Raw genomic sequence first — 144179 nt, forward strand, 5'->3', positions numbered from 1 at the left:
AGTAAACGTTTTTAAAAATTTTAAACTTTAATAAGTAAGCTTATATATATATATATATTTTAAATTGATTTAAAGAAATTACAGCCTACATTTATAAAATAGGCCTTTATTCATAAGACAAGGTTAATAAAGGCCATTCAACAGCGACATCCTTTGTCAGTAATGGATCACCGGAAGGAAATGCATGAATTTGTTATGAAATTCTGGAATTTCTGAAATAACTTTCCAGTTGTCTTGGAATTGGTGGCTTGATCATCACAAACTAGAAAGACGTTTGTGCATTACTTGGACGACTGTTTCCTACGGCAGCATGTTAGGAAGGCAACAAGAGGAAGCAATATTCTTCATCGGTTATCAGCAATGATTCATGCATTAAGAACCTGGAGATAAAAGATTCACTAGATGGCACCGAACACAGTGTACTAATGTGGAATTAATAAAAAAGGACTATTGTCAAGGAAAAACCTTTTTTATTTTCTCGTAAGGGTGACTGCAGGTCTCAGACAGTTTTTAAATTCTATGCTGTGAAATCAACTGACGATTTTACCAACAGCAAATTCTAAATGTGAAGCATTCAAGGAATTAATCGTAGAAGCTACATTACTTTTCATAACTAACAAAACGAAATAGCGCTCAAGGTTTACACCTAAATTGATGTCAGAAGAATAGTTAGAATAGTTGAGACAAGTGGCAGAGAAGAAAAGTGCATTGGATGCATATAAATCATCAGATGATACAAAAGTCGATGGTGTATATCAATTAGTTGGTCATCAAGTAACAAAGGAGACTAGGCAAGATAAAGCAAATTAAGAGAAATCGCTGAGAAAGAAGGCAAAGATCTCTTTCATTATATTAACAGTAGGATGAAAGGGTTGAATCACATTGGGCCACTTGATATTCATGGATTAACTCTTGATGACCCTGCTCAGGTTACTGACAACTCGAATAGCAATTTTACATCAACATTCACACATAAGGAATTCTTTAGGGGAGAGGATGCCAGAAGTTAATCAAACTATAAAGGGACGATAAATGACTTTGAAATATCTGAGAAGAAAGTGGAAGATAAATTGTTGAAGCTGAACACAAAAAAGACACTTTGTTGGATGAAATCTATCCAAATATATTAAGAGAGAGAGAAACGGCGATAAATAAGCCTTTATCCATAATTATGAGATCATATTTGGAATCAGGAGCGGGCGGTCCCTGTGTACTGGAGATGTCCGTACATATCCCTAATTCATAAAGGGGAATCAAAAGGTGACATAAGCAATTACAAACCAGTCAGCTTAACATCTGTTTCAGGATAAAATGCAGAACCATCTCTACAGGAATGCAATTATACTGCAGTAACAGCATGGATTTGTTAAGGTGCACTTTTGTCTAATCAATCTGATAAGTTACTATGATGAAGTGGCCATGGAACTCTATGCGAAAAAATTATTTTGATATCATATGCTTGGATTTCACGAAGGCTTTTGATACTGTTGTGGACTAATATTATTAGCGGATTCCCACAGTGTTCAGTGCTAGGCGCATTGTTGGTTTCAATATTTATTAATGATACTGATGAAGGTATATCAGACTTAATGTCTAAGTTTTCAGATGATACAAAGGCTGGCAGGGCCGTTAACGACAGTCATCATGGTGAACTACTGCAACAAGATCAGGAAAATTAATTAGGTCGATGGGCTGAGTAATGGCTGTTGAAGTTTAACACTGGCAAATGCAAGGTACTGCCTTAGATTTAATATCCTTCTTACCTAAGAGCATAACCCCTCCACCTCTCCTGTCCTGTCTGTCCTTCCAAAATATTTTGTACTCCTTATATTCAAATTCGGCATCACTTATGACCGAGTGACACCATGTGTCCGCTATTGCTACAATTACTGCATTTGATGATTTAATCATTACACTTAAAATCCAACAAAAAATTTATTTACAATGCTCCTAGTATTAGAGTACATGCAGGTATATATTCACATGTTCTTACTCTTAGTTAACATAACACTGCGTTGCATTTATTTGTTCCATGATGACCCACAGCAGGGCCTGAAAGCTTAGATTTCTTGCTCTCTAGGCTGCTGCATGTACCAATATTATCAGTGCAAGATTCACTTTCGCCTCTGCCTGCGGCTCTAGTTAAGCTATGTCTGTGTATCTCCCCAAGCTAGCAGTTTCCCCGCCCACCTATGACTGCCTCGATAGCATCAGCAAATATTCTTGCACCCCTTATATTCAAATGTATGTCATCCCTGTAAAAACAGTCTCTCCTGTTAAGAAGCACAGACGATGCTGAGAATATTCTACCACATGAGCCTCGCACAATCTCTTCAGGGCCGAATTCGTTGTCAAGGCTCTCAACATATACTCCTCCTATCGTGTCGGGGCAGAATTACAGACACTTTCAAATTCAGTCTTAACTCGCGACTTTTTCCCAGCATTGCCCTGTACTTGTTAAATAAGTCCTCATGTCTCCTACGCTTAATATCATTAGTGCCAACGTGAACAACATTATAACCTCTTGTGCACCTAAAATATGATATTTCCTCTAAACTCATCTACCCCTAGCAGACCTACCATGCACCAAACTGCAACTTGTATCCTTGTCACATATTCTACCATAATCTTTTATATCATCTCAATATACCGTCCTCCATCTGAAGACTTAAATAATTCGTTAAATTATCTAGAATCCATGTTGAATTTTCTGTGTCCTCATAATGTTCGTATTTCAGCGGATTTAAACGCCAAGTCTAAGTTTAACGTCTAAAACATATTCTGGATAACCTTTTTCTATAGGACAACGTGCGCCCTGATTCTGATTTTCACTATTATTCGTTCTGCCAATTCTCTATATGTTTCTTCAATTAAGACTGAGCCTTTTAGTGCCATCGAGTTGGACACAGCGGTCAAGCAAGTTAAAGTTAAGAAATTCCCCGGAATCGACATTCTCGAAAGTATCTTGATTGTGCGTCTCGCCAAGACGAAGCCTAGTATACTTTTACAATTTTTCAATAAATGTTTAGAGGCTGGAACTTTCCCGGATTTCTGGAAGACTGCCCTTATCAAGCTGATTAGGAAATCAGACAAGTCCCCTCAGGAACCAAGGTCTTATTGGCCTGTAGCCTTATTGGCTAACCTTGGTAAGTTATTAGAACGTTTAAACAACTTGTTATTGGAACGGGGACTAATTGCGCCTAATCAATACGGATTCACTTCTAGTAGGACCTGAGAGGACGCCCTTGTTGACTCCATTTCTTTAGTTGAACATTCCAGTTTCAAATATACTCTTGCTATCTTTATTGACTTCGAGGGTGCTTTTGATTCATTTGGCGGGAAAGTGCCTCGAATGTCTACATCATGCCGAATTTTCCCAGCAATTTTATCTTCTAATTAAGAGCTATTTTTCTAACATGTTTATCACCGTCAGATCTAAGTACAGACAAATTTTGGGTAAGGTCTTTCCAGCGTGTCCTTAAAGCTCCACTTTGGAACCACTTTTTTGGAACTTTGTTCTGCAAAGTTGAATTCCCCGAACTTTTTACAACGCGAAGATCATCGCATATGCGAATGATTTGACAGTCCTTGTTAGTGGCAATTCAAGATCTTCAAATGAAATATCTACTTAGAAAGTTTTATCTGATCTTCAACAAAGGACAGTTGAAAATAAGTTAAAAATTAGTCCTACCAAGATAAAACTTATGGTCCTTGGCTCTAAATTGGACGTTCGACGACTTCCGGGAATTAAAATAAACAATACATAAATACCTCTAGCAACGGAAATTAACCTCTGGGAATAAATATTCGCAGCAGGTTAAATTTTCTTCTTCATTTATCCGATCCACGAATTAAGATTAGAAATTTTACCAGCGTTCTTGTCAGAGTTTCCAGAACTGAGTGGAGTCTTCCTAGAAGATCTTTAAGAATTTACTACAACTCGTATGTTCCTCCCTATGGTTGCCTATGCTGCTGGCGCTTGGTTCCGTAGGGTGCGGACAGTAATATTTGAATCAAATTTATGTCAATCCAGCGTATAATGTTACTTTGAATTTTGAAGATCTGTTGAACGGTTTCAACACCTACTTTGCAGGTTTTAGCTGGGACGTAACCACTCGATCTCTATGTAATTTTTAGAGACTTATGTTTTCACCTGATACGTCAGTTACCCACTCAGATCCTTGGAATTTCTATTAATACTCAAGTCGATGTTAAAGCGAATGACAAAGAATTTGGCAAGAGTTGATCAATTTGTGGAAGAGTAGGTGGGATAGCACATCACTGGGTAGTGTAACACGTAATTTTTTCCTGAAGTTGACACTCTTATGGATAAAAAATCTACAGTCTGGTTTAACCTTGACTTGTTTACTTTTTATTTGTTATCAGGACATGGATCATTAAATCAGAAACTGTTTAAATTTCGCTTGTCTCCTAATACTAATCTCAGTGTTAAATTAGTTATACCCTTAAATTAGTAAATTAGTTATTCATAAGATTAACTCGAGTTTAACCCATAGCGTTGATGATATTTCTTGAGTTTTTGGTCACTTAAATTAAGCTTTAATATATTTTTAAATTCACATTTTAATTTCAAAATTTAACAACATTTAAATTTCAAAGTGAAATTGAAATCAAATTCAAATTTAAATTAAGCCGCTCTAAGAATGATAATAGTCCTTTGGTAAATCATATCCTTTAACTTGTACTTAGAGAAACGTTCCCTTTTTGAATCAGAAAGGATCCTTGCAATACACATTCGATCTGAAAGTATGACAGCTGTTCCTCCTAATCAATAGACACTTTTCCAGAAAACATCACGAAGCTCTTATCGATAGTTACATCTTTAGGCCATCGTGTGTCAAGAAATAAATCCTTTCCTCTATCACATCTCGGGACATCGTGAAGTTCTTACATTTAGAATCTCATCATAATCCATATAGTTGATGGAACATATTTTACGGTTGACATTCCTTTGCATCTTACTACAAGCGTGGGGGGGTTCCGCTCCAATCTTTCGCCGGGATATCTGAAAGTTACCATGACGATCTGCCTTCACTATTGCACTGGGTTATTACATGATCGATGGCTCAACTGAAGTAGAGAATTTGTCTTCTTAAAAGAAATAAGGGAAAGTGATGTGAGAAAAGAAATGTCTTTAAGAATGATAAGGAAAGTAATCTAGAATGCTGGTATTTGAAATATGTTTCTGATATCTTATTCTTACTTATATTTCACCCGTTTAGAGCAGTCACATATCGTCATATAGCGAGTGAACAAATTATTAAGAACATCACCTTAATATTGTACCAGGAAAATATTTCTAATTTGTCTTGGGTTAAATTCCTCTCTATGGAAATTGATCCACCATAAACTGCCCTACGATTAATATCCGGACACCTACCTTTAGACAAAAAAAGAGCTTTTATTGTGTCATTTAATATTTTGTGCTGAAACCTTTGGCTTTAATGACGGCCTTCAGTCTTCGCGGCATACTCTCAACCAGCTTTTTATAAATGTCACGTGATATGTTTCTCAACTCTGCCTTTAACGCAGCCACCAGTTCGGCTTTGTTCTTTGGGTGATCTCGACGTGCACGAATCCGACGATCCAATACACATCCCAAAGATGCCCAATAGGGTTCAGTCAGTAATCTGGGCTGTCCAATCCAACTTTTCCACACCCATCTCCTCAAACCACTCTGTTACGACCCGAGCAGTATGGCATGGCGCGTTGCCTTGCTGATACAGGTATGGACGTTCCCCGGAGTATTGCCATAATGTTGGAAGTGCATAATTGTCCAGGCTGTCCTGGTATTGCACAGCATTCATGGTTTTGTCGATAACGACTAATGGGCCCAAGTCAAACCATCAAAGGGGCCCCATGCAATGACACTGCCTCCACCAAACTTCATTGTTGGGAGGATACAATCAGGCAGGAACTGTTCCCATGGCATTCGCCACATCCAGGAATGGCCATCAGACTGGTAGAGTGCGAACCTCGACTCTTCTGTCCATAGGACTGTTTTCCATGACTCTACAGTCCAGGAATTGCGTTCTTCACATCATGTTAATCGGCGTCTAGCATTTGTTGAGGTGATCAATTCTGTTGAACTGTTGAGGTAATTCTGTTGATCGTGTCAATAGACGTGTTGCATCCATAGGACATGTTTCTCCATCCATGGAGGGGTGTCTGGATAATATATATTGATATATAATATATTAGTATATATTAGTTCATAATAAACTGTCTGCTGAATGTACATTCTCTCATTACTGTTTAGAGTTGGTTTTAACTTTTTACATTCTTCTTCCGACAGATGAACTTTATTAAATGTAACATGGATATGTATGAGAAAAATAATCTTCAAATTGAGAAGGTATAGTGTTTATTGTTTCTTTAATTATTTTGATATTTTCTCTCAGTTTATAGAACTCGACCATTTTCTTGTCTCTTCTTTTCTTAACCATCCGAACTCTACTCATAAGCATAGATCACAATTAGCTATATGTACATTTTATAATGAAGATGTGTCTAAATATATTTAAAGTAATAGTTAATCTTAAGAATATATTTTGGGTTTTATTATTAACAATTGTAAAGGATGCAGTATATTTTATATAAAATTATTATAAAGCAAAAAATTCGATATCTCTTTAATGAAAATGGTCTTTCAGATTATATTTACAACAATCCAGAGGACATAAAAATAGTGCCGATTTTTAAATCCAGAGATATATTTATAAATGTGTTAAATACATAAGACGTCTTCCTTTCTGTCTACAACAACTTCTCCATTGATACTTTTCATACATTAAATGGTTGTGCCAACTTGTTTACTATTTGGAAGAACTGGGGATAGCAACGAACGAACGAATTAACAGATAGGACAATGGTTTTCTACTTTGATAATTTCTGACGATGGCTTTGGGACCACCTCGTGACAAGAGACTTCCAAAATACTTCGTACTCAGATTGCCTAGATTAGCTTTTAGCTGACACAACTACGTAAGAAATTCAATTAAGCTGTCAAAAACTATTCTCCATATTTTTGGAGTGGAGAAGTTGACACGCTGGGGTTTAAAGGCAAATTGTCTGCTTAACAGAGATCCCTTTGCTTCCGGGGAGGGCACATGTGAATAAACAGCCGTATAGGTGAGATTAAGAAATTTACTGAATTTTCGATGCAGCTTCCTTTTTTTGAAGATGGAAATTTTGAGAGAGACAGAGACAAACAGACAGTGGAAGCTAAAAGAGAGAGACAGAGAAAGACAGGGAAGCTAAAAGAGAGACAAAGAAAGATAGGGAAGCTAAAAGTGGTGACAGAGAGAGAGAGAGAGAGAGAGAGAGAGAGAGAGAGAGAGAGAGAGAGAGAGAGAAAAAAATATATATAAGGATGGAAATAAAGACAAAGAGCAAAAGAGAAAAGACGGGAAGCAAGAGACAAAGTAAGAAAAAAAAGGGAGAGAATACATCGATATAGGGAGGAAGACATGCTTGGAGAAAGGGAGAAAAACAGATAATAGAAAATATTGAGAAAAATAGAAAAAGATGTTGCAAAAACCGATAAATAAAAGAGAAATGTGAAAATTGAAGGAATCACAAGTTGAGAAAAAGCGTGACAAATGAAGAAAGAGAAAGTGAGAGTGAGAATGAGAGTGAAAGACAGAGAGAGAGATGCCGAGTGTGCCTTAAGAAAGCGAAAAACTGAGAAAAAAAGAAAGAAATATTGAGCAAGTGTGAGAGATGAAGCTTAAGAAGTAATCGAGACTTAAAGAGAGAGTTAGTAAAAGACAAAACATGAGGAAGACAGACAGAGAGATGAGAGGAAGACATGTTTATGGAGAAATGGAGAGGAGGAGGAGAAGGAAATAATGTAAGAGAAAAACAAATGAGAAAAAAGAGAGAAACAAGCAGAGAAAAAGAAAGAGAGCGAGAGTTAGAGTATCAGAGAAGATACAGAGAGAGACGATAGACGAAGAGAGAGAGAGAGAGAGAGAGAGAGAGAGAGAGAGAGAGTGAGAGAGGTAGACAAAAATTAATAATGTAGTTATCGTTTTTCTTTCACAAGTTTTTTTTCACAAGAGCATTATGGGAGGATAATTCTGGATGTAAGAAAATTTCTTTCAGTAAAAAAATAATTTTGGATTAACTTCTTGAACAATTTTCTAGTAATTCTGTAGATTTAGAGTTGTATAAATGTAAGGAAGGGTTGTACAAATGCCAAGATGTAATTAAGACCTTAACCTTTTTAGTTTATTCTTTTTAAGGTAGATGCTAAAAAGCGCTGACTCCCTTGCATACATTTGACTTTATTCATACTAATACTGAGAACGGAGAAAAGGGGGTGGATAACAGAAGCTGAGAAAAAGAGAGACAGGAAAAAAGAAAATAAAAATGTAAGGTAGAGTGAGAGAGAGAGAGAGAGAGAGAGAGAGAGAGAGAGAGAGAGAGAGAGAGAGAGAGAGAGAGAGAGATGTATCTCATTTAGGGGAAAAAGCAGATTAAATCGATCACCGTTAGCTCCTTAGACACTCGTCACAGGTATCTAAGAAGTAAACAGCGAGCATCCATCCCCTGCGTATCTTTCGTGGGGGCGGAAATGATTGGTGGAAGGAGGTAAGCGGTTATTCTGGCAACACAGGAAACTGGGCATTGCTCTTGTGTGCTGTTTCCGATAACTCCGAGGCGGACGCCTTTATCCGTGAGAGACATTTGTCTGCACCTTTGTACCGCGCGCAGCTGTCCGGCAAATAGCGAAATATCTCGGTTGAAGTGGATAAGGTTCTGCCCTCCCCTCCTTATCTCTCGCCCACTACACTAAGACACACATAAAACCAATAAGAATGGTGGTTGCGTGTGGGTTATGTGCACAGCTTTCTGCTAAATGGAATACAGAAAGAGGATGGAATGGATTAACTGGGCCACGGTTTCGTACATCAGCCTCGGAGCGCCTTTACAATTCGCATTTTTATTGAGTAATCCAGAAAATGGACACTACAATGTGATATGTATCGTAGGAGAACTTTTCTTTGTAATTTGTATGAAAAATAACGTATTTATAACGTTTTATTTCAAAAATATTTAAAATTAAAAAGAAAACCACACAGCTTGCCAACCCTCCTATTCATGAAAGGTATCAGTGTGGATTGCTGTCGACGAATGTGGTTTTAGTGTCTCTGGAGAGAATATCAAGGCGAATGCACAATTTTCATATTGAGCTGGATGAAAAACTCGGAACAGATCAAGAGGAAACATCTATTCCCTCCACCTAAGTCCAGCAAACTACATCCCCGTTTGAAGAGGCCTTTAAGAATTCCACCAGTCTTAATACATTTGACTTGTATCTTAACTTATGGTCAGCAGTGTATAAATAAATGTGATCTAACGAAAAAGCCTCGTCAATCTGAGAATAACCGGGCTGTGTACGAACTTTTGATTAGCCACCAATTTTAGTTTTCAGAGTAATCCGTGATTTGATCAGGGAATATGCGCAGAAGACAGCAAAAGAAAGTGGAAGGGCCACAGACAGTGGTAGAACAGGTCGATAGACGCTCGCGAACTGCTCTGGAGGAGAATGATACAAATCGATTGGCGGTAAAAAGCGAAGTACGTAATACGATATTATAGTATTTGGAGAAAACTTGCTATTAGGGAAAAAACAACAAAAAGAATGCGGTATTCTATGGGCACAACCTCCAAAAAAAAACCCTTCCCATATCCAGCTGGTACCATTGGTAACTCTTTCTTGATGACGATTTAACAACTTTTAACAAATTCCAGATAAAAAAATGATAGTCAAGTTCCATTCCAAATGATAAGATCCCTAATTAGGACATTTATCTTAAATGTGTTGGGTTCGCTGGCCTACATATCAAAATCATTAGCTATGGCTTGCGGTTGGTGGAGCATCAAGCAGAATAAAACTTCAAAGTTGCATAATTTATTATTATTATTATTGTTAATATTTCAGTCTTTGTGGATATCGATTCTAATAATTTAAGAATTGGAAACCTTTCATTTTTCCATTATCATTTATGATTTGTAAATTTTAAAATTGTTAAGATTTTAAATAAATAACTAAATAAATTTTATTAATAAATAAATAAATACATTAATAAAATATTATTGTCATTTTAAACTAAATAATAAAAAAAAAACAAACCTGAAGTAATTGCTTAAAATAACACTGTGCTTTTTTTATTCCCTCAAACTGAATACTGTGTTCTCTCCAGTGACGGTGACAACGCTTGGGCTTGTACTTTTAAGAAACAACATCCATCCACCACAGCATAACACCTCCAACATTTGTTAACTTAATTAATTTTTAAAGCTTGAAGTTTAAACTCTGTATAAGAATATCTAGATTATAAAGAATTCTATTTTACTTTAAAAATGTATTTTATCTTAAGACTTTATAGCTTAAAATAAATTTTAAGTAAAAATTATCATAAAATGTTAAAAATAACACCATAATATGGCTTATATACAACTAAATAGCTAGTGATTCTTTTGAGTTCAACTTCACCGCTAGAGGGCGTTTTAAATGGTTTCAATTTCAGTACTTATTTGTGTAGTTAAGAATGTAATGGTGCAATACCGACCTTTATATTGCACACATTACTAGCGAGTGAGTAATTTTGAAGTGTAGCTTGGGATGTGAGACAAATGTTCCCATATTCGACATGGCGTTCATTAGAATTTATGTAATGTGCCTTGAAGAGCAGCGAGAGATCGCACAATAACTTCATTCCGATATCCTTTTGTGTGGCCGGACGTTGTTGGAAAACAATCTCTCCTCTGGTGCTTGCTCCCCATGATAAATTGAGCCCTTGTGTATTGTTCATAGATCGCTCGGCATTTCGAAATGATCATTTGTAAATAGAGATCGATATGAAAACACGCCAAAGTACGGGCGTGAATGAATGAATGAAGATAACTCGAATGTCTGGCAGCTGCTAGTGGCTGATAAGAAATAAATATCGAAAATTCATAAGAATATTAAAGGAAGAATATACTAAGGCGATATTATCGGTCTAATATGAATGAAGTACAATATAAACGAACAAACTGTCAAAACTTTGCAGAATGGTGTTAACTTCGGGAGAAATCGAATGTTAGAAGACTATAGAGTGTCTCAGAAGAAATTAGGATGAATAATGCTTGAAATTTAATTGAAAGGTGGCGATTGCTACCACGAGGTTGTATTTTACCGGACGTATCAGTGGGAAGATCTATAAACGCTGCACTGTTTTCTAAATTGCTTTTTGTTTGTTAAAAAAATATATTCAACTAATTCGCTTGATTTTTAAAATATGAAACTCGATATTTAAATAATCATCAGCCATTTCAATCCACTGCAGGATGAAGGCCTCTCCAGCAACTTTCCAGTTCCTTCTGTTTTGTTCAATGGCCATCCATTTACTGCCCAAACTCTTGAATTTCATCTGTCCATCTCCATCTCCGTTGTTGTCTTTCAGGTTTGGCTCCTCTTGGGTACCATTCTGTTATTTTCTTAGTCCATCTGTCATCATGTCTTCGAGCTATTGTCCTGCCCAAGTCCATTTCAGTTCTTTAGTTTTCATAAGAATGTCCTTCACTTCAGTTTGCCGCTTAATCCATGTGTTTATATTCTTATCCAAGAGTCTGATTCCTAATATACTTCGTTTCATTCTTCTTTGTGTAGTTTTAAGCTTCTCTTCTATTATTTTGGTGGGTGTCCAAGTATGATTTGTCAAAATAAGTATATGAATCCACATTTTCAATTTCTGCTCCTTCAACGATTATATTCCTTTCTGTGGCATACTTGTTCATCATTACTTTTGTTTTAGCCATATTCATCTTAATAACGCTGCATAACTTAAGATTTTCCTCTGATTCTTTGGAATCGTGGCTTATGATCACAATGCCATCTGCAAATCGTAAATGGTTTAGGTACTCTCCATTCACATTGACTCCTTTCTGTGACCAGTTCAATCTTCTGGTATTTAAATAATTACATTTATTATTTCAAACCAAATAAATAAATTTAATTATTTATATTACAGTTAAATAATCACTTAACTAATTAATCAACTCATTATTTAGAAATTCAAAAATAAGCAATTAAAAATATCCATAGTTAACTAAAACTGCGATGAAAAATATTTCTAATACACAACTAAAATGATTTCTTTTAGAGTAAAATCCGCTGTCTGAAGAAACAAACGCGCAGAAAAGCTTTCATTAGTTTTTCTCGGGGAAAAATCCATACGGGGACAACCAGTGTGCTTTGATAGCATTCTAAGTAGATTCTAAGATGGTGTTTCTTTCTCTCTACAGTATTGTTTCAGATGCCCCGCTAGTTCTACAAGTCCCCTCCTCATCTCCCCTACTCCTCCTCCTCCCTTTCGTATCAGCAGAATAATAAATCTTTGTTTGGAGGAAACATTTTCGCAAATCTCAAAGCTAAGAATGTTTCAGAAAGCTCTCTTACCAGAATATTTAATGAAACAAGGGGGCAGATGCGAATGTAGATTGGACTGTTTTTCCATCACATCGCGCACAAAACTTATGAATGTTGTTGAAAGTTGTACGGTTCTCCATTACTGGAATGCGTTTTGTTTTACGATGGCGGCTAGTAACCATGGAAGCGGTACAGGGTGAGGTCATTAGTTTACAGCCGGATCTCATCGAGTTGTCATTTGAATAGAAAACAGAATATTATTCATGTAGCTTTAATTTCGCGATGGCCAAGTGCACTAAAGAATTATAAAAATATTTATTTCTGCATCTCAAAAAGTGGCGAGTTTTGAAGGAATCCGAGAGGTTCAAAAAAGTTTCCAAGAATTGGTGAAATGGACTTTTAGTTCTTTTTAAATTAAAATTATTAGACGCTGCTTTACTTAAAATTAAATTTAAAATAGGAAAGCAATTTCCTTAAATATTTGTAAAATTTGATCTTTGAAAACGCAGAGCAGCTACTTGATGAACGACTTTTTCAGCCGATAGAACAAGGTGTATCAAGAGAGTTAAGTATTTCGTTACTGAATGCAGTGAGAAACTACACTCGCTGTCCAAAAAATTATACATCTTTATTCAATATCTAGCAGTGCCCTCTTTCGCACGAATTACAGCCCGTACATTTCGTGACAAAGATTCTACTAGGAATCTGAGGGTGTCTAGCCACAAATTTGATTATTCTTCCAATAGGATATTTCACAGTCGCTGTATTCTGGTTGGTAGACAACTGCGAAGCCGAACTACCCTTTACAACATACATCAGACATTCTCAGTTGGATTCAGATGTAGAGAATTAATCGGATAAGGTAGATGTTGGAAATGTTAGAAATGTTCCTCGAAACATGCAGTCAACTTTTTCACGGTGGACAGTTCCGTTGTTGTCTTGAAAGAATCCATTGCAATCCGAGCAGACAAGAAACACTGCAAGGTCTGACACGACAGAAGTATATTAATTGGAGGTAAGACGATCTTCTTACGGTATGAGCAGACTCAGTCCATACCAACAAAACATACCCCATACCATGATATCACATCCATCTGATTTATTGGTGGACCGTTGAGTCAGCCGTTGAATAAATTCATGAAGTTAATGTCACGTTTTACTCTACGATCCATGTACAAAAAAGGGTAAATCGAGACTCTTCAGACCATATGATCGTTTTTTCACTGTTCCAAAGTCCCATCTTGGCGTTGGCGGCATCACTCCAGTGATATCTATGATTTTTTAAAGAAAGAAGTGATTTTTGAAAAGGCACACGACTACCAAATCCCAGATTCTTCAACTTCCGCCCTGGACAGAACGAGATTGATTTAGACCTTGTCTTCACGTTTCTGCTTACAGTTCTTGACTCTTTAAATTTCAAGCTATTTCATTTTAAGTATCTGATGTAGTAATTTGTTTCTTTGGGGAACCAGAAGACTACACTTATTCAATTCAATTATCAATGTTATAGTGAACTCTGGCTACCTCTTGGTAATCTAATTGCAGACTTTAAACCTAGATGTGAAGAATAACTGCTTGCCAACTGTGAATAATTTCTGATTTTGAATCTTTTTTCCAACGAACCTTACTAAATCAGTCTGTTATGACAATTAGAACTGAAGAATATATAGCTTATAACTCAGAAGAAACCTTCCTTGTATATTCTTTTACTTCTACAAGGCTTCCATGACTACTCTTATGACTTCTGCTGACACAGGAATTCCTAATCTATGGGATTACTACATTTCATGCTTATGTTATCTATCCGTCCTTGTGCTATTTTTCTTCAGTTTTCATTTCTGAATTCTTTTATTTTATATTTACTTTTTTCTTTATTCTTTTATTTTATATTTATTCTTTTATTTTATATTTACTTTTTTTGCCATTAACGTTTGTTGATGTGTGGAATCTTTGCTGGAGTCTTCGGTTTTGGCCTCCAAGGAAACATTTTTCTGGCACACACTAGTTTCGCACTACATACAGTGAGTGCAGATTTTCGTCCTCAATGCAGAACAGAACTTGATAGTTGTGGCCAGCTTCCTAGTGGTGTAGATGGGTACTGGGCAGACTTTCCAGGCGATCGCTTTGCTGATTTTATTATCTGTTGATGCCAGGTCAAAATGTCTCTAATATTTTGTGAAGAGGATCCACACTCATCAGTGAGTGCAGATTCTGGTCGTCTGTGGCTTAGGATAACTGTTTATTTCGCCATTTGTAGTACAGAAACATTTGCTATTTGATTAAATAATCGATACTTGGAGATTTGGTCAATTTATTTTAAGATCTAGTTCTTTGATTGTTTGTTGGATTACAGTTCGCTTTTTCGAGATGTAAATAATTTTTCGTTAAATGACACTGCTTTTTTGCCTTATTTTGACCTATTGCTGCAAAAAGGTTTGTTCTCCGTTTTCCAAACAGGAAGAGTAATTTTCTTCCATAAAATTTCATTTAATTTCGCATGCTGAGTGGCGGATAACAGCATAGCTGAGTAGTAATGAGATTTTCTTTTTTGGGTCGAAGGGTCTCTTTTTGTAGGAGTAAGGGAGGAAAGCTGATATTCCCTCATTAGCAATAATTTTAGTCAGACAAAACGAATGATGCTCCAAGAATTCCGGTTATTAAATTCTCGTTTGAAGCTTTTTAACTGCAATCAGCCAAACGTCTTTAGCAAAGATATAAAAGAAGGACGCACACAACAGACAAATGACGTTTCAAAAAGGATTAGCCTACTGCCACTGGCTCAAAAAACATTGTTTATTCACCCCATCCCTTAGGGTATAAAATAAGAGCCACTGAAAGAAAGTAAATCACATTACCGGAAAGCGGGTGGGATCTCAGCGACTCGGTTGTCTACAAAAACTGAATCATCTTATGGAATCTATAAATTATGGATAAACATTCTTATTAGGATATTTCTGGCGTTTTCTGATAAATAAAGATGCCATGAATGGCTAAGATTAGGAAAACAGTATCGGAATTATCGCAAAGTATCAAACAGTTTTCTAAAATTAAAGATTTTATATATTGATTAAGATCAGTTGTAGTCTTTCTATCGGAAAGTAGTTCCAGGATATGAACTTAATTTTTATAGAGAGCAAAAAAATAACTGAAATGAAATTCAGACACACACACGCAGCAAGTATTTTAATTCTCTTGGCCCTCGTGGATGGCAGTGGATATAATCACCGTTCTTCCCCGCACCAGGTGGAAGAATGCACCGTTCGAATCCAGTCAATGGCGCGATGAATTTGTGTGCATTTCTCACAACTTGGCTGACTTGAACAGCTTGCTTATTTACCATCTATAGTTCTATCTCCAAATGTCCTCTGCAAACGATTCATTTGCATTCTATTTTCTCTGAGTTACATCCAGCCTTCTATTCGCATGCGCAACCTAACTGCAACAAAGCCAGCGAATGATCTCTGATTCAAAATCGAAACTCGTCCGCCATCTTAAGAGCCTTCTAAAGGTGTATTGCTTGGGATGGCTCATGAAGCAGAAATTGCTGGAGGAATAATAATAATAACACTTTATTATTATTTCAGTCAAAAACTTAACAAATGCAAAAAGAATGTTAAAACTTAGGCTGTCCCAAAATCAATCCCCAACATAAAACACGGCTGCTTTTCAAATTATTGAATGTAAACTCTGGATCTGAGCCAGAATTTTATGCGAACAAGAAATGTTTGCCTTTACAATTAAGAGTAAGTTTATTGAACTAAAACTGTAGAAATTTTCTTCCTTTTTTTTAAATTAAACTTTTATTCATACGATGGAATTAAATAGCGCATTTCTTTATTTTAATAAATGGTTCTACAATTGTCTGACGTTACCTTCTTAATTCTATAAAATTAAATAATGAGATTTATTATTTCTATCAGCATATATAGAATACTGTAAGACAATTTTTGAGATGACACGAAATGAATGTTTCAATTATTTTTCTCTCAAGATAATTCCCGCGTTGTATTCACCTCATTATCTTCTCCAACAGAAAAATCCATCCTGTTATATTTCTATTCTCAATACAGGTGTGTTTGGATGTCTGCCAAAAGGAGACCATGCAACCCCAGAAATATTCAGTCAATAATTCCAAACAAAGGAATGCACATCTGGATCGGTGCCAGACTGTTTTTGGTGCCAAGAACATTCTGATACAGTTAAGGGTGGTTTATTGAACTCCTCTTGTGACATTTTTATGCTATTTCGATATGTGCATTCATTTAATTCGCGAAAATAGAGTTTGCTCAACAGTTTACCGGCAGATTCGACTGTGGCTTAGTAATTTAACATTTAATTTTCTCTGATGAAGATAAAATGTGTGTTGTTATCGCTCCTTGTCGAGGTCAGCTGATTTTTTCTGAAACGTAACATTTCTTCGATATCAGCGAAATAGTATAAGCATGTTTTCATCTGATATAAAACAATAGAAATAACTTATGCTGAGCGCATTAGCCGAAGGAGGAAAGCCATTTCGTATCACCCCGCTAGCAGACTTCTACCCGCTATTCTATTGTCGAAATTCACCCATCCGTATCCTCCAAAAATTTGTCTAGTTTTCCCTAGAATTTATTCAACCCATTTACTTCCACAACAGTAGATGGAAGCATTTTCCAACAATCAATAACCACCCGCTGGCTGAAGGCAAACTTCCACATATCTATCCTACAGCCATCCTTCCTCAACTTGAATTTATGATCCCTCGTGTGTGTAGTGTCAGCAAGTGGAAGAATACCATTAACATTCAGCCTTACTCAGTCCATTCAAGACTTTAAACACCACAATAATATTTCCCCGTGGGTGCCTGGTCTCGAGACGCTCCAATTTGCAGAACTGAAGCCTTTCTAGGAAAGACCACGCTTTTGTTCCATTCACCCATCCGGTTGCCCTTCCCTGCAACCGTTTCAGCAGATCTACATCCTACCTAAAGTGAGGCCTACAGTACTCAACATGCGGCATAACCATGGCCTTATACAAAGGGATAATCACCTCCTTACTCCTGCTAGCAAAGGTTCTGTATATCATTGACAAGATACCATGAGCTACACTTGCAGCCTGTCTGCACTGCTCAGAGAAATTCATATATAACTGCACAATTACCCCCAGGTCTTTCTCATTCACAACTACTCTGAGTGTAGTACCACGTAGCAGATAAGTTACTCTGGGATTACTGCTATCTCTATGCAGTTCCTTGCAATGTTAAACTTCGACTGCCTTTTCTCAGCCCATTGACCCAATTTTCCTAATCTCGTTGCAGTAGATTACTCTGATTGCTGTGTGTACTCTGAAAATTAATAACCCAGAATAATAGACAGAGACAAAAAAACTCGCCGCCCGGTCTTGAACACACACACACTCTCCTGCCATCTACTGGCAGTTTGCCGAAACTTGAGTTGTGCGGTGGCGCTGCCATTCAAGGAATTTTTCAAAGTATATTCAACGCTGCCAGAAGGCTACAATAGAAGCACCCTTCACACACAGTATTACAACTACTCAGTGGCTTTAAAAGACTGCCGAATATCCTGCATTATATTACAGGGATGTCCATATTAAGCACATCGCAATATTTATATATCAGTCAATAGAATCCCGGATAAAGAGTTTTTAGTGGTTAATCATTGTAATCTATATATGCTTTGAAATATTCAATCTTGTGAATAATCCTCGTAGGAAAGAAAACTTTTTTCCGCGTATAAGGCTAACGTTAGTTTTGTAAAATTTTAAATTCATAACACAATGAACATAAATGCTTCTGATCACAAAAATAGAGTTTGCATTACAAGGAATGTAGGTTGAAAAAATTAAATTTATGTTTGCAACCTGATCTGGCTACTGTTGAACAGTTTCTGTTCTGTTCAGATGCTTCAAGAACCGCTTTGGTGGAAGTGATTTCAGTGGTAGAACAGAACTTTGACACACGGTACAGAGCCAATAAAGAGAAAAAAAAATCTGAGATTGAATTCCTTATAGGCTTTGGAAAACATACTTTGGGATTATGGCAATTGGAAAAATAGTTTGAGGCACGTATTTTATGGTTTTCAGGTTTTCAAGGATGGTACCTAATTAATGGATGTAGTTTCTGAAGTTATTTTATATGGGTTTTCTAGAGTCAGGGCGCCCAAGAACCTGTTTGGGGCAGCGCCGCTACCGTTCTATTATTTGAAAGTAGTGCAATACCAATGTAACTCGTTGTGATGACAAAGTTTGTTTTACAGTAAGCATAAAGTCTAATAGAGTACATTACCTGTAGTCATTTGCGCTAATTAAGCTCATTACTCAAGGGTCGATTACACCTTCTGTAAAAGCTATTTTTAACATTGCGTGTGTTTCGAGGGGCTGGAATCTTTCGCTGGGTGACTGTCCTTCTGAGTTGCGGTTTCTTCAATGCAGCTCGTCTTTATGGTTCTTTCCGGGTCTTATCATCGAATCTCCATCTTCCAGTGGATCCAGATCTTCCTGTTAAAGGTTGGGCAAATTTCAAGATATATCTTGTGATTATTGTTTATCTCCAAGGTGCAAAGTCTTCTACACTCCAAGGTTGGAGTGAAGAAGAGCTCTTGAAATGGTAAAAGGCTTAGCTGTAATTCTATTTAGCCAATATTTCACGTCCAAAACTTTAATACTGATGAATAAATTTGTGGTTCATATAAAATGATAGTATCTGTTAATATACTGCTTCATTAGACTAGGGTTTCTAATGACAGTGAGCTCCTGTCTAGTGGATCACACGCACCACACATGTTTTCCTCGTAAGGAAGGAAGTTCAGTCCCTCATCTCATTCGAGTCCCAGGTCAACTCTACTCTTTCTGTATTCTATTGAATATGTGTGTTACAGATATTAATCATACACAGTGGAAATTTATGTGGTCCACTTGTTGCTTTATTTGGAAGGCTACTAGTTGCTATCTCTGCAAAGATTGACTTCAATCAATTTTCGTTATAAGTTAGTCTGATTGGTCTTGACCGTCTTGACCATTTATTTAAATGTGGCTGCAGTCCATTCCTTAAAGGTTTTCTCAATAAGTTTCTGGGGAAGGATTACTGTGGCTATAGATCTCACAAAGGTATCCGATAATTTTGTTTCATCACAGGGTGTTTAGCAGATAATAGTATGGACTACCATCGTAGAGTGCATTACTGTGTTTTCATTCTTGACTAGTGAAGTAGGATATACTTTTCATATTGGTGAATTTTCACTTTTTGATTAATTAGCTAAATGGTAAGTCCTGCTTTCTGAAATTGTATAAGAAAATCCAGGTTAAAGATTTGGCCACCTAACCAATCGATATTGTAGGAGAAGCCATGTTTCGATATTAACTTATGGTACGGTACTACCGATATATTTCAAGCCCATCAAGGCTGGTCAGAAATTTCTTTTTTATGAAAACCCAAACAGGAAAAGTACTGGAACCTACAGTACCTAGCTGAATGCCTAGATTTGAAAGATGGAAATACAGATATTACTCGTTGACATTAGACTTCAATTTCGTACATTGTAATTTTTGGGATATACATGTGAAGGACGATTGTTCCAGAGAACAGAAGTAGAAGGGATAAATGAGGAAGAGGAACATTTGGTTCAGTGAGTTGGACAGTGAATAGACATTGCCTGGTTGAGACACGTATTCGTTCTAGTATGGAAGAAAGCGGTGGAATCACCGACTCCAATTGAGAAGCAGTACCCATCGAAGTAGCAATAGAAAATGCGTGCAGTAAAAACTTGAACGTCTATGATAGTGGGTGGAGATAATTTGTAAGGACGGGTAATTAATTAACTTGACTGCTATTTCCTTTGCACTGCTGAGGCTTGCTTTGTTTTATGATTTCATTTTTATTAAAGTACATTGGTAGCAAGAATCTCACTTTTTCCAGCTACAACCCAATTGGTAACGTTAACTTGTTGAGTTCTCAATTCCACAAATCATTCAATGAGGAAATAAATCTTCAACGAGAATACAAGTAATCAATTCTACAAATCACAAATCATTCAAATAATAAAATAAATTATGCAATTTTACATTTCCAAAGAAAAAATTGTAAAAGTAAATCGAAGGATATTGAATACGCTCCACACATAAAATTAAGTAACATTTACATTTTCGAATAGCTGGTGTATTGTTACATAGTAAACATTTCCTGAGTTTTTTTTTGAATAATAATATCCTGCTGGTATTTATAGAATAGGCAATATTAAGTGACTTTAATGTTATTTTAGCAACATGATGTCCATATGAATTAAAAGGAGAATTTTTGAGAAATCTTAGAGACTAGTGAGAAAATAAGTAGTTAAGCCCAGTGTGTAAATTTTGTTTATTTTTTTAAATGAGTTTGATTTTATATATATATATATATATATATTTTTTTTTTTTTAACGTCCGAGAATAATCTGAGGTCCTTTAAGAAATTAAAGACAGATTACATACCGTGTAGGTTGAAGTGCTAATATTTCTCAGAATTCTCCGTTAATTGGTTTAATGTTCTTAAACCGAATTAAATAGTTTTGAAATAATCAAAATCCCTTACGTATTATGTTATTTTAACTTGGTTTCCTGCTACTTAAATTTGGAATCTTTCTTCTGCAAAGATTACAAATTTAAAATTGTCTAAGGTAAAGAAGCACTCCTAGGTATTCTAGAGACAGCAATAGTCTTATACAATGTGTTTTTAAAAGATTAATTATTATTATTTATTTTTTTTTGTTATTAGTTTTCAATAATCAAAACACAGAAGCCGATACCACTCGGAATAGTTCACAAGATTCAAATTTCGCTCGAATCACGGTGTTCAAATTTGAAATAAGTTTTAAATATATAGGAAAATGAAAGTAAATAATTCTTTATAAAATGTTATAGAGCATTTGAGTGTTTTAAACTTTTTAAATGCTTTTAAAATTATGAAAACACATTTTACAAATCAAATAATAAACAGAAATAGAGGTACATGTCCACCGTTTAAAGTTTTTTGCGCAAGGAAGAATCTAACAGGTTTATCTTTATATTTTATATTTGTGATGTTTTTCTTTAATTTTCAGGATAATTATTATTATTTATTTATTTTATTTTAAATAAAAGGTGTAAAAAACCCTCCAAAAACATAATCTATCTTTTAGTGACTATTTTTTGTTCTGGAATCTCGAGACCCTGGAATATTTTATCAATAAAATAAGTATTTGCTCTCTCTGAGGGGAAGTATAAATTCCTGCTTATAGTTACTACGTTCGAGTTTACCAACCACCTTTGTCATCATACACGTCTTACTTTCTGCTGAATATGAATGTAGAGTGGGGTTTTCAGGGACTGGTAAGGATCATCACGGAATAAATAAACATATGAGCTGTGTTAGGGTAACTAAGATTAATATAGAGAAAAGGAGTTGATTATCTCTTTGTAAAGGTCAGCCCATGCCTTGAGTACTCCGCACAGGTCTGGAGGCCTCATTTTAGGAAGGAAGATAGCGTTGCTTGAGCGAGTACAGAGAAGGGCAACAAGATTGGTGAGGGGAACAAAGAGGTCACCTTACCAAGAAAGACTTCAGTTCTGCAAATTGCAGCGTCTGGAGACTAGGCACCTGCGAGGTGATCTGATTGAGGTGTATAAGGCCTTGAATGGGTTGAGCAGGCTCAGCTCTGATGGGATTCTTCCGCTTGCTCAGATTACGAACCTGAGGAGGCATAAATTCAAATTGAGGAAAGACAGTTGTTGATTGCTGGAACAAACTTCCATCTATTGTTATGGAAGTTGATAGCTTTAATAACTTCAAGGAGGAACTGGATAAACGTTTAGAGGGAATGGATGTCTGAAATATATATATATATATATATATTTATTTTATTTTATTATTTTTTTTTGGCTGATGATACATAAGCTTGCTTCCTTGCACCACATGCCTCTCCTATTACTATTTCTACTACTATTACTATATATCGACATTGACCTATTTTGTCAAAATCGGGAAATTTGGAAATTGTTTATTAAAAATTTTCCTCAACATACAAATATGAGTAATAATAAGTTTGTGTACCCAGTTTTATGGCTAGTTTGTGTTCAATTAAAAATAATCACTTTGAACTCATTTCCAAACAACAGGGAAAATGCCGTTACAATAAAACTAAATTTAAATATATCGAATTCCTAAAGGCCAAATACAAAGAGGTATTGAAATTACATTTCAAAACAAAGATTAAATGATTTTAGTACCTGTTTCCCTCGTATTAGTTTGACTGTTTTTTTTTAAACACAAGTCTCTTATTGCACGCCATGTATTTCTAAGTTTTTTTTACCAGACTTGGTATTATTTTTTTGATACCGGTGTTACATCTAATATTACTTACCATAATTGTGCTTATTTGGGTAAATTTTTATTATGAGTTTTAAAATATTGCCTGATGTTAATATTTCACTAGACTCTTTACCCATTTTCACGTGTATTTTATTAAATCTCAAGATTTATTTTATTAAAATAGTTTTATATGCTATTCAGCAAAACATATTCCGATAAATCAGAAAATGCTTTCATCTGTTAGCTGCTCCTAGCACCACTGTTGGCATATATAATCGGCAAGACGCCATAAAAACTGTCAAATTATCATCTTTTTCCTTTATTCGAAGTAGTGCAATATCGACGCAACTTGTGGTGTAGGTAGCGCGTGGTTCGTGTTTATAATAAATAATTTTACAATTAAAAAGTTCACTTTTTATCTTCGGTAATTAAACCGTTGGTTTCTGTTAGGATATCCAAACTAGAAAGAACACTTATGTGCTGCTATCATTCATCTGTTTTGTTTTACCAAATTCAAAAAGTGACCTCTTAAGCTCGTTTTTCTACTGATAACACTGGCTGCACTGGTATATATAATTTTCACCATTGTGTCTATAATTTTTTGCACATTTTACAATCACAGTTTGCCTGTCGACTACCTCATCAGTTTGTTGACATGACGATGAAACCAGTAAATAACAACGTCATTTTCTCTTAAATGCTATTGGTTAAACAACACGTCACTGACGTGTTGTTTAACCAATAGCATTAAACAACACGTCACTGACGTCATTTCAATAATTTTCTTATGATGCACAGAACACAGGTAAATAAAAAGCTGTCAAATGTGTTTTGTGAATAGGAGAGAAACGTATATTGATTCTACGCACTTCATCTTTCGCAGATACGAGCTCCAAATATGCAGAACGATTTTAAAATAACTTAGCTTTGAGGACATGTCTTTCAGATACTGTTCAATTAGCTTGATATTGTGGAAAATTCAAACATTATATTCTCATAATAGTTCGATTTTTTTGTTATAAAACTGGTGCAGAGGCAACTAAGGTTATATTGTAGCCATAAATTATATGTATTCCATGGTCATTTGCTGGATGAAAAACAAAACCATTTTTCTAATTTCGAAGGATTCTTCTAATCCTGTCCTAAACCCATTCCTATGCCTAAACCCAATACTGCATGTAAGTATAGTATTTCACAGCACGTGTAATTTATCTTGAACATCTACCTCTTTAAACTCCAACGTTGCCATCAGCCATCATTTGCCTCATTCCATCTACCAGACTTTTTACATGCCCTTGATGAAATAATGTATCCTTTCGCACACTAGAAAGGTTCTCAAGTAGGTGATCAAGGTGGCTAAATAGAAAATATAGCTTCAACCTTTCTCATACTGTAACCTAAATTTTCAGAACTGGTTAGAACGTTGTTGACAGTCTACTTATATTCCAATACCTTATAATTTTCAAAAATATCTTCCATAACATCCTTTAATGATGCCCAAGCTGCCTTTTCTTTTCAAAACTTTGACAGATCTTGTCATGATTCATAATTTTATATGAAAGAGTCGTAGGAGCACTTGTTGGTTTTGTTTTTGCAACGTCCATTTATTTTTAAGATTGATCACCTTTAGCTCTGCTGTCCCACTTAGAGAAAGCAAGGGAACTTTATTCAACCTGACTGTTGTTCAAGTAGATAGTGTATATTACAAAATCTTCTTAAGATGATTTTCGAGCTGCCAATAAAGAATCATTATGTTGATGAATCATATGTCGCATGTAGAGAATTAATATCGTAGTCAATATGACAGTGATTATGAACATTGTCCTCCCAAGTCGGATGGAAGAGGCCTGAGTTCGATCCCGTCAATGACACGGAATTTTTATGGACTTTTTTTTACAACGTGGCTAAGTTGATCGGTCTCAGGCGAAGGTCGCATGGATTTCTCCCAGAAAACTGGGTTTTCATCCAGATCCAGTGAACTCCCAATTGACAAAAGAAATACACATAATTACAGGCTTTGTATACTGTTTACCTCACACCCTTAGTTGCTTTGGCACTTCACATACTCCTAAACTATGAACATCAATTAGGTTAAGTACGCCAGTACAGTAAACAAAACAATAAATAGTGGTCCATTTTAAGACGTTGTTCACAGAGTAGATTTTCATAGTAAATAAATAATAATTTCCTCATTGTATTCCGGTGAATATTCAGCAAGTTAATATCGGCTCCCAATAAAGTCGATATGTTTAAATACTCATGGTTGATAAATGAAAACGTCTGCATTAATAAAGGTAATTTATTGAGTCTCCTTGAGGCATTTCGAATGTTGTCATATTTGGGTAGTAAAACTTCACTCAGTTCTTTTTATGCGAAGTCAGAAGGTAGGATTATTACTGTAAACAGTCATACACATGCTAACACCTGGCTGCCTCGATCTGCACTCATGCTGGTCTCGACCCGTGAGAAATTGCAGTTAGAAAGTCTGAAATAAAAAAAAAGAAAACAGTATAACAAACATTCAAGAAAGTTATTTAATAGCGTTTGTTAAATATATACAAATATATAATTTCAATTGTCACAAGCAATGCTGTGATCTTTATCTAAAATCCTTTTAGATAACGATCGTATTCCTTTTATATACACTGACTACCAAAAAAAAAAAATAGACACCCTGTGCATTTGGCGTCAAAAGATAATTAAACGTATTATCTTCAAATGTAAGTTGTAACATGGTATGATACGAGTTCATTAGTATCAGATAAATATTGTACGGTTTCCTTGGATTAGTAGATCAGGTCATGGTGAAGACACGTGATCTTTCCGATTCTCGGAAAAGTGCACATTTTTGGAGCATTTATCAGGAATCACAATTGAGAAATAAAGGAAATTCCTGGTGTATCGAAAGCAATCATCTGAAAAGTGCACAATGAGCTGAAGAGAAGAGGAGAATACAGCTCAAAAAGGAAGAAATGCAGCAGAAAGTCAGTACTCCCAGAACGAGACCGCAGGAATGATTTTAAAGCGAATTGTGCATCGCATTAGAAGATCCAATCTGCAGCAAATGGCTGAAAAATTCAATTTAAGTAAAGAAAGACTCATTCTCAATAACATTATGCGGATGGAGTCGAAGAATCTGGGATTTAATAGTCGAGTGCCTATACGAATGTCACTTATTTCTATAAAAGTCTTAAGATTTTATTTGAGTGGTTCCGCCAATGCCAAGACTCTGGAACAGTGAAGAAGATCATGGAGTCTGATGAGTCTCTATTTGCACATTTTGCACCAACAACATGGTGAATGAATGGTATTAATCTCATGAAGCCATGCATCCAGACTGTCTCGTGGTCCCACCCAGTGGCTGGAGGTTGTACCATTGTATGTGGTTTTGTTGGTACGGAGTGGGTCTGCTTCTACGTTTAGAATATGGTTCTACCGCTACTGAATATTCATTCTGTCGTATCGGATCGATTTCACCCTGCAATGTTTCCTTTTCACCCGTGTTGCGATGAATTCTTTCAAGACGACAACGCAATTGTCCACCGTGCAAAAATTGTGTTCCAGAAACTGTATGGTTCTGAATGGTTCCAGAAGCTGTATGGTTCTGAATGGTTCTGAATGGTTCCAGAAACATTCCCAAGGTTTCCAATATTCACATTCCAGATTCTCCAGATCTTAATCCGTTTGACAATGTCTGGTTACTGTTGTTGTTGTTGTTACTGTTGTTTGGTTTTTAGGAGCATTAGCAACTAAGGCCATATTGCTCCAGGATATGCGGTGGTCATTCCCTGACCTTTCCGCATCGTCCGTATTTGGTGGTGACGGGCTCGAACCCCGGTCTAATCAAGAAGCGTGTGCTACGCACGACAATGTCTGGAATATGTTGGAAAGGACAGATTGGCTTCGCAGTTCTCTTCAGAGTACAGCAACTCACAAACACCTTGATGGAAGAATGGCCAAATCTGGAGTTAGCTTCCCTCAGTGACCTAGTGGAATCCATGCCACTACGCGCACGTCCTGTAATTCGGGCAAAAAGTTTTCTAATTATTATTTGGAAAAGTGAGTGATATTTTATATACTTATCCTTTTATATTTTTGTAATGAATTCATTTATTTTAATAAGATACTTTCTTAAATAATTATCCATTCAATGACTTTCCTATCGTTGAATTCCGATTAAAGAATAAGCGATTTAAATTTTGACTGTGGAGAATGAACAGGCTGATTTTTTGAAGGTACTTACATGAAAATCCTAAAATTCCCAATTGGTCTTATAGGCATGTCCTGACGGGTGTCAGCCAACTGACAGCGGTTGGTATATATTGTCACAACATATCTGAAAGCAAGAGTGAAATATCATAATTATGCTCAATGTCAAATCACTCGAGTTTTTAATGCTATTTAGCCAATATAAAATTAAGGTAAGGGTTAAGTAAGAGTAATTCAGACATTTGATCATTAACTCAGAGAAAATTACTATAATTATTGATAATTAATTATTAACTAAGAGCAATTGAGTTAGACGCAATCACATTTCTATTGACTGACGAATATTCATCACGAAGTTATATCGGGATCTAGCAGAGGTACTTTAAATTTTGCATCAGCGTGGTGATGGTAAAAGTGTTCGAAGGAAAATTCAAAAAACCTCAAGTTATTAAGTTTAAAGGGGAAATGGCAACCTGAGAGCTGATAAGTGGGTAAAATACACGTTCTCACATGCATGCCATACTGATGACTTTTATGTAATGAACTCTTTGAAGTAGTAATTAACCTTAGGTAAACACTAAGCAGGCATATCTTTAAAGGCCATTAAGAACATTTCTGAGTAGCAGATGTTCGAAAATTCCTGGAATGTTCCGAATTGCTTGAACCCATCTAACTTTCGTTGAAAGCTAGATGGGTTCAAGAACTTGCACATTGGGAACTGAGGTAGCGTCAATAAGAGCCTTGAGATATTCTTATAAAAATAAATGAAATGGATTTAAATCGCAGAGCATACAGGCCATGCAGTTGGTCCACTTCTACCAATGTTGCAGTCCCATCATTCATGCACCACATTTAATGATCTGTTTCCAATGGAACCTCTTCCAGCAATGCAGGTGTTTCTTCTTCCAAAATACTTGTAATGTTTGCTATTGAGAATAGATGACAAAAAAAACGGACCGATCACTTAGGTACCAATAATAGCCAAATATTTCAGTAAAACTGCTACTGATGACGAGATTGGATGATAATATTATGATTTTGCCGTGCACTGGGAACTGTTATGAAAATTCACTTATAAGTTTATAAAGTGAAAATCTGCTGTACACCAATGGAAACAGTGAAAGGAGCGAAGGTGGAGTTGGGTTTCTGGTCCATAAAGATATAAAAAAACAACATTTTGGAATTCAAAAGTACATCACCAAGGGTGTCAAGACTAATGTCAAGACTCAAGATTTCTAAGAGGTACAAGCTAAAGGTTATAATGATTTAAGCACCAACATCGAGCCATGATGATGAAGAAGATGAAGAAATGTACACCGAAATTAAATTGAGAATCTTCTAGATGAGCAGAAAACCCACTACACTATTATTATGGGCGATTTCAATGCTAAGGTTGGAAAAAGACAAAACATCGCAGAAAGGGGAACTATAGGAAATTTCGGAATTGGCGAAAGAAATGAAAGAGGTGAAAGACTTGTGGAATTGCAGAATCTCAAGGCTTGTCAGTAATGAATACTTTTTTCAAGAAAAAGGTGAACAGAAAATGAACATGGAAGAGTCCAAAAGGATTAACAACTAATGAAATCGACTTCATCCTCACTAACGGAAGATATATTGTGAATGATGTTGCCGTCCTGAATAAGGTAAATGTTGGAAGTGATCACAGAATGGTAAGATGCACACTTGATATAGATGTAGGAAAGGAAAGACGAAACCTGACGCGAGTAAATAATACAAAGGTCTTTGAGATAACAGAAGAGGAGAAACAGAGTATGTACTGGAACTAAAGAACAAGTTTGAGCTTCTGCAGACTGCTCAGGACCAAGATATCGAAGAGGAATATTACAGCTTTCTGAAAGTGATAAAGCCCAAGAAACCTATAGGGAAAAACAAATCCAAAGAAAAAAAAAATTAGTCAAGAAACACTTGTTATGATGAACCGAAGGCAACAAATGAAGAGCAAGATAAACACTGAGAAGTAGAAAATTTAGTATACTGAGTTATGCAAAGCCATTAGAAAGTGGCTCAGAGAGGACATAAGAAGATTTAACACAAGAAAAGTAGAACAAGGGAAAACAAAGGACTTAAATCAGCAAACATGAGCAGTATATATAGAAAGACAAATGATAGTGAAACTGAAGAATAGCAATGGTGTACTTATAAACAGCAGAGAAGGCATAATTCAAATAGCAGAAGACTACTATAGAGAATTATACAAGGAGCAGGAGAATGATGCCAGCAGTGATGAAGATGGATTTCAAAGTAGCAACACATACGACATACCCGATATTCTTCCTGATGAGGTAGAACATGCATTGAAGAAAATGAAGAATCGGAAAGCCCCGGGGGAAGATGAAGTTACTGTAGAGTTATTAAAATTGGGAGGAAGAGACATAACACAAAAACTGGCAAGGCTCTTCACAAAGTGCATTAGAAAAGGTGTGACGCCTAAGCAGTGGGATAATGCACTCATAGTTTTGCTGCATGTGAACGGAGATAAATCAGAAATTGGAAATTATAGACCAATTAGCTTGTTATCCCACATCTATAAGTTGTTTACCAGGGTCATTACTAACAGATTAGAAAGAATAGTCGATGAGAATCAACCGAAAGAGCAAGCTGGCGTTAGGACAGGATTCTCAACTATGGATCACCTTCACGTAATATGACAGCTAATGGAGAAAGCAAATGAAAAAAAACACCATTATGCCTGGCATTTGTGGATTATGAAAAGGCATTTGACTCCATACAGCATAAGGCAATGTTTCGGGCACTGGAAAGACAAGGCATAGATACCCCATATATTATAATTTTGAAGAAAATATATGAGAGTGCTACCTCCTTTATTAGACTAGACAAAGACAGTAGCAAATTTAAAATCGAGAAAGGAGTTCGACAAGGAGACACAATACCTCCGAAGCTGTTTACTGCTGCCCTTGAGGAAGCTTTCAGAAGATTAGACTGGTCGCAGAAAGGAGTCAAGGTGAACGGAGAGTACCTAAACCATTTACGATTTGCAGTTGACATTGTGGTCATAAGCCACGATCCCAAAGAAGTAGAGGAAAATCTTAATCAGTTATGCACAGTTAGTAGGGATTTTGGACTAAAGATGAATGTGGCTAAAATAAAAGTAATGATGAACAGGTATGCCACAAGAAGGAATATAATCACTTAAGGAGCAGTAATTGAAAAGGCGGATTCATATTCTTATCTGGGACAAGTTATTAGCTGTAATAATGACAAATGGCTGGAAGTCAAGAGAAGGATAAATTTTGGATGGATAGCATTCAGGAAATATAGTCACATACTGAAGAGCAATATCCCAGTTTGTCTGAAACGTAAAATAATGAACCAATGTATACTCCCCACCATGACTTATGGAAGTGAAACTTCTTTTCCAAAAGAATGGAAAAGAAGCTGAGAACTACACAGCGAAAAATGGAACGAATTATATTGGGAATCAGACTGTTAGATAAGAAGAGAAACACATGGATTAGGCAGCAAACTCAAGTAAAGGATATTCTTATAAAAACTAAAGAACTAAAACGGTCTTGGGCAGGACACTTAGCTCGAAGACATGATGACAAATGGACTAATAAAATAACAGAATGGTACCCAAGAGGAGCTAGAAGAAAACCTGGAAGACAACGGCGGAGATGGATAGATGAAATTCATGAGTTTGTGGGTAGTAAATGGATGGCCATTGCACAAAACAGAAGGAACTGGAAAGTTGCTGGAGAGGACTTCATTCTTCAGTGGATTGAAAATGGTTGATGATGATGAAAATTCACAATGGTATCCTTTTGGGACTTATGATTTATCCGTGTAGAGTAAACTATGGAGAAACGAAGGCTCGGTACATTGCTGCAGAATCGATTGACGACTCTTGGATGGCAGTTATCTCGTGAGAAGACCGGCATTTGCTGCACGTGATACTAGTTCCTGTTCACGAAGAATTTTCCTCCCGGATGGACAACACCTAATTTTTCTGCTGTGTTTCTTGTGCTAGCTCCAGGTTCTTCTTAGATCATGTCCTCCACCTATTTCTCCAAAGCATGTATTCTAGTTCTTTGCCAACAATTCTGGTTCTATGCAAATGAGAGGATGGCTAATGGCTGACTGTAAACCTATTCTTGGCTGGATATCCTCGTTGTGGGACAATTCCCAGTAGAGGTGCTCGGTTCACTGTTCTTCCTGTCCTATGACATGAATGTCTGTCATTTCAGCATGCAAATACCAATTTTTTCTGGTAAAAAGCTAAACATTTGCTTTATTTATCAGGCCAACTGATTCCTTTCAAAACTTGAATGTATGGTACATATGTAAATTGTTTAAATTTACCTCCATATTCATATTTGTATCCACATGAACATTTTCCTTCTCGATACTCAGTAGAACACGCTCCATAAGTTTGACAAGGCCTTTCAAAGACACCCTATATATATCTTCGTGAGGAATTGGTGACTTTTTATTTCTGTAGGATATTGGTAAAATGTTAGTGGTAAGTAAAAATGTAGAAAGAATATTTAATATATATAAAGACATAACACTACTCATTTCTCTATTTCTCAAAGATTCATTTCTATTATTAATTAGCGTTTCCAATAGTCTGAATGTTTGTTTTTTTCGGATATAATGTATTTATGAGCATCTTAGTACGCACCTTGGTAAGAAAAATGGTACACATGGGCATTTTGGCCATGAGTACTTTGTTTCTTTAGAGATCAAACTTTAGTGGCATAAAGACCCACTTTTAGTTTTAAAATTTTTAACTCGAATACCCAAATGGAACAAAATTATTTCAGTTTGTAAAGATTTATAAGAAATTTCGAACATTATTCGCAAGAAATAAATTGCAGCGAAGAGGTCTACATTATCCGTGAATTTGGGCAGATCGGTAACAGATGGGGATTGGAAAAACTTTGGTCTGACGAATCCCTGTTCTTACTGTTGGAACCTTATGGGAGGAGTAGAATTTCTCACGGCAGGGAACCCCTTCGTGTTACTATTCCTTGCATTTTTGTTTGGTGCCTGGGCCTAATGATTCCTAGTTTCATCAATGGCCATGATTTAGGTAAGAACTTGAAGAAATCCTTAGAAATTTTTGCAGGAATTGTTTTTGAATTCCTCTCGTGATCTGCATTAAAATTTTTTGTTACCCATTTTGCTGATTTTGTTTTCACACGCAGGTCTTTGTGGAAAATGGATGGACATCAAAAACAAAGAATAACATTAAAAAAAAAAAAGTAAAATGAAAACTTCAAAGGACACGATAAACAACGTAGTAAACATTTATAAGATCCACTTTAATGCCAATAACAAGCAATTTACAATTAATAAATTGATTTTAATATCAGTTAAAAAATAATAATAAAATATTACTATTTAATTATGGTGTATTATCGTTTTCTAAAAATACGATAAGAAACTTAAAATAAACTATTACGACAACTTTAAATGTTAGTATTTTTATGTTGCAGTTTAATTTATAGTTTCTAATGCGATTGATTTTCATTATTAGCTGAAAGCAACCCTTTGGTGTAGGTAAATTTGATTAAATTCACTTGGCAGCTAAACTAATTGGATCATTCCTCAGATATTTGCATTTAAAGCAACATACTGTAATCTCCTGGAGCTATTCAATTAGAAGATCTAAATGAGGGATAATTATTATTAAGGCTCATTTCGTGGAATGCTCTCTAACAAAATCCAATATCTCAACAGGAGAGAAGGAAAAGTTGAAATTGAGGGAGGAATGGAATTTCGAATTATTAATGTATTCCTGCAAATATCGAGTTGCTCAGTTCGCATATATCTTATGCTTTTGACTCTACCTTTCTGGTTTCGTTACTTACCAAATCATGGTCGACAAAGGACGGAGTGGAACCTTCTACAGCCTGATGGGTTGTCCGATTACTGTCAGGAACGCAAAAACATTACGGTTGGAAAAGCTGCGACTAGAAAACTGGATGATGCAACACTGGAAGCAACAGAACTTGATGCTGGGGAGCTGTTAAGGTCGTGCTGCATGGCCGCTCGCTTCTCACCTGTTTAATGAGACAAGACGTTAGGCGCTTAAGCAAGAATAAAGAATGAACTCCTTCAACGTGCTTTACCACTAAAAACGTATGCTTTTAATCACGTGTGTATGGACAATGTTGGTCAAAACGAAATGACTCTTTCAAAATTGAAAGAGGAGAAAGAGAGAGAGAGGGACTTTAAGAGAACCTTAGAACCAGAGAGAGAGAGAGAGAGAGAGAGAGAGAGAGAGAGAGAGAGAGAGAGAGAGAGAGAGAGAGAGAGATGATAGACGTGTGTGTGTGTGCGAATATTTCTGTTCCTTCGAAATGTAGCAGAGGAATTCGTAAAATATTCATTTTATGAATTCGGTGATGTCCCATTTGAAACACTCATCTTCCGTTGCTCAGCCTTCTTTTACATACTTAAGACACTTGAAAGCAGCAGCCACAATTAAGATTAAATTATTATCCTGTATAGGAGCAAGAGGTCTTCAACAAAGATAGACAGAATGATATTTAATCTTTCTCACTTTCGAAGCAACGCACAGTTTCTCTCTTGTACTCTTCTAAAGTTGGATTAGCTGCCTTTCTTAACAGCATAGAAAAAAAAATTCTCTTAAGCGTAGGAAAATAAAACTTTAAGAGAGAAAGATCATCTGTAATGTCGAATTACAAAAGGACAGCTGAACTCAATTATGAATTTCATTTTTTTTTTTATTCCACCACTCAGTGAAATAAAAAAAATAAAAATATCTACACAAGATGTACCAGTACACATGAACATCACCAAAGTTGAAAAATAGCCTAAAACATCCTTTGATTCCAATTGCAGTCCTTCCGAGGCACGCATTTCGTTTCTAAATCAGTGCACGCCCATTTCGTGTTAATCTGAAGTGGAAATGAGCCAAATTCGCATCTCGTTCAGATGTTGAGCTGCTACAGATGACAGCTCCCAAAGAACTCTCAAGCTTCACTCCAACTTCAAACTGCAAGGAAGTACGCCTACCAGAAATATTAGTACTATTAGAAATATTAGCAGCCCCGATAATCTGAATCCCGTTAAACCGAATGTAAAAGTTAGGAGATTATATTTCGAAATTATAAAAAAAATGCAAGGAGCTTATCAAAAGTTTTCTGTGATAGCAACGTACTATTTTAAGTGGACAAACGTACAACACAATTGCCACTGGTAGCGCTGAGAGTATACACCATGCCGCAACTAAGTGAAGTAAAAATAAATTAAAGATTCAATTTATTTAAGGGTGTATTTAAATTCAACTTTTAAATGCAACAATGCATTTAAAAAATTTAAAATTTCTCTTTACTCTTCAGAAATATTCAATGCTATTGCGGTTACTTTTTATCATAATATTCTAAAATGACTATATAAAAACTAAAGAAAATACAATTTTTTTCTCAGTATATTTAGTATTTAATATATTATAAAGTAGCCTTGAAATACTATTACTTTTCAAATAAGGAACATGTACTTTATCGCTTTTAGCCAATTATGTCAGTTTTAACTGGTCTTACCATCCTTTGTTTTTAATAATTTATTAAATATTTATTGTCTTGTATTTTCTCTTTGCGTTAAACAGTGTATTCCAGAACATTTTACTTGAGGGACCATACTTAAGTAGGTATCTTGTATACACCAGTGATCATTGAATTATGGCGACCTCAACCGCAATGGACTATGCAGCATAGTTGGCAGTCTAAAATTCCGAACAGCTTCGTACTGTATGATGATTGGACACTAGACGACTGGAAAGGAGTGTGCTGGTCGTAAATACCTGGTGCAACACGCCAACGGAAGCGTTTCTGTATGGTACAAGCAACACGAGTCCGTGGACCCATCATACACGTGCCCACTATCCAGGCAGGAGGCAATGGTTGCTTAATATGGGGCATATTTGTTTGGGAAGAACAAGGGACTCTGCTGTATATGGACCAACATTTCACGTTGGTCCATATACAGCAGCTATTGATGAGATCTACCAACAGCTCTTAGCAGACCAAGCGCTCTCTTCCATGCTGAATGTTTTTCTGGGCAGAAACGGGAACGTCTAAGATGATAATGCGCTGTGTCATCAGGCCTGAATTGTGCACGAGTGGGTCAAAGAACACAACGAAGACATCACCCATCTTGGTTGGCCTCCAAATTCGCCTGACCTCAATCCAATTGAACACCTGTGAGATGTTTTGGAACGGGAGGTAACGTTTATGGGCAGGTAGCTGCCATCTATTCTGACACTGTGGAAAGTCCAGGCATCATGGATACATATCCCTACAGACCTTTTCGGACACCTAGTTGAGTCAATGACTAGACGAATAGCGGCATGATCATCTGAATTATGACCGCTTGCTATTTGGTAGGTGGTCATAATTCGGTGATCATTCAGTGTAGTGCAAACACGTTCAGGCATCAGAAACTGTACTGGGATTATGGAAGGCTATGTTATGGAGTGACGAATTAATTCAAACAGTTTTTCCGCTCTGATAAGGTTAGTAACCAGAGTATTTTGTCCTAAGTGTGAAGTTTGGTTAAAGTAGTTCACTGGTTGGAGTTGTTGCCTGTGGTCTGGACTTGGACCATTGCTGTAAGATAACTTCGTACTTCTCTCATTATATCAGCAGTACGGAGTGGGCTGCTTTCTGTTTCAGCACGGCAATGCACCATGTCGTACTGTATATGCTATCATGGCTCAATCTTAAGACATATCAGAGCAAAAACTTCATTTGCCTATACGAAACTCGGGCATTAACTGCGTTAAACAACTTTGGAATGAACTGAAATGCCATCGGCAGACTAGGCCAACTTGTTCACAGTTGGTAGTTCTATCGATCGCTCTGTTGCAAGAGGAACGGACAAATGTGGGCCTTCCTGTTATCGCGTTCAGAGTGCATAGACTCTGAACCAATTCTTGATGGAATTGATTCAGAGTCCACGGACGAGGATGCAGTGTATAATTAAGTCCAACGTGGGCCGACCTTATAAAATATCGTATGAATGAAAGGTTCTTTGAAACAAGATTGTGTTCCATTACTTTTAGCAACGACCAATGTGAGGGACTACCCACATACAAAGTGGGTAGTCCCTCATATTAGTCGTTGCGTTTCACGCCTTCTTGGTTCATAAACACATTCAGAGCTAGGTCCCCGTGGGTGTGTGAGTGGGAGTTAGATCTCCCCAAAAATGTTTGGCTTTACATTCTATAATGGCACTCTCAAGTGATGATGCTCGCCAATTTTATCTACATGGAAACTAAACGCCTCTACTTCCTGAAGAAAATTTTCAACTGATGTACATGTTATGATGGACTTTATAAGCATTCTAAAAATTACTAAAATTAAAATTGTATAATTTGAATATTATTTCCATTCAGTGAAACAACTAGCCTTAGTTATCTTATATTAAAGCGATAGGAATTCGAAATCAATTATTTTTTTAAAGAGATTTAGCAGCGACCCTTACCATTTAAAACGTGCACATTTATACTGGTAGCATCTGCGTTTGATGGGCAGCACGTGTAGTTCCCCGAGTCGCCTATCTGAGCGTTGGTGATAAAAAGCCTGCTAATGGCTGTGTCTTGAGTGGCCTTTTGGACGGCAATCTCTCCTCTGGAAGAGTCGTAGTTGATCATTCTATCATTGTGGTACCAGAAGACGAAGGCTGGAGGTTCTGAGCTCTCACTGATCACGCATGTCAGGTTGATGGAACTCCCTGTCTTCACATACAAGTCTGGAGCTTCTTTGATGTACGCTTTAGGAACTACACGAGTTGAAGAAAAAAGCAGACACGGTAATGACATTACTCTGTTAGTGTATAAAAAATTATTTTGATCACTCTTTATTCTTTTAACACAATCTGTTCAACATTAATAAATTCAACTATTTTATTTCTTATATAACTTAAAAAAAAAACAAATTACACCATTTATTAACACTTGAACCGTCATTTTTATACAGCTGTAGAATAAAATAACTTTTATGTGTGGTTTTGAGATTCGAATACATTTATAAATAAAAATTATGAAATTATGTTTGATGCTGAAGCGCTGGCGGTTCAAAGTTTCAACTGTTGTTCATGTTGTAGGGTTTTACGTGCATCACCCTACAACATAATATTATAATAACTGTTCAAATGAGAAAGTTAATCATTGCAGGCTAATTTATTAAAAGAGTAATAAAGAGCAAACCAAACAGAGGTCATGTTATGAAATTAAGATATGGATGTGTCGGTTTTGTTTTCAGTGTATCCGTGAAGGTGTTTCCAGTAAACAAGTAGTTACGTCGTTTTTTATTGATGATTTAATGCTTAATTTTATAAAAAAAATTATAAAGAATGAAAATTGCAGACAATGAATATGATAAACAAGTCAGCTAGAATTTTCGTTTACTATCAATGAAGGGGGAAATAAATAACGAAAGCAGGTCATATTTTAAAAAAAGAATGTTACTCGTAGCTGTCAAAAGTCGGGAAAATTGATGAATGAGTCTAACTCATGCATGTAAATTGGATTTACAGAGAGTGTGTTCAATGTATGGTTCGTAATTCGTGCGATACGTGAAGTAAAATACAATTGTGAAGCCTTCAAATTTTTCTGGTGTATTAAGCTTCATTGAAGTCATTATATAGTACTTAGGTTTGTAAAGGACATCTATGGAAAGTTGTAAAAGGAAATCGACAGTTACGAAGGGTGATCATTTAATCTGCAGACTGGTGCAAGATCTTATCTTAATTGTCATCATTTGAATCTTCTGTGGATTTCTCCTTTTTGAAATACTCTCCCTTGAACTTTACACACTTTCGCCATCGTCGTACCCGCGCATTAATTGCTTCTTGCAAGCCATTTCTCGAAAGACTGTGAAGTACTTCGGTTGTGGCTCTGGAAGCATCGCTGTGTCAGACTCGAAACGCTTGCCTTTCAGTCGTGGAAACAGGAAGAAATCATACGGGGCTACGTCTGATGAATAAGGGGTATGTGGCAGAACCTCGGCACATATGACACCGATCACTGCCTGTACAATATTATCTGTAAGAGGTCTGGTATTGTCGTGATGGAGAAACCAATTCACACCGGAATATGGCCGTCCTACCAAGACACTTATTACATACGCTTCATTCATCTCTTTAGCTGTTTCCGATGCAGTTAAGCCCCGTCTGACGCAATAACGAATCACATATCGCTGTTCAATCTGTAGGTCAGAAATAATATTTACTTCAAAACGATCTTCAGTTGCATGTGGCTAAAAAACTCTTCACGCAACACTAACTCGACAAGTATTGGCGTGCGCACACAGAGTCTGCTCAGTAGCGATCAGGGAGAGCGCCTCTAGCGGTAGTTATGGAAAGTTCCGCGGTAAACATAACGTCTTGACCAATCCGCGAATTAAATAATTACTCCTCGTACATGATATTTGTTACTAACCTTTTAGTTAAACCCTGATGGATATCCAGTTAATGAATGATAAAATTCATTTATTTAAACTCATTTCTTCCGTTTCAATTTATTATTTCTTTTTTGATATATTTTTAGCTTTACTGTATATGACTTTGGTAACGAATATTATTCTCTTTTCTGTTTTTGCTCTTCATGTTACACATTTTCTCCTTTTAGTACTTTTATCCAATCATGTTTTATTAACTACTTTCATTTTTATCTCCCAGAAATGTAAAATTAATATTAAAATATGAAATAAATTATCTGTTAAACAGCTTATTTCCTTGACCTTCTATGGCAGGTAGGTCTCTTTAAGTATCTTAAACAAGGCAACATCCTTCTTTCATCCTACCCATATCTAAGTTCAAAATCAGCACTTCGTCAGAAGATACCCACTCGAGCAACATCCTCATCAGTTGATCAATCTGGAGAAAACGTCATCTACACATGCGCATTACGAAACTCGCTTTGACCAGGTTGTATTTGCCTTCATAATATGTGGAATTGCTGATGCAATTCCCTGCGTTAGAATTCAAGATATTTATGATTTTTAAAAGGATATGGAAATAAATGGGACTAATGCAAACAAACAAAGTTAATTTCTGAAAGGATGTACATATTAATAAGTTTATAGTCAGTTGAATTAGCCTTTGAACGACATAAATTAGAGTGGCTATTTTCTTTAAGCGCCACAAAATAATTGTCTCTAAATGTCAGTCTTGACGTCAAGTTATAATTATCTTTATTAGGAAATGTGCAGTCATTTTGACGTGGTTGTAGGCAGGAGATTTTCTATTGTCTAACTGTCGTGACAGCTACCATAAATCACTGAGACTGTCACCAGCTTTGTTGGGATGAGAGAAAAGCTTTGTGAATTTTTCACTTTGGAGCTATGGCAACAAAAGCGTGGAAACATAAAGCTTTCAAAACCCGGAAGTTTCATATCGCCTTCGTAGGAAATTTAGTGCTTATAATACAAAAGAATCGTAAACAATGAAGTACAATTGCTACTAAACTTCTACTTAATATCCATTCAAAATGTGTTTGAAAACGAACATAATAACCGAAGTGTTCCAACGCACAAAGGAAAGCAATAAGTGAACCTTAAAAAAGAAGAAAAAATAATAAAAATAGAACCTCCAACCTGATATTAAAGTTTAAAAATATCTCGGGAATGAAACGACTCGTATTTTATTCATGTCAAACACGGGTGCAGCTACTACAGTTGAGATGATACACTCTAGCTTCTTGGTGGGTGTAAATGATCCAGCGTGCATACGAGGTGTGATCATAAAGTCCTGGGACTGATCTAATATCGGGAAATCATTAAGCTTACCGTCGCTTTGGATGGATTTTCTTCGAAGTGCTCTCCCTGACACATGAAGTATTCCTGAGAGATTCCTATCAGAAATGTTCCATAATGATGAGTATGGCGGATGGTGGTCAGAGTCATAGAGTGTTTTGTAATAAGATATATTTGAATGGAAAGTGGCAAGTGTGCAGTGGTGTTGTCATGATGAAGTACACCAATTCCCTGAAGCCCACAAGGAAACATACTTGATAGATTTCTAACAGGAATGGATTTCTGATAGGAATATATCAGGACTGATTCCAGTATTACTAATTCTTAATTCGTTTTGAATTACTAATACTTTCTGTATCGCGTACTGAATACAGTAATTTCCTCGATTATTTAAAATCTGTGAACTTTTAAACACCCTTTTCAAGGGCAATTTAAGCTTGGAAAACAAAATAAAAATCACGGGAAGCTAATAATGAGTAGGCGGATGGTGACCAGAGTCATGCAGCGTTTTGTAAGAAATTTTGGAACGAAAAGTGCTGAGTGTGCAGTAGCGTTCTCATGACGCAGCATTAATTCCCTGAAGCACACATTTTCTGCTGTTTTCTCACTGCAGCACATCTGTCCTGATTGACTTTTTGACCATGAAGGAGAAATCATAATGAATAAAGCCTTGATGGAAATTGCCTTGTTTCGAGGCCTTGGAGAAGATGTGGTCTTCCGTTGAGAAGACTGGACCTTTATTTCCGGGTCATAGCCGTGCACTCCCTACTCGTCACTGGTAATAATGGAAGAAACAGTCGGCAGTCGAAGAACTTTACAAACGCGAACTCACTGCACTCTGTGACTATCAGTGAGGATGAAAAGCACAAACTTAGCTGTAAACTGTCTCATTCTTCGATCCTGTGTTACAACTGATGATATATCCTGTAAAAAATAGCAATTTCATTAGAAACTATAGTCAAACATTGGTTTCATTAAAATCGCTCATTTTACAATGCAACCGCACGAATTGACTGACTGCAGATAAACGGGTGATTAATGTGTTATTGTCTAGAATTTAGACTCTAGACGAGTAACCGAACATGTTGCAACAAGTCAAAACTCCTTACCTCTCGTCAATTTCACCATGTAAAGTCAGTTTCCGGAATTCTTTGTTCACATCTTATAAAAACAGTTGAACGGAAGGGGATTAGGTTCCCTTCACTGGCTCCATTCACCCAAATCATAATGAAAGATCATACTCGAATAATTACAACCGTTAAATAGGAGATCTATACCTACCTACAACAGTCAACATCACGAACAGGCTAATGAGGGGATGTGTGTTCACTTGGCACTCATAGAGACCGGCATCTGACAACTGAGCCAGTTTGATCTGAAGCATCCAATCGTCTGTCCTTTCCATGTGCGAGGCTTGGAACCTGTCGTCTGCTGTATAAGTTGTGAGTCCTACTGTTAAAACATGGAAGTCCCTCCTCCTTATCCACGATACCTGAAGGTATCACAGTAAAACATCAAAAATAAACAGATTAATGGAAAAACTAAATAATTTTTCTTTTAATTTCAATCAGACTTAAATAAAACTCTCATAAATGTATATAATATATAGTTAAATAATACTGATTATTCTAAGACAAGTAATCAAAATACCAGACTATGATTTTGGGGAACAAAAAAAATATCTAAGTTCTATCTAATACGATTATATGCCGTTAGATGGCGCATTTTATATTTATAACACGAGTATATGCCGTTAGATGGCGCATTTTTATTTCTAATACGAGTAGATGCCGTTAGATGGCACATTTTTATTTCTAATACGAGTAGATGCCGTTAGATGGCACATTTTATATTTCGCTAGGTTATCATTAAAGTACTTTAAAACACGTGCGGAAAGTTTCAATGGGATATCCTGTAATGTATATTTATAAAAATAATAAATAATGCATTCACAGTGTTGAAAACAACGAAGGAAGCTAAAAATGAGAACTAAACTTCCCATGTTTTTTGCAAAAAGAAGAACTCTTTTTTTTTTTAAAAAAAGTAAAGTGATCAAAATTGTTATCCTGTTTTCTTATTTTAGGTGACAGACAAAGCTGACCTAGATCGATTTTTGATACTGAAATGGAAGCGAAGTCGATTAGGAGAACAAAAAATATATGAAAGGGAAAAAAAAGTGTTTGTTCCAACATCGGGCAAAGCAAATACCTGAAAGAAAATAAACCATCAGCTGGAAATTATTGATTGCTTTCGAGCTTTGTATTTGCAACGTTATTGGTCGATGGTGTTGAAATGGCGCAAAAGAGTTCTCGTCTTGTTTCTGCTGTCAGAATCCTATTCATCCCTCCTAAGCCATACAGATAAACAAACTTCCATTATTCCCACCGAGCCAGTCCATTATAAGTCACTGAGGTCTAACATTGCTGTTTCTCTTGAAGCCCTGCAGCTCGCAGTGAACACTGCAGGTCACATATACGAGTTTACAATACTAATGGAGAACCAGTGTTTCTAATTTTACCATTCTCCTGCTGTGCTCAGGAGTAAAGAGGATTTTTTGAGTTGTAAATGCCAGTGTGTATTGGCTTTTATTTAGTAGTGAATGTTCTCATGTTTCGCGATTTTCTTAATTTGCAATGGAAAACGTTTACGGAAAAGTTCAATGCAAATGAGGAAAGACACTGTGGAGACCTGAGTCAGCTGTAATACTTAAAATTTCTCACCTGCCATAATTCATACAGCGACCGAGGGATGTGATGGCACAGAAGGATTGTCTTTTCAGTTGAAAGTTGTGTTGGCTATAATGCGTTTTATAAAAAAAACATTCGCTTGTTTCCAACTTTGATTGCTGTATTACAAACAAAGATCTATTATGTTACAATTGCATTAAAACTTATAAATTGTATTCCACTTTTTTTTACTTGCAATTTAAATAGCATTTCTTCTGTAGTTTTAATGTGGTGAATTTTTTTTTTTTTTATTATTTATTATTATTTTTTGAGTAATGGCATTGTAGGAACAGTTTTAACCATTCTGTAATATTTTAGAACCTTCAAACTGTATTAACAGATAGTTTCATACTGTAGATCATTATCTTAATTAGAGATTTTAATTTAATCTTAATTTAGTCTTATTAGAGGTCTCAGGTTACTTAATTCTCTCTTAATTAATTATCTTAATTAATAATTATCATCAGATGGCTTTAGAAGCATTTCATCCTTCTTCAAGAAAAAATAGAGAAAGAGAGCAGCAATCCAAGACCAATCCAAGAACAACTTTGAAAATTTTCTAACAATCCGTGAACAGTTGCTACTTGATTTTCGCAAACTGGAATGCAGATCACAAATGGTTCAGATGTAGTAAAAACAGATACGGGCCTAAAGAAGAACCCTGTGGGACACTGAGTGGTAAAGCAAAACGAATCGAAGCCTCAGCAGTAATGACAACAGAAAAACTACGAATATTAAAACAGTGTTAAAGAAAACCATATTCACAACTGCCTTTAGGATTATAAAAGTGGATTTTTATTTGTTAAGTGTCTCAATTGACAAATAAAATCCACCTGATTTAGTTGGTTGAGATAGTGGACAAATCAACATTTCAAAGATGTTGGCAAAAGCTATAAATAAAGTGATAGAATTCAAGTAATTTGAAAAATAAAAAAAAGTTGCGCTAGAAAAATCTCTATGTTATATTAATTTTTTTTTACTATTATTTTATACGAGTAGCCACTTTATTAGGTACGTCTACCTAATAGAGATTATGTCCGTATTCAGCCTTCAAATAGCTAGGATTCATATTAGCATGGACTCAATATGATGGCGAAATGTGCTACAAGGATTCTGGTCCATGTTCACGTAATTGTGTCTCCCAATTATTGCGGATTGGATGGTTGCGAGCTCTACCCTAAATTCATCATTCCGTCTCATCCTCTAAGTGCTCAATTGGATTGAGGTCCGCTTTCTTGCAGAAAGTGTTCTTTGTGAGATCCTTCTTCCGACCTGAACCTCTTTCTCTTTCATCTCATAGATGCAAAGGTGCATTTAGATTTTGGAATCAGTAAGCTAGGAGAAAGTTTTTCCGGTGTTCTTCAAACTACTCCTTCGGATATTTTTAGCGAAAGATGGTTTGCACCGTCATCCCGAAAGTACTCATCCTGAAACATGAAACATTGTCAGATGCGCTTCTGACACCAATGCAGCCGCATCTGGTGCGTGAAATAAGCGGGTTCTGTAAAGGTCTCCTACTCCCATAGTGCATTATTTGTAGAATCCTTCGCATACTGATGAAGCCTTAAGCCTTGTGATGTCATGTCCGTTCATAGATGTTTTCCCGGCCTTTTTTCCATTTATGAAAGGCTCAAATGATAGTTTTTTTTTTAACTCGATAAATTCAGCTGTGCTCTCTAGTGTCTTCGCCGATAGCAAAGTGGCTATAATCACCTTCCTCTCCACACCGGATGAAAAAGGCCCAGTTCGAATCCCTTTGATGACACCAGGAACTTTTATGAGTATTTTACACTCCACACTTGAGTTATGCAAAATCAGGCGAGGATAGCAAGGTTTATCCACCGGAAACTCGAGTTTTTCGTTAATCAAATATTAGCTTGTACCGAAATAACACAATTCTCGGCTGACCCTACTGAAAGCGCATTCATCACTATAACTCTTTGGAAGTCCGCGAAATCTGTGCCTATTGCCGATGAAGTGGTTGGAGCACCAGTGGGGTCACAAGCTTTATAACGCTTTTCTGCACGCGCCACACTCCATCTGACCGCTTTGATTTATAGTTTTTTGCATTCACCCCCAACCTCCATGGTCTGGTTAAAGTGACCCGGCAGTGTACATAAGATTAATTGAAAATGTTATAATTTGTGGCCCATATGATATTTGCTTCAATACATTCTTTTCTTGCAATTTTATTGCTCCCCATGTCCTTCAAATTTCAACTTCTTAGCACTTTTTAGGATTCTAGGATTTCTAATTTTTTTTTTTCATATGGGAAGTATATACTCCAAACGTGACACAAGAACCCAAATTACTGCAAATCTAAGGATATAGAGTTTTACTTCTCTATTCCAACAGCATTTAAAATAAGTTATCCAGTGTACTAACAACCGCTTTCTTGCAAAAAGCTGATGGGGACCCATCATCATTATCTATAAAGATAAGATGTAAAATGTATCTTATAAATTCAAGCACTTTGTTGAGCAGCACCGCCTCCCTCCAAAATCTTTTAATAAAGTGTTCTCATTAAAATACGGAAAACGATATTAAAAAGTTGATGGAATTTTGCGTAAGTGAGAAAATCATTAAGAGTTGCAACAGCCAAGGGACATCCGTGTACTTAAGCGAATATCTTATCGACGTCGAGGGGTCCAAAGATGAACATCAAAGTGTGCTGCTTTAATATAAAACCCAGTTGTTGTTCGTACACTTCGTACTAATGGTGGAGAGTTGAGATAAGGAAATTAGCTCATTATTCCTGCAACGACACAAAGAATAGAAAGTAAATTATGGTTTAACGAAAAATAAAGTTTTAATATAAGAGCTACTAAGATAAAATTAAATTTGACGGTAGCAACTGTTTTCGCTTTAAAATTGCATTTCTTAAACAATATTAGTATTGGCAAGACGATACAAGGACGCGTTAGTTCCTTGCCAATAGCAAAAGCATTTTTCCATTAGCACAAACAAAGAAAAATTAATTAATTACCTTCTTTAAATTTATCCAAACTACCGACTTCCATCTAGTGGATATTTATTCCAATTATCGATAACTCGTTGATCGGAGAGTGTTTACTGCATTACCAAAAAAGAAACAAGACACCTGCATATTTCAAAGAATCTTTCATTGATACAATATTTAATAAAATTCGCCCATCACTGCCCTTAAGTTCTTGTGGATAGAACTTAAGAATGGCACAATGGTAGAATGCCGTTCTTCCCACACCGAGTGGAAAAGACCTATTTGAATCCCGTCGATGAACTGAGGCATTTTTATGGGGCTTTTTCACAACTTGGCTAAGTTAGTTGGTCTCAGGCGAGGGTAGCATGGATTTTCCTCCAAGAAACTCTGGTTTTTTGTCCAGCAAACAGAAAATCGACCACAGAACACATGCAATATACAGAGAATATATACGGAGCAATATATTCTCACTGCATTATACTCTTGTCGGTAGACTCAGAGTCAATTTTGGTCCATTCTTCCTTCAACAGTGGTCATTTCAGTTAATGATCGCAGGCATGCTGCGATGGCCCGAAATTCTAGTTGTAATTTATCTCAAAGGTCTTCAATGTGGTTAAAGTCCGGGATCTGGGCAGATCAGTGAAGTTTTTGTATTGTCCTTCGCAGTGGATGGAACCCTTCGATGTCGCCGCAGTGGAAATCGTTAAAGCTAACTCTTCTATCCAAATACTGTATTTTGTCGACCTGTTTACGTCTAGCATGAACATACGTGTTTTTTAACATATTCCTAGCACTGTTATTAAATAACTGAATAGTCTTTAGGGTCGCATTATTCATGTATTTAATGTTTTGCGCTTTTTTATTAGCAAACCCCAAGACGAGAGGTATTAGAACTAAGTACCGTGCATGGGTTGAAGGTTGAGAAGATGAAAGAATATACTTATTTTTGACATTAGACTTAAACTTCTGTAGATTGTAATTTTCAGGAAGATACGTGCGAATGACGTTGTTCAAGATAACGGAAGCTGAAGAAATAAAAGTATAAGAAGAAAAGTTGGTTCTCTGAGTTTTAAATTGGACAGTAAAACGGTGCTAACTGATTGTGGCACGTGTTCGAACTGGTTTGGAAGAGAGAGGAGAAATTAAAGAAGCCAATTTAGAAGATCAGTGCCCATGGAAGAAATCTGTAGAAAAGGCATGCAGCAGAAACAGTACGTCTATGAGACAGAGAGTGGAGAGACTTTGTTAGAAATGGGTCATTAATTACCCTAACTGCACTCCTTTGAATGTTATCTAGAGCCTGAGAGAGGTTTTAGGGGCACGGTCCTAGGTGTCGAATAATATTTAATGTTAGGGCGGATTTGCGATTTGTACAGAGTGAACAGCTGTTTGGAAGAAAAGTAAGGCCGAGAGCGAAAGAGAAAACCAAGTTTTTTAGATGCAGAGGAAGCAGTATTTATAATGTGCTTGTGCCAAGAGAGATTCGAAATCAGGGTAATCCCCAATAGAGATATGCGACCTTGTCTAGAAATCTAAATGTCATCGAAGATAAGCATAGGAGCAGAAGAATCCTTTTTGCGAGATATAAGACAAGACTGAGTTTTAGATCGATTGAAATCAACTAAGTCATATTTGCTCCACTGGAGAATTACCGCGGGATCAGCATTTAGGGAATTGGTATTTAGGGTACTTGGATTTCAGAAACCAATTAATATTCAATTAAATATATTTTAAATTATTTTAATGTCATGTATGTTCTTAAATTGGACGTTTACCTTACTTATGCCCTCACAGGTAGTCAGTGTTTACGAGCTCTCACTGTCTTTCTACATTGTGCGTAAAAACGAGCGTTCGAACCCCATAAAGAGGCGAGGAATTTCAAACAGTTGGCGAGTCTGGAACCTATCTAGTTTTTCATTTAGAAAACCAACGAGACGCAGTACACTAAGCCTCATAGCCTTAGTTGCTTTAACACAAACTAAAAACCAAAACCCTCCTAAAGTTAGCGAACGTACCAATTTTCTTTGTCATTAGGGAGTAATTATACCAGATGGGTAGTTATTCCATTATTATTAAAGCCTGACTTCTGAAACTCCTTATGAAGTCTTTGAAAGTCCCAGGGGTTCCGATATTAGAGCTGAATTATTTACATTTCTAGCAAGCCAAAACTCACATTAATCACTGCATCAATCAGAAGATATTCAAGACGGTTCTGAATAATGTCTTATATTGGAAGCGTTGTCGCAAATTATAGGATCAAAACATATTCTTTACAGTCGTGAAATGCATATTTATGAAACGTTTCCTCGGAGATTAATTAGTATACGCTTAATTTACATAATTGAAATAACCTCGTTAAAGTGTTTTTAAGAATAATTACCTCACACAGTGAATGTAGATACAAATGAGTTGTTTACGAATCCTGTCAGAGGATGCTATTAATAATATTGCAATATGATTAATTGCGCATAAATCACACTCGCAGTTTGTAAAACACACCTAAACAAACGATTTGGAGTGACAGATTTGAGTATTTTAACAGCAGCCAATTGAAAACAGGTTTGACGTCATGGATCGATTTATAGGAATTTACTTATTTTATCTATATTAATTATTAATATCTGTTAAAAATATTTATTAAAATATTTAGTAATTTTTACTAATATACATTTTTCCTTTATGTTTTAAGTTTCTTGAAATTTTCCTAAAGTTGAATTTTAACACAATTCTCCTTCATTTATGCATAAACTTTATTTATTTTTACATTGAAGCTGGATAAATTTTCTGTTTTCTTTCCTTAAATTTTATTTGGAATCTAAAAGACATCTGTAAAAGTGTGTTCGAGTATTATGAATGGCAGGCATTTTTCATTAACCTGGATCAACAAGTTCAAGATGATAAATATCAGTTTCTTCCCTTTCAAAGGTGAAAGGGTTCTAAAACTAGCGAATATCTTTGAAGTATTCTACAAAATCAAGAAATCTTAGACGAAATTCTTCCTGCAACAACTCTAAACTCTCACGAAACCTTTCGTGAGGAACTTTGCTACTTCTTTCTTATGACATACCCTTGCAACAAGGGAAATGGAACAAGTTTCTTTTACTCAGCTGTTTATCAAAGAGTTTGCGTTTCATTTGGATAAATTTACATCTGAAAGCATTTCGCAAACTGGTTTTCTTTTCCACGGCAGTCTGGTGTTCTGATAATTTAAGTGGTGAGTAAATGCTGAATCTAAGACGGGAAGGGCAACTCGCTGCCTGTTGGTTGCCCATTATTATCGATCTCTTTCAATAATTCCCAACTTTGAGAGAAATCAGATGAGAACGGATTTCAAATCTCACCAAATCAACAACAAAACCTTTTTATTAACGGATACAGAATGCATAATGGAGAGAGTTGCATGAATATCTTTAATCTGCAACGGCTGTAACCATATATATGACCTTTTACCACTTGTTTCTTTTTAATTCTGTCGTCTATTTTATTTCGGAAAAGTTCTCGAATATATTCCAGACGAGACATCAAATGGGCAGGACAAGATTTAAACATTTAACTACTTATTGACTCCCCATTCGTAGACTGAACAAGATATTTACAACAGCTAAATGTCACACTGGTTAGATCAGCAACATTAAGTTCTGCCCTGTTACCCCATTTGAGGCTGACCGATACAAAATTGACTGATAACTTCCCAGTTATCAGTCAATTTGGTAAAAGTTTCTCGATGATAACTTCCCTTATTTTTGGCAAACTTCCTGATATGCTATCGTTCCAATCTGTGTTTCCTATCTCTGCCCTATCGAGATACACGATAATCAATGGAAATTATCGGATTTAAATTTGAGAAAGATGTTCTGTGTTCGCTCCAGTAATTGCCTCTGTGAATAGAGCAGCAATTTCTCTTGTTCCGAACTAGAACAACAGCCGGACTACGTGACTGCAGTTGCATGTCACAATCGTTATTCGGACCCCATATTGCCATGGGAGACGTCACCTGTGGGTGTGTCATTGTTATGCACGTGCGTTCTCTGACAGGCGATACTTACGTTACCAGTTTTCATTGTGAAAAATGGAACGGGCGAACCAGTCAAATCACCATGCTAATGTCGCGTCAGTCAGTGTAGAATGGAGGACATATTCGCCACTGGAAACTTTTGTAGAGCACAAGTACGCCACTCTGCTCATACGAAAGAATGTATTTTTTTATCCATCCCATAACCTGCCAAACTGGCTTTGGAACATACACAATTAACAGGAAATAATATTATTATTATTTATTATTATTATTAAAATCAGTTTATTTCCCAAGAAACCTTGGGTCACCCCGGGACGGCTCTGTGCCAGAAGAGTGTGAATATTTACAGACTAAGGTGCGAGGAACACGATGTACAATAAACAAGAGTACATGCGTGCTCGACCCGAGACTTTTACAGGATTAAATATACAAAATATACAGTAATATACAAATTATATGATTGCATGAAGACAAAAAGTCTTTGTCATATACAAATAGGTAAGTTAAAAACAAAAAAAAAAAAAAACAGTCAGTCATGTCCAGGAGCAGGTGAGTATCATAGATTCATTATCTGGTAGCAGTTCTTGAGGATTTCCTTCCTGTAGGGCTTGTCTTCACAGAACCTATCAGGGTGGATCCTAAATTTATTGAAGATCCGAAGACAATTGGCTGGAAACATGTTCCTCAGGGAATCAATGCTTGACAGCGTAAGACGCAGAGGGAGACAGGAGTCGGGGTGCTCCCCTCTTGCCCTCCTCGGGCCAGAGATTAATGTGGATACCGACGGAGCATCAATTCGCCCCGTTATAAGCCGTGCAAGTGTGAGGACATTTTTTGTCATGATGAGATGCATCCAGGGAGTTGTGCCCAGATTTTTTATTATTATTATCTGTTTATTTCTCTTTCGAGACACCCATAGACAGCACGTGGCTAGAGGGTGTGGTTACATTATAGTATTTACAAGCATGTTTACATGAACTTATTTACAAAATTTGGAGATGAAAACACAGAATATGTGGTTAATGAATTAATTGTTAAGTTGGTTTAATTAATTACAAATGGTTGTTAAATGCTAAATATTATTATATAAATTATTAAATTAGTCTTCTTATTATATTTATACTTGCCGATACACATTACCAAAGATTTCTGTCCTATACATTTTGTCTGTACATAGTTTCTCTGGATCTATATTTAAATTATTAAAATAATTCACAGTATTTGCTGGGAAAAATCTCCCCAGAGAGTCCAATTGAGTCAGTTGGCACTTGAGACTTGGTTCTTCTCTGTTTATTCTCGGTCGTGTCATCCGAGGGCGAGTGATCACGTTTCCCACTTTCGGCGCATCTATTCTCTCCGTTAGTAGCTTTGCCAGAGTTAAGATGTTTCTGGTTGTGATGATATACTTCCAGGGTATGATGTCCAGATTAGCAGACAAGACCGCTCTTGAGATGGTAAACGGTTTCCCGGCGATCTTGTTTAGCCATCTCAGGAGCCAGTATTCTACTCCTAAGAAGGCCTTGATGTTGCTCTCAGGGGCTGATGACCAGATAGTCGATGCGTACAACGGAATCGGTGTAACGCATTTAAGGATGTATTGAATTATAAGATGAGGGCTTCGGAGACCGGTGAGTTCTTGTCTAGTGCTCCACAGTGCTGCGTATGTCTTTTTCCTAATGTGTTCGAAGTGAGGTATGCAGTTTAATCCTTCATCCCACTTAAGGCCAAGGTCAACATGTGCTGGGGAATTTTGGATTCTGGTATTGTTCACAAAAATCGTAATTTCATTTTTCTTCTTTTTGTTGGTGAAGGTCATTTGGGCAGTTTTCTTTTCATTAAGTTTCAGGCCAATGTAGTGCAGATATTCTTCTAGCTTCTTGATTACCTTGTTTGCTTCCTCTGATAGATGGGGTGCAGTTTCTTGTTCTTTAGATGTTACAAAAAATTTCAAATCGTCAGCATATGTAATAAATTGTTCACAGTTTTGAGCTAAAAATGGGGCTAGTGCTATTGCAAAGAAGGTGGCGGACAATACGCCCCCTTGAGGTACTCCCTTGGAGATACAGTAAGATGCTGTTTGTTTCCCGTTTATTGCGATAATTTGTCTTTCTTGAAGGGTGTTAGTGAGAATGCTTAAAGTGCTTCCTGAAATGAGGAAATACTCCTTGAGGATTACTGTTATAGCTGGGATTGAGACGTTGTCGAAGGCTGCTGCAACATCCAGAAAAACGATGTCCAACTGTTGTTTATTATTTAAAGCTAACTGTATTCGGAGTAGAGTCTCCATTAAATTTGTAATAGTCGACCTTCGAGGAAGCACAGAATGTAAGTATTCTGGCCTGTCCCCAAAGCAGTGCTGATTGATGGTGCTCAGGATTGCTTTTTCAAATATTTTTTGCAGAGAGCATCCGATTGCGATGGGCCTGAAATCTTTACTGGTTTTAGGATTGCTTATTTTTGGAACTGGTTTTACGTAATATGTCTTCCATTTTTCCGGGATAACCCCCTCACTTAGTATTCGCTGGAAGAGGTGGTGGAGCGGGTCGATTATGTAAGCACTACATATTTTTATCATGAATAGCGGGAACTGGTCCGGCCCGATCGTTGCTTTACTGGGGAGCGAGTTAATAGCTTCCTTTAAGTTTTCCCTGCTGATATTAATTTCACGTAATATGTTTCTATCTCTAATTCGGTTAGTGCCAGTGGAATCCATCAGTTTTTCAATCATTTTCTGCATCTCGCGGATGTTTTCCTCACAATTTTTCTGCTTTTCATTCAAAGGTTTTCCGAATGTGACTTCTGTCCACTCTCTAAACAGCTGGTCCGTCATTTCTTTTTTGTTGTTTTTCTCGCTAACTATTCTCTTTCCCTTTTTTAATTTTTCCTTCATAACCTCAAAGTATGCTCGTCTTTTCAGTCGAATGAACTGTGCCCTTTCGCGTTTGTACATAGTCCGATCAGTCGGGTGCCCAGTTCTTTTCCACTTTCGGTAGAGCTTTTGCTTCTTTTTAAACATAACTTTTACTTGTGGAGTGAACCAAGAGTTCGCTCTGTCAGAGATCTTTAATACTTTTGCTGCTCCTAGACGGGCGATCTGCAAGAGTAACCTCGAAATCTCGTCTATGGCTTCTTCAGTGGACATCTTGTGTAGACTTTGAAAGTTATATTGCGCTAAGAATTGCAATATGACCTCGCATTTGATATATTTTGTGGAAAATATCAAATTTGACTCATTACTCTGATGTGTGTCGCAGTTCTGATCGGCAATCTGTCTTCGAAGAGCAACTTCCATTGAAAGCGCAGAGTGGTCGGAGGAAAACTGTAAGGAGTTGTCTATTAAGTTAACATCTTGCGCGTTAAAATAAATTAAATCCAGGCGCTGTAATCCTCTTGTCGCAGGTGTTGTTAATTGTTTCATTCCGAGTGCTTCTACTGTGGCGTCTAGCTCTGCTTTTGCATCTTTATTCCTCGGTAACGGCATATTCAGATCTCCTAAGATGATTGTCTCAATATTTACGTCTAAGTTTGATACCAGCCAGGTAAAGAACTCATTTCTGATCTCCCTCGTATGTTCTGGTGGCATGTAGATAAGACAAAGCTGTACCTTGCTGTTCTCACCAGAGAATGTGGCGATAACAGCTTCAAAGTTATCAGAATTAGAGCTGTGTTCTTTCCCAATCTGGAAGTCGGTTTTATATAGCATCATTACTCCTCCGCCCCTTTTGATTTCTCTCCCTCTACCGATGCACTTGTAGCCTAAATTGTCTGTCAGAGCGTTCAGCTGCTTATTATTTTGGAGCCACGTTTCTGTCAGACAGATAAATGAGTGTTCTGAATTGATTAGAAGGCTCTGCAAGGTGTGGAGTTTATTGGATATGCTGCGAACATTTTGTAGGAAAATGGAGACTTTTGTATCTTCTTTGAAGACTGGCGAGGTGTTCGTTAATTGCTATTGTTTTGCCAGGGTGTTCACTGCACTAGTTGTGGGCCTTGTCGATTGCTCTCTGTATCTTTTAACAAGGGTGCCACTGGGCCATATGTTTCTGCTCAGTAGTTGGGCTTCACAATTAATGGGGCAAGAGATGGTGAAGGAGGAGTAGGCAGGGTGTCTGGTTCGTACTTGACGTACCTCAACATCGATACCAATTCCCTCAACACACATTTCTCTGATGACACCAGGAGTAATATTGGGGTTGATTCGCGACACAAATATTTTCCCTCTCGTTTGAACCGAAGTGATGTTGTACTTTTCGGCAAGGCAAGGACGATATCCTGTGGGTAACCTCGGCGAGGAAACAGGGATTTTATGCATAGGATCTCCATTTGGTCGCGTTGCATCATGTTGCTGATTGGTAGGTAGCGGGTGGCTTTCTCTTTTAGTAGAACTTTGGTCAGCCGATTTTGATGGGAGAGTAACCATCTGTGCGTAGGTAGGTTGTTTCGGTGCATATGGCTCTAAGTTGGAACAGCGATTCATATCTATGCAGGGTTGGCTTGCGGGTAACGCAGTGCTAGCGACTGTTGTCACTGCTCTGTTTTCCGTTCTGCAGTCTGCATTTCTTCTGTTCGGGGAGTAGTTTTCACTACTTTCTACAATTTCAGGGCGTATCTGTTCTCTGCGGGGAACAGCTTCGTGCAATACTGTTTTTATTTCGCCTGGGAGAGTAGTCCTGAGACGAGTATCATGCTCTTTATTTGATTCTTTAGGATGGGTAGCAGGGCCAGCTCGTAAGTTTTTTTCAGCTGTCTGATTATGTCGTCTGTTAATATGTTGTAGCTGTGTTAGGACGGTGTCTAGTTTCTTATCCATTACTTTCTGACTGGCAATTAGTTTAATGTTTTGCTCTCTTAGTTCGTGATTTTCCTTTTGGATGTCCTGGAGAGTTTTGAAAATGGGGAGAAGGAGTTCTTCTAGTAAGTCTCCCTGCCTCCGTATGTCGTTGGCTAATTGGTTGTGCTTCACTTCGTTTTTATCTTCTGTCTGAAATGCAATACAGCTCGCTTCTATAGTGTGGTCTAAAATGTTACAAATATCCTGGGGGTCGTCACTTGTTTTCTTGTGTTCACATTCTTCTGGGCATGTGTCACAGCCTAAGATTTGAGCTAAGGAGTGATTTAGCTTCCTAGCGGACTGTGAGGAGGGGTCTTCATTTTCTGAGTCACTAGTGTCTATGATATCTTGTGGCGCTTCAGTTGTTTTATTCAGTTGTTCCGTTCTATCATTTTCATTTGTGGACTTACAACTTGTGCACAGAAACTTCTTGCGTCGTTTCTGATTTAAACGCACTATATCCACTTGAGAACAGCAACTTCCAATTATGATGCTGCACCGTGAACATTTGATCGTGTATTTATTTGCTGTCATACAAACGCTGCACGTCAGTTCCGTTGAATCCGTTGGTTGTTTTTCCATGCTGAAGGGTAAATTGTAATAGCGAACTGAATTCTTTAATCCTCCAGGGAGGGTTGGCTGTTGTAGGAAAGCTCTTTCTGACTTTAGCTCTAGGCGGTAGTGCCTAATTCTTTAGCGCAGCAGGGTGTGTGACCTTGAGGGACACTTGCAGGTGAACGAGGATGAAATAGCAAGTGATAAACATGCAGAAAATCATTAATAAAACTTTACCTGAGCATTAATTTCTTCTTCTGTTGGAATATTCAGATGGAGGGAGTCATATGCTTTCTATCGGTATAAATCATATCTAGTAAATGACTAATGGTTAAGTAAAAATAGACAAATAGACGGAGCACAAATATTACACTGCTGTCATCTCCGCCACCTAGCGGTAGGATCGATCTGGAGATAGTTAGGGGGTGGCCAACCACCCTGTTCATCCATCTAAGCAACCAGTACTCTAAACTGAGATACTTCTGAAGGTACGAGGCAGGGGAAGATGACAAATTTCTGAAACATAGAGAGGAATCGGCGTAATACACCTCAGGATGTGCCGAACAAGCAGCGCTGGATGATACACACCAACGAACTCTTGACGCACTGCCCAAAGAGCAGCGAACGTCTTCTGCCTCATCCTGACAAAGTGAGGATGAAATGTGAGCCCAACATCCCAGGTGAGTTCAAGATCAGTGTGAGCGGTTACGTTTTCCACCGGTTCCCCACTAACAAAGATTCGGAAATCATTTTTGACTTTCTTCTTGGTTATCGTCAGTTGCGCTGATTTGGAAGGGCTCAGGTGCAACCCAATTGTGGCAAGATAACTTTCCAAGCTCAATATCTGCCTACAAACTTGTTGGTTGATATCATGAATCTGATGATTGTGATCTGAGCTCACGTAGAACTTCAGATCGTCGGCATAAGACACCAAGTTCGGATTCTGAGCGAGGAAAGGCTCCAAAACTGCTCCAAACAGGATAGCTGACAGTACGCTTCCTTGCGGGATGCCTCTTGAGATGTCAATAGTTAACTGAAAGTCATTGTGGGTCACAGACAAGTGTCTAGGAAGTAAAATAGACTTCAAAATTTGAAGTAAGGTATATGCCAGACCGAAGTAGTGTTTCAGAATGGTAAAATGAGCTGGGAGGTGTATGCTGTCATAAGCCGATTTGATGTCCAGGAATATGATATCAATCTGTGATTTGTTGTTAAGGGTACGCTGAATTCTGAAGAGAATATCAAGAAGATTGGTAGTTGTCGATCTCCTGTGTAGAACGGTATGCAGGTACTCCGGCCTGTGTGCAAAGCAATGCTGGGCAATTGTTGGCTGAATTACTTTTTCAAAAATTTTGAGTAAAGAACAACGGATGGAGATTGGTCCCAGGTCTTTAGGAGTTTTCGGTTTCTTGATCTTTGAAATGGGCTTAACATGGTAAGTTTTCCAAATTGAAGGAACTATTCCAGATTGCAGGATTTGTCTGAAAAGGTGAAGGAGAAGGTCGACTATATATGGGCTGCAAATTTTAATTGTTTTGTTGTTATTTTGTTATTTGGTTTTTAGGAGCATTAGCAACTAAGGCCATATTGCTCCGGGATATGTGGTGGTCATTCCCTGACCTTTCCGCATTCTCCGTGTTTGGTGGTAACGGGCTCGAATCCCGGTCTAATCAAGAAGCGTGTGCTACGCACTGCTGCTCCTTCCAACCTAGCTACGGAGGCGCCCGCAAATTTTGAAAATAAAGAGTGGGAAACCATCCGGACCTACAGTGGCTTGTTGGATAGTTCATTAATGACATCAATTAGGCTCTCTTTAGTTATTTCTATTTCAGACAAGTGTGCCCTAGGTAACCAGTCCTCCTGCGAGAGAGAGGAATCAGAGTCAGGAAAATCTGCCTGCAGTAAGCTGAACTGTGCCCATTCCTGGAAAAGCTTTTGGTCAATGGCTAGATGATGATGATGCGAAAGGATCCTTCTACCACTCTTCAACCTATCTAGAACAGCTTGGTTAAGGTCCTGCCTTTTCTTTTTCAAGAAGCAAGCTCTTTCTTTCTTAAAGATGGAACGGTCTAAGGGAAGTTGAGTTTTCTACCATTTGCGGTAGGCCTTCTGCTTCTTGATGAAAGCCATCTTAGTTTCCTTATTAAAACCTCGATTCAACCTGTTACCAACCTTGGTGATTCTGGCTGCACCACGTAGGGCTATTAACTTCAGTTGTTCGGACAAGAGCATAACGGCATCCTCCTACGACTCAGAATAGAGATGCCCCCAGTCAAACCCAATCAAGCATTGGAGAATGATCTCTGGCTTCAGATATTTGGTAGAGAAGGCTTTCCTAGGCAATTCAGCGGAGTACTCGTCAGGGAACTCAAGGAAATTGCTCTGTAAGGATAGTTTACATGCAATTGGCGAGTGATCAGATTGGAATCGAAAGTTGCTAGCTAGGAGTTTGATATCTTGCAAGTTGTGGAAGATTAGGTCCAGTGCTTGACAAGCTCTAGTTGGTTGCGTCGCTAACCGTGTAAGGTTAAAGGTTGGTCAATACTGTTAATACTGTTGGTCAATGGACGTAAATCCATATCGGTCTCTATCAGACCTTTCTGCATTATATATTTCGTTTACAAAGAGACAAAAATTAATAGATAAAAGAAATATATAGTGATTAATAACAGTAGCCACTGGCAGAGGTGGAAGTGATTCTTGCACTGCTTCTATTGAAATGAGCAGAAGCCTGAAAAACAAGATGCAGGATATTTCAGAGACTGCTGGGAGTCATTGCGGTACAAGTAAACACATGGGTTGTGTTAGGGTAGCTAAGAATAGAAACAGGTGCATGTATACCTGCGTGTACACCAATGCTAGGAGTTTGGTAAATAAATTTGATGAATTTGAGGTATTGCTCAAAACATCAAAGGCAGATATTGTTGGGATATCAGAGACGTGGTGTCACAGAGATATAAGGATTGCGGAACTGGAATTTGGGGAATACAATGTGTATAGAAAGGATAGACAGGACAGGAGGGGAGGAGGGGTTATGCTATTAATTAAGAAACACATAAAGTCCAAGGAAGTGAAGCCAGTCGACATCGATGGACAGGGCAGTGTCGAGTCAGTTTGGTGTGACATAAGCATTGGGAGATCAAAATTGAGAGTAGGAGTGTGCTATAGGCCTAATTACTCTGATGAGTACAATAAGAAACTGTATAGGGAAATAGAGTGGGCCAGTAAATCAGAGAGTCTTATAATGGGGATTTTAATTTCCCAGATATTGACTGGAATTTGTGGGTTGGTCACTCGCACACTAGCAAGGTTTTGTGGATTTATTGGATGATTGTTTTCTACATCAGCATGTTCGTGGGGCAACAAGAGGGAGCAATACTCTTCATCTGATTATCAGTAGTGATTCTTCATGCATTAAGAATCTGCAGATAAATGAACCACTAGGTGGCAGTGATCACAGTGTGTTGAAGTGGGATTTACTCAAGGAGGTAACTACCATCAGAGGTAAAGGGAAGGGTTTTTGTTTTCGTAAAGGCGACTATGATGGTCTGAGACAGTATTTAAATTCTATACAGTGGGACCAACTGATGATGTTACCAACAGCAAACTCAAAATGGGAAGCATTCAAGGAACTAATCTTGGAGGCTACCAGGCTTTACATACCAACTAAGAAATATTGTTCAAGGTTTAGGCCTAAATGGTTGTCAGATGAACTAATGAGACATGTGGCAGAGAAGAAAAATGCATGGGATACATACAAATTAATGGGTGACATGGAAGCCTATGATAGATATAAGTTGGTCTGTAACCAAGTCACAAAGGAGATTAGGCAGGCAAAGGCAGACTACGAAAAATCCTTGGCAAAGGATGCAAAGAAAAACAGAAAAGAGTTCTTTACATATTTAAACTCAAGAAGGAAAGGGATGAATCAGATTGGTCCACTGGATATTGATGGTTCAACAGTTGAGGATCCTGCTCAGGTGGCTAACAATCTAAACGAGTATTTTGCATCTACATTGACGCATGAGGAGTTATTCAGGAAGGAGAATGATGTAGGTAAAGTAAACATTGGCAGTGAGCTGAATGATTTTGTAATAACTGAGAGGAAAGTGGAGGAGAGATTGTTGAGGGTAAACATAAAAAAGGCACCTGGAGTGGATGGGATCTATCCAGTTATATTTAAGGAGGCAGCAAAGGAAGTAAGCAAACCCCTAGCCATAATTATGAGAGCTTCTTTGGACTAAGGGGAGGTACCCATAGACTGGAGATGTGCAAATGTAACCCCAATTCACAAAGGAGGATCAAAGGCTGACACAAGTAATTATAGACCTGTTAGTTTAACTTCTGTTCCAGGTAAATTAATGGAGGCACTGGTTAAAGAAGCGCTGCAGGATCATCTAGACAAGAATTCAGTTATAGCTCAGACGCAGCATGGTTTTGTTAAGGGCAGGTCTTGCCTGACCAATTTGATTGGATACTATGATGTAGTCACAAAAGAACTGGATGCAGGGAATAGCTTTGATATTATATATTTGGATCTTAGAAAGGCTTTTGATACTGTTGCACATGGAAGACTGCTGCACAAATTGGAGCAGTGTGGCATTGGAGGCAAATTGCTGCTATGGATAAGGGGATGGTTGAGTGGCAGAAGACAGAGAGTGGTAATCAATGGACACTGCTCAACGTGGACTAATGTTATTAGTGGAGTTCCTCAGGGTTCAGTGTTGGGTCCGTTGTTGTTTTCGGTGTTTATGAATGATATTGATGATGGGATATCAAGTTTAATGTCCAAGTTTGCAGATGATACAAAGGTTGGCAGGGTTGTTAAGGACACTACTGACGCTATGCTGCTGCAACAGGATCTGGAAAGGTTGAACAGATGGGCTGAGAGGTGGCAAATGAAGTTTAACATTGACAAATGTAAAGTACTACATATGGGAAACAGTAATCCCAGAGCAACGTATCAACTCTGCGGTACTACACTGACAGTGGTGGAGAATGAAAAGGACCTGGGGGTGATTGTGCAGGCAGATATGAAGTTCTCTGAGCAGTGCAGACGAGCTGCAAGAGTAGCTGATGGTGTCTTGTCAATGATATACAGGAATTTTTCTAGCAGGGATAAGGAGGTGATTATTCCCTTGTATAAGGCAATGGTTAGGCCACATCTTGAGTACTGTATACAGGTCTGGAGGCCTCATTTCAAGAAGGATGTAGAACTGCTGGAACGGGTACAGAGAAGGGCAACAAGATTAGTGAATGGAACAAAGGGTTGCTCTTACGAAGAAAGGCTTAAGTTTTGCAAATTACAGAGTCTGGAGACTAGGCACCGGCGAGGTGATCTGATAGAGGTGTATAAGGCTTTGAATGGTTTGAGCATGCTCAATGCCAATGGGATTCTTCATCTTGCTCAGAATAATCACCTCAGAGGGCATAAATTCAAATTGAGGAAGGACGGATGTCGGATAGATGTGCGGAAATTTGCCTTTGGCCAGCGGGTGGTTGGTTGGTGGAACCGACTTCCATCACTTGTTGTTGAAGTTGATAGCCTAAACAAATTTAAAGCTCAACTGGACAGGTATTTCGAACGAACGGAGGGGTGAAATGGGAGTGGGTTTTTTTTTTTTTTTTGGCTGATGCTGAATAAGCTTGCTTTCTTGCATCATATGCCTCTACTAATGCTAATGCTAATGCTAATGCTAATAATATATTTGAAACATTAAAAAAAAAAAAAAACTACCGTATTTAAAATCAGTACGCTTGGAACTTCTTTTGAAATAATGTAATTTCTCTGGTGTCTTTAATAATTTAGCAGCATTATTTATGAACTCTAGGAAAATCTTAAAGCTATTAAGTCTTAAAGTACACTCAGTGGTCACTGAATTATGATCATCAAGCTAATACTGTGTTGGGCAACCGCTCGCATAGATAGCAGCGATTATTTTCCTACCCATTGACTCCACCAGATATCTGAAGATGTCCGTAGTGATCTGCAGCCATGATGCCTGCAAGGCTTTCCATAGTGTGGGAATAGATATAAATGAGTGAATATCAATAGAACCATGCCATCAGTTTTAATGAACCTGTAGCATTTCATTTTAATCTGCATGAAGAAAGAAGAATATTTTTTGTGGTGGTAAATAACTACGAATTTTGACATGACTTTTACAAAATATGTACTAATCGTATGCAATAACGGAGCGTCTACACTCATTGGCCAAAAAATTAGAAAACTTGATTGAATATCGAGTAAGGTCATCATGTTGTCCGAACACATACAGTCCATACACGCAATGGCATGGCTACGACAATGTCTAGGTAAAGATTTAATGCTTATTCCATCAGGATATTTGTTAGTTTGCTGTCTTGTGGTCGATAGAGAACTGGGAACCCGAACTGTCCTTTCCATCACATCCCAGAGATTCTCAACTGGATTCAGATATGGAGAATTAGGCTGCTAGATTGGATGTTATATTTCTTAGGAATGTTCCTCAAGCATTAAAATGCAGATTAAAATGAAATACTACAGGATCAGTGAAATTGGTGGCATGGTTCTATTGATATTCACTAATCGGTGTACAAATGTTCTACGCAGATACGAATTTTTCACGGTAGATAGTTCTTTTGTCGTCTGGAAAGAATCCATCGTAATCCTGGTAAAAATAAAGCATTGAAGAATGAAGTTATCCCAATATAACAGAGAGATATTAATTGGAGTTAACACCCTATCTAACATTACGAGCGGACTAGATCCACGCCAACAGAATATACCCAATACCATGATACCACCATCGGCCTCTTGAGTGGTTCAGGATTACATTTCGCATCAGCGACTTAGACCAAATTGCACCTTGTGTAATATCTCTAAATTGGATGTGTTATTTGGTCGAGTTTATTTATTTTATGGATAAAAGACTCGAGTTTCCGGAAAGAAAACCATTCTACCCTCATTTGAGACCGACTAACTCAGTCATTTTGTGAAAAAGGCCCATAAAAATTCCTCACTTCGTTGTTGAGATTCGAACTCATCAATTTGCTGAAAGGCTTCTAATTTTGTAGCTAGTTGAGATGTATTTCTATATCGCTTATATTTATCACTTAATGGAATGTCATTTAATAGCACTATCTGCAATTTTTTTATAGAAATCTTCCATTTCTATAATCCTCTGCTTTATGCTAACAGTCATAATGCTTGGCCTATGACTGCCCTATGCGCAGATTGGATTTGACCTCATTCAAAGCTAAGCAATTTTAGGAAGCAGACAGCCGCATCCAAGAAATTGCAAAACATCTTTCAACATCCCCTTCGATATACCTCGACTGATTTATATTTCGCTTCAGAAAACATTAATGTAATTAAAATAACTCCCACTAAGTGTACATATTCATAAAGGATCTTAAGTGGTTCCCCTCTGAAGCCCTGAAAATTTAGAAATTCGAATAAAAAGTTCTCAAAATATATATATATTTTTTAATTTCGTTCTAATTACGAAGCTTGTCGCAAATATCTCTTCATCTACGGCGGTTTTTATCTTTTGATTGAAACTGTCACACACAACCAGTAGCTGACGCGTGTGGTGTTCACCGGGATGATATCTAGGTCACAAGTGCATAAATGCATCTCAACCTTACTTGTCCTTGAACAAAGACGAAAGAAAAGTGAAGTAGTGATGCAATTTTAAAAACAAGGTACTTCAAAGTAAAAATACATGTTGCAGAATGTATGTATTATGCAGAATATTTCACCTCTGAGACTCTAAAACTATCTGGAACCAAGCCAGAATATTCATGACATCCCAAAAGACACAAATAAGTATGGCTGGCAGGAGAGAAATACAATTACGGATTCAACTGGAACAATTACTGGGAATATTAAAGTTCAGTCAATACTTTTTCAACGCAGTTTTGATATTAAACTAAACAAAAGCCAAAAATACAACACGGGTCTAAATACTCTTCAAAATAGCCTTGAAATACTTACCATTTTATCTCCTAAATTACGAACAACACAATGAAGATATACAGTTTGTCCTAACTGGGTGGTGATATTTCTTGGTACATTTGGGTCAAATGTCGGTTTCCTAAAAAAAGGAAACATGGGGTATCTTCTAGAAGGCAAAGGGGATCGCCTTTGGCGATCAACTGAAGTAAATTCATCTTTCAGAAAATTTTCTTGGACTACAGTAGCGGCACCTAACGATAAAATCAAATCGAATGATATATTTTAAAAAATAACTGATTTCAAATATATATTAATTAATAAAACAATTATAATAGTATGAACAATACAATATCATTAATTGTTTTAATGGCATTAAAATATGTTGTCTGAGGCCTGACATTAAAACTATAAACAAAATGAGTTAATGATTAAATAATAATTATAAATAAAATACGAAATGTAAATTACCACTCTCGTCTCTTTCTTTTTGTGATTTGAATTTCCTTGGATATTGAATTAATGACGTCATGTGCTATTTGGTTATTCTACACATGCGCAATAGCTTCAGTAAGTGGCATTTTGGTTTGTGGTCACATTTTTCCAGTCTTTGCCAAGCTTCAAATTCTCAATACGTTAAAAAAAAAGACTAGCGTTTCTAGAGAAATTGCAAACTCTGTAAGGACATCCCTTGTAAACTTTTAAAATATTCTGAACAGTTCTGCACCCCCACCTTGACGTGGTGGTGGGGCTTGTGCGCTCTAGTGATCCTGAGAGCTGTGTCGGTAGTAGAATAACTACTGGTAGGGTCTCCCAAGCCGAACAGGTCGAAGATGAAGAGACAGACGGAAAGAGATACCCTTGTCCTCCAGGTTGAAGTTGGACGCAGGGCTGACTACCCTGCCGTATAAAAAATCTGACCGTTACGTATAACATGACAAATGAAACCGGACAGCCCTTAGAGAAACAGACCAGGTCTCGAAATAAGGACACGAGTTTGGTATTGAGATTTGTAACTTGGAATGTGCGTACCGTGTTGCAGACTGGAGCTATGAACAGCATAGCAGAGGAAGTTGAAAAGTTTAAGATGGATATCGTTGCTCTCCAAGAAATTAGATGGAGGGGTAAAGGTATGATTAATAAGTCGAAATTTACAATGTATTACTCTGGAATTGATGACAGACAGGGAGAACAGGATTTCTGATTTCTAAGAGAATGCGCAGATCAGTACTTGCCTTCACACCAGTGTCTGGGAGAATTTGCAGCCTTATAATTAAAGGTAAATTTCATAATGTGACCTTCATTAATGTGTACGCTCCAACTGAAGGTGCGGATGATGATGATGATGAGGATGGATTTTACGATGAACTCCAGGCTTTGTGTGAAAGAATTCAATGACATGATGATATTATAAGTCTCGGTGACTTCAGCGTTAAACTAGGCAGGGAAGAAGTTTTCATGGGTCTATTTGGGAGACAGCCTCCACGAAGAAACAAACAATAATGGTCTTAGAGCAGCACAATTTGCTGCTGCCAATAACTTCAAAGTCATGAGTACCTGGTTTCCAAGAAAGAATATTCATGAAGGTACATAGAAAATCCTTGGTACAAATCAGGCTAATCAGATTGATCATGTGCTGGTCTCTAAGAGGTGGGCTACTGCAATTGAATATGTCTGTTCTTTTCGGGGCGCCAGCTCCGATTCTGATCATTTTCTAGCGGGAGCCAGACTGAAGTACAAAATAGCTCTAGTAGCAAGAGGAAAGGCTGAGAAAACTAAGCGGTGGAATGTAGATAAATTGAAAGATAGACTTGTTGAACCAAAGTACCAGGCAGAGTTGGCCCGAAGACTGCAGGAACAAGAAAAAAGTGACAAGATTGAAGATGAATGGACTTGCATAAAAGTCAATTTTGGGTGCAGCACACGTAACCTTGGGTGAGACCTCAAGGCCGAGAAATGAGGAATGGTATGATGACGAGTGTCGAGTATCAGTAGAATTGAACAGACAAGCCAGGGTGAAATTTTACAGAGGAACAGTAGAGCGAATAGTGAACACTAGAGGAAAAGGAAAAACGGATTGCCGCAGTTAGGTTGTGTAGAAAGAAAAAGAGAGAAGCTTTGAGAAGGAAGGTCGACGAAATGGTGGAACATTACAACAAGAAGGAAAGTAAAAAGTTTCATAAGAAGATTAAAAAAAGTACACAGGAATTCCAATCAAAAGTTACTGCATGTAGGGACAGTGAAGGGAACTTGCTGACTAAGAGAAAGGAGGTTCTGAAACAGTGGAAAAAGTATTTTGATAGCATTTTGACAGGAGGTAAGACTGAAACAAAACAGCAATTTACTATACAGTAGAACCATGCATTGCAGACCCTAGTTTCGAAGAAATTCGAAAAGTTATTAAGTGCTTAAAGAACTTAAAAGCACCAGGAGCTGATGGAATAACTGCAGAGTTGCTCAAGAACGGTGGAGTGACACTATGGAGAAGAATACATAATGTGATACTATTAATATGGTCTGAGGAAAAAAATCCCTGATGAATGGACACTTGGAATCATACAGCCGATTCACAAGAACAGTAATAAACTACTTTGCTCTAACTATGGAGGTATTACATTGCTGAGCGTTACTTACAAGTTTTTTCTGAAGTTATTTATAACAGACTGGCAGCATATTCAGGTAAAATCATTGGAGAATATCAGTGTGGTTTTAGACACAACCTCTCAACTGACCAGATTTTCCTTTTTGAGGCAGATACAGGAAAAAGCATTTGAGTTTAATATACACTTATTTAACCTATATGTAGATTTCGAACAAGCTTTTGATTCACTCAACAGGGAGGAAATGATAAATGATCTCCTTCTCCTGGGCATACCTGCAAAGATTGTTAGGCTCATAAAATCAACCCTGCCTGTCTCTAAGCAGTGGTCAGAATTGACAATGATTTGACGACTCTCTTTGACATTAACGCTGGTGTTAGACAGGGCGATGCACTCTCTGCTGTGTTATTTAACTTGGTTTTAGAGGCAGCTGTCAGAAAATTAGAAGTGACTGGACACATAGGCACAAAGACGGTGCAGGTCTGTGCGTATGCTGATGATGTCGCTATTATCAGTGGCCAGGCTGGATAGTGAAGCACAAAGAAGAGGACTTAGGATAAATGAAGCGAAGACAAAAAAGTATGGAAGTCGGGAGAATGGCAGATAACACGGAAAATTTAACAACCAGCAGCTTCTCGTTTGAGCATGTTCAAAACTTCGACTATCTAGGTTTGTATATAAACCACTCCAACTCTAGCACAAATGAAATTAAGTTCCGTATCCTGAGTGGAAACAGATATTTCTATGCACATGAAAAACTAATGAAGTCCAGAGTATTGAGCAGACATTTAAAATTAAGTATATACAAAAGTCTCATTAGACCAGTTGTAACATACGGTTGTGAAGCTTCGACATTAACGAGTAAAGATGAGCGGTTGTTGAGAGTGTTCAAGCGTAGAATTGTGCGAAAAGTCTTTGGGCCTGTACAAGACATTGATAGATCCTGGAGGATCAGAATGAACCATGAACTTGACAATCTTATTCAGGGTGCGACATCGTCAGATTTGTGAAGAGCCAGAGACTTGCCTGGTTGGGACGTGTTATGAGACTGGATGACAGCAGAACAACTAAGAGGATAATGGAATGGAAACCTATCGGTAGGAGGGCAAGAGGAAGACGGCGGAAAACATGGATGAATGATGTAGAAGAGGACTTAAAGACCATAAGAATAAGAAGTTGGAGAAGTTTGGCTTCTGGGATGGCTTAGTGGTGGAACATCGTTGAAAAGGATAAGACCCACCCTGGGTTATAACGCCAGAGAAGAAGAAGAACACTTCTGCAGAAGGGCGAACTATACCGAATAGAAAAACAACTCATTAGGCATGCTGTAAGGACCCGTCCTTACATTAATTAATAAAAATTGTTAAATATTATGAGAATTTAACTGTAGTACGAATAGTGGTTTTCTGGTACAAACAACATGGATTAAGAAACACTGGAATTCAAAAATACCTTCCAGTCACTCTCTGTTTAGTAGTAGCTTGTTTGTATAGAAGTTCTTTGACGAGTGAGTGAAAGTAATATACCATGACAAATCCCCCATTAAGACAGAAGCAGATGCACCATAGTAAGGGCCAAGAGTGCTTAAGCTGGCCCTCTTAAAGATTTCACGGTGAAACGCTATTAGAGGTAGGCGACGTCACCAGGTGTGCGCGCGTGAGGTCACGGGAGGAGCTGTGACGCTTCTCAGTTGACCTGAACTTCCGCTTCTCTTTCTGGATTGTTCTGGTATGTTCGAGGTCCACGGAAGTTGGGGCACAAACACTAAGGAAGACCCGCCCACGGAAGAGGAGAGGAGACAAATGAGAACACAGGAAAAAGGATGTGCAGATCTCCTATTGGCCAGGAAGAAAATAGAGGGAATTTTGAGAGGGAGATTCTGAAAAGGTTTTCGTGGCATTCTGGAAAAGTTTTTCGTGAGATTCGGAAGAAGTTCTCGGAGCGGTCTGGAGAATGAATTGAAGGAGCTGGAGAGCGATACAAAGCAGAGCAGTAGTCTAAATTGGATGATAGCTGCTGACCTGAGGTAGATGGAAGCAGGGATAGAAATTCTGCATATCCCGACAGCCCGTAGTAATGTTCACCTGTAAACATGGAAGCCGTAGTGAGGAAGAAGGAAGAATCACACCCTGAGAATTATATAGGCGAAGCCAGTCGAATGAGTGGTCGAACCATTGACCTACTCGAAAACCCCTCTATCCACGGAAGAAGAAATGCTGACCGGTAAAGAGTAAGCGACACTGATTGATTCCAGCCGTACAGTATCCGGTAGGGAAGCACCATAATCACCGAGGTCCCCAAATGAGCGCCCCCGCATTCCAGTACCTGAATGACCGATATGAAAGGAAGCCGAGCAGAGAGGGAAGTTCCAGGCCTAACACGTAAGTGCTAGAGAGTTTACCAACATAGGTGTACTTAATTTATTAAGGAGAGGACTTTAAGATAACTAGACATATATGGTTAAGGAGGGAGGTTTAAGTAATGAATATATGAATAAAAGTGTTAGGTATTTAAGACGGACGTAGCCTATAATCTGAAGTGAAGCTCCTCATATTAATGCTTGCTGGAAGGAGAGATTATAATAGATAACTAAGAATTGTTTAAAGTTGGGAAAGGTTTTTATAATATGTATGAAATTGAAGGTTGAAATTTCAATTTATTATGAGTTGATTTGTGGAAAGTATTTCTGATTTTGAGCAGGGGCTAATTAATAAGTGATATATATATAAAGGTATAGAGGGTTAACTGTTCAGAAGGGTAATGTTAAATTGAATTGATTAATAATTCCTGTTGACCTGATTGCAGAAAGGGTGTCTGATTGAATAAATGCAATTTTCTTACAAATTGAGACACGAACTCTGAAAGTTTTTGTGAGCCAGTTCATTGGCTGGTAGTTGGTTTATTATACAGACTGTTCAGAAGAAGAGTGGGAAGAATCTATGTAAAGTGTATGACACGACCTATTGAAGTCCCTGTAAAGAACATGAAGAGACACCATGTCATAATGAATAATAATGTGTATTAGAATAGGATATCAGATGGTGAAACAATTGAGTTTGAACAAGATATTTACACATATAAAGGTTAATGAATTAACAAGTCACCAGCCAAATATAGTTTGACCAAATACTATTGCTAATTTCTGTATGATATGTTAATAAACATTGTTTTATTTTACATTCATGTGTTGGAGTCTGTCATTCCGAAACTCAGCCAATCCTGTGGAGAAATACTTAAAATAATTAAGGTCCCCTACGAGTCAGGTAATCTTCTGAGAACAAACAAGTCAGATGCTAAGTGGGAGGATTGGACTACGGGGATATACATATAAAAAAGGGGATAAATTATAATAATTAAAATATAAAGAAAATTAGGGCAACCAAGAAAAACAATAATACCCAGAACGACCCCCACAATTGGCGAGCCTCAATAAACAGCCCCACCCCCACAATGCTCTTCCACAGCGTTAGTACAAAGTGAGAAGTCCAGTGAATGACTTTGAACCACTCATTCTTTCCTTTCTACTTTAATTGCATTGCTCACGGTTGAAGGTTATGCACAACTTTATTTATGTCAGCCAGACGTCGCTCTATTTCATAAATAAAGAATATTTAGTTCCATTTTTATTTATATTTATTCACACATTTGTGTTAGTTCCATAACCTTTGAGCAAAATCGAAAAATACTTGTGGAGATGGGATTTTTCCATACGGTTACCAACTTTGTCGGTCTAGGTCTTTTTTTTTTTTTTTATTGCACAAAAAGCCCATGCTAATGGAAGAAACAATCATACGACCTTCACCTGTGACCGACTAACTCAGCCATTATCTAAATACCTATAAAAATTTCTCTTCTCATTGACGAGATTCGAAGTTGGCTTTACCAACCGGTGTAGGAGATGATGATTATAACCACGGTGGCATTTTGCTCAAAGGCAAGGTTTCCAAGTGTAGATAGTTAGTAAAATTAATTATATTAATTAGAAAAAGCAGATTCTCTTAAAGCATTAAATGCAGTTACAAATTCAGCCTAAGACATTTTTCTCTTAGACTAAATTATTCGCGTTTAGAAACTCGCGATTTTTCAAAGTCTAATCAAGACCAGAACTTAATTCGATAATTATGATTTCAATGGAATGTCTTTGCGTAGGAAATTACGTAACATCGTACTTTAAAAAACACAAACCGACCGATGGTATTACTTATGCATTATCAACAACACCCACTTTTGAAAAATTAGAAACCTATATTCAATATCTAGTAGCGTCACTTTTTCCCGAATTACAACCTACACGACGCGATATGGATTTCATTAGAAGTTTGAGGGAATCTAGCTTCAGATTTGACCATTCTCCTGTCAGGATATTTGTCAGCTGCTGTTTTGTGATCAGTGGACAACTGCGAAGCCGAACTGTCCTTTCCAACAAATCCCAGACATCCCCAATTGGATTCAGATATGGAGAATTAAGCTGTCAGGTTGGATGTTATAAATCTTAGGAAAGTTCCTCGAACCATTCACATACGAATTTTTCACGGTAGAGAATGAAGTTAGACCAATACAACAGAGAGATATTCATTGGAGTTAACACCACTATCTAACGTTACGAGCGGAGTAGGTTGGCAACAACAGAATATACCCAATACCATGGTACCACCAACGACCTCTTAAGTGGTTCAGGCCACACTTTCATCCTACCTTTGGTGCAAAAAAGTATAAACAGAAACTCGTCAGAGCCCATGATCTTTGTCCACGGTTCCACAGTCCCGTAGTGGTGCTGGCTGCACCAATGCAGACGAATCTCTCGATTTTTTGAAGAAAAAGGTGGCTTTTGTAAGGCAAACAGTTACCAAATCCTAGATTCTTCACCTTTCTTCTTCATTTGCCAGGAATGATAACTAACTATTGGAATATATGTGGTGTATCTATCGGCTTTCTATTGCAGCTCTACCCTTTGGAACAAAACAGCGATTTTCTTTGCTTGCTCAATTGTGGCTCCTGCTAAACGTGCTTCAACAATAACACCTTTCTTCAAATCTGAAATATCACATGTCTTTCCCATGTCCATCACTCCGTGGCTGAGTTAGTCGGTCTCAGGCGTAGATAGCAAGGTTTTTTCCCTCAGAAACTGAGGTTTTTTCTTCCAGCAAAACAGGCAAATCGACCAGAGAACACACGCAATTTACAGACACGAATACCGGTTAATGTAATCATTTACGGGTAACCCTAATATAGTAATTTGATTTTTGTTTTTTTCCATGTCCAGTCGACAAAGAATCCCCAGGAAAGCGTATAGTGTTTATCTGACAACAGGGAACTTATTATAGGATGTTGCAATTTTCATTTTCAAACTGTATTTAAATTATCTATTGACGCCAATTGCAAGAGGTTTCTGATGTTTTGGCCAGTGAGTGTAGAAAGTATTTTGTCACAAATATTTTATAACTAGAAAACAAGAAAAGATTTCTTCTAAACTTTTGGTGGTATTAATTTTGAATGATGGTGGGATTTACGTTTATATTATGAGGAACACCCTCAATCGTTTAATATTATTGGCTTGAAATTGAGATGAAAATAGTAAGATGTTTTACAAATTTAGTGGGTGTTAATCCCTATGGTCTTTCTCCTCACAGTTCCAAGTTCATCCGTCAGCTATTCTTTTGATTTTACAGAAATTGAAGAGAAGTGCAATCACTACATTCCTACTGATTCCTGATCGAAAAGAAAAAATAAACCTTCAGAAGAATGAAGTTTTTTTTTTCTTTTTATTCTGCTGATGAGCATATAACCTAACGCTGCATGGACTACGGATATTTATTTGTAGAGTTGCTAGACACGTGCTTTAATTCATCGATTTATTTATAGTTAAATTTTGTCAAATAAAAAAAGCATTTATTTTATTTCATTTCATTATTTAAAAAGGAGTAGTAATAATCGCAAATGAAGCAAGAAAGCGAGCTTACATAGAAGCAGCCAAAAAGGAAGAAAAAAAAACTACACAATTCACATAATCATACCCTCCAAGAATTTGTCTAGTTCTTTCTTGAATTTATTCAAAACACCCACTTCCACAACAAAAGTTGGAAGCCTGTTCCAACAATCAACCATCTGCCGGCTGAAAGCAATCTTTCACGCATCTATCCTGCAACCATCCTTCCTCAACTTGAATTTATGCCCCCTCATATGTGTAGTCTCAGCAAGAGCAAGAATGCCATTCACATTCAGCTTACTCAATCCATTAAAGGCCTTAAACACCTCAATCAGTTCTCCCAGCAGATGCCTAGTTTCCAGACACGGCAATTGGCACAACTGAAGTCTATCTACGTAAGAGCAGCCTTTTGTTCCCTTCACCAATATGGCTACCCTTTTCTGCATCCGTTCTACCAGATCTACATCCTTCCTAGGTGAGACCTCCACACGTGTATACAATACTAAAGGTGCTGCCTAACCATGGCCATGTACAAAGGGATAATCACAAACTTATTTCTGCTAGCAAAGTTTATGAATAACATTGACAAAACCCCATGAGCTGTCCTGGCAGCCTGTCTGCATTATTCAGATAATTTCATATAAAACTGCACAATTGCCCCAAGGTCTTCTGCATTCTCCACTGCCCTAAGTGTAGTACCACCCAGTTAATAAGCCACTCACTCTGGGATTACTGCTATCCATACACAATACATTGTATTTCCAATGTGAAACTTCAACTGCCATTTCTCAGCCCATCGACCCAATTTTCCTAGAACTTGTTGCAGCAGTTCATCCTGATTCCTGTTGTTAACCACCCTGCCAACCTTTACATTACTGCAAACTGTGACATTAAGCCTGATATAACCTCATCAGTAATAGTAATACATATTGAAAACATTTATTAATACTGTTTCAATGGGCGCAGCATTGAACCCTAAGGGACTTCTGTGATGATATTAGTCCACGAAGAGCAGTGCCCATTGATAACCATTCTATATCTTCTTTCACTTAACCATCCCTTTATCCATAGCAGTCACTTTCCCTTAATGCCACATTGTTCCAGTTTATGCAGTATCAAAAGCCTCCCTGCAAATCCAAGTATATGACGTCAAAATTATATTTTGCATTCAGTCTCTTGGTCACTACATCATAGTAACCTATCAGGCTGATTGGACAAGACCGAGACTTAATAAATCCATGCCGTGACTGCAAGATAATTGCATTCCTGAACAGATAGCCCTTCATTATATTTTAACCAGTGAATCTTCCCTGGAACAGATGTTTAGCTAAAAGGTCTGCAATTACTTATGTCATCGTTTGATTCCCCTTTATGAATTGAGGATACATTTGCACATCTCTGGTCCATAGATATCTCACGCGAATCCAAGGATGCTCTCATAATTATGGCCAAGGTTTACTTTCTTCCTTTGCGCCTTCCTTAATATGATTATATAATATCGGTGTAGATAAACCATAGTTAACCCATAAATTTGAACTACGTATGTAGTGTAAAAGGCATCGTTTTAATAGTATCTCATATTGTGGGTGCCTTCACAACGAGATAGCTGGTATTGCACTACTTCAAATAAATAACGCTTCTCTAGTAGAGAAGACTACTGTTATTTATTTTCAGAGGATACCACCACCCAGACGATCGTTTCGAAGCTATTGAGCTTCACCATCAGTGGGCGGGCAGGTACCCTGGTAATGCAACATGCCATCACAGTCGCGAAGTTATATCCACAATATGAGAGGATAGGTCCCATACAGCCGAGGTGCATTTTTATTTTATGCTTCAATAATTTCTCTTCCACTTTCCTTTCAGTTTTCACAAAGGCTTTTCGCTCCCCGTTGGAATTTAATAAACTTATGTCATCCCCTCCCCTGAAGAATTGCTCATATGTCAAGGTAGGTACAGAATACTTATTCAAATTGTCAGCAACCTGAGCAGGATCATCCACAGTTAATCCATTGACATCAAGTGGCCTAATGTGATTCAATCCCTTCCTTTTACTGTTGATATAAGCATAGAAGTTTTTGCTACTTTTCTTTCCATTCTTTGCAAGAGACGTCTCAAAATCTGCCTTAGCTTGCCTAATCTCCTTTGTAATTTAATTAGAAACTAATCTATATCTACCATGGGCTTCTGTATCCCCTAATAATTAATATAAATCCCGTGCAGTTTTCTTCTCTTCCACTTGTGTCAACAGCTCATCTGACATCCCTTTAGGTCTAATCTTGAAGAGTATTTCTTCGTTGGTATGAAAAGCCTAGTAGCTTGTTTGATTACTTCCCTGAATTTGTCCCATTTAGAATTTGCTGTTGGAAACATCACTATTTGTTTCACTCCTTTACTCTCGACAGTAGTTATGTCTTTAATTAAATTCCATATTGGCACACTGTGATCGCTGCCACCTAGTGAGTCTTTTACCTGCATATTCTTAATTGCATGGAGATTCACTGCTGATAACCACATCAAAAGTATTGATTCCTACTATTGCTTCTCAACATGCTGCTGTAGAAACACTCACTCAAGAATGTGGCTTTACTCTGGATGAGTTAAAGGTTGCACTGAAAACGTTTAAGTGCAATAAAGCTCTTGACTACGATAAAATTTTCGTTGAAGTCTTAAAGGATTTTTCGGAGAAGTGGCCTCAATTGCTGTTGACTATATGGCTTGTTTGCGGGAAGGAAGATTTCCTAACTGCTGGAACCTAGCAATATTGAGAACATTGCTTAAGAATAAAGATGTCAATGACCCCATATTCTACAGACCGATCCCGCTGCTGCCTGTATTGGGTCAGTACTTGAACAGATGGTGATGCACCAAATAGATGAAAGATGTTATTCTAAAAATCAACTATCTGTGAATCAGGATGGGTTTAAAAAGGGAAAGTCAGCAGAGGACGCCATTCATGATGTGCTGTATAAGGTTTATCATAGCATGGAGAAGTACATTGTAAGGACAGAATTCATAGGATACCCGGTTCTTGGGCAACTCAATTTAGAAATGAAAGCTCAAGTGGCTTTCGAAAAGTTTCAAGTTTGAGCTAAGGAACATAAATTAGAGATCTCTTTTGATAAAACAAAAAGTATGCTTTTGTAGGGACATATCAGCGCTAATAGAAATCCAACCATAAAGGTGAGAGGGCTGTCGTGAGTATAGTTCCCAGGTTAAATATCTGGGTATCTTGCTCGATGATAAGTTGAGCTTTGTTCCCCATGCCAAAATCTGAGAGAAAAGATCAAGAAAATTCATGGACAGATTAGAAGAATCTAGGTCCGATTGGGGAGTTAGAGGAAGAACACTGAATGTACTTTATCAATATGTATTTCCTCCCATCGTCACCTATGCATGTGGGGCATGGGATGGGGCAATAAGACATTTTTTCGAGCGAAGGCATTTACAGGCAGCACAGAGAATGGCCCTCTTAACAATAACTCTGGCTAGTACAACCGTAACAAATGATGTCCTGCAGGTAGTGGTTGGGAAGCGGCCAGTTGATTTGGTGATTATGAAAAGAATGTTAACTTATTTAACAAAATGGAATGCGTCCTATGAGATATATGTAGTGAGATCTTGCCCAATAATAACTGGAGAATATGGAGGCAAAAGGTTATGGTTGAGAGAAAACTATTTCACATTGAGAGTGATAAACTAGGCAACATTCGGAAGAATTACATATAGCATGATCCCCCATGTACAAACTATTCAGAATCATCAAACCTGGCCTGCTTTTGTTTTGTATCTAACGATGGTGGTCACATGACATGGACTTAGAATACTACAGCAGTTGGGTTTGACTGAAAGTGTAAGTTGTGAGTGCGACTGCTGAGATCAGCGGGCATATTATACTGAATTGTCCTTCGTACTCTTATTTTAGGGAGGAATTAAAGAGAAACGTTGGTAATATGGAGGATATGTCGAAATTCTTTGAAGAGCACGACTTTTATATGGCTTTTATAGAATTTATATCTGATATTTTTAAGATTCAAAACAGTGTATAGTTTTACATTGATGTATATTAATATTGTACATAGCGTATACCTGTAAATAGTTGATGTATATAGTGTATATAATGTTTTAAGTTGTAAATAGTAATTTTAAATTCTTTGTGAGCTTGAGACTATGGTGTATTGAAAACAAATGTGCTAGCTCGATAGTAGAAGACCCACATCCACGCGGTAGGGGCGGTAACATCCCCACTATGGTTTGAATATTTTCAGTCGGTGGAGAGGGTTAAGTGGTCTATAAATGTTGTAAATTATTATTATATTTTAAATTATGTGTTTATCATTGGCGAGCATAAGTTCAGGGAACGCTGGTGATGATATGATATTGCTTCTCGACATGCTGCTGTAGAAACAGTCACTCGAGAAATTTACAAGTCTTTCTAGTGTGCTAGTGAACAACCTTCAAGTTCTAGTCAATATCTGATAAGTTAAAATGGCCCATTATAAGACATTCGGATTTTCTGGCCCACTGTATTTCTCTGTTTATCCGTTTGGTGTTCTCATCACAGTCATTAGGCCTACAACACACTCCTACTCTCAATTTTGTTTTCCCAGTGCTTAAATCAACACAAGACTGACTCAAAAATGCACGGGTCATCCATGTTGACTGGATTGACTACCTCAGATTTAATATGCTTCTTAACTAAGAGCATAACCGCTCATCCCTCCTGTCTTGTCTGCCCTTTCTGTATACATTGTGCTTCTCATAATCCAATTCAGCTTTGCTTATGTCTGAGTGGCACCATGTCTCTGCTATCTCCACAATGTGCGTTTTTTTATTAACCAGTACTTCAAATTCAACAAATTTATTTACAATGCGCCTAGCATTAGTGTACATGAAAGTATATATGCACACGTTGTTACTATTAACAATGTTTTGTAGTCAATTTTCAAATCGCCCACACGTGGCGCTGTAATTTGTTTCTAAAGATGGCGTCTTCCTTACAAGGCTAAAAATAACCGCGTTCAAAATTCTTATTTTAAATTCTAAAGAAGTAAAATCTTCAGAAAGTTACAGAAGAAGGAAGCATCAGTATTGGGAAGAATATACTGTTGAAAGAAAAGTTTACAAGCACAAATATGGATTTTATTGCAGCATGAAAATGCTAGAAAAGAATGCATAAATCGTCCCTGTTTTTATCACAAAGCAGTGTTGTGATATTGTATGCAAAAGCACAAAGCTGAGCGCATATGTGTATATGATACAAGTTGTTTCTGAATAGAAGAAAATGAGGGCACGTCCCTGTTTTCAGTGCATTAAAATTACTGATATTCCATCTATTAGTCCCGCTTTCATTCTATTGCTAGATGCCAGGTACAAGATTCTATCAAGATTTCTCTTATTCCAGCTCGCATTTTTACCACTATATCATGCGTGACGCTGTCAAAAACCTTTCGTGCGTCAAGAAATATGATCGACCATCTATTTTATCGTTGTCTAGGATGCAGTAGATAGCGTTATTGACTTCAAGTAGCTTTGCTCAATTTAGCGACAGGGAGGAATCCAAATTGTTTCGAAGATAAGAGCGCTTTTTATCTGAGGAAGTTTTACCAGTTGTTTATGAATATATTTTTGTAGCACGCTATAATTCGCATGTTCGTTTCTGTTTGTGCTTGTAAACAAGTGTTACCAGGGCTTGGTCGCTGCTAGGGTCCCATACTTTTGGTGACGAAGTGTATGCTTGTTCTGCCTATTGTGTCAAAGAATTCAAAGTTCACACAAAAGTTGTGTGATTGTTTTCTTTTTGGTGTTTTCTTCCCGAGACGTGTATACGTAACGTTTGTTTAAAGATGCGATCAAATGATCTCTACATTTGGATGAAACTTCAGTCACTCACCAGATGGTCGACTTGCCGCTACAAACATGACTCAGTGCGTAGGATGCTGAGCAGAATGATCGATAATCGCGGAATATGAGAAGAGATTAACTGGCAACGTAGTAAATGAAACTATAATCCATCAAATTTTAGCTGCTCTTGCTGACACCTCGCATATGGTGTGTTAAGGCACTTCTTTCAAGCAAAACTGCAAGACAAGCTTTACAACATCCAGTTTAATCACGAAATTCTCAGGACCAGCGCATTCTTCGCGGGGGTATCCTAATTTTATTCTGCGGATGGAGGGGACATTAACTGCCTTTTCTTAATAAAACAACTGTAGGAACTGTTAAATGAAAGAACCGGTTATATCAAAAATGAACAGTGAAAGAATAAATAAATGAATATATTATTTCCAGAAAGTAACCAGATATTAGCATCTTCGAAGAACCTTTTATTGATTAAATATTTAATAACTTTCGGCCCACTTTTGCCTTAATTATACCCAGTGTCCTCGTTGATAGACCCCAAATCAAGGTTTCTTAAGAGGGTAGCGATAGTTTAGCCTTTTCTTCCTTCTTCACACCGCATTCTGACCCACTCTATTTCTTAGTGTACTTTCTTCAACATTTTTTTAAAATCATTTCAGGTGGTGTGTGTAAGATCCCAGCAACAGATGCCTAATATTGCCTTAATGATTTGATTTTGTTGGCTTTATGAAAAGATTTTCACTTGGAAGTGCATTATAATTTTAAGGGGCACTTGTGGTTCTATCTGGTAATAAAGTTTTATAATAATAAAAGCCAAATATTCATTCTAAAGGAAAGAGTGAATCGCAAGCTACTCTATTAATCTTTTGCTCTATAGAAATTCCAGTTAAGTTATTTTTAGTGAATTTTTATGCATCATGTCGATGTACCTGGCGTTATATAGAAGGGGAATGATCTACGCAGTTTTGCTTGAGTACGTTTTTAGCAGGTGAAGCAGTTTTTATTTAAATACATTGTTCTTTAAATTTCTATTCGCATAGTTCCCCAATTTATTCACTATAAGTTAATCTGAATTAGAAAGAAAGTGAAAATGAAGACGGCGCGTTATGATGAATATATAACAATTACAGTATTTTTTTTTCTGTTTTGGTTTTATATCGAGGTCATTTAGAATCGATTATCAAAAAAAAAAAAAAAAAAAAAAAGACTATCTGAAATATTCTCGATCCTAGTTCTTTATGATAATTGAGAGTCTACTGTATTGTGGTTACCATAGCTGACTTTGTTTACTAAGTTAGATTCGTTTTATATCGCAAAATGAAGCCGGTACCGATACCTGTTATTAAAATTTCACTTCTGCACTAACACTGCACCACATCTGCAGACAAACAGATCAGCTGTGATCTGATCCACGAAGAGGAAACGTATATTAAAGCGATCAATATACTCGTATAAATTGTGATATAAAGTACCTGGGTTTGTGCCAAGTGAACTCTTTAACCAATTGTCTATATTCGGGTGAAATTTTTCGGTCGGAAAAGTGTTTGACTGATGAGCCCCGTCTGAAAATTTTGATAAACCAAAACGCAAAACCGTAGAAAAACATATAGCGAGAATAAAAGCTGATTCGCCCGGTTGACCCTGTACTTAAAACAAAACCTCCCCACTATCATCACAGGGGACTTTAATATGCCCTTCCTACGTTAGGCAGAAGCGAAAACAGAATTGGATATCGTCCTTTCATCACTGGTTATTTTCCCTCTACAGACCCAATCAACAAGACAGGACCAAAAGCTTTTTGATCTTATCTACTTAAATATATGTGAAGCTACCCTTCTGCAGAATTTTGGAAGGTTTAACTCTTAGCACACCAATTTCAGGACCACTCCTCCTCAAAAAAAGCAGACTCATTACCTAAGCAACTGTATGTGCAAGGAACGTTTAATCGACAATGGATTCATCGATGGTGTCAGCGCCGAATGATTAAATTTAAAAAAAGTCACAATAAGGAAGCAGCGGAGCATTGGGTACGCAATGTTTGGCCAGACAATCATGAATATTACAAAACAGAGGACATTTACAATTTATTACTGTGGTTGCAAATGAAAATCCATCTGGAGCCAAAGTGAGCAAAGAAAACTGATCATCGTCGGTAAATCTGTGAACTACATGTCCAACTGCAGCGCTTGGACCACCTCTTAAATAGTGGCTCATAGAATTCTACAATGATATGGCTAGGCAGAAGCGTAAGGTATGTTTCGTGATAGAGAATTGCATATCCCACAAAACTGATACCCAAGCCCTGGAAGTTGTTTTTCTTCTCCCAACGCGACTAGCTCCATTCAACCATTAGATCAAGAAATCATTAAACATTTAAAGTACTGTTACGGTAGTCGTATGATGAGAAAGAGTGCCAGATTGACAGCGGACCTAATACGCCAAAACTTGCAAGGTCTATTAAGCAGTCCGTAGCCGAGTGGTCACGAGTGAGAGTGCAATAGCACACGCTCTTTGAGTAGACTCGGGTTCAAGCCCTTGACTATTAAATAAGGTCGAACTGTCAACCCACACTGGACAGCGTGGCAAATTATGGTCCATTTTCCTCAATATGAATTTTTGAGGAGGCCTCTATCCTGCAGTGGATTGATAATGGCTGCAGATTATCCTTTTCTTTACCTCCTGTCCAATGCGTGGACTCCATTTGAACACAAAACAATCCAGAATTGTTTTATGTCCAGGCTCATGGCTGATGTGCCTGAAGTTTCTGAGGGAAAGATATGAAAAACTTCTTTGTTTATGTTATAATTTTAATTAAAAGGAATTGTATTTTAGTCATATAAAAATTTTGTACACTCATTTCATTAGTACGTTAACTTTACAAATACAATATTATTTTTTTAACCTGCTGTCAAATAAAATAGATTCCTCTTTAAACTTTCTGTTCTTCTATCCGTAGCATCTCAAACTATTTGCAATGAATCTAGCAATTCATTGCTGAGCATGATGGTCGCCTGGTCGCTTCTTGTCTTCAACGCTCCCTGCCTCAGGAAAATGACAAATAAGATGATATACTCTCGATATATTGAAAATAAATCTACAATATTTTCTTGGGATATTTTCAATATCCCAGAAAATATCATCTACATGTTCATCCTGAAAACATGGAGGCTAAAAATGCGCACCACACTGTTCGCATTAGAATGATGCGCTGATAACTCGTACTTTGAACTTTTCTAGGAGAAAAGATCGATAGATGATCCCTTATCAATAATTTTATCATGAGAACTCATATCACTTTTTCTCCAATAATTTTCTATAACTAAAATACTCGCTAATGAAATGAGAACGTGTGTGGCTCCAGATGAGATTTCAGCTGCGCAAACTTAGAATCGAGCTCTAATTCTTATCAATGTCAACCCGGCTTTTGTTTTAGATCAGTGTCCTGTCTACTTTAGCTGTCTTATTACACTTTCTTTAGAAAGTGTTTGCCTTGTCCGACTATTATTTCAAGACAAGTTGTTAGAAGTCGTACACCCTGAACAAATATTCTCGGAGGGAATTTCACTCACAATCCCACAGTCTAAATTGTTTCGGGAATTCAGGCATTTACGGGTCAGTGGATTGGACGCTCCATTTCTCCGTCGGTGTCGTGTGGTGTGTTCGAAACATCCACAAGATCTACGGGCTATTCTTCTTCGAAACGCATCACACTATAACACTAAGTGTCACCTAGCAACGGTTGCCACCTCAATCTGGTAGTACTACAGCATTAAACTGTTTAAGTTTGTGTAGCAATTTATATCTTTGTCCGGCCCTAGTCGCTGCCACGTATAAATGATGTCACACGTATTGGACGGATTTAAGCTTGCACTCCATAAACAGACATCGTAAACATTTTCATTGAATTCCAGAAAAGATAATTACACAAAACCCAATTTTGGAAAAAATACTGTACATATAATTCACAGAACCCTCTCTTGAAGTTTCTTAATTGTCAAAGTGCAAAATCTCTCTTAAAAATATCTTGTTTACTTAATAACAAATTTCCAATATGGTGTGTAATTGAAACTAGAACTATTTAATACAACTCTTTATTAAATTGAAATATCTTAAACTTCTAAAATAAGTAATAAAAATAATTATTAACCGCATTTAAGTTAATCTTTAAGCAGTTTGTTCAATATGTTCATTTTTAATAGATACATTTCCTAAATATGTTCAGTCTATTTTCCGTTTATACCTTGATGACAGCCTCATTAGCCTCAAATAGTTCAGGGAACTTCATTATTCACCTGTCCATATAAATTTGTAGTAAAATAAAGTGAATATATCGTTGTTAGGAGATGATTTTTATAAAAAACCTTGTAAACTGAAATTAATTTTCTTTTTCAAATCTGTTAACTAATTTCTGAAACGTTATAGTTATTTAATAAATGTAACCACTGAAATCCATATTGCGGAAGACTGTAGTTGAAATATAGATCTTCTCTCTCATAATGGAAAAATATAGATCCTCTCGTGGTAATCATCCTTGAACGGAGTATTATCGATGGAATCGTGGCTATTGATTAGATTTAAAATTATAAGTCCTGATTACTTAAATCATGCTCTAGTACTGTTCATTAATATCAAAAACAGAGTGCAATTAAGAAAATTCGTTATGGAAAAGAATTCGGCAACAAATTCGAATAATATGTTTGTTCCTTTCTGCGAGTTTTTGTAACGATGCCGAATTACAGCATCCTCCGTGAAGATACAGTGGTTTGCCAATTTTCACTCGTGTGGAGAAGTGTAGGTTCGATTCCTCTCGACTACTGGAGATATTTCTAAAGTCCTCATCAATGGAAACTGTAGCTAGCAGATTTCAAGAGGAAGGAGTAGTAATTATCTTTCTGAGTTATTCTGGGGTTTTCAGTCAAAACACAGGCAAATCAACCTCTCAAACCGTCTCTACAGATATCTAGAAGAAACCAAAAACCATTATCTGGATCTTGAGGGTTGTTACACTCTAGAAGCAACCCTCAAGAAATTCAAACCTCTATATGTTTTCACACTAGCAGCATCCCAAAGGACCGATCTCGACCAGTGGGTGGACTACATAGCTGGATTCTCCAGCCAGTCGGAGGTTCCCATTCAGCTACAACTTCATGAGAGAGTCATCTAATTGAGTTTACCCAAGCAGCAACGAATCACCGCAATTAATGACCTACCCCTGACTACTACAGTGGGAGATGATAGATTTATCCAATTTATGATCAAGTGTCTTAGCCCTTGTCTTGTCGATGCAATAATTACAATATTTAATAAAATGCTCTCCCAGAACCATTTTCCTTTCCATGGAACCGCTATATAATAAAACCTATCCCAAAATCTCAAGCATCCATCACCAACAGTTCTTGCAGTTTCAAGGATGTGCAAAATTAAAGAGGCATTTCAGGAGAATAATAGCCCTAAATCTTTACGATGGCTTCTCGTTTCCAGCTGTTATCATCCTGTAGACTTAGTGCGCTAGGTGTACCAAATCTTAGAAATAGTTAATTTCGATGCGGTTTAAGTGGCAAGGTAAATCAGACCATGAAGTGTGTACATAAAAATTTATGGTGCCTTTGAAGAAATTCGATTTCGGACCTCTTCCACCTGGAAGAGGCCCGACACTTCTAACCAATGTGTTACTGAGGAGGAGGCCAAATCATATTGTTTGGGGATTATGTAGGGATCATTACGAAACCCTTGGATGAAACTCGCTGGGATCAAAAGACCTATTCGCTCACGTGAATTCATTATGTCTCTAATGGGATTCGAAGAATTCCCTAAGTCCCAAATGGGATCCGAACTGAGACTCTCCAATTGAGTGACGAAATAACTATACTGTCCTGAAGGACTGTTTAGGATGAATAACCTCAAATTTTCTGCATTTGAACAGTTCTTTGAATCTGGGATTATACTTGATGTAAAACGGGCCCTTGTAATTCCTTTCTTTATTTTTTCAAGGTAATAAAGATAATCCTGGAACTCCAGCGAGCATAAGTTAGCATTTGGCTTAATACCAATTTGCAAACATCCTTTAACAATGTACATCAGAATTCAAAGAAATTTATTTATTTGTATTAACATTTCCCAAAACAAATTCTGCTTTATTCTCACATTGCGTGTCACTCCTTGCTGCAGCAGTACGTGATGAAACCGTACTTCCTTCTGAAGGTAATTTTATGTAGCTTGACTTTATTGCTTAGCATAAAATAACCACAAGGACGCATGGCGAACAGCTTGAAGGATGTTGATTAAGAAATCATTAAGCGGAACCAATATCCATTCTCCTGAGGCATCGCCACCTAGCTGCTAAATGACGTACTAATTCTCAAGTGAAAGTTGCTGTTCTATTTTAAGTGACTTGTGGCGCTGGAAGATTGAAAATTCATGTTCGTTGTGGCTTGAATTGGCCATAACGTAAACCATATGTGCTTCTGTTAATTAGCTCTTGAAAAGGAAGAAACTTAGGAGACATTACTGTCTATTAAACAGGTGTCGCTGTTCCTGGAGACATAAATTCAGCTGGTTCCGCCACAAATATCAGTGGAACGGCCAACTATTCAGCGGTTACTTTCTTTATATCGGTCTCTAAGTTATACCGGGGCATAAATAGAAATTCAGCCATCGGTATACGTTTCGTTACAATTCAGTAATGCATGTGGGTGAGACGTAACTAATATGATATACGGTAGACTGACCTTTTCTTAATGGGTTCTTTCTCTTTGCAGCCTCACCAGTTATCCAAAATAGCAGCGAGTCGCTGGCATTTTTCTAATATATGAGTTAAAAAATACGAATGTACAACAATTTCTTATAAATGTTTTAAGGTTATCAATAATTATTAATATTAAATAGCGTTTAAATAAGGGGAAGTGCGTCCGTCCGCATGTAACAATTATACTCCCAGAGGACAGATCTTTTATGAAATTTTATATTTGCCAGCCTTTTAAAAGTATTGTCGAACCATTCCAAATTTCATTAAAATCGGACTAACAGAAATCTGACAATCGTTAATATTTTTAATCATTATGTAATAACTGGGCTCCCAGTGGAGTTAATTACATAAAATCTTCCATTTGGTTCTTATAGAAAGAATTCTAGAGCCAACCTAAATTTCATTAAAATCAGACTAATAGAAAACCGATATTTTAAGGGCAAAAAAGAACACTATTTCTTGTCTGTCCGTCCGCATGTAATAACTCGCCTCACGCTAAGTATTTTTATGAAATTTTATAGAAAGATTTAGAATGATCTGTCGACCTTTTCTAAATTTCATTAAATTTTAAAACTAAAAATCCGGCGATTATCATTTCTTTTCATACATATAAAGGACCGGGTGAAGCCTAATACCGTACATTGTACCTAAAGAACTAGATATTATGTTTGTTGCTATGTGCAATATAAAAATGTGGCGGATGCACAGAAACAAAATGATCTCAGTTCTCGCATAAAATGCGTTGCTTTTTGCTATTTTTTTAGAAATTATTACTATTTGCTAACGCGCATGAAAGATGCATCGACAATCATACCTCTTTCGAAATCTGCAAGTTATCTGACGTCACTAGGCGAGCGACATAGCTTTATGGTGATTTCCAGCACACACTAATACCATGTGACCTCTTCAAAGCCCAAACCTGCACTGATGGCCAGTAAGTGTATTTCACAACGCGTAAATTTTATTATATTAAATATCTTTAGAAAATTTATTTGCTGGGTTGACTAAGCTAAAGTTGAATATCGACCAAAGCGACCTCATATTTTGACAACACAGGATATCTGAACAGTTCCTGTCGTTGTCTTCAGAAACCGGGTCAAAGCTGCCAAAAAAAAGCATCCAACATGTATGAGAACGTTCAGCTGCAGTTGTCAGCTTACATACTCTATACAGAGCCTTGCAACCACGTGATTTTCATGAAGGCGCTACCATCCACTAACTTTTCATCATTAAAGTTAATGCGAAACGAAACTGCCTTCTCCAGGAAAGAAAAAAAAAAACAATATTCTTTTGCTTAACATATTTTGAAAAACACTTGTATTATCAGCAAGATGGTTTTGGTAGAATACAGATGATAGATTGCAGAATGGTAGAATACTTTTAGATTGTAGTGGAAGAGTACAGATCTTGCACAGTATTAAAATCTGGCAATTATTGTCTATTTTATAGGTGATTCCATACTTTTAGCAACGTACTGTAGATTTAATAAGTTGCTAATAATAATATAAGATAAATGCTGACTCTAATCAGAACTTTCTGTCCGGTTAACTTTCAGAAACGCATCAGTTTGTTAGACTTCACACAAAAGAAGAGCACTTGTCTTTTATTTGGGGGCGCAGACTTTTCGACAAAGCCATTAAGAATAAGAAAGAAAAAGTAAGGCAGCGAATACGAGTTGGAGATTAAAAGAACCACTGGTTGTCGAGATATAGATTTTTGCCATTATGCGTGAGTGTGGTGCAGCTAGATCATTTTGCCAAGTTCTGAGGCGTTGCTTGATAATTTAAAAATATGGAATTTCAGTCAACAGCGCATAGCAACCAAAATGCATACTTTTAACAAAACATATTGGAAAAATTTACTCCACGAAATGGATGCATAAATCATAGTAATAATGAAAAGAAAAGCAATCTTTAAAGAGGAACAAAATATTATAAAAACTGCTCCTTTTCACTCAAAAGAGAATCCGAAATATCGAATATGTTTGTGGGTTGCGAGGGCTTTTCTGATATAAAATTAATTGGATCTGATAATTAATTCAGAGGACATGGTTCAAAAATCGCTAACTATAATTAGTTTAAAAAGCTCTCGCATGTTTATTAGATTATGGACGATGTTATGGCAAAAGTGCTGACAGAATTGGGTAGCTTCCCACAATGGAGTCTTTTCGGTTGCAATTTAACGTTGTGTAGTTCATCTATTATTTATATGCTTTAAAGAAACGTGTTCGTCTCTGTGCTCTCTGTAGGAACCAGAATAATAGATCTCGCTGTTGTAACAAAAGAAATTAAACACTCAGTTTGTGTGATGAATTTAAATTATAAAATCTCTTTCTTACTGGCAGAAAATTTAATATTTATCACATTTCTTATAAATTGGTGCGAGTTAAGATAACAAAATTCATTAAAGCGAGTGTTGAGGCGATGTAATTGCATCTTCACAAATGGAGAGATTCAGATTCAAATATAAGTGGAACCCACTGATTTCTTTTTGACTTCTTATCCATCTTCAAGAAAACTAAGATGATTTTGTTTTATGAAAACTCCAAAAATTAAGGTATTAGAATCTACAGTACTTAGTACCTTGCATTGGGTGAGCGTTGAGAAGCAACAGAAAGATATCTGTTGACATTAGACTTATAAAGGGAAGAAGTTGTTCCAGAAAACGGAAGTTGAAGGAATAATTTCATAAATTTAGAACTTTATGCGAAATACGATCGAAGCCTTGCTAAACTTATAGTGGGAAGACTATATGAGCCATCCAAAGACTCATCACGCTACGTAAGACCAACAAAGAATCCTTGATCAACAACGAACACAAATATGTCAATCTCATGATTAGGTGGACTGTCCGAGTAACTCGCTTCCAGCTAACCCAATTAAGACTGTCAGTGTTATGAACATTGATCGTCAGTGGATATGACAAGATACAGGACGTGGGAAGAACTTTTTTCACTCAGAGACTGAGGTAGTTGGTCCCAGGCGATGATAGCAAAGATTTTTTCTCTGGAAAGTTTGGGATTTCCGTCGAGCAAAAAAGGCAAACAGACAAGAGAACGCACACGCAATTTACGGATATAATTAGATGAAATAATACTAGGGAGGATCTAATATGATCATTTTCCTTTTTTATTTATTTTTTACTTCCTGACTTGAACAGTTCAACTGAAAGGATCGATTTTAGTTATCCCAAACTTTCACAGAAACAGAATCTTTTTGGCAAGTTCGTGTCTTTAAAAGTGAATATATCTAATCATCGACATTACCTAATCAGATTCAGTGATTATGGCAATCAGGTGAATATTAGTTAATGTTGTTGTTATTGTTGTTTTGGTTTTTAGGAGCATTAGCAACTAAGGCCATATTGCTCCGGGATATGCAGGGGTCATTCCCTGACCTTTCCGCATCTTCCGTATTTGGTGGTGACGGGCCCTAACCCAATTTATTAGTTAATGAGATCGCTTAATAAAGAAGTGCGCGCACCACACACTAGATCGTTATTGACTTTTGATACACAGAAGGTAATGTTATATTTAAACTTCCAAGTTAATCTTTTGAAACGGTGCTATAATAAATCAAATTATAGACGGTGGAAATCTTAGTACAGAAGAAACGGATGTACCAAACTTAAGCAGGAAAGTATTATAAAATTCTCGACAAGAATGGTATCCTCAAAATATTCCAACGGGTTCCTGAAATGGAGTTTATATGTCGGGACTAATCTGGTAAAATACTTAAAATGAAATCATTAAATATTTGGATCCAAGACAAAATTCTGACAATATATACCTATAGTAGTAATTTTTGTTACTGTCCCTTATTGGAAGGGCTAGAATAAGTTACTCCCAATGTGGAGAAGAAGTGAGTCTGAATAAGTTCAAAGCAGAACTGGATGGTAACCATGTGGGAATAGAAAGAGTATGAATCTTTTTTTTTTTTTTTTGGCTGGTGTTAAACTTCATCTAATTGATTTCCCTTCAAGGCTGGCTCCGTTCCAATTTTATTAAAAACTGTTACATCGCTCCTTTATGAATAAAGGAATAATATACGATCGTTCTCTGGATTCTTCATATAGGTCTATCACCCGTTCTAATGCATTTGCCAAGATCATTGATTAAATTGCGTAAAACAAGATGACATCCTTCTTTCAAGGCTTACTATTTGAGGCACCATAATTTTATCGTTAGCTGTTCAACTATAGCATACTTATTGACTTTTGATATCGATACCAAACAATCTTTGGTTGTCCAGCCAACAAAAGCTTTTGACTCAGCCTCTTTGAATTTATTCTTGAATAAATTAAGACATTATGAGGCGTTGCACTTGACTTGGTAATTACTTTTCAGAGAGAGAGAGATCTTAAAATGTCAACATGTGGAAGATGGTCTCATGGTAATTCTCAATTAAAAAGACGCCCCACAAAGCTGTTGTCGGGGTCCATATTCTGAATGGCATTAATACTTTTTATTGTCTCTCTTCTTACCTGTTCAAAGGACCTAAGGACCCATAAGGATATGTAAAGTAATTCCCAATGTTGTAGGCAACCAAGATTGTGAATAACTACTTTTATATCTATCATTAAGCACAAAAGTATGCTTATATCAATTCATAATGCTCACGTAGTACTCATATTCTCTTAAGAATAGAAAATACCCTTTAACTCTTCAAAGTGTCAGTACAGTAGAAGGCATTACTGTTTCGTTTCATACTACATAAATAAATAATCACTTCTTGACAAAGGACAAAAAGAATTTCACCGTATTTATGTTGAACATCGCACAAAGATTATCCTTCAACCAATTATAATTATTCTACGTACTTAGAAGATAGACGAATTAAGGCTTGGCTTAAAATATCCGAATAGACCAAATCAAGGAAAAAGACATCGCCCACTACTTTCAAAAAATATTCCTTTTTCCCTTGGTGAACATCAAGAAATCAAATCCCGATAGGATATTCTTACCTTCGCAACAAATTATTTCTCCTTTCATTTTTTTTTTTAATCGGATCGACAGAGAATAGACATGGCTGTACAATTTTTACAATTAAGGTCCATGACTAATTCAGTTTAAAGAAGAGCGGATGTTAGAATTAAGGATATGAAATACAGTAAGCGCATTAATCTACCAAAATCAAAGACTGAAAGCAGATTTATTGAAAAGTAGCTTCCATTCCTAATCAATCTGCAAGTCTCAGTTGCACTTTTCTACGACTTGAAATAAAATTAAATCTTCTCTCCCTTTGTTCCATCACTTAACACAACGAGAACAATTTAAAGAACACAACAGCTCTAACAACACCGAGTGCGAACGACTTACGATACGCCAATGACCTTGTTGACGGAGGCCCTCATGTGTCAGCTGTTAGATAGTGTAATTAGTGTAATTTTTCTAAACAAATTTCTTTTTTGTAATTGCGAATTCGCACTCTAACTGTAGTCACATTTCCAATATGTAAGTCTTTCTCTCTACACCTACATCTACTCTGAATTCAGTGCACCCTTTGAGTTTTTGATATTCAATAATCAGTGCTAGGCTGAAGAGCATTTCTCTTAGTTCAGATGTGGCTACGATGGAGGCATCAAAGCGAATCACTTAACGTTCCACCGTGTGAGTTGCTGGTGCTAAGAAAGTTTTCGAAATCTTCAGACAGTGAGAAAGCATCAAACCAAACGCCTGGGGCAGTTAAGCTAACTTCACTCGAATTAAAGAGGTTCAATTCCCTACTGAAAAGTGCCTGGGGAGCATCGAACAGGATGCACGAAATCGTTAGAAACGCTTCTACCTACTAATTACGTTAACACGAAGAACTCTGGTGCTGCACTTTGCTAGTAATGACTGCAGAGGGGTTACCAGTCTCTCCATACTCGAAAGACTTTTTGAAAAGTTTCAAGGTAGGAAAGGGGTATTTACGTTGTTGTTTGATGCCAGAAAACACTAAAGATCGCCAGTTAATATTTGCTATCACTGTTGTTTTTATCATGTGTTGTCTAGCACTCAGAATCTTTGCTTAGATGTTTAAGATTTGAAAATTAAGTTTCAGGATTGAGTTAATTTAAATTCAATCAATAAAAAACTGAATTATTCAAACTCAGTCTCATTAGACATCTTAAAGGCAATGGAAACTCTTAGATTCGTCACTTTTTTTGTTTTGGCTGCTAACCTTTACACATGTTTTTAAAATAACTTAAGATTGCTACTTGACGGCAGTAACAGCCACGTTAGTGGACTATCTACTGCTTCCATTAGGTTGACACGTTAATCGTTCACGTCCATATATACGACACAGTTTGACATTTAAGCTTTTGCTTACGATTTTTGTGATCGTTTCCAGCAAGTCTTTTCTTTAATTTAACTTTTCTTCAATATATGTTCTTGAAATGGAACACTTTCACTTCCCTTGTACAAAACGTTGGAGTTCCCCAAGGTTCTTCGCTAGGTCCCCTTCTGTTTATTTTATATGTTAACAACTTAGTTTACTTATTCAATAATGCTAATATTAACTTATCTTAACTTTTTTTTTTTAAAATATGAAATAATTCTGTATATCCTATACAACCATCTGCAGCATCAAGAGATCACATCGGTTTCAATTTCTGAATCAACCCACAGTAACGCATATAAAATTGATTCCATAATCTGAAAGTCTACACTATCTATTAGGTGCATTTAAGAAATTATCTACCTACCTAGAAATAAAATAAGATAGAGGCAAAATCAGTTTTTATTTTTCAATGTAACTCTCCCGAACTTCAACACACTTGTTCCATTTTGTTGTCAATGAGGAAATACCAGACAAATAAAATGCTTTGTCCTGTCCATCAAAGAACGCAGAAACAGCAGACTTCAGTTCATGATCATCAGCAAAGCGAAGACCACGTACATTTTTATTGAGGTGTCGAAACAGGAAATAGTCACTGGGAGCCAGATCCAAACTGTAAGTTGGATGGGTAAGTTCTGTAAAGTCACTGTCTCTCAAAGCAGCAACAATAGTATGTGACCTGTGCACTGGTGCTTTGTTGTGACGAAGCAGCACACCTCTGGGAAGTTTTTCACGGCATTTTTCCTTTATGACATCCCTTAGGTTGTACACTATTGTTGCATATGATTCCCCAGTGAGTGCCTGCTTGTGTTCCAAGCAATGAATGTACAAAATTCCCTCAGCATCCGAAAAAATGCTGGCCATAATCTTGCCAGTTGAAGGTTGTGTCCGAAATGTTTTGGGTGGGGGAGAACCCTTGTGCTTCCGTTGCATTGAGTCTTCATTAGTCTCAGGATCCCAGTGATGAACCCATGTTTCATCACCGGCAGATGAAAGTTTCAGAGTACCTTCCATATAGCTCTAAATTCTCCTCACAACATGGTACTCTGATTTGCTTTTGCACACGGGTCAGAAATCTGGGGACCACCTTGTACTGACTTTAGTCATTCCCAAATGTTCATGGATGATTGTTATAACTGGTTCCTCAGATATATATCATTCCCTAGAGATTTGGAGATTTGGGACACCTTTAAACATCTGTCATTCAGTACAAGGGTTTCCCACAGCTTGGCACACTTCTGGAGTGGCTGCTGTCACACGCCTTTCTGGACATGGATATGGACTCTCTACCCCACTTGAATTGTTTTGACCAGAATTTCACCTGGTACTCTAAAGGCGCATTGTTGCCATACTCAGCCACCATCCTTACATCAATGGCCTTTGGCTCATTTTCTTCTTTGGTGAGAAACGTGATGACTGAACGATGCTCCAATTTCAGCAAATCCATAATTTGTTACAGGTGTCTTCCTTCTTTATGTTACAGCAGCACAACCCAAAAACAGTGGGATCAAAATTACTATGATTCAAGTTGAGATTTGTAGGAACATGAAAAATCGTGGATCATTGAAATATAACTATGGGAAGTAGCTTAGATAGATGATTTGTTGAACGTCCCTCGTACATACTCTTATAAATGATATCACATTTGACCATTGGCCAACAACCGAGATAGTAATCTTTAAATGAAACTACCGAACTTACATTATGATCATACCATGGCGAAATTATCACGTGGTATGATCATAAGTTGACTGGTGTTAGATAAAGACTGTATTGGTATTAATTAAAGACTGACGCTTTCTTGGGGCTTCTAATTAACTAACTAACCTTCTAACTAATCCATACTTTTAGAATCTAGAACGCAATTAATTGCAGTCTGTATGCAACATTTGAGTTAATGCAGTCTACATCGAGAAAACTTAAAAATTCTTGGTTAATTCTTTTTGAAGCGCATTAGCCTCCAGCAAAAGACTTTAATTGCATTAATGAACGATGAAATACCTATTTCCTCAGCATTACGATAATTTTCATAGAATATTTAAATGGATTTTCCCTTGTGAAAGTGCACCGAAATATTCATGGATAAATTAAAAAAAAAAAAAAACTGGTGTCACAAACGGTTGATTGAATCAATACTACTTGATGAATTTTTTATTGGGAAGTTGGCATAACTTAGTTTAAAACTAATGTTTAGGACATTAATATTTGAGGATGCGAAGAAAGTTTTGAAAGTTGGGTAATTAATGGTCATCCACCTAACACAGACTTTAAGAGAAAAACACAAATTACAGATTGAATTATGCATTTAAAATGAGATTTGGTAACCGTGTAGTTACACAATTTAAAGAGCAAACGTTGCAATAATGAAAAGTAAAGCAAATTTCAATGTTCCCCACAAGATATGTTACAACATTGAACAAAACGGCAGTTTTGTTAAGAAGCTTTTTATGCTTTTTATTTATTCCAAGCAATTCTGTACTATAAGTAATTTTAAGGATACAGAGAGACTAGCAAAAGGCAAAATTAGCAATCATTCTCTAAATCTTTTTACCCACGTAATTTCCTAGAAATGTTATTCATTATAAACATATATATTCAATGTTCTGCAAGCCGAAGTCTATTTTGTCTCGAAGGAAGATAATTTCCTCTTAGAATTAGAATGTCTCTTCTGAAACCATTAAAGATTATAATTGCAAATGCAATCCTTTGGCTGTCAACAGTTCTACAGAAATCTCTACACCATTAACAAGTGTTTACTTGGCGTATACATGAATAATTCATAAGCATTTGAACAAAATTGCTACCTTCAGGAGTGTTTACAATTTAATTCTCAGTAATTTCTTCGGTTCTCGCTAGAAACTTATTCTCGTGGGTTAGAAGTGATGGATTACACATTTACTGTTTGTGATTATCACTAAATATAGCACTCAGCAAGCTTTCGACAAAAAAGGGCACTTCCTCTGCAGGTCTAGTTATTTTTCTCCAAAATAGGAGACACGTGTGAGTGTTCTTTTACTTCCACGAACTGGAGGGTTCCTCTCATCGATTTCCATACCTGAATTTAATAGCATCAAAAATTATAGCTTTTTTCCGACAGTTATTCCCCAACAAGTTTTGAATTATGATGAATTATGTTTCTACCATGTGATCATGCTACGTATTTTTACCGCCTGGTGGGTTTTCGATCACCCTACGATTTTCCGCGATTCAAGATGGATTACCTTTTATAGAGTGGATAATGATAATCCATAAAGTGTACCAGGGACAGTTAGGTGTCCACAATTTGAAATAAATCTTTACAGTATTTGTATTTTGCTAGTTGATATATTACTTCAAACATATCACGAGTATATATGGACATGCAGCGAAGAGATGCAATATTTTGTTCGGTCACGTGATGTATTCTGACAAACTTTATTCCCTTCCATTTATTATTATTATTTTTGGTGTATTAAATGCAGACTGAATCGGGAAAAAAAATTGCAGCATGTTCCATAAGTGCATAGATAGTGCAATATCTTAAATTTATTTACAGTTTTTAAATATTAAAATAATTGCTAATTTATTTTTATGATATTACATTGCATATTACTGCTTTTTTCAATTTAGAATTACCTTTGGAAGGACTACTTTCTGTAGATGCCCATCCACAGGAAGTGATGTCCTTCCAATTGTTGATTTGCAGGATGGGTATTTCCAAATACATCTGGTAGAATTTTAAATTGGTGTATTTACAATAATTTAGCATATATTTCTAAATGTAAGCCATGACTTGATCTACGCAAGTCTAGACCTGAAAAATTAACAGTTTACTGAATAATAATGAACTCTTAAGAAAAACCAAATAAAACATAACCAAAAAATAGTTGTTTTGATTATAAGTTTTTCACTACGTTGTTCTATAGACAGTTAAAAACTTTCTTTTGCAATTTTTCTTAATTATAGTATTATTTATGAAGTGTGTAAAATGTAAAGTTTATTTTTATTGCCTATAACTTCAAGGAGACTACTTATAATTAATGAATGCAAAACTCCACCTACTGTGTACTATCCCGATGCATAATGGATATATATGGCAATGTGCTGAGTGGATGAATGGAGGAGAAATTTGGAGGATGGACAGAAAAGAAATATTCTCTGTTTATGTACTGCACACAATGAGAGTGATCGCTTTTGAATAAATGTTCTTCATTAGCAATTTAATAAACATAAGTAAGGAAATACTAATGTTTTTTTATTTATTATTCAGAGAAAGGGAGAGAGTAAAAAGAGATTTAAAAAGTATTTGAGAGAAAAATAATAAATATTATACAGTTGTAATTAAACTGAACAGCTAAATTTCGAGAATGTAAGTTATAGAGGTTTTTTGCGTGTTCTTTAAAGTTATAATCTTAAAAATTAACTGATATAATTTAAAAAATTAATAAGTTCAGATAAGGAAAAAAAGTTTTATTTAAATTAAGGGAAAATATTAAATCGCCTGAAATATAACGCACTACGTGTATTAATTAACGTATGTATTATAATCAGTATATCTGAGATGTTAAAAAAAATAATAAAAGTTCAAAATTTAATCAACAGGGGGCTAAGCGATTTATTCACCCTCTGAGGAATGCAATAGCGATCCCGGGGTCATTCCTACGAAGAGGAATGACCCCGGGATCGCTATTGCATTCCTCAGAGCGTAGCAAACACAGAAAAATATCTCAAGGCCTCCTTGTTCAAGAAGAACGTATTAAATATTGTAAGTGGTTTCGATGAAGTGGTTTCTTGTGCTCGCCATGCATCTTGTGCGACTGCTGCTTCCCTGGAGAAAGGTACGTAAAGCCTTAAAAGTAGGCCTCCACTTGCTTCCCTATAAAAGACATCTGCATCGATTGAAACCACAAGACTATCAAAGTCGTCGTGATTTCGCCAAGTGGATGGCTGAGAAGGTTGTGGAGGACGCAGGATCGTTATTTAACATCCTATGGACGGATGAAGCGTACTTTCACCCTAATGTATCTGCGATAGGAGCAAACGAATCTGGACAGAGAAAACCCTTGTGCACGTAGATGATCGCTGATTAAAGGTTACAACATAGTATACGTTTACGGCACGCGTTCTTATTGATCGTTCTTTCTTTGAACCCATTTACAATCGAGGGCATTTTGAGACAAGCAAAATAATAGCCTATTGTGGGCCAAAATTATACTGGGATTAATGGACGCGATTTATACCAACACACAGTTTTCCTACAGATGGCACTAGTTCTCATATTGGCAATAATGCCAAACAACTCGTAGGAGAAAAACCTTCACAGAAGAGCGAATTATCAGTCGCCATTTTTCACATCCCTGGTCTGCAAAATTGCCCAATCTAACTCTGGCGTACTTTTGATTGTGTGGGTATCTTAAGTACTGTGTTTGCAAAGTGTTTCAGCTATTTCAGATTCCCTTAAACTATTTCAAATTCTAAGTACGCAGTTCCAACGGAAATTTTGATGGTAACTGTGAAGAATGCAACGTTCCGTTTTGCTTGTTTATCAGCAAATTATGGTGGACAGGTGGAGATCGCCAAACTGATTACCTTGCGTTATTTTCCTAAATTAATCTCTCTGCGCCCCCTCTCGGTAAAATTTCGAATTAATTGTTTATTGTTTTTAAAATTCTACATTCAGTGATTACAGTGCAAAACCGGATCTTCTGTATGAGTTATAGTTTTCGAATATCAATATTTAAAAGTGGGAAAGGATTTTTTAAACATCCTGTATGTTACAAAATGTTTAGTGCAAATTAGTTGTGAGGTACGCGCAGTGAAATGAAAATACAGTAATTGCTTTTATACAGGGTGTTTCAGTTAAACGTTTCAGAATTTCTAAGAGGGGTAGGGTACATCCTGACAACTCGAAATCATATAGCAATGTGGGGTCGGAAATGCTTTCCTGAAGCGGTGTTGTACACAGAAGCACCATAAAGAAAAGAGACCGTAAGTGAGAAATCGTTTTAATAATACATGAAAAGAAGCAAAAGGTACATGGATTGACGTAAGTGTTCGAAGTTTCTTCCACGGGCTACAATGCACGCCTCACATCTCCGACGCATGACATCCGAACATTCTGAATACTCCAGGCGAATTCGAATTTCTTCGGCAGCTACTGCGATTCTTGCAACCAGCTCCTCAGCAATTGTCAACAGGGGTGTCATAAACTAGCGAGATTTCATATGACCCCAGAAATAAAAATCAAGACATGATAGGTCGGGTGACCGAGCAGGCCAACGCACGGGACCACCACGTCCGATCCACTGTTGACCAAATGTGACATCCAGGTAGTTACGAACATCTCCGCTATAATGGGCAGGGGCTCCATCGTGTTGGAACCACATTGTCTGTTGCGTCGATGCAGAAATCTGTTCATCTCTCAAAAGTTGTGGCAATACTTGCTGCAGAAAGATCAAGTAGATAGGTCCGGTTAGACGACACGGTAACAGGTAAGGTCCGATGAGGTGATCTCCCATAATACCGGCCCATACATTGACCGAAAATCGAATCTGTGTTGCACGACGTCGTATTGCATGCGGGTTCTCGACCGCCCAGATATGGTCGTTATGCGTGTTGAAAATTCCTTCCCTTGTGAAGGAATTTTCACGGTCATATGAAATCGCTAGTTTATGACGCCCCTGTTGACAATGCTGAGGAGCTGGTTGCAAGAATCGCAGTAGCTGCCGAAGAAATTCGAAATTCGCCTGGAGTATTCCAGAATGTTCGGATGTCCATGCGTCGGAGATGTGAGGCGTGCATTGTAGCCCGTGGAAGAAACTTCGAACACTTACTTTAATCCATGTACCTTTTGCTTCTTTTCATGTATTATTAAAACGATTTCTCACTTACGGTCTCTTTTCTTTATGGTGCTTCTGTGTACAACACCGCTTCAGGAAAGCATTTCCGACCCCACATTGCTATATGATTTCGAGTTGTCAGGAAGTACTCTACCCCTCTTAGAAGTTCTAAAACGTTTAACGGAAACACCCTGTATGTTCTTAGTAACATAATACATTTAGGGCAATAGCCTCGGGTTAACTAACGTATATGTTAGTGCTAGAGCATCATGTCTATACGTAGCCAACTACTAAGTAGTTGAAAATTGGCATCATTTAAGTACAGATCATATTGCGAATACCTTCACAACGAGGTACCATGATACTGCACTACCCCGAATAAGTAACGCTTCATCGATGGAGAGGACTACTGTTACTTATTCTCAGCGGATACCGTAGTATACAGTAGTCTTCTCCATTGATTAAGACTTACTTATTCTATGTAGTGCAATATCACGGTAACTCGTTGTGAAGGTATTCACAATATGAGATGTACTTAAATGATGTCAATTTTCAACTACTTAGTAGTTGGCTACGTATAGACATGATTATCTACACTAACTTATATGTTCTTAATGATTAATTAGTAAAATGTTAATTATTTACTTCTAGCTTCTATCAGTCACAGAAGATGAAAATTCAATTAATTTAATAAAAAACCGAATCCGCTTGAAATGAAACACAATGCATACATAAGCCAAGATGTTAAAAAAAAAGCTAAATAAAGCAAAAAAAAAAAGCACCCTCATTCGATCACAATTTACGCATCACTATAAAGTAACTATCAAATGTAGTTAGCCTGTTAGTAATCTCTGTTCTATAAATCAATGAAAATGCACTTCGATTTTGACATCTCCAATGCGCGGAAATAATTTTAAATATCAGACTCCATCTCCATTCCTGTTCGTAAATGTTACTAAATCCTTCAGTAAACCTAACTTTATGCGAATGGTTAGAAAAATATATTTCTTCGATCAGCCAATGGCATAAAGATGATATTTTTCTCTCCACGTACATGATCTGTGCTGGAGGACCAAATCATAATGAATGGTTTGGCTCGACTTCCACCCCGTTACAAAAAGCAACCGTGTATCACACGGAAACGATCTGGTCAAGGGATCTGTTGACCTCTGCAGCAAAAGCTAAAACTCCTGAATCCAGACCAAAACCATCAGCCCACCTAACATCAGGTAGTTTTTGATCTGAGTATGTGAAAGCAGTGCGTAGCACACGCTTCTTGATTAGACTGGGGTTCGAGCCCGTCACCACCAAATACGAAGGATGCGGAAAGGTCAGGGAGTGACCACCGCATATCCTGGAGCAATATGGCCTTAGTTGCTAATGCTTCTAAAAAAAAAAAAAAAAAAAAAACGAACAAACAAGTATGTGAAAAGTAAAATATGAAATGTGACACCATTAACTGTACCGATTGCCAGGTGCCAAATTCATTTAACGTTTACACCGACAATTAGCAAATCACTACTAGTAAATCATTTGATATAGCGGAAACAGACTTGAACAACTGAGTGTTTGGTTCATGTCCAATTCATGATTCATTTTTTAGAGAAATTTCATGGAATGATATCAGAATTTTGATTGAAGAGAACACGAAAAGGTAGACTCAGACCTCCCTCAAAAATTCCACACCGAAAATGTTGTCTACCAAGAACGGCATTGCTAATAATCAATATAAGCTAGAATTCAAGAGCATTATTTCGAATTATAGAAAAAAAAAAAACGAAAAATAACGACACTTTCAATTTCACCTATTCAATCCCTGTAGCTCTGAACAGTTTGTCTAGTTCTTCCTTCAATTTATTTAAATTATCGACTTCCCAAACAATATATGGAAGTTTATTCCTTCAATCAACAAAAAGGCAAAATTCAGCAGATCTATCTACTACCATCCTATCTCACTTTGAATTATGTTCCCGCATGTGTGTGTGGTCTCAGAAACAGGAAGAATCCCATCAGCATTGAGCTTGCTCAATCAGATCATTTCGCAAGTGCGTACTCTCCTCAATCAGCTCATCTCGCTAGTGCGTACTCTCCAGACGCTTCAATTTCAGCATTGAAGCCTTTCTTGGTAAGAGCATCCCTTTGTTCCGCTCACCAATCTTGTTGCCCTCCTCTGTACTCGTTCCAGCAGCTCCACATCCTTTCTAAAATAAGGCCTTCAGACCTGCACGTAGTATTCAAGATGTCGCCTGATCTTTCCCTTATACAATGGCATAATCAACTCCTTATTCCTGCTAGCAAAATTCCTGCATATCATTAACAAGACCCCATGACCTGCTCTGGTAGCCTGCCTGTCTGCACTGCTTAGAAAACTTCATATCTGACTGCACAATTACCCCCAGGTCTTTTTCATTCTCCACAATACTGAGTCTAGTACTGTACAGTTGGTACATTTCTGTGGGTTATTGTTACCCATATGCAGTAGTTTGCATTTGCCAATGTTAAACTTCAATTGCCATTTCTCAGCCCATCTTCATAACTTTTCTAGATCTTGTTGCAGTATCCAACCCTGATTGCTGTCATTAACCACTTTGCCAACATTTGTATCATCTTCTAACTTGGACATTAAATCTGATATGCCTTCTTCAGTATGATTGATAAATATAGAAAACAACAATGGGCCCAAAACCGAAGAACCCTGGGAGTACACAAATAACATTAGCCCACGAAGAGCAGTGTCCTTTGATTACCACTCTCTGTCTTCTCGCACTCAACCATCCCTTTATCCATAGCAGCAATTTAACCTTAACATCACATTGCTTTAATTTGTACAAATAGTCTTCCATGTGCAACAGTGTCAAAAGCTTTCCCGAAATCCAAGTATATGATATCAAAATTATTTTTCGCATCCTCGTTACCCCTTTGTAACCAATTCCTGGTAGTATCCAGTCAAATGGTGAAAGATTTCCCCTTAAAAAAACCCATGCTGTGTTTGAAGTATAATTTCAGCCTTGTCTAGATGATCATATTTTATAATATGCTATAAACATATGTTTTGTAATGTGTGCTGATAAAATCGTAGGGCTAGTATTTCATTATAGTTTCGTATTTTTATAAATACAATACACACTGAAGGCAGTAATTTTATCCCTACCTAGCGTGCCATCAAATTCTGTGATCAGCATGAAAATAACATTAACTAATTAATATTAATATTACCAATTTTAGTACACATCGTCCAGTATAAATACTTTGTAGAAATGATTGGCAGGTTGACTCAGTGGAAGGAATTCTTGATAGATGATCCCTTTTGATCTCAAAATAACTCCATCAAATTTCTCTTATTTATATGGTAATAATTTTCATAATTTTATCTTTATTTATATATGTAGATTGCCTCGACCTATATTTAAGAACAAAATTGGTTGAGACTAGATTTTATAATAATAAACTACTCTACAAGACCAGCAAAAGGCTTCCTCAATAGTTTTTTCCAGCTGGTATTTTCAAAACTTGGTGTGAAACTCAATTTTGTTGTCATTAACGCAAGAGAGTTTTAAAAAAAGAAAGCTTTTTTAAGTTTTCAGTGCTGCATAAATTCGGAAGATAAGGAAAAGGTCAACTCTTGAAGTATTCAAAAAGAACAAGAATCACTTAATATTCGTAATTGATTATTATAAATTCAAGATAATCACAAAGATGAAAATCATTTAAAATTAATAATTTGCAGTTTTAATTAAGAACAAAATTTAAGAAAATTATTTTTTTTATCAATTTTCACATGAGTACTATCTTTGTAGCATATTTATAAAATAACAACTTCAAAAATTAAGTTTTAATACAGAAGAGAAACTTTAATTAATATACTTGCTCTATTAAACTCATCAATAAAATCTTTAAAACAACCAGTTTTGATGGTTGATTCTCGCCATTTCGTGTTTAGAAACCTATCGCCATCTGTTGACGACAAAACGAGTTAATTCGAAAACAATGATTTTAAATGATATGTGTGAAGTTATGCAATGCAAAACTTGAAGTTCTGAAAGCTGTTATATAAAGTAGTGCAGTTTTATTTATATACTTTTATGATACATAGGACAAATACTCTAAAACCATATCCATATATAATTATTAATGAAAAGTTAATAATTTATTTATGATTTTCTTCGTCTGAATTGCCATTATAGCATTATTCCATATAATCTATTTATGCAATATTTTTCTTGTAGCTCTGATCGGTTCTTTAATGGATCTCCACTCTAAAGGAACATGAAAGAAGTCCTTTTCTCGTTGCGTTTTTAATAAACGTATTTCTTTCTTTCCAGAGAAGGCATTTCTGGAATCACAAACGCGTACGCACTAAGTTTAGTCGCAAATATTGATTCGTTGTAACCTTCTCGTAGTCAGTGAATACAGTGAATGCTTGAGGTGGTCACGCAACAGGAACTGGAAAGCTGTTTGGTGTTGTTCGTTGTGATACAGTGCACTCCTCCGCTAATGATACGCATAGAAAAATATGATAAACAATTGCAAACTTATAAGTTTCTTCACCGAAAATAAAAGCGCAGTTATTTTCAGACATAATGACATGATATAAACAGTCGAATATAAAGCTGGTTTCTAACATTTTAAAAACTCCGAAGTTATGCGAAAATTAATGGTATTTAATGTCTGATAATGGATACCTTACTCGTGAACAAAAAGAACTTGCACAGTTCTTGTTATGTGCGTGAGACATACATCGTGCTATCAAACCAAATACATTTCCCAAAGGAATCATTATATGTTACTAAGAAGCAAGCTCTAAGTGTAACTATTTCTAAATTATAGCAGCGTGTTTATCAATTATTTCAGTAATTCCGCTTTAGTTAATAGACAGCGTACTTTCTTTTTGATTTGTGTATGTAATTTCTGTAATGTCATGTCATGTCAAATGAGAACCACAAAGATGGTGAAAATACAAGCAACCATATTATTATAAAAGTTTGGTATGTGGTACCATGGATCTGTTAGTCAAACCACCTAGCTAGTAGACATGAGTTGGTATCTTACCAGTAGCTGTTCTTTTTCTATCACTAAGCTTATCCGTAAGTTAATTATCCTTGTATTCGTTTTGTACGGTGGACAGTTGCGTTGTTGTCTTGAAGGAATCCATCACAATCCGGGTAAATATGAAGCATTACAACTGAAATCAGTCCGATACCACAGAAGATATTCATTGGATATAATGAGACCTTAAAATGGTATGAGTGGACCTAGTCCATATCAACAGAACTTACGATGATAAGGCCTCAACTTATCATGACTTTTTGAGGATCACACCACACTTTCACCCTACCATTGGTACAAATTGGTGCACAGTCCAGTCTAAGAAATTAATTATTACAGAGAGAACTGGCTTTCATATCGGCACAACTACTAAATCCCAGATTCCTCAACTCTGATCGCATAATACGGTGGAAACGGTTCTTTCCTTGCCTGATTGCATTTTTCATTCATTTGATGCGCACTGGACCTTCTATTCTGACGCATAATTCACTTTAAATTCTTTTTTTTGGCGTACGTATTACGTATCTGCCTCATTTCTTCCTTTTAGAGTTGCATTATTTTTTTGTCTTCCTCTCTCGTATTCTGTTGAAATGGTTGCTTTCAAACACACCAGTGATTTCCTTTGTTTTCTCAATTATGATTCCTGCTAAACATGCCCCAACAATAACACCTTTCTGAAAATCGGAAAGATCTCTGTCTTCCCTCTGATCAGAGTGACTAAGAAGTCCCAGGAAAGTGTAGAGTATTCATCAGAAGCCAAGGAACCTGTGCTCATACCACGTGCCAATTACGTTTGCACATCGTACATTTAATTATCTGTTGACGCGAATTGCAAACGGTTTCAAATTTTTTGGCCAGTGAATGTAGATTAGACTAGTTAGTTGTTTTCCTTTTATTGATTACTTGATGTAGTGTTTTTTATGAAATATATAAGAGAGTGTAGGCATTATAAGAAATTAATTTTACAGAACGTAAAAAGCTTCAATTAAAAATGTTTAAAGCTTAAAAACCTGGGCGAATATTGCGAAGCGAATTACCACGAGTTTTCTTAGTCTTACATTGCCAATAAATAATGTTATTTATACGAATTTCATGGATGCACACTAGTAGCCACACACCATTATATTACAATTATAGGGAAACGAGATAATGCGAATCTACTTTTAAGCCAGATAATTCCAGAAATAATCACTTTACATTTAAAAGTGAAGTATGTGAGCTGTTTCTAATTATTCGTTAATTATCAAAATTTTATAGGGTGCTCTGGTAAAATAAAAATAACGAAACAGAGACAACAATAAGTCCCTGTAGTAGTTATTTTAGTCAGCATTTATGATTCAGTTTGGAACGATGTTTCTTTGTGTTGTATTGCATGATTTACACAAAATTATCACAGGGGTTGCAATTAGGTGGAGCTTGTTATCCGCTGCTAATCCCTGGTGTATCATTAAGCGATTTATTAAGGGAATATCTGTATTGTTGCTCTAACGATCCCTCACCATTTTGTCGGTTTATTAAGGCATTCATCAGTATAGTTTCAATGCACAATTGTAGTACGTAGTTAATGTTACATCATTATCCCAGTTCTGCGTAGAAGTTTATCATTAATTTCACCAGCAAAATGTTTTACATTATCTAGTTAGATTGTTTAGCATCCGTCTTAGATGAATAGAAGTGGACCAAGATGTATAACTTTTGGAACTGTAACAAACAAACCTTGTACGAGATGGATGTTCGAAACTGGATGTAAAAGATAAAACTATAATAATTACTAAATGTGAAATTAAGCAGAGTATCTCGTGATTTAAACAACTGGTGTTGAAAAATTATAATTGTGTTTTGAGCGAGGGCTGTTTGAGAAGTAAGGTGGCATACGTTTCGTGACATTTAAATAACTGAGCAACAGTTATACTTGGCTAATTTTAGACCTAGTTACCTATCTCTTTCAAGACTACCATTCACCTGGGTTTCAATGCATCCTTTAACTTACTTATCACAGAATCGGTTCCTTGTCAGATATTTCGCAAAGGCCGAAACAGATGAAAGTCAAAAGACGAAAGATTGGGACTATGTGCAGATTTAGCACCACTCAAATGTAATGTTGTAACTATTGTCAGGTGCAAAGTGTGGTTATTTGAAGATTAATTTCTAGATTATGTATGATGTGCTATCATACAGAATCTAGAAATTAAGAAAATATATAAATATGAAAATATTATGTGAAGAATCGTAATGAAATTTATTCCTACCTTTTTTTTTTTTAAATATCTAATTAAAATTTTAAATATAAGGCATACATTAAGACTATACCTGAAAAAAGAAGCACTGTTTTGATAAATCTTTTAAACTAAATTATCTCGAAGCGACGGAAACTAATTTTGAATTAAAAACTCATTTACATACGAGTATATAATCTTCGCAATGGAAAATTACCTGCTTTTCTCTCAGGGATTACAGAGAGTGCAAAGTTTCCTTACAAAAAAAAAGGCAAAACGTTGTTAGCTTTTTCCGTTAATAGTAATACCAATGTTTTCCCATTTACTTTTATTAAATGCTTTGAATTAATGCAGTTGAATTACTGTAGGAATTTTCCTTTCTGACAAGGTTTAACTTAGTCGACAAGTATCTAGGTAGAATTAATTAAATTAATCGGATTATTTGGTTGTTAAGGCTTCCCAAGAAAAAATAACAAAAAATGCGTTCTAATACAAAAGTTCCCCGCTTCATAATAAATAGACAAACAATCCTTCTGTGAAGCCTAATAAGATTAAAACACAATGAACACTGGGAAAGAACTTCTCTGAACAGTAACTCTGTTATTTCTACATAAGTGGATTTGATTTCTAGTTTAAACATTTTGGATACTGAATTTTAAACGCGATTTTTTCTATCGAATCATCATGCGTTATCAAATTATATTTAAGTACCGATGAGATTAAAGCTAATTTTGCAATCCTTTTTTAATAATCTCTTTAAAAACACTGAATTTCGTCGGATTTGTGACAAACTAACTGGGATTTTTCTGCCCACGTTTTTTTACTCAATGCAATTTTTTTTAATTAATAACTGTTAACTTTAATATTACATTGCTGATATACGCGAAGGTTGTTCGAGTTATTAAAGCACAGGTTTCAATGAAAGGATATTTTCTGTTTCCATCAGGAACTGAACTCAAAGTCACTATTGGAGACTCCCTCTAGGTGGTGTGCTATCTGATGTTATCTTTGTTTTATCCCTCGAACGATTTTCATGGTCATCTGCAGGTATTTTATATGCTGTTATTGGCACATCCTAATGAATGACAGTATCAAATCTATCCACGAAAATATCAGCTAATATCAACCTACGGTTGATATTAGCTGATATACAACTACAACCAACAACCATATCTTACTATGACCTTCAAAATTCAATCGAAGTCATCAGTGTAATATTTCCTAACGAAAAGCTGATTCGCGGAATGTAGACGGAAAGGGTTATTTATGGGTGTGAATCATGTGATCACTGGATATTATTGGGATATTCATGAACTCCTGACTAGAAGAAAGTATGTCTAATGAATGTGGACATCACCGCATTAATCAATCGTTAATATCTGTTTTTATTAGCCATTAATGACAGTAATTAAAATTTATGTTCCTTTCTGTTTTTCGTTAATATATCAGCTAGTGAGAATGATGCTCTCTTTTGCTCTGATGACTACCTAATCGAATAATTAATGTGAAAAGGACTTACAGATGGAATTATAATTTAAATTTTATGGATTTTAGAGACTGGATAGTTTGTTTTTCTGAAAATTCGCATTATTAACGAGTAATTCGTAATACAAGAAACATTCATTATATAAACCATTTCAACATCAAGTTTCTTTGTGTGAATTGGAATACAAATGATAACGAACATGAACATATACACTGTATTGCCAAAAGTAACCGGACACCTGCATGCTTCAAAGAAACGTTTTACTGATACAATATTTAATAACATCTCAGGTTACCTTTATCAGAATAATTGCTAATCTGACATCTTATGATGGCTGTCCACTGGACAACACTAAGCTCAATACTTCGATCCATCTACTGCATTTCTTTGAGCTGCTGACTTGTAGCCTGAAAGAGTTTGCTTTAATACTATTCCTGACATACATATGCCGCGTATGGTTCTTTTCTCATAACCCCCAGGGGTACCCGAATACTTTTGAAAATATAGCATATATATAAGCAAGTATACTGACTATTTTTGAATATTAATGGAACCAGCTATCTCATTAATAAGTCGACCTGCCAAAGAAAGTAACATTCAATGTATAGCATAACTTTAAAAATTAACATGAATAAATGTTTAGAAAAATCAAATATTCTAACCTAATTTTAGTTTCGAGAAAGAATTATTATCCTATCAAACACCACTACAGGGATATTGGTTTTATGATCATAAAGGAGGGCCCAGTCTATTAATCATCACCTAAAAGAACACATGGTTAAATAAAAGAAGTATGCAATCGATAAGACATTTATTAAGAAATCCATAAACCGATAATTATCTTGCCAATGCTGTTAGAAATCAGTACGAAAACTGCTTAATTTTGATGTAATTATAGGTTTAATGTTCTTTTTCAACTATAAATATAAAATTGTGGACTTTTTACTATTTTTTTCGCATGGCTAATGTATAGTTGGCATAAATTGGGATTTTGAAAATGTGCAGATCGATTTGTGGACGATTAATCCTTCGTTTTCACTGTCAGTACGCAGGATTTAGAAACCACAACCCAATTAATCTCTTAGAATTAAACATTATATTTGTTAGGAATTTTACTTTCTTCTTGAAATCATAAAAATAAATAAATAAATAATTGTTTTCAGAACAGGTCTATTGGGTGATACGAGTTTCCTCCGTATGCCATCAAGTGTAAACATGATGTTTGTTAGGCTGCTTTCTTTACAAAATAGTTCTCGCTTTTTTTAAGTAAATCGCTCACCGAAAATACATAAAAGCCCGGTATAAAAGTATCATTGAAAATATGCTCATCAAATTTGAAAAATTAGAATATAATATGAAATGCTGATTTTTTTATAAAACTCCCACAGACTCTTTTTTCTCGGAAGATCTTCGATTCGCCCGCTAGGATAGGGTTGCCGATTCCATCAAGATATATAGGAACTAGAAAGAAACTAACAGAGAACTCTGAACGTAAAGTTACATTGTATTGTAATTATAATGTACTGCTGATTCTTATTCAATATACCAAAAACGTATGAGAGAAAAATGCTTATTGGAGAGTCCAGTTTGACTAACGAATATCTTAATTTATAAATAAATGAAAGATGTTAAGAAGAAATGTTTCCCCCAATCACAGGGATAACCATACACTTGGGAATGTAAAATCTATGACGGTTCATTTATAATTACAGCAAAATCTCTCTTTGTACATTCTTTGCCAAGTATCCGGTTTTTGGTTGTCCGTACTCAATCTTAAGGTTTCCGATTAGATTATTACAGCCTCTAAAATTGAGCAACTTTCCCGATGGCCAATTGAGAGATGAAGGGACGAAAACTATTCAATAGAATTATTTAGAAGTGGTCCCCCATTGGAGGGCATGAGATCAGGCTGATTGATGGACCTCAGCAGCCAATTATAATTTTAGGATTGACCTTTGACCAATTATAATTTTAGGATTGACCCAATTATAATTTTATGATTGTTTCATATAAATAAAACTTAAAACTTTCAGAAGGTATAAAGTTATAATTTCATACGCACCTGATGAATCTTAAAAATGAATTTCCTAATGAGCTTAAATCGAAACCATCTACTGTTTATAACTTGAATATTGATTTATCTCAAGCCTTTGAATACGAGTCTCCTTGACGTGATTACCTTAAAATGTAGATATCGATGCCATCTGTAATCTTAATTTGATATGTTCCGTGTGCTTATGGAAATATTAATATTAATTACAATCTACTTTACAACATCTGGCCACCTAATTCTGGAGATCTGAATCCAATTGAGAATGTCTAGGATACTTTGTATAGGGCCTCTCGGCTTCGCACTTCTCTGTGACCACAGTACAGCAGTTCACGAATATTCGGATTGAAATATGGTCAAATCTGGCTATAAACCCCCTCGGACACTACTGGAATCTATGCTACGATGTGTACGGACTGCAATTCTGGCAAAAGGTGATCATGGTAGATACTGAGTAAAAGTTTTTAATATTTTGGCCAGTAATTGCAGAATCATTTTATACAATGGTTTTACGGAAGATTATTATTTTCTGAAAAGATTTTATACAAAAAACGACTTAACACAAATCTATGTTTTATGTAAGCTGCTAATTCCAAGAAAACTCTTTGCTTTATAGAATTCATCTTAATCCACTTATAGAATCCATCTCCAAAACACACGCATCGAAGTTTTTATATTTGCTTTCAGTTTTGGGAGGACTTTAGCTCAAATAGAATTCCAACTAAAGTAAATACGTACTGTTAAAAATGCCGTTCATTCCAGTACTTTTCACTTAATATATCCTTATCTGGAACATGGCTGGCTTCTCTTCTGCAGATCATTATGTGTTTTTTTCCCCCATAGTTGTGATTGGCTGCTTAAATATGGGGTCACATGACAGTATCGTCCACTTTCAGCATTGTGAAGTTATTCTGGAATAAATTTTATAAACTCCACACGATGTTCGCAGTAATCGATGCTATTGACATGACCTCATAGAAGAAAAGTGTAAGCGTGGGTTAAGTAGAGTGATAGAGGAAGATACCCGAGTGATCGCTTCTATCAATCCATTTCCCTACGGATGTTTCATTCATATACTGTACTTCCCGACATCGCGAGATTAGTGGCAAAGTACATTGCGATGATAGAAAGAAAATTTTGTGGTTCCAAAGATCTAAGACGACCAGCTATTTTGGGAGGAAGTTTCTGGACATTCCAAGATAACGCTATTTCCCTTTATGGTTACTCAAAAACTAAAAGGTGGTGGATGGCAATTTTGTTAAGATGTCGCTTCGGAAAACGATACGTGGTTCATTTCAGAGGGAACATGAACCGCCAAGTCTTTAAATTAATATAAATTGATGGTCACTATAGCTCACCAATGAACTCCAGCGAAACTCTTATTGAAGATCTGGCTTGGTTAACTGAATGCTTATGTTATTAATAAAATTGTTAAAGTGGAATTACAGTAAAGTCTACAATTACTTTAAAATCCGGGATGCATTATAATCCTACTTAATGAACTGTATCGATTTTAGCATTTTGGATTGAAGTCCGTTAATGTAGTCTTTAGTGGCAAACGTTTCCTCTAACAAAGCTCTTTAAGTCCTTATAAGACATTTCTCTAGAAAGTTTATAATTATTGAGGACCTGAGGATCAAATTTGTTGTCTATAATGAATATGGAATCGTTACAGTTTTAATTACAGTTCAAAATATTCTATCGCTTAAAAGTCTGAAAATATTAAGCGTTTATGATTATTTCATTCAAGATTATTTTATTATTATTTTTAATTTTATGTATGGAGTAAAGGAGAAGAAGACAAAACATATTTGTTTACATTAGCCTTGTATTTCCGCAGATTGTAATTTTCGGGAAATATAAGAAATACATTTAATTTTAATGCAAATTTCAATGTCCAAAATCCCTCAAGACAGCCTGAACTTGAAGTCAATTCATTCAAAGAAACAAATTAAAAATAAATAAATTAAATAGTAAGATTCTGTAGAACTTTGCTAATTTGTAATCTATTGCATAGTAATATTCTAGGAGGAAAGGTCCACTTTTGATTATGTTTTACTGAAATTTTCTCATATTAATAATATTTCCCGTGTATAACCCATAATGACTCTCTGTGGAAGTCGCTAAGTTCAGTTCGAGCTCGTTGATCTGCTTAATGCTAGCGTGAAGGCATTTGCTTTTATACTTATTCTTGATAAGCTGATCGAGAGTATGGTTAACAGTTCCAAATTCTTAGGGGTGTCCGGATACTTTTGGCAAATGATATACAGAGGTGTGATCATTTTTGGGCAATGATAAAGACTGGCTATTAGAACTGACCTCCTTTGAAACAGTCCCACTGATTCTGTATACACTGCAACTTTCAAAAGCATTCTTCATAAGCATCTTTTTGGAATTGGTAATAGTTCCTGTGACGCCTTCTGAATAATTTTCTCAGTCGTTGCAAATCTCTGCCCATTCAAGGAAGCTAAGCTTGGGAAACAACAACAACAAAAAAGAAGACCACGGAAGTTAAAACGAGTGGGAGACGTTGTCATGAAGGAAGTGCAAATTCATTGAAGCCCACTTTTATGGCCACTTATTTCTAAAAGCATCCCGAATTGCTGAAGTTTTATAATATTCCAGATTCTCCTTTTGACCATATGAGGCAAATTCATAATGAACAATTCCAGATGAGTCAAAAAGTACAATATTTACAATATATCAACAATTACCTTGCTGTTTTTCGGCATTGGAGTAGACTGAGTCTTCCATTGAGAGAACTAAGCCTTTGTTTCTAGGTTATAGCCATAAACGCATGATTTTCGATCAGGATGATGGGTCAGCAGCATCACATTGGCGTGATTCCTGACATGTAAAACCTCGCCGCCTTCTGTGATCATCAGTGAGAATACCATGCACAAGTTTGGCACAAACGCATCGCATTCAACCTGTGTTAAATTGATTAACACAACTCGGAAGAAACACCATCTATACTAGCAACTTCGAGGACTGTTAAATGTTGATCGCTCCTGATAAGATCACGAAAGGACCGATGGAATCATTGGCTTTGGAACCTGAACGGCCAGAGCGAACATCTTCGATGAATGAGGTTCCGTTGTAAATTTCCTTAATTGGAAACAAAATTTGATGCAAATTTCTGCTCCGCATGAGAACTCATTTTGGCAGGCGAAGAAACACGTACAACATCTTTTATTCAACGAGAACAAATTCAGACTGATTGCGAATAAACGGATGAATCACCGGACATGTTGAGACAAATCGCAAATTGCTACGAGCCCACAAATTCAAGATATAAATTCAGTCCTCGAACTCCTTGATCAGCCGTTATATAACGGACTGCATGCTGATATGGAATTATTCGTCTTCTGCACACCACATTTTCCGAAAGCTAAGCTGCTCCTATACTAGATTTGAAAAGTTCTAAGAAGCTACGCTTCGGTACGATAAGAGGCTGCAGTCAAGCGCAGGCATGTCGTCAGGCAGAGGTAGGATTAAGGAGTTAGTAATATAAAGCTTTCCATTAAGGGTAGTAGTTAGCGTTTGAAGTTGCTCAGAAAATAAAGTAATTTTAGCTACGTTGGATGAAAAACCAGGAAAAAAGTGGCCAGCAGACGCTGTTGCTTATCCTGAAAGGTTTGTGATGGGTCAAAGGTCAAGGACTACTCTTTTGATAGGAAAAACGTTGTTGGAAATGGACAGAACTTTGCAAGACGTTTATTACATTTGAAATTCGTTCTTAAGGAAATGAAATGATTCTTGACACTCCAGACAGTTTCGAATTGGCAACTTTCGTAATTCCTAGTGCGTCTAATTCACTTTTAGAAGTGTAAAAACTGCTAAGATTAGATTTTTCTGTTTAGTTTTTAATGTTCCTTCTTTTCCACATTATATTCTGAGCCTCAAAACCTGAATTGCCAAAGGCAATTCATCTTTTAAGGCTCAGATGGTACAAATGGGTCAGATGGTACTAATGGGTTGTGTTAGGCGGTCCTTTCTCATTTAAAACGTTCCAAAATATAGGTATTAAGAGTATTGTGATGGGTGTTTTGTTCTGTTGGTAGTTAAACATATTCCCTGATTTTATAAACCTTCTGTGTTCGTGGCAGATTGAAGTCACACATTGCAATGAATGCTTTCAGATCGCTAGCCACTTTAACAATATATTTGCTTATATTAACGATGTTTTCTTCAACTAATTAAGACTTTTTAGCATTATGAGTTTCATCTGTATAATGTTAGAAATGATGATTACGATTTAATAAGCATTCAACAATACCTTGTTAGAATTCTTTCCTAATTTCGTCCTCAAAAGTGACACCTCCGTATCTTTGATGAATGATTCTACAAAGTGCTAGGGAAAGAAATTTTATTAATGAGTGCTCAGACAGGTGTCTCGCTTGTCACTAGTTCCATGTAACGCCATTCAAAGTGAGCACGGTCACTTGGAAGCAATAAACTCAGCGTTTAATAACCGTAAAAGCCATTTCTCTCTCGGTGCATCCATTTTAGGCTTTTCTCAAGTTCAGTTTTATCGATAATTTTTAATTGTTAGCGAAACTTCTGGTGTTGATAACAAATTATATTCCTTCAATAATCTAGTTTGAAAATAACTTTCTGAGTAAAACACAAAATGGCATCTTTGGCCAATAAAATCATCATTGAACCTTTCATTGGCAGATGGAAACATCAGAAGTCACTGTTTTAGTCGCTAGATGGCAGCAAGAGACGGGGTGTTCTAGGGCAAACACGGGCTTGAAGTCTTGGGGGGATCCAACAGAAACTATACAGTGTTAATTGGTCCACTGAAAAATAATATTTCAAAGACAAAATGAGATGTAAACAGGTGTGATTTTCAACGATGGTAATTGCAGTTAAAATTCAGTTGGGAAGGAAATTTTTTTACAAGATATTTCCTACACTTTAGTTAATTCCAACGAACTATCAGTTGTTGCAATAATAAGCCAGTAGTATATGCAAATTAGTCAGAAATAAGCCAGCAATATATAAACAAACAAACACCCAAGGGTTTAGTCAGACCCCATTACGATAAGCAACAGACATCGTAGTTTAAAACCATCCAAACATCGAGAGAATCTTATTCTGTCTTTTAATAATAAAAGCATTTACCCCCGAAACTTTTATCGCCGACCCCTTGTCAACCAATACGAAATATATCTGCCTTCTGTACCCGTAGTATTTGACAGAGAAAAGTGTGGAACTTACCTTTGACACTCATAGCGGTAACTTGCCAAACAGTTACCAGCAACCCAGCTAGTACATATAAATATAGCAGTGACATCCACTGTCTCAGTAGACTGCTCATCTATTACTACACATATGAAACATTCCAAAGAGGGTGGCTGAAAGTATCCGGAATGTTCCTACTGCGCTGCAAAACACTACACTATTTTCAATTTCCTGGAATTTATATACCTCCAAACATCGCAAAGAACACACGAATAAATCTCTTTAGACTTTTCACATCGACACTGCAAGAGAGAGAGAGAAAGAAAGGGAAGTTTTCTTTTGTTTTCTGGGATTGTTATTCGAGGAGCAACATTTGGAAAAAGAGGGTGGTGTGTCGAGTTCGGCCGACGTACTCGCAGAGACGAACTCGCTGTAGTCTGCAGCAATGCAACTAAGCTATCAACGGTCCCCGCATTGATTGCCCACTTGCGCGGGGATAGGAGAAAATGGGTCACGTGATAAGCGCTCTCCATCCCCCCACGTGATCCAATTGATGCTAAGGAGAGGTTGTTCCCTACGACCGTCCTCATTACAACCAGATACAGCGGCAGATTGACGGCGAAAGTGAATGTGGCGAAAGCGTATTGAGAGGAAACCCAAGCCGGATAACTGCATAAATCAATGAGGTTACGCAATTGGAATGTTTCTGTGTGCACATTTTAACTGCGCGCGACATAATGCCCGCTTTCTGCGAAAATCTTTGATTGTGAACACGAGCGTGGAAAGCTCGATAAGGCATCGGGCGTTATTACGGAGATGAATACGTCATTTAGTGCGAGTAGCAGCGGCGCATTCAAGACGCTCATAATCGCGGAGAAACTTTTCTCTTGGCTAAAGAAAGATGTTGGCTGTAATCAAGACGCATTCAGTTCTTTTTGTTTAGAATTAGTAATTATTGTACGGTGACTGTTTACATATTCTTAGTTTGATTGCAGTAATTAAACTTTTTGTTTTCGGTCTATTTTGGGGGTATTTATTAATAAATAAGAGATAAAGTGTATCAGTAATAACTGAACACGCTGGTGGATACGTGTCACATGAACTTCGACCTGCGTATTTTTCCTGTATTGAGAAGATTCACAGAAGTTCAGTGTTGGCAAGAAAGCTGCGATCCCAGCTTTGTTTATCCCAGATACTAAGCTCTTTATAATGGAACAATATAAATATTGGGATATTGAGATCATGAAAGTGGAGTTTTTCAATTGATTAAGAGACCTGAAAGTACCGGACCACTTATATATCTCTCTCAAGTTTGTTCAGCTGGAGGTTGATATCAGGTTTGATAACAGTCGTGCTCTTTATATCATTGGCGTAGAGTGAGTATTTTGATTTATAAGTGAGGAAGGGTATTAGTGTTGTGGTGAAAAGGAATCCAGAAAGGATACCTCCCTTGAGAGATACATGTGTAAGCAGATTGCTAGAAGGATTATTTTAGTATTAGTTTTGGTGATTATTTTAGTATTAATTCTGATAGGATTATTTTAGTATTAATTCTGATAGGATTATTTTAGTATTAATTCTGATAGGATTATTTTAGTATTAATTCTGATAGGATTATTTTAAGTATTTTTCTAGATTATTCTTTCTTTTGTTAAATTTATAATTTAAAACTATGAAACTTGTTTTAAAGAAATATATCTCAAATAGATCATAATTTAGAAATACTGGACTAGTTGTGAAATATCCCTTTCGAGGTCATAATTGGCTAGTTGAAGGTTGTCATCAGATTTGTAAGAGTGAAAATCTTCAAATCATCAGAGTAGGATAAGTAGTTTCAACCAGCGAGTTCTTAATTACTGGGATAACTTATCTCGGTGGGTAGTTGAGGCTGACAGCCAGGAGAAATTCATGGGTCAACGTGAGGAGCGAAAGAAATAAGGTTTTTTTTTTTTGTTTTAAGTTTTACATATTGCTCATTATACATTATGCTCCTTCAAAGACAAATCCGAATTATAGAGAAGATTTAGCAGTATCCCTCGGTCCATTTGACTATATTCTAGCCGATACAAATTAGAATTAACCAGGCTATTGGCTAGACAAACAGACAAATAACAACAGCCATACGTTTGTACGCATGGAATAATAAATATTTAAATAAATTAGATATCCAGATAAATCAGGGTTCAGTATTACTTAGCACTGACATACGGTTGAGAGTGTACAGGAAGTAGTACAGAGCAATGAATTCCGAGTGCATCTTGTCGTCTGTGGAAGCTGGTAATGGTGCTTTTGTACGGTACCTACACATAAATTCGCCACTTTCAATTAGTTCGCTTTAAACTAAGATGATGGTAGTAGTATAAAATCGTTGGTATGTAATCTTATTGTTTTGAGATGTTACCTCTAGGGTAATAACAGCCGTTGTGCTGTTATTTCGTTGCTTCCAGCTATTGTTTACAATTGCGTATAATTGTTATTTCCCATCCTACTATACTTTAAATTTTCCTTTAGACCCTAACTTAATTACAAGCGTTAAATGTGTAACTTTTTTCGAAATATTATTTTGTTTTTTATTTTAAATTTTAAAACTGAAAAATTTCAAAAATTTGAATTTTGTCAAATGAATAAAACTTAAATAAAGACAATCTGTATTAGTGACAATTTCTTTTTATCCTTCTCAGCCTTCTTTGGGAGGAAATGGTGCTAGTTACGAGAGAGTGTTCTTTCTTACAAGATAGGTTATTTTCTTTTTGATTTCTTATCTTTGATTTTTTATTTTTAATCAGATTAAATCAGGTTTTGATTTTTTTGAGAAAATGAATTATGGTTCGAGCATAATTCTTTCCGATATTTAATGTGTTTATTCACTCCACTTATCAGATCATTTCCTCCAGTTATTTTAGAGAGCTCTGTCATCACAAAGATTAATCTTTATCTCTTTCAACTACAATTTCAACTTATAAGTTCTCTCAGTGCAACCTTTCACGGTTGTATTGAGAGAACTCAGTCCCAGTAATCTCTGAGTTAGAGTTGAACAGTGCATTCAACCAGCATCTTCTCCAATTGTTCCGAGATAAAATATATTATTGGATGCGCTAAAAGAAAATGTCAATATACTGGCTTACATTTATAGATGGCATCAATTAATGATAATATCCTTGGATAAAAACTTACCCGGTTTGTAATCTTTGTAATAGTGTACGATTCGTCTTAAATAAACTTGAAACTTCTTAAATTTTTATGACGGTTCTAGATTTTCAGCCTCGTTCCTCCAATATCTAAATACAGTCATAAAGTTCTTGCGTGACCTATCGAAACTTATTTCCTACAGAGCCAGCACAGCGGATTCGGTTGCAATCTATCAGAGTATATATAAAAAAAAAAAGAAAAAAAATCTCTTCCCCGTAAATCACAAACGAAGTTCTTACTCAGCTAGTTCTCATTTCGACAATTCCATCAAGTCAGAGGAATAGATATCGATTCCTGCCTTCCAGCGTTCATTGTGAGCGACCTGTACAGATTTCCTGCGAAGTGTGTGCCCGTCTTGTCATTTGAAATCGAGATCGTAGCCCTGCTAATTACAATTTACCAGACTCTAAGGCGTCTGGCCAACCTCCCATTACTTCTCCATGACAATTATGGCCGCAAATGAAGATGACAAATCGCGTAGCTTTTCCCAACTCGTTGCTGAATCAGCTTTGAACACGCCATTGCAGTCTCGTTAGTGCAGACTCGGATAAAACAGATTGACCAATTTGCAGTCGATGATGCGCGTTAATCGTAATAAAGTCAGACCCTAATTTGAATCTGCTTATGCCAAATAAACGCACGGATACACAGCTATATTTTTATCACTGCTAGCTAATGATTAACTGGCTAATTGTGATTTTCACAACCACACATCATTTATACAGATTCTACTGATTCCAGCCAAGAGAATTGCTCATGTATGGATTCCCTCAAGTGCAATTTGGGTGATAATAAACGAATATTAAAGTCTACTCTTATTTCTAACAGTACCTTAGAAAAAATCGATACATGTCCAAGAACTCGTTTAGCGGTTAAATGCTAAATGGGAACCTTCACTGGCAATAAAAGGGTGAAGACGTTGGATTCCTTATTATCTTCTTCCCAAAATGAATCTAAAAAGAGATATTTTATTCCTCATTCCAGCTTTAAAAAAAAAGCTTTAGGCTGTCATGGCCGTATCAATTTATCGCTACCGATAGATGGCGGCACTTTACACGCTATTTTGCTTCCCACTGGACGTTACAACAGTACAAATATAATAAAGAAATGGATTTTAGCTCTTTTAACAGCGTAGACAATAGTATTAATGAATAGTAAAACGTAAACTAAATACGTATACTCTAGTTGATAAAGAACTCGATTACAATTCTCTTCAGCAAAACGTAGCTTCCATTGGGGAATACGAAAAGCATTTTTAGATGCTAAATTAAATATTTGGTTGTCTGCGCACGTAAAAACAGAATGCGATACAGAAATACGTTTTATTTATTCATAGAATCATTTCAATTGGGATTTACTGTTTTAGAAATGCGTTTTGAAGACATGGAACAGCGTAACGAAATTATTCTGCGTTAGATGAAAAGTAGGCGTTTATTTTTGTGGTAATATAGAGCTGGGATAACTCTGCGTGAACAAGGAAAATAACATTCAATGAAATCACGAATCATTCTCCAACAGCGCTTTGTTTTTACTTTTTTGTTGAGCGTTGTTGTTATTGACATTGAAATTCATTTATGATCTTTTATCCAACAAATGTGAAATAATTAAGTATGAATTTACAAAGCCTAACTGTCTGTACTTGCAGACAGATGATAATAGTTATTTAAAGAGAAATTGCAAATGCAAGGATTCTCCAGGATACACATCAATAAATTAAGAAAAGGTTTCATATATAGGTCGATGAGCTATCACTTCCCAACCTTCAAAAAAATCAAATTTCCTTCGAGGAATTCTGGTTCGCCTGAGTCTCGATGAGCATCTCTTTGTTCACTGGAGTCACGGGCATTAAAATCCTGTAAAACTGTTCAAGTGAAGTTCCACTTTGAGTGACAAGGTCACTGTGCTCCTCTCCGTGGGTCACCTCTTGAGATAATTAGAAAATTCCTCGCTTATACGTAATGGTAGGAATACGTTATTTTATTCTAAAGTTGACAATGTTCCCGAGGCGCTGCTATGCTAACAGAAGTTTGTGCAGTACTGGAGAGTTGACCACTTTTTCAATGCGACTTCGAAGTTGCCTTGAGCAATAAGATATGCAATCATCTTTTAAACGTTGTTGTAATTAAAATATTGTTCAAGTCTTAACCAAATGGGTAGAAATCAAAGAAGTCCGTCTTTTGTTTATCTGTGGGAAAAAAAAAAAAAAAAAAAACCAAGAACCGCTTTTCTACCTTGCCCATAAGTCCAGCTTGATTCTTTGGGAAAAATAACCGTTCTTCAGGGACTTTACAGGTTCTTTCTTGCTTCCACTTCTTGGTAATAACGTCATAGTAATTTATCATCTTACACAAGCATGATTTTCTCTTTAAAAACTGATTCCGCAATCCTTCATGGTTCTATTTTTTCCAAATAGATTGCATAATGTTTCCCTGGCCACAGAAATTAATCTGTGGATTGATTTCTGTGGCCACGGAAAATTTCTCCTATTCGGAGAATTATCGCTGTCTGATGATCTTATATTTAATTATTGAGGGTTTTGCATAACTCTGAGAAGAGATTGCGCATAGTTGCATCAATCCATGGATCAAGGATCTTAATCGCATTCAAATTCTAGTTGTGTTGACCATTTCGCCAGTTCATCACGAGAGGATTGTGCTGTAAATAATCATGCAGCTAATAGAAACTTTTCTTGAATTTTGGGAAGAGTTGAGAGTGCTGTATATCGAAGCTCGAAGAAGGGATTGACTTTCTTGAGTTAATGACTTCCAAATAAGAAAGACATTAAAGAAAGAAATAGTATTACACGCAGTTGGCAATGAAAGAGTAAAAGAATCATTGAAAAATATATGGCAAATGTATTTTACACTGAAACTTCTGTGGTGAGGAGCAAGAAACAGAAATACGTGCCTCTTACAGAGATTACCAAACAAGAGAACTTTAAAAGTGAGAACTGGTTTGTTTATTTATTTTTCCAAGCAGAAACAAAAATAAAAAAACGCGGTAAGATTCTCTGGAATTCATCCAGTAAAAGTAGAATGAGTATGAAGAGTGCTGCTCCTGTTATGTACAGAGAAAATTAAACACAAACAAAGCAAGGAAGAATTTTAACAACTAACTTCATAATTATTTTCAACTGTACATAGTGTTCTTTCTCTTGCTCTAATGTCATACATGTGAGAAACCTGCTTTGTTGGATACTCATCTTACTTAAGAGAACGAAAGAGAAGATTTTTGAAGCATCGAAAAGTGTTAAACAGGCTGATTCTCCCCTCTGAACAATATACAGAAAATATACTTCAGAAATAGAATGCCATGACTTCCAAAAATAATAAAATCCCAATGGATTTGTGATCATGCTTTGATAATTGGTCGGAATCTTGCGTTAATCTCAGTTAAGCTCTACTGCTACTACTCTATCCGATGCCCAATTACAAGATGCTTATTTCACCAGAAATCGGTTTTATGTGCTATCCTCCAATATTTATTGAGACATTGAAAAAAAATAAATAAAAACCTCGGTAAAAGAGAAAAATGTCTTTGTATTGAATCTAGAAAATTTTGGTATGTGCAAACCGTAATCCTACTTCATTTCACCCTTAGGGCCCTTACTTCTCTACTTAACCCAGGCTATTTAGTTTTGTGTCTTAGTTTCAAAAATTCACAAAGGTATTCAGTGTGATTACTGATATCTGGCCATTGACCACATGCACTATTTTGTTTTGCAAGCTTTTTATATTCTACTTCAAGTGTCCTCTGGAACGAGCCATTATTTTACAATGATGTGGTGTCCCTCCACAAAAAAAAAAAAAAAAACCATAAACCGTTATTCAACATCTAATAGAGTCATATTTTTTTCCGAATTGCAGCCGGTACCCAGTGGATTCCATGCCATGTTGGAACATGGACTCCATTTGGTGTCTGAGGGAGCCTAGTTTCAAATTTGACCATTTTCCCCATCATGCTATTTATCATCTGCTGTATTTTGATGGGTAGAAAGCTACAATGCCGAACTGTTCTTTCCAAGGTATCCCAGATATTCTTATTGGATTCAGATCTAGAGAATCAGCCGGCCAAAGTAGATGTTCAATATCTAGGGAACCATTCAGATGCAAGTTTTGCACGATGGACAGTTGCGTTGTCGTCTTCAAAGAATCCATCGCAATCCAGGTAAAGATGCGCTGCAGAGTGAAGTTAGTCCGACACGACAAAAAGATATTCATTGGAGGTAACACAACCTTCTATTGATATGAGCGGACCCAGTCCGTACAAACCGGACATATTCCATACCATGATACTACCTCCAGCCGCTTAAGTGGTGGTACGAGACAGTCTAGATGAATTGCTTGAAGAGGTTCCAGCTCCTCTACCTTTCACCCTACCATTAGTGGAAAAAATATTGTAAATGGCAACTCTCAGACCACGTAGTCTTTTTTCAATGTTTCGTTCTAATTTGTTCTTCCACTCATTGTATACTTTTGAATTATTCGGTAATAGGATGTTAATCTACACCAAAGAGAAACCTCAGCTGTTCTTTGTTCGTTTGAACTGCATCTAGATAAAAGGTAGGATGCGTCGAGTATGTTATATTTAAATTTCTTGTATTAAAAGGTCGGTTTGCCTGTTTTGCGAGATGAAAACGTGACCCTCTGTAGACGAAAACCTAATCATGCCACGCAATTTTCACTTTAAATAACTAATTAGGTTCCGGAATGAAAATATTCCCTAAATTTTCTTTTTTTTTCTGTCTGCACGATTCTGTTATTTTCCAACAGGTATGGAAGCAATTGTAACCACCTGCTGAAGAATTTCTGTGTCTTCAAAATCCAAAGTCACATTACACGTTCTTTGGAAATACTCCAACATTTTAAAAACAGCGAAATGCGACGTTTTAAAAACAGTGAAGTACAACATTTTAAGAAGAGTGAAACGTTGCAGTTAATCTACGCTCTGGATGTCATTTACTGTCCACGGGATCTGTAAACGGAATTCCATTTATAGATCTGGAAACGGATTTCTAAGAAGGCGTTCCTGTTTTCAAAGAGATCCATGAATTATATTGTGTACAGTAATCCATTGCGAAAAAATTATACATCCATGCGCTTTGTGCAAAATGTCTGAATGACAATCCTTTTTGATAAATATTTTGCATGGCCTGGTAGAAAATTGCATTCAAGAAACGAATCCAACAAATAAGGAATATTTTCGATCCCGACAGAACAGAATGATCCATTATTTAACGATTGTAAGCCAAAAGGTCCTAGAAGACTACGGAAATGTGAGTATGGTTTAGAGAGGGTCAAGTAAGACCAGTAATAAAACGTCCATATTAGGTCGGCCCAAGAGCTGTTTTGTCTGCCCATGAGTATTATGTCTATAAATTGCAGCTCTCTTGGGAAGCACAGTTGGTAGAATCGCCGTCCTCCCCACACCGGGTGGAAAAGATCCTGTCGATGATGTGAGAAAATTTTATTTACTTTTTTTACAAAACCTTCTTTTTTCTACACCTTCGTGGTCTCAGACGGGAGTACCATGGTTTTTTTCTCCCGGAAACTGTTTTTCCTTCCAGCGAATAGAAAATGGACCATAGAACACATACAATTTACAGATTATATATATGGAGCAATATAGCTTTAGTCGCTGATGAGCCTAAAATCCCACAACAAAAGAAAACATAAATTGCTGGTGTTCTTTGGTTGACTTGCCTGTTCCACTCGACAAAAAAACTCAAGTTCAAGAATGGGAAACCTTGAAATCCATGCCTGACAACGAGAAACGTACCCACAGAGTGAAAAGGTCTATAAAAGGTCGTCACAGGATATGAATCCGAGCCTTTTCCATCTAGTCTGGGAAGGACAACGTAGTATGACCCGTAAATGGGATGTCGGTGTAGACTTCAAGATGCTAGGATTCCTTTTGGGTTCGTATAAAAAAAAAAGATTTACATTCAGTATCAGCATACCCAAATTCATAAACGCCAAGCAATACAGTTAAACATAATAGCGATTGTCTGACACACATAATCACTAATGGACTGAAAAAAATAACAACAAAAGCAGCCCTATTTTTTCCGAATTACAATTATTTGAGTAGCATGTGAATCTTTTGTGGAAATAATAATGGCTTGATCGTTGAAAACAAAACGGCTTCATTATTTCAAACAAAGCAGGCTTGATTATTTCAAACAAAAAAGCTTGATTTCCAACCGTGCGATGAATACTGCATTTGTCCAGAACTTCGTAACACGTCACCACAGTAATAATAGTTTGACTGCAGCTGCATTTGAGCAGTTTTCTATTGAATGCAATTCTCCATACATTGTATTCTTGAAGAAGTGAGTTCCGATGATACATTAATCTTTATGTCATGAAGTTTGCTTTGTCTGAATATCCGTTTTAATATCCGGTGTCCTCGTTTCTCCACCTCGTTTCTTCGTGGAAATATTGGACTAAATGATGCTAAACTCAAGCAATGTTAATATCGACTATAATAAATGTAACTCATTAAGAAATTGAGGGAAAAGATTTTTTTCCTGCTACAAAACTTCTATTGTTATAAAAACCAGGATTCAATTCTGTTTAAAATTAATGCAATATTTAAACATATTGCCTTATTCTGATCAAATTTTCATAATATATTTATTGTGTACAGGTGTGATAAAGTTGGTATTCGTAAGATATTATAACAGACAGTATTACAGGGCTAATATCGTCTTTTCAATTAGATTGTGATTCACATCAACAATCATAACATATCTTTTACTCTATCCAATTACACTCACTAGCCAAAATATTAGAAATCCTTATTGAATATCATAGGATCAACATTTTTTTTCCGAATTTCAGTCCGTACATGCACTGACAGTGATTATCCTAGGTGCTTGAGTGAGACTATTTTCAGATTTGACCATCATCCGTTACGATATTTGTCATCTGCTGTTTTGTTGTTACTTTTGGCGCAAGGGCTGCTTAGGCCATATTGCGCCTGGCTGTATTGTGGTCGATAGAGAACTGCGAAGCGAAACAGCCCTTGACAACATATCCCAGATGTTCTCTATTGGATGCAGATCGGGAGGCGGCCATGATAGAAGCTGCAAATCTTGGGAATGTTCCCAAGAAATTTTAAAAATTGCATCTGAATGTTCTCGAAACATTCAGGTACAATTTTTGCAAGGTGGATAGTTGCATTGTCGTCTTGAAATAATCTATCGTAATGCCGATGAAAATAAAGCGCTTCAGGTTGAATTTGGTCGGATACGACAAAAAGATGTTCATTGTAGGTAGCATGATCTTGTAATAGTACGAGTGGAACCAGTCCGTTCCAAAAGAACATAAGACATACCATAATATCATCTGCAGACACTTCAATGGTGGGGAAGAAACAGTCTGACAGAAAGGGTTACTTTGTCAAAATCAGTAAGAATGTTGTCCAAATGCGGCTACTCCATCTGTATAAGTGTCAATGTTATCGTAGTGGGTCTGCTTTTCACCGTAATGAGGACCCATGTCCATTGTTTATATTCTCCACTGTCAGGGCGTTTCTGCACGTCTTGCCAGGGTGTTGCTCCAATGTGTGCAGCTCCCTAGCAGGAGATTACCCTTGATGTTGTCAAAAGTAAAAGCGATTGTTCACTATTGCATCGTGTAAATGTGGTTTATCGCATTGTGTACATGTTACTTTCCACTTGGTTATAGAATTCCTTGTCTAATTTCGGTTGGCATTGGTATACAAGATCTTCCGCCGGAAAAAAAAAAAATGCCAGATGAAAAGGTCTGCAGGGAAGAAAGATTGTTCAGAATCTAGATCAGTTGGTCTACCTGGTTTGGGGAGAAGTTAGGAATTGCTCTCCGAAGTTAATCACTGAGATCCTCATACAAATCGCAGTCAAAAAAGATGTTGCCAGTTTTCCTTTACCCTACAGTAGCATAAGTCAATAGCAAGAAGCCCCAGTTGGCGTAGCTTTTCATTCAGGGCATCATGGCCGGTCACGAAGAAGGACGTCTTAAGGCTAAGGGAGAACCAGGACCTTGCGGTTTTGGTCATTGCAAACGTTACCTCGGGGAGGAATCTTTGGTTACTGTGCCATATCGTTGCAGGCATCGTGTTTTTTCTCGGTTAACATCTACAATGAGATTAAGCTCAATATCCAGAATATAGATTGATATTTTCATTTTGATTCTTAAGCAGAGCCCACGAAAACTATATATCGCATTACTTTCCCGTAGTGTAGGGTTTGTTATATCGGAGAGTCACAACGTAAATTGTGTGACCGTGTCTGTGAGCATGAGGGGCTATTCGCCGGGCTGATTTCGCCGACTCGGCCATCTTGGAGCATTAATGGTGCCAGCAGAATTTTAATTACAATTCGCAACCGAATATTAAAATATTAGACCGTGTCCATGATTCTCGCCATCTCTCATGGTTTGGAGGCCCTCCATATAGTTGTGGCGGGTCCCACCATTAATTGCGCAGTTGGGACCCGCTTACATCCTATTATGGTAGCCGTTATTTTGCATCATGACGAGAGATGGCTGGTTAAAAACATGGCTAGCGTATGGTTGCTGTTAACGCATGCGTAAGGCTACACCTCGGCATAATAACGATTTGTTATCATATCTTTTGTTTAAGTTGATAAGGTTTCTCAAACTGGAAATTAAAATGCAGTATGCTATCATCAGCAAAACAATGGATAGGATTTCTGGTCAACGGAAGAGGTCATTAATATACAAGTGGGAAAGAGTGGAAGATAAACGGAACCTTGGGAAACATCAGCATCATTGGAGAAGTTAGATGACGAAGAGCCATCTACCATCAACCAGAGTGAGTGCATAGGGAGAAAACGTAATACCCAATTGCACAAAAAAAACCAGAAAAAAAACAGTTGCTTAAGATGGAAGCTTATTTAGGAGACCTTTAGGCTAAACACCCACAAAAGGTTTGAAATGTCAAGAGCAACTGCTTGAGTTTCGCCAAACTTTTCCATTGAATTTGTCCTACATGGGTAACCAAGGCAGCATATCACCAGTGGATAGACGCTGATGGAATCCATATTGGCGATCATTGACAAGATGGAAGGTTTTCAGAAGCTGAGTTGACTGTAATAGATTTTTTCATTACTGTAAAAAGAGTTGAAATAAGTGCAATGGGACGATAATTGGATGAGAGCGATTCCTTTTTAGGAACTTGCTGGATATGAGCAAATTTCTCAGCATAAAGGGAAGAAAACTATTGGATTTAAGTATCTGTTGACGCCAACTGCAAAAGGTTTCCACACTTTTGGGCAGTGATTAGTTTATTATCATAAAGAATAGACGAATAGTTGAAGGCATGTATCTTGGAGAGTTTTATCGACATGCTGAATTAAAACTGAAAAACAAGAAGGACATCCGGGGTTGAATAAATTTATGTACCAACTACTGATTAATCAAAAGGAAAAACAATAATTCAAATACAATTGACCCATTTATAGCAAACACACAGGCATTGATACCATCTCCAAGTTAACAAAGCGTGATCAAATGGTAGTATAAAGTAGGGGTTCCCAACCGGTGGTTCGCGAAGTATTCCTGTGGGTTTGCACTAAAAATTCTTTAATGGCATCTGCTTAGATTTACATAGTTGTATTATTGTAAACTACAAAATGTAACTAATAATAAACAATAAAGTAACATGAAAAGTAAAGAATTGCCAAAGAAAGAAATCACTTCTTTCACAATTCCTTATAATTAGTTTACTATCTTACAGTATATCATGTTAAATAAATATGTTTTCCATACTAAATTCTTTTTCAATCTCAAGGAACATTGTTATGTATAAGTTAGGTACTTTTTTTTAGAACCTTAAATACTTAGTACCGTGCATGGGTTGAAGGAAGGTTAGAAGTTGAAAGAAGATATTTGTTGACATTGGACTTGAACTTCTGTAGATTGGAATTTTCAGGAAATACGTATGAAGGAAGGTTGTTCCAGAAAACGGCAGTTCAATGAATAAATGAGGAAGAAGAAAAATTGGTTCTGTGAGTTTAAACTTGGACTGCAAAATGATGTTAACTGGTTGCGGAGCGTGTTCAGACCATTTTGAAGGAGAGAGCGGGAATTATAGAACCAATTCAGAAGAACAATGCCCATGGAAGTATCTGTAGAAGAGGCATGCAGCAGAAACAGTACGTCTATGAGAAAGCGAGTGAAGACTCTGTTAGAGATGAATCATTAATTAACCTAACTGCCCTCTTCTGAATGGAATCAAGAAGCCTGAGAGAGGTTTTGGGGGCACCACCCCAGATGTGGGAACAATATTCCATGGCAGGGCGGATTTGCGATTTATACAGAGTGAGCAGCTGTTTGGAAGAAGAGTAACGCCGAGAGCGAAAGAGAAAACCAAGTTTTTTAGATGCAGAGGAAGCAATATTTGTAATGTGCTTGTGCCAGGAGAGAGAGATTAGAAGTCAGGGTAATCCCCAAAAGAGATATATCATTTTGCCTAGAAATCGGAGTATCACTAAAGATAAGCATAGGAGCAGAAGATTCCTTTTTGCGAGATATAAAACAAGACTGAGTTTTAGAAGGGTTGAAATCAACTAAGTTGTCTTTGCCCCACTGAAGATCGGCATTTAAGGAATTGGTAGTAGATTTTCGAGAAGTTGAAGCTGATTGAGCAGGACAAGGTTTGTCAAAATGGAAAGTTGAATGCAATGTGCTATCATCGGCAAAACTATGGATAGGATTTCCGGTCAATGGAAGAAGGTCATTGATATACAAGAGGAAAAGAGTGGGGGAAGGAACTGAACCTTGGGGGCCACCGGCATTAGTGGAGAAGTTAGAAGACAGAGAGCCATCTACCATCTACCATCATCCTCAGTGAGCGATCAGAGAGAAAACTGGATAACCAATTACTAAAAACAGTTGGCAAACCATAAGATGGAAGCTTGTTTAGAAGACCTTCATGCAAAACACGATCGAAAGCCTTCGAGGTGTTAGAACAACTACTTGCGTTTCACCGAAACTTTCCATTGAATTGGTCCATAAATGTGTAACATAAGCCCGAATATCACCAGTGGATCGACACTGACGGACTCCATACTGGCGATCGTTGATCAGACAGAAGGTTTCTAGGTAGTTTAAGAGTTGGCGGTTAATTGAGTTTTCCATTACTTTAGAAAGAGTAGATGTAATTGCAATGGGACTATAATTGGATGGGAGGGATTTGTCACCCTTTTTAAGAACTGGCTGGATATGAGCAAATTTCCAAGCAGAAAGAAAAACACCTTTGAAACAAGAAAGTGAAAAAAGGCGGCAAAGATTATGAGTAATTTCAGGAGCACAGGTTTTGAGAACAAGTGGAGAAATACCATCGGGACTTGGAGCTTTCTTAGCATCAAGATTCGTCAAAATTCTTCTGACATCCTTTTGACGGAAGACCACAGGAGGCATTGAATGGAGCGTGTTGGGAATAGTGGGAGGTGTTTTACCAAGATCATTAATACATGAGTTGGAAGTAAAATGGGATGCTAGCAGATCAGCATTATCCTTGGCTGAAGTGACAACAGAACCATCTGATTTGGACAGAGGTGGGAGCAGAGATGGGCAAAATTTGCGGCCAATAGCTTTGGCAAGAGACCAGAATTCTCGGCTACCATTAGGGCAAGAAGCAAGTTTTCTACTTTTAGGCTGTTCAAACTCTAGTTTGAACTGATTAATAACTGTTTTACAATTGTTGCGAGCTTTGGTGTTGGCAGAAAATGAAACTGAAGAATTAGAGACAAGCCAATTACGATATGCAATATTGTTATCTTGAACAGCCTTAGCACATTTATTGGAAAACCAAGGTTTAGATAAAGGACAAGATTTTAAAGTGGAGTGTGAGATAAAGGATTCCATTCCTGCAAGAATAATTTCACTGACACGACCTGAGCAAACGCTGAAATCAGAAGTTTTGAACCAGTAATCTGACCAAGGAAAAGAAGAAAAGAAGTCTCGCAGGTCATCCCATTTTGCATTCTTGTAATGCCAAACAACACGAGGTTGGGAATAGCCATGAGATAAAGGTTCCATTGGAGAAGAGACAATAATCAAGTTGTGATCTGAAGTGCCTAAAGGACCTCTCACTTCGACCGTGTACTTAGAATGGTTGTTTGTGAGAAAAAGATCAACATCAAGCGTGTCGGCTGTATGATTAGGATTATCCGGTATTCTTGTAGGTAAATGAACAATCTGTGCAAGGTCATTAATAATTGCAAAAGCCTCAGCATCTCGACCAGCTGGGTGGTGTGACTAGAAAACGGAAGCCAGCTGGAGTTGTGAACATTAAAATCACCAAGGAAAATTACCTCGCTGTTAGAAAAGTTGGACTGGAGAAAGTCAAGTTGCAAAGAGAGGAAGTCAAAGAGCTCCAAGTGATTAGTGGAGTTGGGAGAACGGTAGAGACAACAGATGAATTTGACACAATGCGGTAGAGAGATTTTAAGCCAGAGAAGATCAAAGAGAGGAGATTCCAAATTGTCAAGTCTCTAACAGGGAATATCAGAACATATGCACAAGTACCACCTTTGAGGCGAAAGGAATCATACAGCTAATAATTTGGGCATGTGAGATGAGCAGTAGTTGAATTAACCGATAACTGAGATTCTGTCAGTAAAAGTACATGGGGTTTGGCAGACTGCAAGTGGAAATGGACATCGTTGATATTAGAATTGAGACCACGTATATTTGTGAAATGAATTAGGAAGTTTTTGGGAGGTTTAGATCTTTTCGCAGATAAGCTTTCTCTATTAGTTTGATAATTCATGGTGTGTTCAATAGCAAGAAAAAGTGGGTGGGACATACCGTATGAAGTAATGAAATTTTTGTATATGGCGTACGTGTGGTAAGAATTTACCCAGATCCTTGACATAACGTGGCATCCACAATGCCCCGCGCATTCAAAGTACTCGGACTCCCTCCAGTCACTATCTGGCAGAGTAGAGGTAGCAAGATTATACACTAGCTGATCCGGAAGCCTCCTAGAGAGTTACCAATAGGTTCGGTCCGGTGTACTCACTAGCGGACGGCCTGCGAACACCGTTTTCGAGCTGTGCCCTCGAAATGTAAAGAATATTGGATCTCGCCACGATGTTCATCATAACCTCAAAAGTCATCAATCATACTGCATGATGGAAGAGGTAGGGAAGGTTGACCGGAACTTAGCTCTAGAGACTAAACATGGGTTCCACCACGTGAAGCCTCCAATAAGCAAATTGTTGGTATTGCACTGGTTGATGAGAGTCATCTACCACCTAGTACTGCCTGGTAACATAGAGGGGCGGCGTTCCTCCATGTGGTGTGGGCGTCACACCTCGATCCCTGCTTACGTAGGTTCACACCTTGGTGGTCACCCACCATGTACTTGTGCATGGATGTTATAACCAGGGCTACTAGCAGTCTGTAAGATATAATATCTTACAAATTAAAGAAAGAGACATATATAAATTTTTATTATAACAATGACGGGGTTGCTGTCCCCCAGACTTGAAGATTAATTCTAAGTGAAGCTTCTAGTACAGTAATACCCATTACAAATCACAAATATCGTTTAAGATAGTGGGTCTCACGCTAATAGAATTAAATTAAGTGGAGTCTATATTTAATGTAAGAGCAAATATACCATGAAAATAAACATTAGAAAGAGACATATGATCAGCGCCCACTACCTGAAAGAGCAAGCAAAGATAGCGAGACGGAGCAGTGGGGGGTAAATTGATGGAATGGCTAGGGACGGATTGCTCGAGAGACTACAATAGGGGTACCAGTGGGGAGCGGTTCTTGTTTACCGTAAACAGAGCGGGGGTGGTCATTTTATAATAAGGCGAGACGAATCAAGTAAATGGACGCATGTGTTTTCTGGATGGTTCTGGAAAGATTCTGAGCTTCCGGATGTACAAAGAAAGTTCGAGAAATTTCTGGAAACCGGAAGTCCTCTCTACACCGGAAAAAGCTCGACCTTTCGCCTATTGCACGTGACGTGCAATAGGCAAATGAGAATGGAGATGATGATGAGGAGATAGAAATGATTGGTTGATAAAAGGAGGGTCGGTACGAAATTTTGGGGAAATAAAAAGGGAAGAGCGCGCGAGAAAGGGGGTGATGAAAGTTTTTTTTGGAGAGGTAGGCTCGGGAAACAGTCCCCGGAAGTGATCCACCAGTAGAACCAGTTATGGTGAGTTGACTAAGTTCTGATAGTTTAAGTAAATTATAGATAGTTTACAGTAAGGGAACTTTCTCGAGATGGAACATAGAAGTCCGAAAGCGTCCACTGAGAGATATATTTAGAAGGAGGACTGCGCGAGATAATGCTTACGGAAGAACACCGGACCGTCCTGCAGCCTACAGAGAGAAATAAAGTAAAGGGGAACGACTCCTACTGAATGATCTGGCACAGCGAAGAAAGATATGACACCAGGAATGATCGGCAAAGCGAATAGTATCCCTGGCAGATGTTAGCAGTTCCGAAGCTGAAGAAGAGCGATTTCTGACTGATGGTGGACCCCGATGCAGAGCACAAAGTCAAAGACCAATCCTTGTATTAGCTGAGGAATTCAGCTCACCGAAGTAAGTGCTTAACGGCATGTGTTCCATTAGGTCATACAAAAGACTGTAGCTAAAGTTAGATAATGGTCAAAGGGAATTCTTTTGGGATACATGTAGTTAATTCAATACTTATTCTATAGATAAGTGCAGAAATATCATAAGCATTGATTAAAAAAAAAGGGTAGTTCATAGTTACGTTTCATCTGCCTAACTTTAATGAATGTAGAATAACAACTTTTTGGAAGGGTTAATCAATAGAGCTGACAGAGTTATGTTAAACTGTATAACGTTCCAGAAGTAGAGGAGTGGCGCTGCTAACCGCAGATAGCCAAGATTTTCCTTGAAAATCCAAAGGTGAGACAGAACCAGTAAAATTTAAATGGTAGCTTTATTAGTTAAGGTGAGACTGGTCTGGAGAAACTTATCAGTTGGACAGTTAGCTTAAGAAGCAGAGAATTGTATTAGCAAAGGATTAAAGGAAAGATATGTGTAATAACTGTAGAAATAAATGTGATTGTTTTAATGAACTTTAATTGAAAAACAAAATATATATATAAACGCGAGAGAGTGTTACTGGCCCAATGGCAAGAAGAATATGATGTATAGCAAGGCCTAATGACCAGGATAGCAATCCATGCCATGTACTAATATCAAGTGAATAATGTGTAATGATTTGCTAGATTTCTTTTTTTTTTCTTTGTAAAATATGTATAATAAACTAATTGTATATATTGTAGAGAAACTGTGTTTGTCATTCTAACAACCAGCCTGAACAAACAAAGAGGGGAACATAACCACTGCTATTCTCTAGAGCCAGTTTATTCTGTGAGATAACAAGTCAGATGCAAAGTGGGGTATAGTAAGAATATAAATAATAATAAATGACGAAGGGTATTTTAAAGATAAGGGAACTTAATAATAAATAAAATAGAAATATAAAAACAAAAAAAAGTAATAAACATATATAAACCTCCCCACCTCCACAAGTCCAACCATCGTGAAGGTGCAAGCTCAAAAGAACATGCAAGTATCTATAGAAAAGGCATGCAACAGAAACAGAAAGTCTATGAGACAAAGAATGGAAAGACTCTGTTAGAGAGGAGTCATTAATTAACCTAACTGCCCTTTTCTGGATGGAATCTAGAAGCCTGAGAGAGATTTTGGGGGCACCGCCCCAGATGTTGGAACACTATTCCATGGTAGGGCGGATTTGCGATTTCTACAGTCAGCAACTGTTTGGAAAAAATAAGTAATGCGAGAGTAATAGAGAAACCCAGTGTTTTTGATGCAGAGGAAGCAATATTTTTAATGTGCTTATGCCAAGATGTGATCAGGGTGATCCCAATAGAGATATATGGTCTTGCATAGAAATCGGAGTGTCATCGAAGATAAGCATAGGAGCAGAAGAATGCTTTTTTCGAGATATAAGACAGGACTGAGTTTTAGAAGGATTGAAATTAAGTTATCTTTACCCCATTGGAGAATTACCTGGAGATCAGCATTTAAGGATTTGACAGAAGATACTCCAGAAGTTGAAGCTGTTTGAGCAAGGTTTCTCAAACTGGAAGGTGTAATGCAATGCGCTATCATAGGCAAAACTATGGATAGGGTTTCCAGTCAATGGAAGAAGGTCAATAATATACAAGAGGAAAAGAGTGGGAGAAAGAATTGAATCTTGAGAAACAACAGCATTAGTGAAGAAGTTAGAAGACCGACAGTCGTGTACCATCACCAGCAGTTGAAATCTAGAAGTCTGAGAAACAGAGAGAAAACTAGATACCCGGTTACAAAGAACAGCTGGCAAATCACAGGATGAAAGCTTATTTAGAAGACCTTAATGCCAAACACGAACAAAAGACTTTGAAATGTCGAATTTCACCAAACCTTTCCATTAAATTTGTCCATAGATGGGTAACATGAGCCAGAATATCAGCAGTGGGACGACACTGACGGAATACATACTGGCGATCGTTGATCAGGTGCAAGATTTCCAGATAGTTTTAAGAGTCGGCTGTTAATTGATTTCTCCATTACTTTGACAAGAGTAGAAGTAATCGCAATGGGACGATAATTGGATGGAAGGGAATTGTCACCCTTTTTAGGAACTGGCTAGATATAAACAAATTTCCAAGCAGAAGGAAAAACATCTTTGGAATAAGAAAGTGAAAAAAGACAACACAAAAGAGGAGTAAGTTCAGGAGCTCAGGTTTTGAGAACAAGTGGAGAAATACCATCAGGACCTGGAGCTTTCTTAGCATCATATTCCTCAAAATCCTTCTGACACCCTTTTGACGGAAGACCACAGGAAGCATTGAATGGAGTGTACTGGGAATGGTTCGTGATGATTTACCAAGATCATCAAAATATGAGTTGGAAGAAAAATAGGATTCCAGCAGGTCAGCTTTATCTTTGGCTGATGTGGCAACAGAACCATCTGGTTTTGTCAGAGGTGGGAACAGAGATAGCCAAAAATGCTGCCAATAGCTTTAGCAAGAGACCAGAATGTTCAGCTATCATTTGGACAAGAAGCAAGGTTTCTACTCTCTTAGCGTGTTCGAAATCTAGTTTGGACTGATTAATAACTGCTTTACAAAGTATAAATAATATTTAATAATAATTTTTATTATTACGCAATGTCGCTTATAAAAACGTAGTACTGGGAATATTTTATAATAAAAATTGAGACATATTATACGATTTCAGAGAATATAAGCTTAGTGGTTCGCATTAAAAATATTATGTTGAAAAGGGTTCGTGATAAAAAAAACAAAATATATTACATTGAATATTACGTGGTTCACGATTCAAAAAAGGTTGGAAACCGCTGGTATAGAGAAAATGTATCCTTAGAATAAAGTACAGTGTTACTGTTATTATGCAGGAAGAAATTATTAGCATTTTTTTAAACTTTCTTTGGCAAAAAATGCGATTTAAACAAAGCACGCACTTGACAGACTGTTGGTGGTAGTTAAAGCATCCCCAGTCAAAACAAGCAAATGCAAAATGGAAAACAAAATGCAATATCCGTTCATATTCTTGTATTCTGTGTTAGTGTTTCTATTAAACCTTCCCTGTTTGCTTCATTTACTATAATAGCGGTGACCGTGAATTATTTAGACAACTGCTTTGATGTCGAGATCAAAAGAGGTGGATAAACATTTAGTGAAAGGAGAATAGAAAAAAAAAGGTAAAGAAAAACATGGCATAAGTTTTAAGAAGGTGCGGTAAGAGTTCTTAATTACCAAGTAAGCCCGAACCCAATCGACAAAAGGACGCACGTACTGCGATCCGTTGAGAACCCATAACGACTCCTTTCTTCTGAAATGTTTCGTTACAAAAGCTAATATTCAGTGGAGTCTAGGACTTGAAAACTAATTATAAAAAAGATCAAATTTGTAAAAAATGTTTTCTTTTCGCTTGGATTGCTTTTCTCTACAGTGAAGCGATCTTTAATAAGAGGTCTTCTTGCTCAGCCAACTGCAAAATGAAGGAAAAAACAAAAGAAATTTAAATATAGTCTTTCATAATCAGTCATATGCATGTCCAGACTGAACTCGGTTAAAAATTAGATCCTAATTCAATCTCCATAGCATAACGGTTGGCTGGAAAAGGCAAATTATAGGCTTCTGGAATTGCATTTATTTTCTTTGGCTCTTTTGAGAACTTCACGTTTTAAATCTGCTCACTTCGGTTATTTACTATATAAACGATTTATTATAAAAATAAAATTTTTAACAAGTTTCATGATAAATTTAATACATTAAAGTAATTATTTGATAAATGTTTGAATTTGAAGGCACCTTTTCAATGCCCATGTATTTTGGATTGCTATTTATTTTTTCGTCCATTATTTTGGATGAAATATCGGAGTTTTCGGGGAAAATCCGCACTGCTTCTTCTGATACCGACTAACTCAGCCACGTTATGAAAAAGGCCCATAAAAAAAATTCCTCGCTTTATTGACGGGTGTTGAATCCAGGTCTTTTCCACGCGGTGTGGGGAGGACGACGAATATACTAACCGTGCTAACCACGAGAGCAGTGTAGCCTGTAAATATCGACCAAAGAGGTATAAAATTTCTGATATACTGAAATGCAAATATTCATATTTCTCTCAATTTATCGCAAGAATAAAATCAATATAAATGGAGCGCTCTTTCATTAACAACATCACCTATTAGCACCATGTGCGATATAAAGCTGCTAGGGAGCTACGTGGAATGTAGATAATTCTTTGCGATAATGGTCAAGACGAAATAATTAAGTGTCTCTGAATTTGACATAGCAGACAGTGATAGACGATTGAGTATCTTGCAAAGCACAACCCTGCTAGGATATTCACTTACCATTGTGTCTCGGACGTACAGGGTTCCACCCCTGACAGCAAAGAACAAGAAGGTTAGGTTACAGAGGGCTTAGGAATACCAATACCCAACAGTGTAGGGTTGGGGAAACGTTGTCGGTTATGTGGAATCCCAGTTCCTGCTTTTTCACGATGGTGGGAAGACTAGAATATGACGCATGGGTCCATGGACCCATCCTCTTAGGTGCAACATTGCAAATAGGTGGTATGCTAATAACGAATGCAAGTTTCCAATGTGCACACTCGTGCATTTGATACCAGTGTACAATAAGGTGCCATGTCACAAGACCAGAATTGTACAGAACTGGTTCCTGTAATTCAGCCTATTGCGGTGGCCTCACCAATCACCAGATACCAATCCGATTGAATTTATGTGGAATGAGATGGAACAAGCTCGTCAGAGTAGAGAATCACAACCATTCAATTCGCAACAAATGTGGGACACACTTGAATCAGCATAGACCAGATCTCTGTGGCATGGTTTCAACACCTCACTGGTTTCAACACCTCCTTACTACGACGAATTTAGGATGTTCCGACGACTAAAGAGGGAGTTACACGCTGTTAGGTAGGTGTGTCTAATAAATTGACCATTCAATGAATATCGCTAAATCCAATGATTTTCCAACTGATCGAACATTTCAAGAAAACCACATGCTGGAGAAGGGTCGACGTTTTCCAGAATTATTACGTTCATTGATGATACTTGGCTTGTATTGTTCCTGCCAAGTACCAGGGTATGGTTGATCTCAATGTCTTGCTAATCAGCCGTTTCATATGCATACCCTAGATTCCGGAGTTCTGAGACGTAAGCTGTCAGAATTGTGGTTTGTGTCTGTCTCTGGATTCAGTAGGGTGGTCACCATTTTCACGCAAGAAAGTAAAAATATTGCCATTAACTTGAAATTACACATATAGAAAACCAAGCAGAAAGGTTGAATTGAAAACAGTTCGGGAAGAAAGGAAGTTGGGATTTATGAAGGAACATGAGGTTTTTCACGCATAGTGGGCAGGAGGCAAGGAAGATTCATGGCTTCATATCGATTATGTAAAAGGCAGTTGTAACATCGCACTTGGAATAATGTGTCCAATATGGAGACAGCTCCAAAAAGACTCGAGATTCTTGAAAGAGTCCAAAGTGGAGCAATCCGTTTGGCGAAATCTCCAAAAGGACAACTATATAAGGAAACGCTTAGAATATATGGGGTGTAGAGCTCAGCAAACAGGATCCTTAAAGGAAGTAGGGCGTGATTGAGATCGTTAAGGCTCTGTGATGGATGATGAAACGAATGAAAGCGAAAGATATTCGGGGATTGAGATATAGACAGAGAGTTTTCTTTCAGCCTGTTAATTGCTGGTAGTTTCTTTATAACGTACTTTTAAATTTCATTTTTAATTTTTATAATTATTTTATTGTTTATTTATTTTGGCTTTTGCAGAAAGTCAGTGGCTGCCTTGCACTATATGGGTAATGCTGATATTATTGTATTTTCAAACACCATATATGTAAAACGAGTTGCTGAAAACAACGAAAAATATCCAAAATATTCTGCTTATTTGTTTTATTTTTCTCTGAAATGGAAAAAAAATTTACCTGCCTTGATGAATTATTTCCCTGCTTGCTAATTGCTGTTGGCTTTCGGCATATTTGAGTTGTAGTTCTGTTTTCCTTCCTCCATAATTAGCCGGCGAGACTTTTCTTTTGCTGTACAGCGAATTCGCTTCATGCCTCTTGATTTTTAATAAAATATGCCAAAAAATAAGCGATACAAATGAGATTTTTTAAGCAACACCGTTTCGTCCAGATGCAGGAGCAAGGAAAAATGTAAACATACGAAGAAACGTTTCATAAAGCAACGTTTTACAACATTCTGGCAAAGCAATTTGATGGTTCTTTATTTGTATGAAGGTAATCTTGAAAGAGGGAACAAACAGAAACAGAACATCAAAGTGGTGGGTAAAAATTTTGATTATAAATGTGCTTAAATTGAAGAAAATTTCTTAAAAATAATTAAACACACCATTTTTAAAAATATTATCATAAATTGCCGAAAATTAAAATCTAGAACATTAACTTCAGTTTTAAGTACAAAACTGGTGAAAGGAAACAAAAAAATTGGCTTTATTTTCCAGCCTCCACTCTCCAATGTTGGTGTGTCTGAGTCCACAGTAATCTTACCTTTTTTGTGTTTTTCTCACAGAAATGGAACCCCGTTCAGTCGTCGGTTAGAGATACCCACATCCGTGTCACTATACGATGAAATGTTTCTTTGCTTACCACTCTCGCAGAAGGTTGGTTATTCGAATCTGAAGACACAGTCGTGCTTGAAAACCTCGACAAGGTTGCAGATTCCGAGAGACCAATATTATAATGCATGTATGTATGTATGTATGTATTTAACTGTCGAAGGGTGGCACCCGGACATACATCCATCTCCACCAATTTATCATATAATATCATGTTCTCATAATGGCCTGTTAGTGTAAGTGTGTGTACACGTGTGTGTAATGTGTTATAAGTGAAACAGGCTACTCTGCCACCAGGTGATAGTCCATTGGGCAATTACTACCTGGTGCCCATCCCTGGCACGAGGAGCTATGCCTGGATCTATTAGCTCTGGCTGTGCATATTGCACCTAAATCCCGCACCCACCAGTAAAGGTGCAAGACTGGTGGGTGCCAGCAGTCCTGCTCCTGGGGTGCCCACACCCAAAAGCCAGCAAAAAAAAAAAAAAAAATGCACCAACTAGGAGAATACATCTTACTAGTGAGTGCAACAATCCCGCCTCATGGTCATTCCACAAGGCCAGCCAAAAAAAAAAAAAAAAAAAAAAAAATTTTTTTTTTTTTCTTTTTCCCTCCTTCTTCCTGCCTCCAAGACAGAATGACTATCCATCCAGAGGAGGGGAGAGAAAAAAAAAAAAAAAAAAAAAAAGGTCTTTAGTCAGTATTAGTAACAACATGTATACTCCTCCTTTTATTAAATGTCAACCTGCAAAACCGTTGAAATTCTACAAAATTCCTTTCATTAGACAGCCAAATTAATTCAGAACCCCTAATAAAATTAGGTACCAAATTAAATAAGTCTAATCTAAATTCATCATACAAATTGCATTCATATAAGATATGATCCCATGTTTCCAACCTTCCACAAACACAGTAAGGATCTTCCACTAAACTAAACTGATGCAACTTACTTTTTTAAGGAACCATGCCCCGTAATCAAATATGAGCATTCCATAGTTGGATAAAACCAACAATGCAATTTGTTATTAAAATTAAATTCAACACTAGGTATAAATAAATAAGTTACTCTACCAGTACTACTGGAATCCCAACGGTCCTGCCATAATTTAATTAATTTCACCAAAATTTCTTTCTTCTGTTTGCTGACTGCAGAAGAAACTTCATTAGTAATCCCCAGAAATGTAATTTGTATTCCTTTTCTTATAAAATAACAAAAAGCTCTATACACAACTGTTAAATCCAAAGGCAATACCCCCGCAATCACCTGTAGAGCATTAGTCGAAACGTCTTACAAACACGCAAAATAGTTAACAACATTATTCTTTGTATTGATAATAGTTTTTGTTTAAATTTTACATTGACAGTACGAACATACCAAATTGATGCAGCATACGACACAATCGGAATAAAAATAGCTTTATAATATAGATACAAAATGCGTTTACCTAATCCCCAATCTTTTCTGGTAACCCTAACTATAGAAGCAGTGTAATTTTTTATTTTCCTACTTAAATAATTCAAATGTTGTGAAAATAATAACTTATCATCCAAGATAACCCCTAAATATTTTACCTGGGAAACAAGAGGAATTTGTTTACTGTTTACTAATAATCGAGGTGGTCTGTTGTAGTCTAATTTTCCTTTTAATAACATCATGACAGTTTTAGAAAATATTATAATGCAGGAAGTGACGTCATTTGGGTAATTTCCGTCTCACATTTTCGTTACCAATCGGCTTTGCTTCGGGCCGAAAATTTATTAGACGCCGCCAAAGCTGTTTTCACATCAACTTTTTCAAGTGTCACCCAACAACAATACTGCAATTAAAGACGACATTATCGTGTCCCTGTTTCGGATGAAAAATACATGCCAAAAAACTTAGGTTAAAACTTAAAATAAAATGCAGAGTTTGGAGTAAATATAAATTAAATTTAATGATATCATCAATAAGGATTTTGAAGCCAAAACGAGTGTAAATGCAACGAATCAGAAGAGAAAGGCTGTCTGCATGGTTTATATTTGCTCAAGTTATCAGGACCACATCCAATCTTTTCAGCTTTCCAATTGAACACTCCCCCATTGAAATGAAGTTTTGATCCTTCCTAAGCCCTGGTAATTGTTTTTGTCCTGCATAAGTTGTGAATCTTTTGATGTACAACCTATGGAGGACAAAAACAAATTCCAGGCGTTCCCTCGTCTTTTGGACAGCTTCGGCAGGTGAAGCAGACAGCACTCTGCATAAGGCAACTGATGCAAAATTTGCCTCTCAGTTGTCCACTGTGCCTTCTGTACTATCGGCTTTTGTATTCCTCTTGCAACATCCCACATAGTCAACTGTTATGTGGTATGTTATTAGTCCGTCCCAGTTTAATATTTCTCCTCAGCCTGCTATTCGATAGGCTTTACAGAAGAATCCACATATTGTAGGATGTGTGGGATAAATCTTTCTCTAATGTAGACTTTGCTATGCCAAGGTCAGGTTAACAACAATCTAGACTAGGCTACCACTAAAACACTATTGAGAAGACGTCACCTCTATCTCTTCCCCTTTCCCTTCCTGGATATTTCCTCTTGTCCTTTCAACCGTAAACTTTAAACTTCTTCTCCATCTCTGTTCTTGTGCATTTATAAGGACACCCCCTTCCCGCATTTGCTTCGGCCAGACGTGACAATAATACATCGTGACCCACCTCCTCTCTGCAAGGGCGTGTACCAAGAAGCAGCCTACCAAGTATGTCATCTTTTAAACAAATGGCCAATTAATCTTTTGGTGAGGCCATCAGTTTGAAAGTAGTGCAATACCAAGGAAACTCGTTGCAAAGGAAGTTTCTTTTAGTGTGAGAATTAAAAACTCTGCATTATCCATGCCGTTCAAATCGAACCTGCTGGCTACAAAAAATATATTTAAGTAAAAAAGTTCTGAATTACTTTTTTACAATTGCGAATTGAAAAATGTTGATTTTTTTTCTTAAAGTGTGCCCGGTTTTAAAGAATTCCAGGTTGTAAAGCATCGTATTTAATAATGTTTGCTATACATGATGATTACAGAATTTCTAAACGACTATTTGCTCGGAGCTGAGTTAACTAGTCTCAGCTTGGGATGTTGGACTATTCGATACTTACGCTGTTGTGGCTGTGCCCCCGAGGAGGCACATCTATAACTCTATAAAATTATTGAATATTTGTTTAAAATGTCCTTCTAAATAATATTTTTAGAAGCAAGGCATTGGCATTTCATATTTATAAAAATAGAGTGAGGGACGGGCCTTCGTTTTTCTTTGCATGGAGGCCTAAAAATTCTTAGTATCGCCTCTGGCTCTCCGGGAATATTTCAAGGTTTTTTCTCATCGCACAAGAAATTACAGAATTCACTATTTTGCTTAAAGTACTAGGAGAAAAGACCACAGTGGCTTCTACATCGGATTTTAATACCACGTAGAGCCTCCTCTAGCTGTAATATAATTCGCTGTTACGTATCTCTAGCTGTAATATACGAGGTGTGGCAATAAAGTTCCCGGACTGGTTGGAATAAAAAGAACACCAAGTGAAGGAGCTCAAAATTGGATTTTATTTTTACTGAGAGTAATGGCGATATGATTGAATGCACTTATTACACCATTCTAAAAGTTTCTGAAAAGAGTCAGAGAAGACGTCCAAAGAAATGATGTTCATTTAGGCGGTTACGTTTTTCTTTATGTCCTCGACATCCTGAAATTTCTTTCCTTTCAGGGCTGTTATCACCTTGGGAAAGAGGAAGAAGTCTGCTGGTGGTTGATCGGAAGAATAGGGCGGTGGTTGATATCTACAATGCATATTTCGTCAGAAGAATCTTCACAACAAGTGTAGAATGGGCGGGGCTATATTGCGGTGTAACAAAAAACAGCTGCTTTTCTCTCGAAATTGCGACCTTACCCAGGAATTGGGAGCACCTGTACGTAGAACATATAACGCAGCATCTAATCTCTCTCTGTCCCCTTCAGGTATAAATTCCTCGCGAATCAGATTCTGTTTGTTGAAAAACATTATCAGAATCGTCTTGCTTTTTGACTTCTGTAAATGAAACTTTTTGGGCCTTGGTGAAGATTTTGGAGTCCACTGCACGCTCTGACGCTTCATCTCTGGATATTTCGAAACACCCAACGCTAATCCCTAGTGAAAATACAGTCGAGAAAATTAGGACTGTCTTGAAAAGTCTGGATTAAGTCTTCACATGTTGACGCTCTTTGTTTCTTCCGCTAATCCGTGATGCTGTGAGGCACACATTTTGCACAAACCTTCCTTTTCCCTTACTCTTCGTGGAAATTTTAACAAATCGCCTCCTTATTGATCTACAACTCATTAAACTAAATTCTAGGGGTCAAACGGCAATCTCTTTCCACAATTTCCTGAACTTTTGCAACTCTGTCCTCAATTCGAGAGATTGCCGGATGCCCATTTCTTGGGTCATCGCGAACATCCACACGTCGGTCATTAAACCCATTATAGCATTCAAACATACTGGTACGATTTAACATTTTAACACTATAAAGAGTTAACATTTCATACGTTCCTGGTGCAGATTTTCCAAGTTTAAAGAAAACTTTGATATTCATTGGTTGCTCCATTGCAAAATCGTGGCATGGAATGTTAATGCTACAAACGAATCGCGTTGTTATTTGTATCCTGTGAGCCCACTGTACAATCTCTTTGCCACCATCTTTTCTAGGAAATTTGAACTACAACACGCTACTTCGGTTTAATTTCAAACTCATCGAATATGATACCACCACAGTCAGTGCAGGAAATTTATTGCCACAGCTGAAAAGTGGCGCCTTTCCTGTTTCACACTTCCGGATCATCGTAACAAAGAACTGACTTTAATTTCCTGCCATCTGTACACACTTGGTTTAAACAACGAATAGACATTTTATGAAAATTCTCAACAACTGTAAATCTGTGGCTGTAGCTAACCAGTATTGATACTTGGAAAGAGCGATTATCTGACGTATGGGAGTTCATCTTTTTGTTGGTCATTACGGTATCGTGGGCCAAGTCCAGTGTCAACAATACGAAATTCTTAAAGGAGGTGCTAACTCCTTCGTTCGCTTTTATCCGACACAAACACCTCGGGCAAAATAACTACGAAGGTCTCAGCGTAGTCGGCTTAGAGTCAAGAATCTTTATCACGTTCGCCGGAGTCCGGACTCCCATTAAAATCGATCTTAGCTTTGACAGCTGGAAGGAGATGCAAACTTGGGATTTTAGAATCTGCGTAGCACAGTTCGTTGCGATCATCCGGCAAATCGAAGTTACAGTGTTGGGCGATAAAAGACCTTAGAGGCTTAGACCCTCCCATCTGTAAACCACGCCACTGAATCAGTATTCTACTTCTTGCTATTCGACTCTAGCGATTCTTCTACAAAAAAAAGGATCCCCGAGAGTCGTCAGGTAGAAACCACTTCCCTTGTGACTTTTCGAAAGAAAAGTGGCAAATCAAGAGGAATTTTTAGGTCTTTGTACTTTTTTTTTTCTATCTTAGAATGTTCTTTCTTAAGTTTTGTATCTTTCGTCCAATAGAATGGTTTTCTCTCGTATGAAAAAGAAACAGTTTGTGTTTCTAAGCGGTTTCTTTAAAATATATAAGAAGTTTGAATGCAGCGATAATTTTATATTTCCTGTTTTCTGATGGTTGTACGCATGAGTAGACTAACTTTAGTTCGTTAATCAGTTTCTTAATGGATCAAAATATAGTACGACAGACTGTAAAATCCAGAACACTTCTAAATCAGTTTTCCAAGTCTCAATAATAACTAAATAGTAGTGCAATACCAGGGCAACTTGTACTCTGTACCCAGGCAAGTTTGTGCTCCCTTGCATCCATGCAGTTTTCATTCTCCTTTTGCAGAGAAAAATTAAAAAACAAATTAATTATTATTAATATGTATAGATGTAAATCACGTGCTTCTCCAAAACTCTTTGACCACTAAGCATACTTTTTTTTTTTAAATCAGGAAAATACAAATACACCATGTAATCAATAGAATACATAATTAAATAATATAATATAGTGTATAACTTAATAAGATTAATTTTATAAATACACGTAATAAAGAAGGATGTAATTTTCGTTAATCATTGATTCCTTCTGCTTTAAAACAGAATTTGCCATTGAAAAGGTAAGCTGTGTAGTTTTTCATAAAAAAAAATAAAAGCCATCTATGGATGTGAAATAATTGTTTTAAGGAAAAAATGTTGGGTAATGTTCGCTTTTCTTTATGTTTCAAGCGTTGGAGAATCAAATAACTTACTTTAGTGGATTAAAAACTGCTGTACTCAAAACTAAATTTATTATTAAACTGAAAATTGAAAATTATTTTTAAAACGTGATTATCCGTACTACTTCAAAAGGTCAACTAACCCTTCCTGGGATTACCTAAAGTCTGTTTAGAATTCCTGCTGCTAATACTCGCACTGACCTATATCCTTCAGAGCCGACCGGGCTAGCCGGGTGTGTAAAGTGCCTACCTGGCAACCCAAAGATCGCGGGTTCGATTCCCGCCTCGGGCTTGGATCAAAGTACTGCAAAAACCTGGGGAGGTGCATTATGGCCACAGAAGCCCATGCGCCAACAACTACCAAAAAAAAAAAAAAAAAAAAAAAAAATATCCTTCAGCGTTAGAATTTGACTCTTTCATGAAATTCTTTAGAAGTCGATATCAATTACTTAACTATTAAACAACTTCATAAACCCTTCACTAAGCGTTTGAGTGGATTTAAAATTCCTGATCATCTAATTATTCTAGCTTTAAACAATTTAAACTTATGTA

The 144179-nt window shown here is 36.9% G+C and overlaps 1 protein-coding gene across 2 annotated transcripts; it reads right to left on the reverse strand.

Moving 5' to 3' along the window:
• Positions 1–25072: 25072 nt before the first annotated feature.
• Positions 25073–113438, reverse strand: LOC150085230 (zwei Ig domain protein zig-8-like). Of its 2 annotated transcripts, XM_090373103.1 has the most exons (7): positions 113054–113438; positions 62801–63012; positions 41018–41228; positions 36465–36761; positions 32825–33016; positions 27004–27096; positions 25073–25245 (listed from the first exon to the last, which is right to left on the reverse strand). In XM_090373103.1, exons 1-5 carry the CDS (start codon positions 113151–113153, stop codon positions 32889–32891), a joined length of 948 nt encoding a protein of 315 aa, XP_090229229.1. In that variant the 5' UTR covers positions 113154–113438; the 3' UTR covers positions 25073–25245; positions 27004–27096; positions 32825–32888. The 2 variants fall into 2 exon arrangements, with proteins under 2 accessions (XP_090229229.1, XP_090229230.1); XM_090373104.1 differs by lacking the exon at positions 32825–33016.
• Positions 113439–144179: the final 30741 nt, after the last annotated feature.

Source organism: Mastigoproctus giganteus, chromosome 5, assembly GCF_048544385.1.
Source record: "Mastigoproctus giganteus isolate SK-2022 chromosome 5, ASM4854438v1, whole genome shotgun sequence".
Lineage (NCBI taxonomy): Eukaryota > Metazoa > Arthropoda > Arachnida > Uropygi > Thelyphonidae > Mastigoproctus > Mastigoproctus giganteus.

What these genes read in the sequence shown, in the direction of transcription:
- LOC150085230 (XM_090373103.1), bottom strand. Translation starts at nt 113,153, where the DNA reads ATGAGCAGTCTACTGAGACAGTGGATGTCACTGCTATATTTATATGTA. An exon ending in GTAATTTAGGAGATAAAATG is followed by an intron (nt 41,229 to 62,800) that starts GTAAGTATTTCA and finishes TGATACCTTCAG; the next exon opens with GTATCGTGGATAAGGAGGAG. An exon ending in AAATGTGCACGTTTTAAATG is followed by an intron (nt 33,017 to 36,464) that starts GTAAGGGTCGCT and finishes CTCATTAAACAG; the next exon opens with GTGAGAAGCGAGCGGCCATG.